Genomic DNA, 144,179 nt, shown 5'->3' with positions numbered 1-144,179 from the left:
TCCCAAAGTGCTGGGGTTACAGGTGTGAGCCACCACACCCAGCCTGATGCTACATTCCTTTATGGCTATCATTCTACCTCTCTCCTTTCCTTTTTGGCCAAAATTTTTGAGAAACTAATGTGCCCTTGTGATTTCCATTTAGAATTGTTTTCTAAAGTGACACAAGAGTACACTTCCATTCCCTTTCTCCTTTCCCCTACCCCTAATAATAAATGGACCACCATTTAGCATGGGAGTTACAGGCTGAATTTATGTCTTTGGCCCCATACTTCATAACCTCCTCAGATTGTTTCTATGAGTGAAGGAGAAAATTGACTTTCATTGGTTACAATTATATAATTATACCTTCTGTGTCTTTTCTTCATACCTTCTACCTTCCGGACACCTTAGAAAAAAGCTACCAACCAAGCAGATGTGGCATTAACTCTCAGCTTTTGGAGTTCCTAAATGTAGCGTCAATAATGCAAGATGGCTAATGCACTCCAGACTCATTGACTTTGTCTTTGTGTTATCACCACACACACACACACACACACACACACACACACATTATTCTTCTTCCTCTCCTTCTCCTTCTTCTTCTCAACAACTTCTTCTTCTTCTTCTTCTTCTTCTTTTCCTTCTCTTTCTCCTCCTCCTCCTCCTCTTTCTCCTCCTCCTCCTCCTCCTTCTCCTTCTGCTTCTTCTTCATGAGAGGATCTTGCTGTATTGCCCAGGCTGGAGTGCAGTGGTTCAATCACACTGCAGCCTCAAACTCCTGAGCTCAAGTGACCATCCTTCCTCTACCTCCCAAGTAGCTGGGACTAGAGGCACATGCCACCATACCTAGCTAATTATATATATATATAGTAGAGACTATATATATATATATATGGTAGAGACTATATATATATATATGGTAGAGACTATATATGTATATATAGTAGAGAATGTATATATATGGTAGACTCTATATATAGTAGAGACTCTATATATGTAGTAGACTATATATATAGTAGAGACTCTATATATGTAGTAGACTATATATATAGTAGAGACTCTATATATATATAGTAGAGACTCTATATATATATATAGTAGAGACTCTCTATATATATAGTAGAGACTCTCTCTATATATAGTAGAGACTCTCTCTATATATAGTAGAGACTCTCTCTATATATAGTAGAGACTCTCTCTCTATATATATATAGAGAGAGAGAGACAGAGAGAGTCTATATATATATATAATTTATATATATATATAATTTTTATATATATATAGTAGAGGGGGGGTCTCACTATGTTTCCCATAGTGAACTCCTGGCCTCAAGTCATCCTTCTGACTCAGCCTCTCAAAGTGCTGAAATTACAGGTGTGATTCACTGCACCCAACCCTTAATAGTTCTCAATGTCTGACTGTGACCAGAAAGCACACAGGTGCCCGAGAGGAGAGTTGTACAACAGTCAGCAGACACTACCTGACTATTAATAGAGATAGGACTTGAATCCTCCTCAGCATCCCAAATTGCTTTCTTTCCCTTCTTCACAAAACTGTCAGGAAATGTAATCCAAGTGATTTAAGTACAGGGCAGAAAATAGCCCCATGCATAGATAGCCTATCACTCTTGCCTCCATGTTAAAGTGAGGATCTTGACATCATTATTCTGTTAGGCCAAGCAGTGATCAGGAATTGAAGGCTGACTCTGGAGAGTTGTGTTGAAGGTATATAAATGCTACCTGGGATGCATTTGTCAGGAAGAACAGACAGGGCCTTGTCTTTTCTCATCAACAACCTGCTAACCCATGGAAAAATTTACCTAGCATCACCTTGGAAATCAGAAAAAAGCATAGAATTTTGGGATTATATAATAATATCAGTAAATATTAATCGAGACCATAAATCATCAGAGAATAGGGAAGGAAAGCCCCAAATGAGCTCACAATCATTGGAAAGATTTTTACAAAGAAGAATCAGGTTGAAAAGAGAAAAAGCAGGCAAAGTAGTTAACAAGAAAGAAGCACATATATTTGTAAATCAGTTTAGAAGAGATAGAGAAAATGGAAGCTAATATGGTTTGGCTGTGTCCCCACCCAAATCTCATCTTGAATTGTAGCTCCCACAATTCCCACATGTCATGGGAGGGACCTGGTGGGAGGTAATTGAATCATGGGGGTGGGTCTTTCTCATGCTCTTCTTGTGATAGTGAATAAGTCTCATGAGATCTGATGGTTTTATAAAGGGGAGTTTTCCTGCACAAGTTCGCTACTCCCTGCCACCATGTAAGATGTGCCTTTCACCTTCTGCCATGATTGTGAGGCCTCCCTAGCCACTAGAACTGTGAACCCATTAAACCTCTTTCTCTTTATAAATCACCCAGTCTCGGGTATGGTTTTTTGGTTGTTGTTTTTTTGTTTTTTTGAGATGGAGTTTCGCTCTTGTTGCCCAGGCTGGAGTGCAATGGCCGACCTCGGCTCACTGCAACCTCTAATCTCTGCCTCCCAAATTCAAGCACTTTTCCTGCCTCAGCCTCCCGAGTAGCTGGGATTACAGGCATGTGCCACCACGCCTGGCTAATTTTGTATTTTTAGAAAAGACGGGGTTTCTCCATGTTGGTCAGGCTGGTCTCCAACTCCCAACCTCAGGTAATCCGCCCGCCTCAGCCTCCCAAAGTGCTGGGATTACAGGCGTGAGCCACCGCGCCTGGCCTCTCAGGTATGTCTTTATCAGCAGCGTGAAAATGGGCTAATACAGTAGCCAAATAGACAGTCTTCCCAAATAGCCTATTAGGGAAAAAGCAACCAAGACGTGGCTAAAGGAAGTTCATAAAGTGAGAGGATTCTGCCCTGCTCTGCCATGAATCCAAAATCCTGTCTGTAATTTAGAGATTGGGAGGTGATGGGAAAAGCAGTCTGGGGAATCCTCCCTAAGTCAAACCAAATTGAAATTGAAGAGAACACATTAGGGCTACTCGATGTTTTTTCCATCTCAAGCTTGCAAAGTTCTCTGCATCTCTTATAATATTGCAGCAGTTCAAAGTAGATCTGAACTACTAGAAGGTGGGAATGGAGAATGTCATGATCAGTTTTTATGTTTCAGAGAAATCACCATGTCTGAGTTATTTTTTATCCTTAGACCTAGCAAAGTGGCAGGCACATTGTAGGTATTTAATAAATATTTGTTAAACGTTGCAGCACATGCAGTCAGTATCTTGATCTTATCCTCTTTGACCATCCTGAGATCACCAGCAGTGCCAGATGAGATGTCGCGGTCTGAGCTGGACCAGGTTGCCCAGCATTTCTCTGTCAGAGGAATTTCTCTGGCTGCAGGGGGTGTTTAGCCTGAGCACAGAGCAGAACAGAAGTGCCACAGGAACAATGCTCACTGAAGAGGGACAAAAGATGGTGGGTGAAAAGCTCAACTCTGGGCCGGGTGCAGTGGCTCACGCCTGTAATCCAAGCACTTTGGGAGGCCGAGGCAAGAGGATGGCTTGAGGCCAGAAGTTTGAGATGAGCCCAAGACGAGGGAAGGAAAGCCCCAAATGAGCTAGCAATCATTGGAAAGATATTTACAAAGGAGAATCAGGTTGAAAAGAGAAAAAGCAGGTAAAGTAGTTAACAAGAAAGAAGCACATATATTTGTAAATCAGTTTAGAAGAAATGGAGAAAATGGAAGCTAATATGGTAACGGGCTATGGGCAACATAGCCTGTCCAAACCATATATATATATATGTGTGTGTGTGTGTGTGTGTGTGTGTATGTGTGTGTATATATAGGTGTGTGTGTGCGTATATATATGTGTGTGTGTATATATATATGTGTGTGTGTGTGTGTGTGTATATATATATATATATATAGTATATCGCCCAGACTGGAATGCAGTGGCATGATCTCAGTTCACTGCAACCTCCACCTCCCAGGTTCAAGTGATTCTCCTGCCTCAGCCTCCCTAATAGCTGGGACCACACGTGCCCACCACCATGCCTGGCTAATTTTTGTATTTTAAATAGAGATGGGGTTTCACCACGTTGGCCAGGCTGGTCTTGAACTCCTGACCTCAAGTGATCTGCCTGCTTTGGCCTCCCAAAGTGCTGGGATAACAGGCGTGAGCCACCATGCCCGGCCAACAAAAAATAATTAAAAAAAAATAGCCAGGTGTTGTGGTGCACACCTGCAGTCCCAGCTACTGGGGAGGCTGAGGCTGAAGTGGGAGGATCCTTTGAGTTCAGGAGGTGGAGGCTGCAGTGAGCTATGATTGTACCACTGCACTCCAGCCTGGGTGACAGAGGCAGACCCTGTCTCTAAAGAAACAAAAAAACAAAACAAAACAAAACAAAAAACTCCCTTGCCAGTTCTGAGGTCCAGTTCCTCACATGGATAACAGCTGCGGGTAATGGGCTCTAGCTGCTGAGGCTCACAGCTGTTACCCATGTAAGAAACTGGTTATGAACTTTCCTCTCTTATTTCTCCATGCCCTCAACATGCTTCCTGGGATAAACTCTGAATAAATTACTTGCACCCAAATCTTTATCTCAGAAGTTGGAGGCTGGGAGTGGTGGCTCACGCCTGTAATCCCAGCACTTTGGGAGGCCGAAGTGGGAGGATCGCTTCAGGCCAGGACTTTAAGACCAGCCTGTGCAAAATAGCGAGACCTCATCTCTACAAAAGAATGAAAAAATTAGCCAGGTATGGTAATTCATACGCCTGTAATCCCAGCTACCGGGGAGGCTGAGGTGGGAGGATCGCTTGAGCCCAGGTGTTCAAAGTTGCAGTGAGCCGCAATTGCACCACTGCACTCCAACCTAGGCAACAGAGTAAGATCCTGTCTTAAAAAAAAAAAATTGCTCATAACCAGTTTAAATCAAGTGACTTTCTCTTATTATTACCCCAATCTTGTAATTCCTTTCATAGAGTCCTGGGCTCTAAAGTTATTAGTCGGAGAGGAAAGTGGATTTAATTCCCATGAGAAATTTTGTCATTCATCAGTCAGGGTGAATAAAACCTGAATAATAATCAGATTCTGTTGGTTATAAAGCCAAGGTAAGATATTCATTTATTAAAATTTTTTGAGACATCTGAACACCAAACTGTGTTGAACCAATCATTTATAACTCATTTCCAAGAGATTTGTATTAATACTAGTTATGAATTCATTATATAGACTCAACCTATTCTCACCCAAATCACTTATCGTCTCTGTGGCTCCATTTTTCTTATTTGTGAAAGGGAGATAATCACACTCACCAGCTCCTTCACAAGGACATTGTAAGGATTAATGAGTTAATGCTGGAGAAGCATGTTTCTGCCTTAGATGAATGTTGCTATATAAATGCAAATTATTGCATTACAGCTGGGCTTACATGTAAAAATGCAGTGACTTTTAGAACCTAGATTCTTTCATAACACTGAGCAGTAATTCTAATGTGAACACAGCTTCGTTTAGAGGAAAAGCAATCCATGTGAAGGGTAGCCAGGAATATTAGAATTGCTCCTGATGCCTTCTGCCACATTCTCCCTGTCTCTTAAGTGCTGGTTAGTTATGCATGTTCTTTCTTCGGCCACTGATCAAGTCGTCCTTCCATTACCTTTTTGCTACTGGATGCTCTTGTCATTCCTAAAACCCTTTGAGGCTTATGCAAATGAGCTTCTATTAAAACAAAAATATTCTAAGGCCAGGCACAGTGGCTTGAGCCTGTAATCCCAGCACTTTGGGAGGCCATGGTGGGAGGATCAGTTGAGGTCAGGAGTTTAAGACCAGCCTGAGTGACATAGCAAGACCCCGTTCCTACAAAAAATTAAAAATTAGCCAGGTGTGGTGGTGTGCCCCTGTAGTCCTAGCTACTGGAGAGGCTGGGGCAGGAGAATCACTTGAGCCCAAGAGTTCAAGGTTATGGTGAGCTATGATCATGCCACTGCATTCCAGCCTGGGTGACAGACTGAGACCCTGTCTCTAAAAAAAAATTTAATAATTAAAAAATAATAAAAGACTATATATATTCTACTTTTTCAATTCTTAAAGAATCCTTCTGTAGCCTAAAAGTTGATGTCCCCCCAAAATGCATTAGTTTCTCCCTATATTAGTTTGTAGGGCTGCCAAAACAAAGTATCACAGACTGGGTGGCTTAAACAACAGAAATTTATTGTCTCCCAATTCTGAAGGCTAGATGTTGGAAATACATTGGAACCTAATACCCAATGTAACAATATTAAGAGGTGGGGCCTCTGGGAAGTGATCAAATCACCAGGCTCCATGCTAATGATGGGGTTAGTGCCCTTAAGCAGGTCCCTCGCCCCCTTCCACCAAGCAGCAACAAGAGGTCAGCTTTTAAGCAGAACACACTCACCAGACATGGAATCTGCTGGCCAGTCTGCTGCTGCCTTGATCTTAGACTTCCCAGGCTCCAGAACTGTGAGAAATACATTTCTGTTGCTTACAAATTACCCAGTCTGTGGTATTCTGTTACAGCAGCACAAAGGAACCAAGAGCCCATCTTCTTCCTAATTCACCCCTTGGAATCCTGAGTGGGTAGATTTCTGGGCAGTGGTCAAAAGAGGAAAGGAGACAAGCCCCTACTATTACTGTAATCAAATTCCCCCTGGATAAAACTTGGGCCACTCTTATTATCTGCAGGCTGACATTCACACCACTTTGCCCAACACTGTGCCTAACCCATTCCCAATCCAACCATGAGGCTCTTTCCATCCCTGTCTCTCACTACCATCCCATACAAAAATAAACCCCCTTCTCTTATTCATCTTCACATAGTGGGCTAGTGAAAAAAAGCACTGAGCTTACACTTCAGAAGACCTGGATTTAGTCCCCTTTTTTAATCCCTTACTAGCAGTGTGAGCTAGTATAAATTCTTTTCTAAGCTAAGTTGTTTTTGTCTACATGAATGCACCTGGTACAAAATTCAAAAGATACAAAATACAAAATGTGTAAAAGCAAGCATCCCCCCCACATCCCCTATTCCTTTCCCCAGAAGCAACATATTGTGAGAAGTTTCTAATTAATCTCTCTAGCTACAGTCTACACATATGCAAATGCATATATATATATATATATATATGTCCATAAAATGACTTGGGATTTTGATTGAGATTGCATTGAATCTATAGATCATTGGGAAATTGATCAGTTGGAAATTGAATCAGTTGGGAAAGAACTGACATCTTGATAATATTGAGAAAATCTTCCTATCTATGTATTTGGGATATTTTCCCATTTATTTACATCTTTGATTTCTTTCATCAGATTTTTACAGTTTTTCTCATGTAGATTTTATACGTATTTTGTTAGCTTTATACCTAAGTGCTTCATTTTTTTGGTGCTGATGTAAATACATTGTATTTTACACTTCAAATTCCAGTTGTTCTCTGCTGGCATATAAGAAATCAGTTCACTTTTATATATTGTCCTTGTATCCAGAAACCCTGCTATAACCACTTATTCGTTTTTTTGTTGTTAATTATTTGCATCTTCTACATAGAAAATCTTCTCACCTGCAAACAAAGACAATGTTATGTCATCCTTCCAAATGTGTATACACTTTATTTCCTTTTCTTGTCTTAATGCATTAGCTAGGACATTCAGTGAGATGTTGAATGGGAGTAGTGAGAGGGGACATCCTTGCCTTGATCCTGATCTTAGTGAAAAAGCCTCTGGTTTCTCACTGTATTCATTTTCTAGGGCTGCTATAAAAAGTACCACAGACTGGGTGGCTTAAACAACAGAAATTTATTTTCTCCCAATACTGAAGCCTAGAAATTTGAAATCAAGGTGTCAGAAGGGTTGGTTTCTTCTGAGGCCTCTCTCCTTGGCTTGTAGGTGGCTGCCTTCTGCCTATGTCTTCTCATGGCCTTCTCTCGGTACTTCTGTATGTCCTTGTTTCCTCTTTTTATGACACTAGTTTTATTAGATTGGGGCCCATCCTAATGACCTCAATTTAACATAATTATTTCTTTAACAACTCTATCCCCAAATACAGTCACATTCAGAAGTGCTAGGGATTAGGACTTAGCATGTGAATTTAGAGAGGACTCAATTCAATCTATAACGCTCATCATTAAGTATGATATTAGTTTCTTTGTAAATGTTCTTCACCAAGTTGAGGAAGTTCTGCCCTATTCCTAGTTTCCTGAGAGCATATATGTACATATTGTTAAAAATAACATAAATGACATCATCACGTGATTTTTTTTTTGTTTGAGATGGAGTTTCACTCTTGTTGCCCATGTTGAAGTGCAATGGCACAATCTCCGCCTGCCTCAGCCTCCCAAAGGGCTGAGATAACAGGTGTGAGTCACGGCGCCCAGCCCATCACATGATCTTTTAAAAATGGAAAACTGGGCCAGTGCAGTGGCTTATGCCTGTAATCCAGCACTTTGGGAGGTTAAAATGGGAGGGTCACTTGAGCTCAGGAGTTTAAGACCAGCCTGGGCAACATGGCAAGACCCCATCCTTAGAAAAAATTTTAAAATTAGCAGGGTGTGGTGGCACGTGCCTGTAGTCCCAGCTACTTGGGAGGCTGAGGCAGAAGGATCACTTCAGTCCAGAAGTTTCAGACTGCAGTGAGCTATGATCACACCACTGCACTCCCACCTGGGCAACAGAGCAAGATCCCGCCTCTAAATAAAAAACCCAAGAAAAAACAGAAATCTGATCTCATCACTCCCTTGCATAAAACTCTTTAGTATTTCTCATTTCTGTTAGAAAAAGGATGGATCCTAATTACATCCTTCAGTTAAGGAAAGGCCCTGCATGCTCTGGCCTTTCCTTAACTCTCCAATCTCATCTTGTTCAACTTTCCCCTTCCCTCTCCACTTGGAAATGTATCCCCTAAAATTTATGTTGGAAACCTCATCCTTAATGTGGTAGTATTAAATGATGTACACTTTAAGAGGTGATTGGATCATGAGGACTCTGCCTTCATGAATGGATTAATCAATTTGTAGATTAATGGGTTATCATGGGAGAAGAACTGTTGGCCTTATAAGAGGAAGAGAGATCTGAGCTAGCACATTAGCACACTCAGCTGCCCACCATGTGATGCCCTGTGCTACCTTGGGACTCTGCAGAGAGTCCCCACCAGCAAGAAGGCCCTCACCAGATGCAGCCCCTTGATCTTGGATGTCTCAGCCTTTACAATTGTAAGACATAAATTCCTTTTTTAAAGTAAATTACCCAGTTGTAGGTATTCTGTTGTAAGCAACAGGCAACAAACAAATATACTGGGCATCCTGACCTGCTTCTGTTTCCTCTGAAAGAAGGGCTTCTGTGTCACACAGACAAGATCATGGCCTCCCTGCTATATACTGTGCATGTATGCTATTTATCATAGTTGTGGTTATATGCTTTTAGGATTTTTTATTTAATGTCTCCCATGCCTTCTATAGTGTAAACAGCATGAGTCAGGGATCATGTATGTTTTGGCCATCATAATAACTTGGCAATTATATAATAAATAAATCTATAAAGTTAAGCTAATTATGATTGACCTAATTATTTTATCAAGTTCTCTAGCTATTGAATTCTTCTTGTTCTCTACTTTCTGAATTCTGTTATGTGACTATGTTTGATGACATATTATACAAATGAAAGGCAGCAGGCCGGCCAGGTACGGTGGCTCACGCCTGTAATCCCAGCACTTTGGGAGGCCGAGGCGGGCAGATCACCTGTGGTCAGCAGTTCAAGACCAGCCTGGCCAACATGGTGAAACCCATCTCTACTAAAAATACAAAAATTAGCCAGGTGGTGGTGGTCCGCACCTGTAATGCCAGCTACTCAGGAGGCTGAGGCAGGAGAATTACTTGAGCCGGGGTGGCGGAGGTTGCAGTGAGCCAAGACTGTGCTACTGTACTCCAGTCTGGGTGACAGAGTGAGACCCTGTCTCAAAAAGAAAGAAAAGAAAGGTAGCAGGCCAGGCGTGGTGGCTCATGCCTGTAATCACAGCATTTTGGGAAGCCTAAGCAAGCGAACCATTTAAACGCAGGAGTTTGAGACCAGCCTGGGCAACATGGCGAAATTCTGTATCCACAAAAAAATACAAAAATTAGCTGGGCATGGTGGTGCACACCTATAGTCTCAGCTACTCAGGAGGCTGAGGTGGGCTGAAGCTTAAGTGAGCTGTGATGGCACGACTGCACTGCAGCCTGGGCAACAGAACGAGATCCTTTCTCCCTTCTACCCCCGAAGAAAGAAGGAAAGAAAGAAGGAAGGAAGGAAGGAAGGAAGGAGGGAGGGAGGGAGGAAGGAAGGATGGATGGAAGGAGGAAGGAGGAAAGGTGGGAGGGAGGAAGGAAGGAAGGAGAAAGAGAGAGAGAAAGAAAGAAAAAGAAAGAAAGAGGAAGGAAGGAGGGAGGGAGGGAGGAAGGAAGGAGAAAGAGAGGAAGAGAGAGTGAGAAAGAAAGAAAGAGAGAGAGGAAGGAAGGAAGGAAGGAAGGAATATTGTGGCCTGAATATACCTTGTGTGTAGGTGTGTTTCATTTCTTCAATGCCACACATGTTCTTCCCTACTGCCCCCTAAGATCCCAGCTTTATCTCAGGTGTCCCTCATCCTTACTCACTCTTCTCCAGCCACTTTGGCATTTTAATATTTAATTTTTATTTTAATCTAATAAAAATAAGACTGTATAACTTTTTTTTAAAGTCAAGTAGCACTGCAATTTTCCAAAACTTAAAACAGCAGTTTCCAATCCACTCTACAGCCCTATTCCACTTTTCTGGTAGTTTACCTATGTAAAGAATTTTAGGTTAAAAGTATTTCTCCCTGAAGATTTCAAGACATTTCTCCTCTGCTTTCTTGCTTCCAGTGTTACGCTTCTAAATCTGACACATTTCTGCTTCTTGATCCTTTCTAAAAATTTTATGGTTTTATCTTTGTTCCCGTGTGAGGGGTTCTGGGAAGATAGCAGCAGAAACATGGCTTCTGAATCTCCCCAGATCCCCACATATAAGCAGTCAGAATAATTATATAGCAAAGTCAAAAGCAAAACTAGGTAACAAGATATCTCCATAAATCTGAGTGCACCAGGTGAGGACAAACTCCCAGCAGCCATAGGCCTGCATGGTGTCTGCGTTTATGCTGGAGCTCAGAGGGAAGCAGCAGGTGTCTAACAGGCCTCGAAGCAGGAGAACCTCGGCAGCCAACAACAGATACTCCCTGGAAAGCACAGGGGACCCAGTTTACAACAGCTTCAGAAACTGGGGAAAGGTTTACAGGGTCTGCCCCTGTAAAGCAAGCTGGACATAACAAATATTAAAATCTTTCATTTAGACCCGGGCACAGTGGCTCACGCCCGTAATCCCAGTGCTTTAGGAGGCCGAGGCAGGCGGATCACCTGAGGTCAGGAGTTCAAGACCAGCCTGGCCAACGTGGTGAAACTCTGTCTCTATTAAAAATACAAAAATTAGTTGGATATGGTGGTGGGCACCTGTAATCCTAGCTACTCAGGAGGCTGAGGCAGGAGAATCACTTGAACCCAGGAGGCAGATGTTGCAGTGAGCCGAGATCACACTGCTGCACTCCAGCCTGGGTGACAGAGCGAGACTCTGTCTTAAAGAAATAAATAAATAAAATAAAATCTGTCATTCAGGAAACCTTGTCTAAAATTAAAAAACACAGTCAGGTGCAGTTGTTCATGCCTATAATCCCACCATTTTGGGAGGCCAAGGCAGGAGGATCACCTGAGCCTAGGAGTTTATAACCAGCCTGAGCAACATAGTGAGATCCTATCTCTACAAAAATAAAAAAATTAGCTGGGTGAGATGGCACACACCTGTGGTACTAGCTACTTGGGAGGCTGAGGCAGGAGGATTGCTTGAGCCCAGGAGGTCAAGGTGACAGTGAGCTGTAATCATGCCACTGCACTCTAGCCTGAGCAACAGAGCCAGACCCATCTCCAAAAATAATTTTCATTAAGCTAAATTTTAAAACAATTTAAAACTACATGTTGAAAGAGCACACCATGTACCCAACTCTATCAACCTGAGACTCACCAACACCAAGACACATTCTTTAAAAATTACCAGACTTTAAGAAAAAATTATTTGGACATCAAGGCAAAAAACAACAAGGGATGGAAAGGAAAGAAAATTAGATGATCATCAAACTTTTGTCAGCAATGGTTTATACCAAAAGAAAATGGAATCACATATTTAAAATACTCAAGGAAAGAAAATGTGAGTCAAAGATTTTATATGCAATAAAACTGATATTTAAGTATAAAGGAGTATAGGCAAACTATTATTAACACACAAAGATTTGGAGTTTCTTGTATGTTATTCTCATGGGCCCTTCCTGTAGAATCTACTAAAGAACAAGCTTCAAACAGCCAACATAACTAGAAAGACACAGAGAAGGACCACAAGGACTCAAACATCCTGGTGTTACACTTTGAGTAGGTATTTCCTCATTCATTATCCTAGAAACTTAGGGGATGGTTTCAATCTTGAAACTCAGTAGTTCAGAACATTTTTGTATTATTCCTTTGAAACGTTTCCTTTTTTTTTTTTTTTTTTTTTTTTTTTGTTCTCTTTCTGAAACTCCTAAATGTCAGTCCCAACATTACTATTCTCACTTGGGATGCCAATGGCAAACCTCAGGTTGTGGCCTGGGCTTCTGACTGATTGGCTGTGAATCGGGTTCCAATGACTCCCTCCTCAGGCTCAATTAGTTTGCTAGAGCAGATCATAGAACTAAGGAAGACGCTTTACTTCCATTTATCAGTTTATTTTATTTTATTTTTTCAGATGGAGTCCCACTGTGTCGCCCAGGCTGGAGTGCAGTGGTGCAATCTCGGCTCACTGCAACCTCTGCCTCCTGGGTTCTAGCGATTCTCCTGCCTCAGCCTCCCAAGTAGCTGGGACTACAGGCACCCACGACCATGCCCAGCTAATTTTTTTTTTTTTTTTTTTTTTGTATTTTTAGTAGAGATGGTGTTTCACCATGTTGGCCAGGCTGGTCTCAAACTCCTGACCTCAGGTGATCCATATACCCTAGCCTCCCAAAGTGCTGGGATAACAGGTGTGAGCTACTGCACCCCACCCATTTATCAGTTTATTATAAAGGGTATTTCAAAGGATATAGAGAAACAGCCAGATGGAAGAGATGCACAGGACAAGGTGTGTGGGAAGGGCTGAGCTTCCATGCCCTCTCTGGGTGCACCATGCTCCAAAACCCCCTATGTCTTTAGCTATCCAGAAGGTCACTAAACCCAGGCCTTTTGGGCTTTTTAGGAGGCATCATTATGTTAGCAGGACTAATTACATCGTCGACTATTAAGCATCTCTCCCCTCTCTGGAGGTCGGGGGTGGGACTGCAAGTTCCAACCTTCTAATCACATGATTGGTTCCCCTGGCACCAGCCGCCATCCTGAGAGCATGCAGGAGTCCGCCAAGGGCCACATTTTAGACCAAAAGATGCTCCCGTCATCTAGGAAATTCCAAGAAATATAGGAGCTCTGTGTCAGACACTCCTATCACCTCCTATCACTCAGGGAATGACAAAGATGTTAGGAGCTCTGTGTCGGGAACTGGGGGTCAAAGACCAAATATTAGAACAAAAGATTCTCCTAGCACCCCTATCTACAAGTGTTTTAGGAACTGTATATCAGAAAACAAGGACAAAGACCAAATATATATTTCACAATGTCAGGGTGGTATTACAAGAGTTTTCATTGCCTAATTACTTGTGTATTTCTTTTGTATATACCTTTCGTGAGGGCAGAAATATAGTCATTCACTTGTATATCTTCAGGCACTCACACAGGGCCTTGCATATAGTAATTCCTTCCTTCCTTCCTTCATTCATTCATTATTTTGAAATGTCTTTCTTCATTTTCTTTAATTCTCCCCATCCTTGATGGTATAACTACAAAGCATTTCCTAATTATTCTAACTATCTTCCTGGACATAGTCGATGACCTGGACCTGTAATACTATAATTACTTTTTACGAGTACATAATTTGTCTCTCCAACTCTACTGTAAGGTCTTGGCATTTCATTCATTCATTCGCTGATCCATAAACATTTAGTAAAAACCGCCTATGTAAACTATAGTACCAGCTACTGTTAAAGAGACAAGGATACATGACACATGTCTCTATATCCCAAACTCTGCCACTTGAGTTAAAGAGATAGCACAAATTGTACTATAATATATAATGTAATAAATGCCATGGAAGAGTTAGAATGTGCAAGAAAGAAAATTTAGCTGGAGAGACCGGGAAAGCCTTTGTAAAGGAGGTAGACTTTAAGCTCCTATTCCACCATAGCATCTATCATGGGGGAGCAAATATTTGTTGGTGGTGATGGTAATAGCTCCTTCAAGGGTTAGCAATAATTTATCAGCTACTATGGTTAAGTTGTCTTCTTTGTCATAGCCTTGGGAGGCAGTCAGAGCAGAGGCAACATAATTCTCCCATCTCATCTCTACTTGGGGAAAGATCAGTGACTCCAGGGTCTTCTGTGTAATTTTTTTTTTTTCTTTAGACAGGGTCTCACTCTGTCACCCAGGCTGGAGTACAGTGGCATGATCACGGCTCACTGCAGCCTCAACTTTCCAGGCTCAGGTGATCCTTCCCATCTCAGCCTCCTGAGTATCTGGGACTACAGGCATGCGCCACAACGCCCCAGTGAATTTTTGTATTTTGTAATTTTGGTACAGATGAGATTTCGCCATGTTGCCCAGGCTGGTCTCAAACTCCTGGGCTCAAGCAGTCCACCTACCTTGGCATCCCAAAGTGCTGAGATTACAGGCGTGAGCCACCACGCCGGGTCTTGTGTCTGTAACTTATTTTCTTTCTTTCTCTTTCTTTCTTTCTTTCTTTCTTCTTTCTTTCTTTCTTTCTTTCTTTCTTTCTTTCTTTCTTTCTTTCTTTTCTTTCTTTCTTTCTTTCTTTCTTTCTTTCTTTCCTTCCTTCCTTCCTTCCTTTCTTTCCTTCTTTCTTTCTTCCTTCTTTCTTTCTTTCTCTTCCTTTCTTCCTTCTTTTTTTTTGACCTGGAGTCTCACTCCGTCACCCAGGCTGGAGTGCAGTGGTGTGATCTCGGCTCATTGCAACCTCTGCCTTCTGGGTTCAAGCAGTTCTCCTGCCTCATCCTCCCAAGTAGCTGAGACTACAGACGCACATCACCATGCCTGGCTTATTTTTGTATTTTTTTTAGTAGAGATGGGGTTTCACCATATTGGCCAGGCTGGTCTTGAACTCCTGACCTCGTGATCCACCTGCCTTGGACTCCCAAAGTGCTGGAATTATAGGCGTGAGCCACCATGCCTGGATTTTTTTTTTTTTTTTTTTGGCAAATTCTCGCTCTCTTACCCAAGCTGGAGTGCAGTGGCACAACCTTGGCTCAGTGCAACCTCTGCCTCCAAGGCTCAAGCGATCTTCCCACCTCAGCCTCTGGAGTAGCTGGAACTACAGGTGCATGCCACCATGCCCAGCTAATTTTTGTCTGTATTTTTTAACTACTGTTTTATGAAGTATTCCCGAGGCTGCAGCAAGGCATCCTTTAAGCAGCTTACTCTGTACCTTTTCTGAACCTGTATATACCTCTATTTTTGCATGCATACAAAAATATAGTGTAGGTGTTATTAATTCATAAGCTCCAGGAAAAGGACCATGTACTATTCACTATGATATGTCTCTCCCTAATGAAATGCCTGGCAGATCATAGGTGTGCAGCATACATTTGCCGAGTAAGTGAAGGTCACTTATCCAACTGTGTCTTATTGCAAAAGTTAACTCTTATTCTGGACAATTTCTAAGAGTTGACCTTTGGTTTTGTTGGATTTTACAAAACTTTTGTTATACGTGTGGTCATCTGGGGTGTCTATAAATCAGGCCTTAAACTAGATGGGTGCTCATAAATTCTCAGATCTGTATCCACTGTTCTATTAATATTTGCTTTGTGTTTCTTTAAATAAGCATGATGTGGCAATTCATCCACTGTGAAGCAAAGGACAGAATTGCTACCCCTTCCTTTATACCACTGATATTAAAAGGTGGACACATTAATCATGATGGCAATAAATACCAGGGAATACAAGCATGGGCCCAGGAGAAGGCTTCCAGCACTGAGGAATCACAAAGTGCACACACACACACACACACACACATGAAAGACTCCTTATCACCTCCAATTCCAAAGGTGTGATACAAAGACATACTGGCTTGACCCTGCTGTTGTCCATATGTCTCTCATTTATTCTCCTCCCTCATCCAGAGGACCAACTGCTCAATTAATTAGGGAAGTCTCTTGGAAGAGCTGAAAGATGCACCGCTATGATAATCACCCTCTTTGGTCATGGTAGTGGAAATTTTGGGGTTCTCCTCTCAGATCTCTTTGGATTCTTTTTACCATTTCTAAGGACACTCCCCCCAGATTCTGTGCCCTTTTGCTTTTGACAGCACACTCCAGTGACTCTCTTTAGAGCACTGCCCAAGGACTGCAAGAGCTGATTTGTCCACATTTACAGAGAGGCAGTTGTGCCTGGGAGGTTAACACTCCCTGGAGGGGCCTATAGCCAATGACTAGTGTGGTATGGGTGTGTGTGTGTGTGTGTAAGCCCATCTTCCTAGTCTTGAGATGGCTGAACTTCAAAGGTAATTTTCACTCCAGTGGTTCCAACAGGGACATGCTGATGCTGAGACTTTGCCCCTGATTACACACTTGCTTCATTTCTTCCACTTGCATGTCCTGCTTCCCCATTTTCTTATGGGTTTCTCCGGGGAGCACCTCATAATTAAATCATTTACTCACAAATCCTTGTCTCAGTGTCTGCTTTTGGGGAACTGAGCCTAAGGCAGTTGATTCTAACAGGGGCCCTAGGAAGCCGATTCTGGCATGGGCTTCTGGAGCTGGGCCACTTGCCTGCCATATGGCAACTGGGACTTCCTCCCTGGTGGGCTAAGTGGAGGGCTGATAACCCCTGCCACATTGTAGAACTGCAAACACTTTCACTGTGGCAAAATGGGATGTGACACAGAAGGACAAGAGGCACTGGTGTCTATAATGTCTCTGTTTGAGAAGTAGGAGGGAAATGGTAACTGAAAGAACTATGAAATTAGTTGATTGTTTCTGGGCATCTGATATGATCTGGTTTTGTGTCCCCACCCAAATCTCATCCTGAATTGTAATCCCTACATGTTGGGGAAGGGACCTGTGGGAGGTGATTATATCATGGGGGCAGGTCCCCCCAACCCATGCTGTTCTCATGATAATGAGCGAGTCTCACAAGATCTGATGGTTTTATAAGCTTCTGGCATTTCCCCCTGCTGACACTTCTCTCTTCTGCCACCATGTGAAGAAGGACGTGTTTGCTTCCCCTTCCACCATGGTTGTAGGTTTCCTGAGACCTACCTAGCCACGTTGAACTGTGAGTCAATTAAATCTCTTTCCTTTATAAATTACCCAGTCTCAGGTATGTCTTTTTTAGCAGTGTGAGAATGGACGAATACAGCATTGCTGAGGCATTGAAGAGAAAATGATAGGCTCAGGTGTGAAAGTCAGAAGGGCTCTGAAACACCACATAAAGACACATTCATTTCCAGAAACCAGAAGACACAGTGTGCTGAAGACCAGACCCTGAACTGTAGGAGCAACAGAACTTCAGAGAAGGCTGAATTTGCAGCCTCATCAAGTCTCCTAAGCCAGAGGCAAGGCCTTGTCAGGGAAGGAGTGTGAACTTGAGATTTGGGATGACAACATCCAGGTGAATGCACTTGAGATCCTTGAACCGTCTGGGTCTGCAGAAGGGACCACTTCCCCTTGCTAGAGGATAGAGAGGCCCACCCACCCCCACCCTTCCCACCGCTTGCCTGGAGACTATGTAGAGGCCTCAAATGTGGCAGATGACTTGTGCTCCTCAAGACAATACTTACCCTCCTCAAGTTCAGCAGCCCCCTCCCCTCCTGGCCACTAGACCAATAATGCAGCATAAGTCTCACTCTGGCCTGTTTGGGGAAGTGCTGGCCCTGCCAGGAAAAGAAAGGGAGTGGGCCCCAAAAGAGTCTCAAGGCTTGGCAGATATGTCCAGGAGTGGGTCTTGAGGGTGCTCGAACAAGTTGGGGGCAGTCTGCTAAGCTGGATAAAGGAGATTTTTAATATGAGGGCATTATCCTGTCACTTGGGATTCATGTCCAATCTCTTAGCAAAGTGATAAGAGTGGAATTTAAAAAGCTTGGAGACTAGGCACAGTGGCTCATGCCTGTAATCCCAGTGCTTTGGGAGGCCAAGGTAGGAGGATCACTTGAAGCCAGCAGTTCAAGACCAGCCTAAGAAACAAAGTGAGAACCCATCTCTACAAAAAAAAAAAAACTTTTTGAAATTAGTCTGGCATGGTGGCAAAACTTGTAGTCCCAGCTATTGGGAGGCTGAGGTGGGAGGATCACTTGAGCCCCGGAGGTTGAGGCTGCAGTGAACGATGCGTGTACCACTGCACTCCAGCCTGGGTAACAGAGCAAGACCCTGTCTCTAAAAAGTACATAAATACATAAAAAGACCCAGAGAAGAGAACCTGTCAGAATGAGTTTATTTAAGACTCGTGGACCCACCATCTCTCTTTGTTCCTTGCAAGGGCCCCGAGCACCTTCCTGTCACTTACATAATAAGGAATGTGCTAATGAGAGGGGCACCGCACTCTTGAGACACTCAGTTGTGGGTCCCTCCATTGCCTAGAGCTGACAGTTTCAGGTGCATTATGAAACTCTTCTCCCTAATAGGGATGATAAGATTTTGGAATAATAGATGCCAACTGGTAGCTCTTAACCACCAGAGACAGGATGAACTTAGTTGCCATATTGGCTGGCAAGACTGGAATCATTCGTGGATGGGCCAGCTCATTGGTGTGAACCACAAATGGACTGGGTTGCACTATAGTTTCATGCAGGAGTGGTTCTGAAAGACAGTGATGAAGGAAAATCCTCCCAGTGGGCTGAGCTTCATGCAGTTCATCCTATTATGCACTTTGTGTGGAGGGAGATTAAGTGTTCTGGAAAAAGGATATCAAAGACTCTTGGGCAGAGAGATACCAAGTTGCAGAAAAGGGCAGTAGGAAGAGTCTACTCCAGCATGGAGAAATAGTTTCATATTGACATTGTTTAGAATTGCCACTGCACAGTAATAATACCACACTGGCTGACTTGTAGGCATTTTTATTATTTGTAAATTCTCTGCAGACAATACACACCTTTCTTGCCTGCACAAGAGTGAACCACTTCCATCACCATCCCCCTGGCTCGCCACTGCTCAGAAGCTCTGGTGAATAATTCACTTGGTTGGTGAGAGGGTTGGAAGAAGCAAGACTGGGAACATGAAAGCTTCGAGGTCTATTGGAGTAGGCTCAAAGTGTGAGGACCTTTGTATGCCCACCAGAGTGGATCAGTTGCAGAAGAGGCATTAAACAACTCAGGACTTCCCTAGACAGCCTGTATTCCTGACCACCTGTGCCTGAACAAAGATAGACTCCCCTCTTCAGTGCTGATTTAGCTATTGTTGCTGCTAAATGTCTTGTCTTTCAGTGGCAGAGACTGACACATCTCTTAATATAATATGGTACTTTCCCTTAAGGAGACTAGCCAGCCCCATTGTGGCAAGTAGATCACCCCAGATTCCTTCTACCCTGAAAAGGGCAGCGATTGTTCTTGACTAAGATTGACAATTCTCTGGATCTGACTTCCTTGCCCATAATACCACAGGATCCCACATAACAGAGCTACAGACCAAGGAACCCACCTAACAGTGAAAGAGTCACAGCATGGGCCCATGACCACAAGATCCATTGATCATACCACAGACTACATCATCCAAGTATGGCTGGCTTGATGGAGCACTGGAATGCTCTTAAAGATGCAACTATGGGGCTGGGTGCGGTGGCTCACACCTGTAATTCCAGCATTTTGGGAGGCCAAGGCAGGAGGATTGCTTGAGCCCAGGATTTTAAGACCAGCCTGGGCAAGATAGCAAGACCCCATCTCTACAAAAGAATGAAAAAAAACAGCCAGGCATGGTGATGCACGGGCCTGTAGTCCCAGCTACCAGGGAGGCTGAGGTGGGAGATCACTTGAGCCTGAGAGATTGAGGCTGCAGTCAGTTGTGATTGCACTACCTCACTCCAGCATGGGACAGAGCAAGACCCTGTCTCAAAAACAAACAAACAAACAAAAACAAAAGATGCAACTATGACACTAGCTAAGAGATGATTGGCAAGGTCAGGGCTCTGTTTTTCAGGAGGTGATATATACCTTAAACTAGTGGCCAGTGTATGATATTATGCCCCATAGGTAGAGCAGAGGGGCCCAGAAACCAAAGAGTGAAAATAGAAGTAGTACTGCTATCAGTTTTAAGTGAACCCCCTGGGGAATCTTTCTTGTCTCTACAAGTTTGGAATCTGTGAGTCTAGATATCCTAGTTGCTGAGAGTGGGAATGTTTCCACCAGAGGACACCATAAGAGTCCTAATAAACTTAAAGCTGTGGCTGCCACATGGTCATATAAAGTTTGCTATGGTTTGAGTGTTTGTCCTCTCTAAAACTCGTGTTGAATTTGGTTGCCCTTGTGATGGTGTTGGAGGTGGAACCTTTGGGAGGTGATTGGGTCATGAGAGTTCCATGCTCATGGTGGGATTAATCTGTTATAAAAGGACAAGTTCAGCCCCCTTTTTGCCTCTTTGCCCTTTGACCTTCTGTCATGTGATGACACAACAAGAAAGCTTTTGTCAGATGCTGGTACCTTGATCTTAGACTTCCCAGCATCCAGAACTGTGAGAAAATAAATTTCTGTTTATTATAAATTACCCAGTCTCAGGTATTCTGTTATAGCAACGCAAAACATAGTGAGACTGAGTTCCTTTTGTAATTACTATCCTAGCAGTTAATAATCTAGCAATCGACCCTATTCATCATAAGAAGATAGAGCTGCTGCTACAGAGAGAGGCAAGAGGAATATCTCTGGGACTCAAAGGACCCATTAGGGGCAATTCCTGGTGCTCCTATGCCAAGTCTTAACTCGAAGTGGGCAATTGCAGCAAAAATGGCCTGGTAAAGTTCTGGTAATCATGTGCTCAGACCCTCTGGTTCACCTCATCAGATAAGCCACCAAGACCAGCAGAAATACTCATCGTATGAAAGAATCTAGAATGAGTGGAAGAAGAGAGATGATGAATAACAGTTATGACCTAAAACCAACTTCAGCATTGGGAGCTTCAGATGATCTCACCAACATCCCTCTGGTAAGTTTCCCACCCCTCGCAGAAATGTGATGACCAACCACCACCATGAAGCACTTCTAACAGGATGGAATGAACTTAAGTGAAACTCAAGTAGGTCCATTAGAATGAGCGACTGGTAGTGATTATTGTTGGTGATTTACCCAAATCCCTTACGATTCCCTTTTTTTTCCTTCTTTCTCTTTTTTCTTTTTTTTTTGAGACAGGATCTTGCTCTGTCACCCAAGCTGGAGTGCAGTGGTACAATCAGGGCTCACTGCAGCCTCAACGTCCTGGGCTCAAGCAACTCTCCTGCCTCAGCCTCTCAAGTAGCTGGGACTACAGGTCCACATGTTTACACCTGGCTAACTTTTGTATTTTTTTCATAGAGATGGGGTTTTGCCATGCTGCCTGGCTGATCTTGAACTCCTGGGCTGAAGCAATCTGCCTGCCTCAGCCTCCCAAAGTGCTGGGATTACAGGTATGAGCCACCTCGCCTGGCCCCCTATGATTCCTTAATTCTGTGTGCTCCTCTCTCATTTTCTGTATTATTTTTTTCTTAATGGCTTGTGCCTGCAACTTTCTTAGTACGACTGCCTGAGAGCTACGGGAGCCACTGCCCATTGGAAAGCCCAATGTGCCTGGGAGTTTACATCCCAGGAGAAGCCCTTAACCAGTGACAGACTGGTGAAAGAACGTGAAAGTCAACCTTGCCTCAAGTTTCCACAAATTCTTAGAGCTCTATATGGGATCATGCTGAGGCTAGTAATATATCTGTGGTAGGCAGAATTCTAAGATGGCAGCCAATGAATGACCCACGCCCTTGTATGATCCCCTTCCCTTGAGTGTGTGCAGGACCTGTGAATAGGATGAAATACCACTCCTGTGATTATGTTGCAGTACATGGAAAGAGGGAAAAGATTTTGCCGATGTAATTAAGGTCCCTAATCAGTTGACTTTGAGTTCATAAAAAAGGAAACCATCTGGAGCAGGCCTGACCTACTCAAATGAGTCTTTCAAAGAAGGCTCAGGCCTTTCCTGAGAGTAAAGAGATACTCTTTTGCCTGCCTTGAAGAAACAAGTCACTGTGAGTCCTACAGCTGCAAGGAAATGAATTCTGCCAACAGTCATGTGAGCTTAGAAGAGGACCTCAAGCCTCATATGGGACCACAGCCCCAGATGACACCTTCATTACAGCCTTGTGAGACCCCACGTGGAGAACTCAGTTACACTGTGCCTGGACTTCTGACCTTCAGAAACTGTGACATAATACACCATTATATCAACCACTAAGTTTGTGGTACACAGCAATAAGAAATTCACATAGTACCTGAATTCTTGCCTTTTCTCAGCTTTCCTTTCCCTGTCCTTTATCCACCACTCCCTTGCCAGTTTCTCCTGGAAGCATTTCTTTAATAAATCACTTACACATGAATCCCTGACACAGGATGTGCTGCTAGGAGCTCAAACCTATAACAGTCACCTCCTTCTCAAGTATATCTTCAGCCACTGCTCAAAAATAGCCTCATCTCATTTTCCTCTCTCCATTCCTTTAATTTAATTTTTGTCCTCAAATGCTCTCTTCTTGAAAAGTGTAGCTTTGGAAGTACAGTTAGCTAAGGTCACTTGCTGCCTCATTTAGAATCTGTACAAAAGAAGGACATGACAGTGTCCAAGTCCCCTCTCTTGGCAAAGAACTCTAAGGCTGAATTGAAAACAGGCCCATCTAAACCAGGCACAGTGATGTGTACCTGTAGTCCCAGCTGCTTGGGAGGCTGAAGTGGGAGGATTGCTTAAGACTAGGAGTTGCAGACCAGCCTGGGCAACATAGTGAGACCCCCATCTCTAAAAAAAAGAAAAGAAAAAGAGAACAAGCCAATCTAGTCTGTCCCAAGGGGCAAAGGCGGAGTTCCATTTCATAATAATATGAGGTATAGGAAGTAGACATCAAAATTGTGTCCAGGGAAATTTTCAGTTTGGGCTGCGTTTTACATCTAAAGTGGGACGTCACATCAATGATACTTGTGGCAAAAATCAGAATTCAAGTAACTGAGCAAAGGAGAAGGCAGACACCAATGAAGGGGAGCTTAAGGAACACCCCATCAAAATTGGCCAAGCAAAAGGAAGTAATCTGAGCCAGGCATGATGACTCATGCCTATAATCCCAGCATTTTGGGAGGCCAAGGCTGGAGGATCACTTGAGTTCAAGACCAGCCTGGGCAACATGGCAAATCCCTGCCTCTACAAAAAATAGAAAAATTAGCTGGGCTTAGCGGCATGCATCTATAATCTCAGCTACTCAGGAGGCTGAGGTGAGATGATCACTTAAGCCTGGGAGCTTGAGGCTACAGTGAGCTGTGTTCTCGTCACTGCACTCTGTCTCAACAATGACAACCACAAAAAACAGGAAGTAATCTGAGTGAATTACATTTGTAGTAGAAGCCAATTTTCTGAAGTTGGTTTTTACCCACTCCTGGAACATCCTATGTGGGTTAGTTTGTTCATTAAAAGGAGCCAGAATAGGATAAAAAGAAAAACACAGTTGACCTGACTTTCTCTGACTTTTTTTCTAGTTCAGTTTCCCACTCAACATAGGAATCCCTTCAATAGCATCCCTCATAGATCTTCAAACAACTAATTCAATACTGAAGTAATGAAGTATTCATTTTGGGAAACCTCTGATTAGCAGAACCCTATTCTCCATAGAGAGCCAAATCGGCCTCCTATGACTGCCATTTAGTCCTCATTCGAGTCTCTGAAATGGTTGCAGAGAAGTCCATTCCCTCTTCCACTTGCCAAGTGGCAGTCATTGCTTACTCAGGTCCTCTGCTGGCTCAGTCTTGCCCATTTCTGAAACCCATGAAAACGCAGCCTGGCAAGAAATGGGATGCTCTTCCCACTCATGAGTGGACTTTGGAAAGGATAAACCAGAGGTGAAGAGAGCCCTGGATGTCTATGTGAGCACTGAGCAGCAGCCTGCCCATGTCCCTTGCCCCCAGCAAACAGACAGCAGACACACTCACACACTGACTGCTCCCTGGATAGCCAGTCTATCTGATTGGTCTACCAAGGTTCTCTGTCTCCATGCATCTTCCCCACTGGAAACGAAGCTTGGTCCTGTTTCCAGCTTGGTAGACTACAGTCCAAATTCCCTTCACCAAGTCTATTCCACCCTCTTCCCTTTAGGACTCTTTGTATTCTTTGCAATGGCTCTATTTGACAGTCCTCCTTGACTTACAATCCTGGAAGCCTACCTGAGCTGAGAGTCACTGCTGCCCAGACATCGTGCCATGATGCCACGCCCATTGCTCTCAGAATCAAATTTTCCCCTTAGGGTGTACTGTGGGCGTAGATTCACCTGGAGTTGCCACATCCCCATGGACTTGCTGCTGTGTCTGCACACCTTTTCCCCAGGGGGAGTTAATGCACCTGCTGGGTCCTCCACGGCACTGCGCTCTTAGCCCCTGGTTCATGGATCCCACTAGTTGAAATGTTCCAGTGTGCCATGCAGCTCCGACTGTGAGTTATGACCCAGGAGTGAGAGGAGGTTAGAACTTGAAGGAATCTTAAAGATCATCTTATCCAGTGGTTTTCAACTTGTTCTCTGAACCACATACGTCAAGGAAAAATACAAACAATAGTGGGGCATACTGAAACCAGTGAGTTAAAGAAACTATTGACAAACAGAAATTATTGAGTTTACAGGATGGTGGAAATTCTTGAGTTTAGAGGATGGCAAAAACAAAACCATTTACTAAAACGCCAAAATTCCCCCTGTTTGTGAGATTTAAGAAACTGGCTGAAATTGGTTGGAACCAATATGGCCAACTAGAGTCTGCACAGAATGAGCTTGCTGATGTCACAGCCCAAATTTCCATCACATATTTCATGCTGACTCCTCCCAAATTTGCATATATGATCCATGAGGTAGCATGAAGAGATAACTGTGCATGCCTGAGGACTTTCCTGACCTCTACCCTTTCCTTCCACCAATCACCTATGAATCTCCAAATGCACCCCTAAACCTTTTCTTTTCTTTTCTTTTCTTTTTTTTTTTTTTTTTTTTTTGAGATGGAGTCTCACTCTGTCACCAGGCTGGAATGCAGTGGCACGATCTTGGCTCACTGCAACCTCTGCCTCCTAGGTTCAAGTGATTATCCTGCCCCAGCCTCCTGAGTAGCTGGGATTACAGCCACGCACCACCACACCCAGCTAATTTTTGTATTTCTAGTAGAGACGGGGTTTCACCATGTTGGCCAGGGTGGTCTCAATCTCCTGACCTCGTGATCCACCCACCTCGGCCTCCCAAAGTGCTGGGATTACAGGTATGAGCCACTGCACCCGGCCTAAACCTTTTCTAATAAAATTACTACCTTAAAGTTATTACAGGGAGATAGATCCAAGCTAGACTCCTGTTTCTTTGTTGCTCACCCTGCAATAAAAAGCTTTTGTTTTATCAAAAAACTGGCGTCATAGTACTGGCTTCTAGCACATCTGGCAGCAAGCGCTTTTGCTCAGTAGCAATATCTTCTTTTTATAGACAAGGAAACAAACCCATAGGCTAAGTGCCCTGCCAAAAGTCTTACAGCAAGTTTTGATTTAAAACTAATTACATGATACACAGTAGCATTTTGGGTATCATTATTAGTGACATTCATTTGTATCTTTTTTCTATCAACTTATACAAGGAAAATAATGCAAATGTATACAGAAACTAAGGCATTTTGGCAATTTGGTTTTAAACCAGTGTTATAAACTGGGGTTTTTTTGTTTGTTTGTTTGTTTTGTTTTGTTTTGTTTTTTGAGATGGAGCCTTGCTCTGTCACCTAGGCTGGAGTGTAGTGGCACAATCTTGGCTCACTGCAACCCCTGCCTCCTGGGTTCAAGCGATTTCTCCTACCTCAGACTCCCGAGTAGCTGGGATTACAGCCACACATCACCACATCTGGCTAATTTTTTGTAATTTTAGTAGAAACAGGGTTTCACCATGTTAGCCAGGCTGGTCTCGAACTCCTGACCTCAGGTGATCCACCTGCCTCGGCCTCCCAAAGTGTTGGGATTACAGGCATGAGACACTGTGCCAGGCCTGAACTGTATTTTTCTTAATCAGTCTTTTTCAAAGAACAAAATCACATTGTACTACATTTTCCTCATTTTCTCACCTAAAGAGCATAAGATTCTATTTTAATTAAAGCTGGAGATACAGAATGACCAGAAATGATTGAGAGAGAGCAGGACTGAGTTTGAAAGATAGAGATGAGACTGGAAAGTTGAGCAGAATTCCTTGAAAGAAGATAGCAGGAGATCTTGGCTGAATGAAAGAAGGGTCTTAAGAAAAGTGCAAGAGCACCGATTAGCCTGCTAGGGCTGCCGTAACAAAATATCACAGACTGGGCAGCTTTGACAACAGAAATTTATTTTCTCACAATTCTGGAGTCTGGAAGCCCAGGATCAAGGTGCCTGCAGGGTTGGTTTCCACTGAGGCCGCTTTCTGGCTCCCAGATGACCACCTTCTTCCTGTGTCCTCACATGCCCTTTTCTCTGTGTTTGCGAGGAGAGAGCTCTGGTGTGTAGAGTGCAGTGGCATGATCGTGGCTCACTGCAGCCTCAAATTCCTGGGCTCAAGTGATCCTGCTGCCTCAGCCTCCTGAGTGGCCGGGACTACAGGAGCATGCCACCACACCCAGCTAATTGTTTTGTTTTTTGTAGAGATAAGGTATCACTGTGTTACTTATGCTGGTCTTGAACTCCTGGACTCAAGCAATCCTCCAGCCTCAGCCTCCCAAAGTGCTGGGATTACAGGTGTGAGCCACTGTGCCTGGTATTTTCCCCTTCTTATAAGGACACCAGTCCTATCAGATTAGGGTCCCACTCTTATGATCTTACTTAACCTTCTTTATCTCCTTGAAGGCCTTATCTCCAAATACAGTGGCATTTGGGGTTAGAGTTTCAACGTATGAATTAGTGGGGGCGATTCAGTCCATAGCAGGCACTGTTTCTGCTTTTGTCAACATTATGCACTAGCCTCACTTCTTTTCTTGAAAGTTGTCTTCTGTGCTTATAGGAGAGAGGCAAAAAAGAATTAGTGTTTGCCAGGGCAACAGCTGTGCCACTGTGATACAGCATGTATTGTAAGAGTACTGGGCTTAGCAGCCTCCAGGGAGCATGCAGTACCTGAATTCACCTCCTATATTCCATTTAAAATGCAATATAGAGGCCTTGGCCACTCTTCATCTTCTTGTGACAACTCACTCTGCATTTGACCAAATCAATTATTAACAAACTCCCAACCTTACTCATAATTTTGTTCAGGCCTTGCTGTCACTGGATAAATTGGTTTTCTTTTCTTTTTTGGCATACTGCAATTTTCCTACGTAGGGTTACATTGACAGCATATATGTTAAAACCAGACCAATGGATTGTTGATATCTGATACAAAAGAAAAATAATAATATTATGAAGGCCACTTGTAAATGCTGGATTAAATTTCTCCTTTGGACACTAAAGTTTATAGCAATAATTATGTTAGTTAATTTTATCAAGCTCTTTATATAGAATATTCTTCTTTTTTATTAAAAAGTTTAGTTGTGAAGGGTGGCAGAATATGCCACTCCAAAATATGCCACTTTGGGCCAGGCGCGGTGGCTCACGACTGTAATCCCAGCACTTTGGGAGGCTGAGGTAGGTGGATCTCCTGAGGTTAGGAGTTCAAGGCCAGCCTGGCCAACAGGGTGAAACCCCATCTCTACTAAAAATACAAAAATTAGCCATTCATGGGGATGGGAGCCTGTAGACCCAGGTACTCGGGAGGCTGGGGCAGGAGATTCACTTGAACCCGGGAGGCAGAAGTTACAGTGAGCCAAGATCGTGCCACTGTACTCCAGCCTGGGCAACAAAGTGAGACTCTGTCTTTAAAAAAAAAAAAAAAAAAAAGTCACTTTGGCATAAGAATTATTTTGAGCTGAAGGCACATGTAAAGTAGCAGATATAAAAGGGCCACTCTGAGGTCACTCTTTTTTTCTGTACAGGATAAAAAAAAAAATTCTTATCACCAGAGGCAGGGAGTCAAGGCTGACAAAAATCTGCATAAACAGATCTTGTTAAAATAACTCTTATCTTATTTTGCCTTCCCATATATTTTAGTTACTTACTCACAATTGCCACTCTTTGTCCAACCTACAATATAAGCATTTGGGATGTGCCTCTTCTTTGGGTCCTCATTTTCTTATGGGAACTTCCATGTATGTGTGAAATAAAATCTGTATGCTTTTCTTTTGTCAATGTGTCTTATGACAGCTGAATTTTCAGGCCTAACCTGAGACTCCAAGAGGGCAGAAGTAAAGTTTTGCTTCCCTGCAGTTGGAAAGATAATACATGATGTTGAAAAAAACATTCTGGGTGACATCAGCAACATGGCAGAATAGGAAGCTCTTGATTCCATCCACAGACACACCAAATAAACATGTATTCATGGGTTAACTCCTTCTGGGAGAAAGTCGGAGACCAGTTGAGAGACTCCTACCCACCGGGCAACTGAGAAAGTATCTGCATCGTACAGGTAGGAAGAGCTGAGGCACACTTGTGGATGGGCCCCACCACAGGCACTGTGCCATCAAATTGGGAAGGGAATACCCAGCTTTTCCCTGTGGAGAAGAGGGTTTGCACCTCACATACAGCACCCTAACTCTGAGGTTCCCCATGGTTTGATTCTTAATTCATCAATTCTGGGAGCAAAGGGGATTAGACGCATGCGAGTTTCTCCAGACTGCAGGGAAAAAGCAGCAGTTTTACATGTTTTCTCAAGAACTTCCAAGGACTTCCTACCCTGGGAGCAATGCAGAGAAGGGACTTTAAAATACAACCTTTGTTTCTCCCTGGAAGGGGTTCATAACACACTCTCTGAGTGGCTACTTGGCAGTCTGGCTTCTAACTGACTTGCATCAGGGAGTTAAAGCGATACACAAGTATTAAAGCACCCCTGCCTAGCTGAGAAGCAGGTTGGTACTTTCTGAGCTTTCTCACCCAGCTTACCCAGAAATAACTCCATGTCTATTAATCCCTCTTGGAAGGAGTTGGTCCACACATCGAGCATCCCAACTTTTATAGCTTCCACCCAAAAAACGTCATCCTAAACTTTCCAGTTCTGGGGGCAGAGGGGACTGGCATACACATGTCTCTTTAGATCACAGAAAAAAGTGACAGTTTCATACAGGCGCGTAAGAACTTCCAGGGGCTTTATCCCCCAGGAGCAGTGCAGAAAAGGGGCTTTAAAATGCAGCTTCTGGCCAAGCACGGTGGCTCACACCTATAATCCCAGCACTTTGGGAGGCTGAGACAGGCTTATCACCTGAGGTCAGGAGTTCGGGACAAGCCTGGCCAACATGGTAAAACCAGGTCTCTACTAAAAATACAAAAAAAAAAATTAGCCAGGCGTGGTGGCAGTCCCCTGTAATCCCAGCTACTCTGGAGCCTGGGCAAGAGAATTATTTGAACCTGGGAATTGGAGGTTGAAGTGAGCCAAGATGGCGCTATTGAACTCCAGCCTGGGTGACAGAGCGAGACTCCATCTCAAAAAAACAAAACAAAACAAAACAAAAGCAGCTCTTTGTTTCTCCCAGGAAGGGGTTTATGCCGTGCATCAAGTATCCAAACTATTACAGCTACCTCCCAGAGGACTCCATCCTGAGCCTCTTAGCTCTGGGAGCAGAAGGGATTAGGCATATATGAGTCTCCCTAGATCATGGAACAAAGGGGGGGTTTTAAACAGGTGTGCAAACACTTCCAGAGGCTGCACCCTGTTGGAGTAGTGCAGAAGAGAGGTGGAAATATGCAGCTCCCATTTTCTCTTTGGAAGGGGCTTACGCTATACACCTCTAGTGGCTACTTGATGGCCAGGCTTCTAATGAACTTGCATCAGGAAACTAATAGGACAAACAATAGCCCTTATCAGCCAGAGCCAGATCTTGGCACTTCCTAAGCCTTCCTTCTGGCCCACCCTAGTGATAAATTCAGGCCTATCAATTCTTCCTGGAAGGAGTTTGGCTACACACCGAATGCCACAACTTCTATAGCTTCTCCTAATTTTAATTAATTAATTAATTAATTAATTTTATTTTTTGAGATGGAGTCTCACTGTGTTGCCCAGGCTGGAGTGCAGTGGTGCAATCTCAGCTCACTCCAACCTCCACCTCCCGGGTTCAAGTGATTCTCTTGCCTCAGCCTCCCAAGGAACTGAGACTACAGGTGCACAACACCATACCTGGCTAATTTTTGTATTTTTAGTAGTGACAGGGTTTCACCATGTTGCTGAACTCCTGACCTCAGGTGATCCACCTGCCTCAGCCTCCCAAAGTGCTAGAATTATACGCATGAGCCACCGTGCTCAACCTATAGCTTCTCTTTAATGACCTAGATCTGGGAGTCAATGGGCTTTGCATTTCTGAGTGATCCTAGACCACAGAACATAGAGGTTAATATACAATGGACCCGCTTCCAGCAGCTATGTTCCCAGGATCAGAGGGTACAACCTGAACATGAATATGGGCATTTGACACAAATTCTCTCCCCATCTTAGTGCAGAGAGAGTAAGAGAAAATGCCTACACTCAGTTTCACGATGAAGATAAAAGGGAATGGAACACACATTCAACACCCCAATTTTCCCAGCTACCTCTAGAGAGTCTAGCTCTTACCTTCTTACCTCACCAGTCTTGAGGTACTGACAGAAAGTAACATATCCTAAGTTCCAGGGGGGGCCAACAAAAACAGAGATAGCAGTCTGGCCAAACACAAAGATTTGACAGGTACTGAGACCCAATCTCTACAAAAGAATAAAAAATTAGCTGGGGGTGGTGGTATATGATTGTAATCCCAGTTATTTGAAAGGCTGAGGTGGGAGGATCCCATGAGCCCAGGAGGTCAGGGCTGCTGCCATGAGGTAGGATTGTGCCACTACACTCCAACCTGGGCAACAGCGTGAGACCCTGTTGCAATAAATAAATAAATAAATAAATAAGTCTGGCACCTTAAAATCCCCTGCATGAGGCCAATCTGACAAGACTGGGAGAGGTAATTGTCTTATCTAATATGCAGTAACCAACACAGAGAGTAAAGGAAAATGAAGAAATAGGGCAATATATTTCAAATAAATGAAGAAGATAAATCTCCAGAAACTGACCAGAGTGGAGATATGTGATTTATCTGACAAGGAATTAAAAATAGTGGTTGTAAAGATGCTCACCAATGTCAGGAAAGCAACACAAGAACAAACTTGTGAGAATTTCCTTTGTTTTTGTTTTGTTTTTTATTTGAGATAGGGTCCGGCTCTGTCACCCAGGCTGGAGTGAAATGGTACAATATAGGCTCAATGCAACCTCCACCTCCCAGCCTCCAACTATCTTCCCATCTCACCCTCCCCAGTAGCTGGTACTACAGGAGCATGCCACCATGCCTAGCTAATTTTTGTATTTTTGGTAGAGATGGGGTTTTGTCATGTTGCCCAGCCTGGTCTCGAACTTCTGGGCTCAAGCAATCCTCCTGCGTCAGCCTCCCAAAGTGCTAAGATTACAGATGTGAGACACTGTGCCCAGCCCAAACTGAGAATTTTAACAAAGAAATAGAAAATATAAAAAAGTACCAAACAGAAATCATACAGCCAAAGAATACTATAACTGAACTAAAAAAATTCAGTAGAGGCATTCAACAGCAGACAAGAGCAAGCAAAGCAAGAATTGATAAACTTGAAGACAGGTCACTGGAAATTGTATAATCAGAGGACCAAAAAGAAAAAAGAATTTTAAAAAGTGGGGAAGTGAGGACAGTTTAAGAGACTTATGGGGCACCATCAAGCATAACAACATATGCATTATCAATGTACCAGAAAGAAAAGAGAGAGAGAATGAGACAGAAAACATATCCAAAGAAACAATGATAGAAAACTTCCCACACTTGGGGAGGAAATAGAAATCCAGATCCAGGAAGAACAAAGGACACAAAATAAGATAATTCCAAAAAGACCCACACTGAGACACATCATAATCAAATTATCAAATTAAACACAAAGGGAGTTTTGAAAGCAGCAAGGGAATAGCAAATTGTTACATACAAGGGAACCGCCATAAGATTATCAGTGGATTTTTCAGCAGAAGCCTTATAGGCCAGAGGGAGTGTGGGGTGATATATTGAAAATCCTGAAAGAAAAAAAAAAGTCAACCAATAATACTATACCTGAGAACCCTGTATTTCAAAACTGAAGACGTGATAAAGACATTCTCAGACAACCAAAAACTGGGAGTTTATCACCACTAGCGCTGACTTACAAGAAATGCTAAAGGGAGTTTTCCAACAAAAGAAAGAGGATGCTAACTGGCAACATGAAAACATTTGAAAGTAAAAGTAAGTACATTGTCAAATTCATAACACTCTAATACTGTAATGGCACTGGGTAAATCAATTATATCTCTAACATAAAGGATAAAAGGCAAAACTGTTAAAAAAAAAATAAAACTGCAAAACTTTGTTAAGGATATAAACTATTACTACTGCAAATTGTAACATCAAAAACACAAAATATGGGCCAGGCTGGGCACAGTGGCTCATGCCTGTAATCTCAGCAATTTGGGAGGCCAAGACAGGAGGATCGCTTGAGCCCAGGAGTTCAAGACCATCCTGGGCAACACAGTGAGACTTTGTCTCTACAAAAAAAAAAAAAATCAAAAAATTAGCCAGGTATGGTGGTGCATGCCTGTAGTCCCAGGTTCTCAGGAGGCTGAGGAGGGAGGATTGCTTGAGCCCAGGAGGTTGAGGCTACAGCAAGCCATGACTGCACCACTGCACTCCAGCCTGGGCAACAGAGCAAGACCCTGACTCAAAGAGAGAGAGAGAGAGAGAGAGTCAGGAACAGTGGCTCATGTCTGTAATCCCCACACTTTGCGAAGCTGAAGCAGGAAAGTCACTTGAGGCCAGGAGTTCTAGATCAACCTGGTCAACATAGGAAGACCTCGTCTCTATAAAAAACTTAAATATTAGCTGGGTGTGCTGGTGTGCACCTGTAGTCCCAGCTTCTCAGGAGGCCGAGGAAGGAGGCTTGCTTGAGCCCAGGAGTTCAATACTGCAGTGAGCTACAATCATGCTACTGCATTCCAGCCTGAGTGACTAAACAAGACTCCATCTCAAAACACAAAGAAACAAAAACATAAAATGTGGGGCAAAGGGAGATAAAAGTGTAGCGTTTGTGTATGTTATCCAAGTTAAATTGTTATCAGCTTAACATACTAGTTATAAAGTGTTGTATGTAAGTTTCAGGGTAACTACAAAACAAAAGCCTATAATTTAAAAAATCCAACAATCCAGAAATATAAAGTAAAAAATTAAATCTTTTTTATAAACTTTTAAGTTCAGCGGTGCATGTGCAGCTTTGTTTAAAAAATTAAATCTTACCTACATTCCCTACCCTTAACTACCTCACTCTCATGCACTACGGAAAATTACTGATAAAAGAATGATGTATTTTCTTCTAGATTTCCTACTAAGGGCATACACACACACACAACACACACACACACACACACACACACACAGAGTTTGTAACTTTTTAAACAAAAATTGGATGGCACTATGTTTATGTGTATGTGTTTTACACCTCAAATCTATCATGAACAAAAGAGGGAGATAAAGACAATTCCAGAATGTTGATAATTGTTGAAGTTGGATAATGGGTACATGGAGGCCCATTATTCTCTTTATTTATGGATTTAAAAATATTATGAACATCCTTCAGTGTGCGTGAATACAAAAATATCTATCAATTTTTTTCATGATTATATAGCATTACATAGTATGAATGTGTTATTTATTTATTTATTTATTTATTTATTTTGAGACAGAGTCTTGCACTGTTGCCTGGGCTGGAGTGCAATGGCATGATCTCGGCTCACTGCAACCTCCGCCTCCCAGGTTCAACAGATTCTCCTGCCTCAGCCTCCTGAGTAGCTGGGATTACAGGCGCCCGCCACCACACCCAGCTAATTTTTTTTTTGCATTTTTAGTAGAGATGGGGTTTCACTATGTTGGCCAGGTTGGTCTCGAACTCCTGATCTTGTGATCCTCCTGCCTCAGCCTCCCAAAGTGCTGAGATTACAGGTGTGAGCCATTGCGCCCAGCCTGTGTTAGAATTTTTATTCTCCTTCTAATGAATGTTAACTTTTTCTCTCCCCTCCTTTTTTTGTTTTTATAAATTATACCATGATTCTTATTCATTTATTCCTTCATTAATTCAAAAATATTTATAGAGGGCTTACAGTCTGTTAGGCTCAGATTTTCATCATATTTTTCTATATATACATAAAAATATTCTAGTCTTTACTCAGCAAAGTAGGAACTATATTACTATTTATATTTTGGTATAATAGATAAATTTATTAGTTTTATTATCAATGTATTTCAATGTATGAATTGAACATTTAATTATTTTTAATAGAAATAATGTACCACTGTACAGCACCATTTACAAAGGGAGGCTTACAATAGGATAATTGGGTTTTCCACGTATTATGTCAGATTATGCCTGGTATCCCTCCTTCCTGCTACCAACCTTCTACCCTAAATCAGGAGACACTGCCTCACTAGGGTCAATTCTAATTTAGGAAGAAGATATTCAAGGGATTCTAAGCCAAGAATATTGTATTTGATATCATTACATCTACTATTTTGTACCTCTAATATTTTACCTAAGTTGTAATGACTAGCGTTCTTCTCTCTTGTTCCACATTCCTGATTCTTATCTTGGTCACCTTTCCAGGCTGGCAATCTTTTTTAGGATTGGAGACCTGAATTGTTCTCCACTGTTGGCTCCAGTGGTTGACATACCTACTCGAATCTGTTTTCCATTGCCTCCAGAATTCACCTGTATTTATTCCACAAGCCTCTTAAAGCACAGGTTACTCTGCATTTGGACTATCCTGAGATCAATCCTGTTGGATTTTCCAGCTGTCTTAAAAACTTTGTTCTGCCTACTGGTCTGGCCTTCTTCCCATCCTCTCAGCCATGCTGTTGTATCTGTTATTGCAGTGTAGTGGGATTGATAAGGAATTAGAGAGACTGATGGGGTTGAGGAGGATATTTATTATTTAGGTGCACTGGCCCAGTCGGATTAGCATCCAAAGGACTGAGCCCTGGACAAAGAGTTAAGTTACCTTTTAAGCATTTCGTGGGGCAGTACAATATTGGCTCAATGCAACCTCCACCTCCCAGGGACCAACTATCTTCCCATCTCAGCCTCCCCAGTAGCTGGTACTACAGGGGCATGCCACCATGCCTACCTAATTTTTGTATTTTTGGTAGAGATGGGGTTTTGCCATGTTCCCAGCCTGGTCTTGAACTTCTAGCGGGAGATCTGTGCAGGGGGAAGCATATTACAGAAGCAAGAAACAAAGACAGTTATTCAATTAATTGAGACATACATTACATCATTTCTTACTTTTCAAGGAAAAACATATTTTATGACTTGAGTTTATCTGTCTGATGACCTTGCAGCTGCACAGCTAGAGAAACAGGGTCTTCACAATGCCTGGGAAAGGAGGCGAGATAAGGCTCACTAGCCACAGAAAAACAGGCAGTTAATTTTTAAAGGACTCCAGCTTTTTCTCTTTCTCAGGGGGAATTGGGTTTTTTTATATACAACTGAGTTTTTGCTTACACATTCCTTCATTTCTTTCAATTCTTGTTCCAGCAGGGCCTATACTACCTTTCAGGTCTAGTTCTAGGTCTGTACAGCTTCTCATCTAGCTGCGGTCTGGATCCATAAAAAGACTCTGAAAGGCTCAAAAGACCATTCTCTACATTTATCAAAAGATTTCATATATGTTTCTAGAAATGGAAAGAAAGTATAAAGGAAAAGTTGTTCTGAAGAAAGAGAAGTCAGTAAATATCAAATTACAGTAGTTCAGGTGAGGTTGGGAAAGACTTCATCTGTAAACAGAGATAATGACAGCCGTGAGTGATCTCATGAGGAAGGTTAATGATGAGTTTTCCAGAATAATTGCAATTGCATCATGTTGTTAGTAAATAATAAATTCTACAAAGTAGAAATCCTTGACCAAAATAAAATTTAAAATAGAAGCTATCAACAAAAAGATAGCTTTTTAAAAAAGTAATTGCCTGGAAATATTAAATGACATCTCTAACTCCTGGAAAAAAGATAAGTTAAAACTGAATTTACAGATTATTTAGAAAAGCAACAATGATAACTCTCCTTATCAAAACTTTTGGGATACAGCTACAGCCACATTCAGAGAAAAATTCAAAGCTGTAAAAAACAGGAAAATGTGAAAATTGATCAATTATCTCAAGAAACAAAAAAAAAATTCTAACAAAAGTAGAGCCAATGAATGTTCTAACTATTACACTAAACTCGGAAACCATAAAGGAAAATATTGACAGGTTTGACTACAAAACTTATTTTTAAACTCTAGAGCAAAATATGCCATACATAAAAACAAAATACAAATGACAAACTGGGAAAAAACATCCAACATATGCCAAAAACACAATAATACACTGAATATGTACAAATATATTTTAAATCAATAAAAATGAACAAACACTTCAATAGAAAATAAATGGGGATTAAACAGAAAATTTCCAAGAACAGAAGCTAAGAAGCAATCACACAGATGAAAAGATGCTTAACTTCACTAGCAATCAAAGAAATACAAATATAAATCATACTTTTTTAATTTATGAGGCTAAGAAAAATTCAGAGGAGGGATCCCACTGAGAACTGGCATGAGAATGAGAAAACTGGCACTCTCCTCTGCTGTTGATGGAAGTGTAAACTGATGCAAATTTTATTTTGGAAGGTTGATTTTGACAATATGCCTTAAAATTTAAAACTTGCATATTAACTCATTCAAGATAGTGGTCTAAGCAAATGTGTTTATCTCATACCTGTCAAAATCTCATTCAAGTGATAGAAAATACATAAAAGGAAGTTCCTTGCCCAATGTAGAAACTATAACTAGAAACCTGCAGCCCAAAACAAAGGCCTAATGCACAGCTGAGTACCACTCTCCACAAGGGTTTCTAGGAGAAACTCCAAGTTCACAGTGAGTTGGAGTTAGAGTGAGTCATGAAATAAGATAATTAATTTACTGTTTGCATACAGAATACCTGGTTGAGACATTTGCTTCCAAGTTAGGTATGATGAGAATAAATTTCAAAATGAATTGGAAGACCAATAGCGACAGTGAGGCTTTGCAACTCCACAACAGACAAAAAGGAAAAAAGGAAGTGAGGCAATGTGCTGGGTGAAATATACTATACACTCTGTCTCCATGTTAATGTCTTACTACAGTAAATGAAGGGCCTGAGCTTAGCTGGTCTTTATACACCTGTGCAATCTGCATCCACTCTGAAAGGAATCCTGTCTGTCCACACATTCCTGCCCACTCTCTTCTAGAACCCTGTCTCCTCTCCTCATCATGAGAAAAGCTATCATGGAACAGACCTCCAGAATTGGAGGCGCTCCAGGTCAGCTTGTGTACTGCACAATCTCATCTGTCATTGAAATGTATGCACAAACAACCTAGAGTCCCCAGACATTCAAAACAAAACAAGAGCATAAATAAAACATTTATGATAAACAAGCAGAGGAACCCCCTCTAGAAGAAAGAAATATTTCAGGAAGAGAAGAGACCTAAAAACTTCTAATTATTGTCCTCAGGGAAATTTGAAAATTCAAAGAACCTGCAAAAGATACAAGCCGCTGTAAAAAAAAAAAAAAAAAAAAAAAGGATTAAAAGATGGGGCATACACATTTGTACACATTTGTACCCATTTAATAAGAACTGGCTGTAAATAAAATCAGAACACATGGCTGGGCGCAGTGGCTCACGCCTGTAATCCCAGCACTTTGGGAGGCCGGGGCGGGAGGATCACGAAGTCAGGAGATGGAGACCGTCCTGGCTAACATGGTGAAACCCTGTCTACTAAAAATACAAAAGAATTAGCCGGGCATGGTGGTGGGCACCTGTAGTCCCAGCTACTTGGGAGGCTGAGGCAGGAGAATGGCGTGAACCCAGGAGGTGGAGCTTGCAATGAGCCGAGAGCGCGCCACTGCACTCCAGCCTGGGTGGCAGAGCAAGACACCGTCTCAAATAATAATAATAAAAAATAAATAAATAAAATCAGAACACGTTATTCCAAATTTAAAGGAAAGGATCTGAACTCTGAGTGAGAGAAACTATAGCTGGGGTAAACAGAATTGCTTTTAGGGAAAGGAACAAAAATAACTCCCAAGGAAACATACCTATGGCATTTATTTTTAATTTAATTTTATTTTTTGAGACGGGGTCTTGCTCTGTCACCCAGGCTAGAGTGCAGTGACACCATCACAGTTCATTGCAGCCTTGACCTCTGGGGCTCAAGTGATCTTCCCACCTCAGCCTCCTGAGTGGGACTACAGGCACGTGCCACCACTCCGGGCTAATTTTTGTATCCTATGGCATTTTTAAGAGACTTGTTTTCTGAAGGGTTTCAGTGTGAAATCTACCCCCAAGAGTTTTACCTTTCACTTGAAGAATTTGTAGCAGAGTAGAGCTAGAGATAATGTTTGCTGGACAACCGGAGGATATATCAAATGTGTCCATTGCCTTCTTCTTAGATTTACATTTATTTCCCAAATCTCTTGCTTCTTAGGCATAAGGTCAGTAATTTATGGGTTGGACTAGGATTGGAGAATCAATCCCTAAATCAAAATATTTATTCAGTGCCATGTATATGCTTAGAACTTTGTATAACAAAACATTTATTCAATTAGCAGCATTAATACAAGCATTAATACATCTCTTTCCAAACAGGTGAAAAAAAACCCTATGGACTCTATGGAAAAAGAAATCTTGTGCTAAAACTTCAGTAAATCTTTTTTAAAAAGTATTTCAGAAATTTTTTCTTTTACGTGGTTGTTTTCAGTGTGTCTTTTGTATTATTTTATCATGATTTTGTAGGTAAAAGGATAACATGCCTCTAAGACTAAGAAATTTAATCCTTTAAACCTATTTTTAGATAAAATTTACACACCATAAAATTCAGCCTTTGAAATTGTATATTTCAGTGGCTTTCAGTATATTCACTATATTGTGCAACTAACAACACTAATTCCAGCAAATTTTTATCATCTCCAAGAGAAACATTATACATTAGCAGTCATTAACCATCCTCTCCTCACCACAACCAGTAATCTACTTTCTGTCTCCCTGGATTTGCCTATTCTGGACATTTCATACAAATAGAATAGTACAATGTATGATTTTTTGTGTCTGGCTCCTATCACTTCGTGTAATGTTTCCCAGTTTCATTCATACTGTAGCAATGTATCAGAACTTCATTCCTTTTTATGCCTGAATAATACCCCATTGTGTAGATATGCCACATTTCGTTTATCCATTTATCAGTTGATGGACATTTGGGTTGTTTCCACTTTTTCGCTATTATAAATAATGCTGCTATGAAAATTCATGTACAAGTTTTGTGTGGATATATGATTCCAATTTTCTCAGATGTACAGTGGGTATATATTGTGGGGTCATATGGTAATTTTATGTTTAGCTTTTTGAGGAACTGCCAGACTGTTTCCAAAACACCTGCACCATATATTTCTTTCTTCCTTCTTTTTTTTTTTGTAGAAATCAAAATATTTATTCACATATTTTTAAACTAAAGTTGAAGCTAATAAATCTTCCATGGCAATGATTTAAGTGCAAGTGATGTTTGGCTTTCTTTCACATTCATTTCTTTTCTTCTGGGTGAAGGCCTATCAGTTATTCTTGAACAAGTCAATACAGCTCTGCAAAAGGGAGACATTGTTCCTGGCATGTTTTATTTCCAGTTCAGACATTTCAATTAGATTCTTTCTAAATGCTGCCACTCTCTTCCATTTGAAATTTATCAGCTCTTCTTTTGCAGATTTGGAAAGTTGTTCAAATTTCTGGCAGCACTCCTGCTGGTGTACCTCAGCCAACTTGACATCTTTGCTCTTTAACCAGGCCTTATCCAGAGCTTCGTTTGAGTTCTCATAGTCAATGAGGGCTTTGGCACCTGTACCGTATATTTCTAACCAGCAGTATATGAGAGTTCAAATTTCTCCACACCCTCACCAATACCTGGAGGTTTTTTTGTTTTGTTTTTAAACTTTTATTTTAGGTTCAGGGTTACATGTGCAGGTTTGTTATATAGGTAAACTCATGTCACAGGGGTTTTCTGTACAGATTATTTCATCACCAGGTAGTAAGCCTAGTACCCAATAGTTGTTTTTTCTGATTCTCTCCCTCCTCCCACCCTCCACCCTCAAGTAGACCCCGGTGTCTGTTGTTCCCCTTCTTTGTATTCATGTGTTCTTGTTATTTAGCTCCCACTTATAAGTAAGAACATGCTGTATTTGGTTTTCTCTTCCTGCATTAGTTTGCTAAGGATAATGGCCTCCAGCTCCATCCATGTTCCTGCAAAGGACATGACCTTTTTTATGGCTGCATAGTATTCCATGGTGTATATGTACCACATTTTCTTCATCCAACCTACCATTGATGAGCATTTAGGTTGATTCCATGTCTTTGCTATTGTGAATAGTGGTGCAATGAACATATGCATGCATGTGTCTTTATGATAGAATAATTTATATTCCTTTCTCACCAATACTTATTACTTAATATTTTTATTAAGGAATTTACACTTGTATATAAATTTAAGTTGAAATTTGAAACTGATCATGCAAATGCTCTGCAGGTACAAACTACATTCCTCATAAAGTCAGGATTTAGAAATAAGGAACCCAAACCCCTTAAAGGAGACAGTCATATTGATCTTTAAACTGACTTTGGAATTACAGATCTGAGTTTGAACTCTGTAAGCTCTGTGACTTCAGGTAACTGCCTGAACCTCCATTTTGCTTCCCTAATATGATGACAATAATCATTCCTATTTCCAGAATTGGAGCCAGGATTTGGGGTCCTGAATCTCATACAATTTGAGGACCCATATTTAAGGAAAACAATAGAAAATCATGAATACAAAATTAGGTATACATAATGTCTTAGTCAGCTCAGGCTGCTATCACAATATATTATACACTGGATGGCTTAAACAACTGACATTTATTTTCTCATAGTTCTGGAGTTTGGAAGCACAAGATCAGGTTGTCAGCATGGTCAGGTTCTGGTGAGGGCCCTCCTCCTGGCTTACAGACAGCTACCTTCTCACTGTGTCCTCACATGGCAGAGAAAGACAGCACTTTAGGGTCTCTTCCTCTTCTTATAAGGGTGCTAATTACAAAAATTAGCCAGGTGTGGTGGTGTGTGCCTGTAGTCCCAGCTACTTGGGAGGCTGAGGTGGAAGAATCAACTGAGCCCAGGAAGTTGAGGCTGCAGTGAGCCATGATCGCACTATTGCACTCCAGCCTGGACAATGGAATGGGACTCTATCTCAAAAAAAAAAAAAAAAAACAAAACAAAACAAAAAAGAAAACCACAAAAAGAATAACACCCATAAGGGAGTAATCATGCTTTTTTCCCTTTCATACAATGTATATCAACATGATTACTTCTTTTTTTAGTTTTATTTATCTCTGATAGGCAGCTTAATATCTGATATGAACCAAAAAGTCATATGGAACTAATTTTTTAAAGATTCTATTAATGGAATATATTAAAGGGTAATGGCAATGCCTAGAATATTTAGAATTCTACATAGATTTATCAACATACAATTGTTATTCAAAAAAGAAGAGATCACCTGGTTGGATCTGTTTTTTCTAGTATTTTCAGACAAGAGAGTTTCTGCATTTCTAAAGAGAAGAAAGGATGGGTTGAGATTAGATTAAGCTTTTCAGCAGAACAATAAGAATCTTTGGCATGGGTATGGGGTTAGGGACCACACTGCTGTTAAGCAGCGAGCTGCAGGTAATAGATTTTTTCGAGTTCGAAAGGCTGCTTCACTCAGCACTGATGTGGGGCTTGCTCTCTGCAGTACTGGGTACACAGCTGCCCTCTACTGGATGAAATGACAATTTACCCAAGTTCATCGAAACTGGAGTTAATTTACTCAAGCATTCATTTAGCTTTCAACAAATATTTATGACTATCTCAGGCACCGTGTTGAGCTTCAGGGATACAGAGGTGGGGAAAACACATTGCCTGCCCTCAAATATCTCACAGGGAATTGAAGAAGACTCATAAGAAAATCAGTGATTGCAATGGAGAGTGTTAAATGCTTTAATAAAGAGTGGTAGCATTTAATAAATGCTTTAATAAAGAGTGGTAGCATTTAATAAATGCTTTAATAAAGACTGGAACAGATACTATTGGATTATGAAGAAAATACGATTTATTGTCTACTTTGACTTATTAACTGGTGTGACCCCTATTTGAGACCTCATCTGACAAAAAAATTGAAAATATTCGGTAATTTTACCTTGGAGATGAGGTTGACAGATCAAAAACAAGGCATCCAGTTAAATTTGAATTTCAGACAAATACTGCATGAAATATACTTAAAGTTAAAAACTGCAGTAGTTTTATTTACTTATTTATGGATCTGGTAGTCCTACAAGAAGCCTGCCTCCTCAACCCTGAATTGTTTAAGAACCCCAGGTGGGCTTAATAAGTACCAAGGGACCAACTTTGCTTTCCAAAGGCTATATGAAGTAAGAACAGGAGTGATCAATCTACTACCATACTGTTATTTTCTGTAGCTGGTGCACTTGTTACTGCCATTCTCACTCCTGTCACTTCATTTTACCATTGAAACAGCAGTCCCTGCATTATCTCTGCACCCCTGCTTATGTTTATGGCAGAGCTACTGATCATCCAGCTTCCTGCAGAGGCCATAGAGATTCTTCTAGGGAGAAGAGTCTCTTTCCCCAAGCCTGTGTTTGTAAGGTTACAGCACCATTGATTGCCCATGCTGGAGTGGCTGGTTTTAGGAAGAGCTTCTGGATGCAGCCTGGGCTGAGTACCGATGCTGGCCACCATTGCCACACTCACCGTGACTTCACAGTGTGCTCATTCATGGAGGTCCTTCGGGGAAACATACTGCCAGCTTTTCCCAGCGGGTACCATCTCAGTTCATCAGAGAAGTTTTAATTATGTTGACCCTAAAGTAGGTCAATGCTTCCCTCTCTTTGCTCTCAGAAGCTCATTGGTTCAGGAGTAAATTTGCATATTTTCTCCCCAGTCTCAAGATTTTCACACCAAAAGAGTATTGGGAGATGAAGCCATTTTCAAGTTGCAGAAAAGTTACCGTTACAACCTTTCCCTAGGAAACTGGGTGCATATGTGCCTTTCAATTACATAACTATTCAAGTGATTCTTTCTACATCACTTACTATACAGAGATGATGCTGGAGATGATTAAATGGTAGCTTTCTCATCAATAAATTAATAATTAACCTCTCAATTGAAGATATTTTTTATTTGGACTTAAGTCAAGAGTATTTGCTGAGCAGCACTTTTTATGTGCCCAGCACTGCCTGGAACTACAGCAATTCGCTCAAAAAAATGTTGAAGACGTGATCTTGTGAAGGTTATAACATCTCTAGGAGCTTAAAATTTGACAAATAAATTATCTGTGCTCTTAGAGTTTGATAAGGAAGTTGTTTATTCTTTTCACTTAGCATAGTACAGTGGGGAAAAAGTGAGGTTTAGAGTCAAAGCCCTTGGATTTGAGTTCTCATTCTACCATTTGTTACCTGTATGTACTTCAGAAATGATTTATCTGTGCTTCAGATTGTTCAACTGCAATATGAGATTAATGGCATTGTTCAGAATTGTTCTGAGGATTAAATGAGATATTAATTTCTTAAAGTTTGGGTCTAACATTCCAGATGACATCAACGATTGATATGAAAATTATGCTAATTTCTTTAATCAATTGAGGAGCCAATAGATACTCTTTTCATTTGTATTGATAATTAGAGAGTACTGGTTTTAGTATTATTTGGTTAACAAAAGTATCCATACCTGCCAAAACACTAGAGGAAAGCAAAAGTAAATATAGCCCACATGACAAAAGATATAAAAGAAAAGAAACAGCAAAGATGCATTAAAAATAGCTAAACCAAGATGACTAATGTCAATGTCAGATATACCTATAAAAGCTTTTGCACTCCTGTTAAAAAAGAAATTAAGCCAGGCACGGTGGCTCATGCCCATTATCCCAGCACTTTGGGAGGCTGAGGTGTGAGGATCGCGTGAGCCTAGGACTTTGAGACCAGCCTGGGCAACACAGGGAGACCTCATCTCCATAAAAAAAAAATTAGCTGAGTGTGGTGGTGCATGCCTGTATTCCCAGCTACTGTGAGGCTGAGGCAGGAGGATGGCTTGAGCCCAGGAGTTCTAGGCTTTAGTGAGCTATGATCACACCACTGCACTCCAGCCTGGGTGACAGAGCAAGACTCTGTCTCAAAAAAAAAAAAAAAGAAAGAAAGAAAGAAAGAAAAGAGATTAAAATGGAATAACATTTAATTGTACACTGTTCATTAGAAATACGTGGAAACCAAATGGCACAGAAAAGTTAAAAGCAAAAGATTGGACAGAGAAACAAGAAGCAAATGCAAAGACAGAAGGGGGTAACAATAATAATTCGTTAAAGTAGAATTCAACAGAGGGAAAAAAACATTTAAAATCTGATAAAGGGATTCACTTTATTTTAATACAAGATCCAATATGCACAATACATAGTATTCATAAAGCTTTATGTACTAAATAATATAGCTATACATATATGAAAAAAGTGACTACAAATTTGAGGAGAAGTGACTACATTTGTCTAAGACTTAGAAAGATAAAAAGACAAAAATACGAAATATGCCAAAAAAAGTAAGATTTGAATGGTCTGAATAATACAATCAACAAGATAGATATAATGTGTGTATGTTAAACTTTACATGCTACAGAAGGCAGCAAAAGAAAAAATTAAAGATGCAAATACAAATTATTTTTAAAAAACAATCATGAAAATAATACTATTTATGAAAACTCATAGGATGAAGCCAATGTATGACCTCAGAGGTGGAGCTATAGTCTTAAAAATGTTTTGTTTTTTAAGAAATGAAAAAGAAAATAAAACATAAACTGGCCAATGAATTCTAGAAAAGAATGCAATGAAACCCCATCTCTACTAAAAAAAATATATAAAAATTAGCTGGGTGTGGTGGCACATGCTTGTAATCCCAGCTACTTGGGAGGCTGAGGCAGAGAATCGCTTGAACCAGGAGGCAGAGGTTGCAGTGAGCCAATATTGCACCATTGCACTCCAACCCAGGCGACAGGGCAAAACTCCGTCTCAAAAAGAAAAAAGTAAAGAATGCAAAAGAAGATGAACATTAGCCAATCAATTCAAGACAGTAATATAAGAATAAAGTAAATCTAAGAAAATGATAAAGGATAAAAAGTAATGTTTTAGAAAATAAATTGCAGAGTATTATAGTTTTTGTTTCTTTTGGAATTTTAAAAAGAAAAGGATGGAGATAAAGGAAATAGGAGTAAACTGAAGTTGTAGATTTGGTATAGTTTTATAGTGTTGTTCACAAGATACCTCTTTTTTTCAATTTTCTTGTGGCACTCGACCTTGATCCTTTTTTATTTATTTTTGAGAGTAACATCTAGTTTTCCCCTGCTGGTTATAAAGAAACACATGTTCATTGTAGATAATTTGGAAATTACAGAAAAGCATAAAGAAAAAATAAAAATTACCTAAAATCCTATAACACACTGATGACAATTTTCTCTAAAAGATAAGCACTATCCTGATTTTCATGAAAATCACTTCCTTGCTTTTCTCTATCCTTTAGACACATAAGTATGCATACTTACATACCAGTTTGGTTTTGTCTATTTTTAAACTATACAATTGGGAACTCACAATGTACATTCTCTTCTGTCTGACTTCTTTCCCTCAATATTGCTTAGGCAATCCATGCATGTTGTTGCATGTAAATGTAGTTTATTCTGTTTTCATTGCTGTTAAATAGTCCAATGAATGAATATGCCGCAATTTTTATTCAGGATATTCCAGTTTTTCCTAGTATTCTGCTATTATGAACCGTATTGCTATGAAATTTTTATACATGTCCCTTGGGTGTAAACTCCTAGGAGTACAATTGCTGGGTACCCTAATTCTTAAGTTGAAAAAGACAGATAATGGTCATGAAGAAGAAAATGAAAAATATATAAATTTTGAACTTTCAATTTATTGTCAAAAATAGATTTTTTAAATTTTTTATTTTTAGACGAAGTCTCAGGCTGGAGTGCCGTGGTTTCACTGCAACCTCCGCCTCCCAGATTCAAGCGATTCTCCTGCCTCAGCCTCCCGAGTAGCTGGGATTACAGACGCATGCCACCACACTCAGCTAATTTTTGTATTTTTAGTAGAGGCGGGGTTTCACCATGTTGGCCAGGCTGGTCTCAAACTCCTGACCTCAAGTGATCCACCTGCTTCGCTCTCCCAAAGTGTTGGGATTACAGGGCGTGAGCCACCTTGCCCAACCAAAATAGGTTATTAAGAGGAATAATAAAATTTTATTTCACACGCAGTAAAATTGAAACTTAAAATAAGTTTTTAAAATACCATTGGTTTATAGGAGCATAAACAGAAAACAGAAATTCCGACTGTGTTTTGGTGGGGTAGTGTCATTGATATTAGAATTTGATGATAGTTAAAGAACGTCTTTCCACTAAATTGAACTTACAGTGAAAGAAACATTTTAGGCCGGGCGCAGTGGCTCACGCCTGTAATCCCAGCACTTTGGCAGGCCGAGGCGAGCGGATCACGAGGTCAGGAGATCGAGACTCATCCTGGCCAACATGGTAAAACCCCGTCTCTACTAAAAATACAAAAATTAGCTGGGCATGGCGGCGCCTGGCTTTAATCCTAGCTACTCAGGAGGCTGAGGCAGGAAAATCGCTTGAAGCTGGGAGGCGGAAGTTGCAGTGAGCCGAGATCGCGCCAATGCACTCCAGCCTGGCAACAGAGCTAGATTCCGTAAAAAAAAAAAAAAAAAAAAAAAAAAAAAGGAAAGAAACATTTTAATTCTCAGATTTACGGTATTCACAGATCCCTGAAGCTCCTCTTTCAATCCAGTTGTAAAATACACTTAAAACTTGCCTTATAGAAAGTGATTATTGGAAAATGGAATAGTGCGTCTTTGTGTGTGTGTGTGTGTGTGTGTGTGTGTGTGTGTGAGAGAGAGAGAGAGAGAGAGAGAGAAAGACAGACAGACAGACAGACAGAATCTCACTCCTTTGCCCAGGCTGGAGTGCAGTGGCATGAGCTTGGCTCACTGCAACCTCCGCCTCCCAGATTCAAGCAATTCTCCCGCCTCAGCCTTTCGAGTAGCTGGGACTACAGGCGCACGCCACCACGCCTGGCTAATTTTTGCATTTTTTAGTAGAGACTGGGATTCGCCATGTTGGCCAGGCTGGTCTGGAACACCTCAGGTGATCCGCCCGTCTCGGCCTTTCAGAGTGCTGGGATTACAGGCATGAGCCACCACGCCCGGCCGAATACTGCATCTTTTAAGCTGCCTGTCTTCAGCGTCTTCGCCCCTAAAGGATTCACCCACTGAAGGATGAAGTGACTCTCAGGCCTGCAATTGTAAAACTAAATCTGAGTGACTGGACTGGAAGACTTCGATTCTGTAATCTATATAGCCTCTGAATCAGGCTTTCATAAGCCGCGCTATGAAGTAGAATTAATTTTCTGAGTGCAAGGATTTTTTTTTGTTTTTGGCAGAAGAGGTCTCACTATGTTGCCCAGGCTGGTCTCAAACTCCTGAACGCACCTTGGCCTCCCAAAGTGCTGAGATCACCGACCACCGCACCCGACCGAATGAGTCTGGTAAAAATCTTCATGCTTTAGATCCCTGAAACTTGGATGTATTTGTTAGCTCCAAGCTGAAGCCTTAGCTAAGGGATTTGGCCATTAGCCGAGCAACATAAAGTCCTCCCCGATCTTCTAACTCCTTTTGAATTAAATTAGAAAGCCATGACAAAACGATCGTTTTGTTGAAGGCCCACTCCGTGTACACAGAGTAGGCACTGAACTCACAGTTTGCTTCAGGTCATGTAAAGTCTCTCAGGAGTCCGTTCCTGCGCGGGCCCCACCTACGGGCTTCGAGCTTCCACGTGCAGGGCCTCTGGCTCCGCCCCCGGCGCAGTGCGCAAGCGCCGCTGCTTTCCGAGCTGCCTGCTCACTGTGCGCACCTCGCTGGGGGGTGCTGCTGTGTTCCTGAGGCTTCCAGGGAAGGCAGTGGGCGAAGGTCTGTACCGTGCTAAGATTGAGTCTGAGGAACTGACTGAGCAAAGAAGACAGCTCAAGGTTTGTGGGGAATGTGGCAGATGAGGAGAGGAGGGTTAGCAGCTAGTTTGGTGTGAGGTAAATTAAAATTAAGGAGTGAAGAATGTTAATTATGGGGAGTCTCAGACGCTACTCTTCTGGCTCGGAGCTTCCCGATTAAATTTATTTTTAAAAATAATAAAATTTTTAAAAATGTTAATTATCATTGATTCAGGGACTCTGGGGCCAAAGGTGGGCCTCCGAGGGCCAGGGCAGCCGACTCTACAGGTGAAATGTTTAGCTTTCCTCAGATGCGCGGGTTCCCGCGCTTTCGCTCTCCCTCTGCCCCCACTGAGCCCCACGGAGCTGGCCCTGCGTCCTTGTTTGCAGCTGAGGAGAAACTCGCTGCTCTGAGGCAGCGAGAGGAGAGAGCGCCACAACTTGGTGGTGGCCTCCGCCTCGCCCTGGCTCCCTGGAGGCGCAGTTTGTAGTCAGCAGAAGGCAGCGCGGAGCAGCCGCGTTGCGCAGGGCGCGTGGGGATCTCCGTGGTGCGTGGGGATATCCGCGGGGGCGGGGAGGGGGCGGGGCCTCATGGAGGCCCCGCCCGCCCCGGGACCGCAACTCGGGACTCCTGTGGGACTCGCGACCCTGGAGCGCTAGGGCGGGGAACGCCGCCCGGGTGACTGGCAGTCCGTGCGCCTCGTTCTCCCCTGCAGAGCCCGCGCTCGGACCATGCCCGCCTGCGCCGGCTGTCTCGCTGCAGGAGCCGGTGGACGCGGGGGAGCCTCGGTAGGTGAGGGCGGCGCGGGCGCCTGAGGGGAGCGTCCGCCGACTGCAGGAGGACTGGCGCGCCCGGGATGCGGTGCCGCGTGTCCCGGCGCTGTGGCTGTTGTAAGGCTGAGTGGAGGTTTTGCAGGGCTGCTTCGCCCTGGTGGCTCTTGGCTTCCTGGCTCGGCTCAGTGAAGGGAGTGAAACCCCTCGGGTCCCGGCGTGGTGCGGGTGCAGGAAGAGACTCCTGCCTCAGTTTCGTGTGAGCCGCGTCCCAAGCCCAGCCCTGCACGGATCCTTTCAGGCAGTTTCCATCCTCTCCGCGCTCGGGGTTGAGTTTCCGCGTTTGGAATGCTCGGTTTGAGGCGCATGGCCACCGCGCTGGCTGTGTCGGGAGACAGTGCCCAGGGATGATGTTCGAGAAAGTGGAGAGGCTGAGGTCGCTGGCAACTCGGAGACTTTGAAGATACCACGGTTCCCTTCAAGTTTAAAAGTGGTGAGCTCTAAGTGCAGTGTGAAGCACCCCAACGCCCTAAGTGCACTGATTGCTTTTGGGGGTGATGGGTGAATATGGGACTGTTTCAAAGTATGAAGTAGAAGTGATACCATTATTCGCTTTTTTTATTTTTGAATTTCCTTTTTGACGACTATGTGTGTTGGTGGAGAAGGAATAGAAGTGATACAAGCTTTGGCGAGCGCGGTGGCTCAACGCCTGTAGTCCTAGCATTTTGGGAGGCCAAGGCGGGCGGATCGCATGAGCCCAGGAGTTCGAAACCAGCCTGGGCAACATGGGGAAACCCCGTCTCTACAAAAAATAATAATAATAGTAGTAGTAATAATACAAAAAATACGAAAATTAGCTGGTGTGTTGCCACGAGCCTGTAATCTCAACTATTCGGGAGGCTGAGGCAGGAGAATCGCTTGAGTCTGGGAGTTTGAGGCTGCAGTGAGCTGAGATTGCACCACTGCACTCCAGCCCGGGCGACAGAGCGAGACTCTGTCTCAAAAAAATAAAAATAAAGTGGTACAAGCTTTAATTGAAATGTCGTTGAGTTCACATTGAGAAAATGGTTAAATTTATTGAATATTTTTAAAAGGTTTTAAGGTTCATCCAAAATATATCATCGCTGCTTGAAAGGGAGAGTTCATTTTAACAGTTGAAGTTAAGGGAACTGGAGGAGTAAAATCAGTATTTAGAGATACGTTTAATGCTTTGTTATTGCTCACTTTCTTAAAGGCCTTTAATTAAAAAACAAAACATAGATCTTTCTTTACCTTATTGCAAAGATATTTTAAAATCTGAACCCTACCTAATCATAAAGATGTAAAAATTTGAGGGAGAGTGCTTAAGCATCAAAACCCATGTATGTTTTCTTTTTTAAATAAATTATTTGGATGAGTGCCAAATAATGCCATGTAATCCTAGGACTTTGGGAGGCCAAGGTGGGAGATTGCTTGAGGCCAGGAGTTCAAGACCAGCCTGGGGCAACATAGTCCCCGTCTCTACCAAAAAAAAAAAAAAAAAAAAAAGGCCAGGCGTGGTGGTGCAAGCCTTTGGTCCCCAGCTATTTGGGATGCTAAAATGGGAAGATTGCTTGAGCCCGGGTGGTCAAGGCTGCAGGAAACCGTGATCACATCATTGCACTCCTGGGCAACAGAGTCAGACTCTATGAATTCTATAAAAGAATTCATGGAACTAGGCAAACATAAGAAATTACCTGTAGGAGTCTTATTGGCCAGTGGGAAGAAAGCATAAGAACTTCCACTGGCACTTTTTGAAATTTTAATCCTAGCAGCTAGTGATAATTTCCGCTTTAGTATATGGCTTTAGTATGTTAAAAAATGTTTTACAAAATCAGTGAAGTATGATTATAATGCTTTTACTCAATTTCAGGAGATCCGAAGGTCACTTTTTCTCCCAGCACACCTACTAGTGTACTTGAGCACTTTAAAGTTTTTTTTTTTTTAATTGTACTGAAGGATGATATACTGTACTGGATTACAAAATTTCTTTAAGTTAGAGAAAACAATCATGATTTTCACAGTACCCAAAAATTTTGGAAAATTGGCAGTTTTAATTTTTGGTAAATGTACTGCTTTGGTCTGCTTTTGCTATGTTCCTATTTCTCATTTATTTCAAAATAGCTTGGCTTCATGAAGGATGATAGAGGGGATTTGAAGTGCCTACATGTTATCCTGTTAGGTCTAATGGAATCTCATTAAATGTCCAGCCCCTGAATGTGTTGCACAGTTGGGATTAGTTTTCCTCTGAATCTATTAAATGTGATATCAAAGGTGAAAAATAACCTCATCTTCTTTCCGTTTATATTTTGTTACTTATCTTTATCAAAGAGGAACTAATTTTTTGTTCAATTAAGCATGTTTAAAATTGATGTTCTGTGGTGATTTAGTCTTGCTTTGTAATAATACTTCCAAGCTTTATAAAGTTAGTCAAGTAGTAGGGCAAGATGATCAGAAATTAACTTTTCAGAAATAGCTCTATTTCACAAAGGGAGGTAAACTCACATGACAAACTAAGCAAAGTTCAGAAAATTTAAAACTTGTATGTAAATTTGATGATTGCTTTAATGAACTACTTTGCTTATTAGGATAGTCCCCGAAGTCTGGTAGCAATCCTATATCCTTGGAATGTGTAATCCACATAATGCAAAGCCTTTGTAATTGCTGCCCTTTGAAAATAATGATAGCTAGCTGCTCCTGAGGGGGGAGTGGGGGCGGGGGGGGGGGTCTGTCTTTAATTACAACAGCTGAGACTTTGGCACAGATGCAGTTTCTGCTTTCACCAATGTGACTGAATACGTGTGGACAATTAAATCCTTATCCAAACCCAGTTTTGCATAGCTCTGTTCGTGCCTATTAGACCCTAGGTATACAAAACATATTTTGATTTTTAAGGTTTATCTGAGGTTTAATTAAGCTACTATAACTAAATTTGAAGATTTTTTAGGATAATGATTAATAAAATAACTGATTTGAGTATCTAGCTTGTCCTGATACAAATCTAAAACTACACACAATCACTGTTAATATGCCTCAAGGGGGGAAACTTTGCCAATAAAGATAAAACTTCATTTCTTTTATGTGTTTAAAAGTAAGCTTGTGAGCTCTGGTACATTTACAGGTTGCACAGCAAGACTTTAAGGGTGTGTGTGAGAAAGAATATGAATGCGGAAATGGCATTTTTATATTAAAACAGCAGGAACCATTGTAATTCAGTATTCTAGAGGGTTCTTAGGATACATGGACTTGTGTGATTACTTGAAGCCCCTAACTGTATACAAAAATGTGTGGATTGTGTCAATTTTTGTTGAAGAAAAGATCTATGACTTCATCAGATTCTTTAAAGCATGTGAGACACCCCTCTTATCAAAAACAAAGTTAGCAGTAATGTCGAGAGATGAACACATTTCAGTTTTATGAACTGAAGTAGCTAAATAGTGAAAGAGCTAGGATTCAAACATAGGTTTTTAACTGCCAATCCTTTGCTTCTTCTGTTAGTCCACAATTATTGTACCTTGTAACCTCTTTTCCGGATGGGGCAGTGTTCTCCACTCTGTGGCTTACAGTAAAGCTTTGTTTAGAGAGAGACTTCAAGCTCATGTAAGCATTTAATGTAGGATCTTAGCAAGAACTATGAGCAAAAAAAATGAATTGTACGTAAAGGAGATATATAGGCAAATATTTTCTCGATATACATAGATGAAAACATTACTATAAATTTTGTGCCATTAATATAATAGAGCAAGTCAAAAGGGAGAAAGCATGCCAGCACAGTGGCTCACACCTGTAATCCTAGTAATTTGGGATGCCGAGGCAGGAGGATCGCTTGAGTCCAGAAGTCGGAGACCACCCTTGGCAATATAGCAATGCCCTGCCTCTACAAAAAATTAAAAAATAGGGTCAGGCACAGTGGCTCATGCCTGCAATTCCAGCACCTTAGAAGGCTGAGGTGGGAGGATCACTGGGACTCAGGAATTCAAGACCAGCCTGGGCAACGTAGTGAGACCCCATCTCTACAAAAATTTAAGTATTAATGTGATGCGGTGGCACATGGGTATAGTCCCAGCTCCTGGGTAGAGGGGGTAGGTTGCTGAGGTGGGAGGATCACTTGAGCCTGAGAGGTCAAGGCTGCAGTGAGCCATCATTGTGCCTCTGCATCAGCCTGGGCGATGAATTCTTTTATAGAATTCATAGAGTCTGACTCTGTTGCCCAGGAGTGCAGTGATGTGATCATGGTTTCCTGCAGCCTTGATCACCTGGGCTCAAGCAATCTTCCCATTTCAGCCTCCCAAATAGCTGGGGACTAAAGGCTTGTGCCACCATGCCTGGCTTTTTTTTTTTTGGTGTAATTATATATAAATTAGATATAAATTTTATATCTAATTTATATATAAATTTTATATCTAATTTATATCTAATTTATATATATTATATATAAATTAGATATAAAATATATATAAATTAGATATAAAATTTATATATAAAGTATTTGTAATTATATAATTAAATATAATGTATATTAATTTATATATAATACATTATATATAAATTTTGTATATACATTTTATATATAATTTGTATATACATTTTGTATATAATTTATATATACATTTTATATATACATTTTGTATATAATTTATATATACATTTTATATATAAATTAGCCAGGCATCCTGGCATGCGCCTGTAGTCCTAGGTACTCAAGAGGCTGAGGTGGAAAGATTGCTTCAGCCCAGGAGTTCAAGCGAGCAGAAAACTGTACGCAAATTTTGAATATTATCCAGTCACCAGGAGAAATAAACTGGAGTACTGATCACAGCATTCTAGGCAGAGAAATGAACTTGACTCTTGTGATGCTGTCAGGCACACAATGAGCCATGATTGCACCACTGCACTCCACCCTCCAGCCTTGGCAACACAGCAAGATCTTGTCTCTAAATAAGGAAAAAGCTTTTATTAAATCAACAACAAATTCTTCAGTGGTGTAATTACATAGGGTAATGGTGATTAGGAAAGTCTATAAACTCTTTGAGTTTAGAATGGTATTCTTACGAAGATTTATACAACCTTTACATCTGTGTGGTATGTTTTATATAAAGTCACATTTGGCCAAGGAGTAAGAATCAGCTTAAGTGAACAGCAAAAGAAAAAAAAATTGTTTTAAGTTCCTCAAATCCATTTTTCTCTCTAGAAAATGCAATTTTTTGTGTCTTTCAAGCCCATGCTAATCAATTAAACCTAGTGTCTTTCTGTGCCTTGGTTTTTTCATATGTAAAATGGAAAATTTTCATACGTAAAATGGGAAAATCTGCTTATAAATTATTTTGGTTGACTGTCTTCTGCAGTATTGTCTTTTTCATGGGTCTTTCAAGCCTATTCCCAGCAGTTAAACCTAGTGTTTTAGTTTTTCCTAAGGTATTACATGCCTGCTTATCCAAGGTACAAATACAAGCACTTTAATATATGCTTGTTCTGTCTCTCTCTTTTTTTTTTTCTTTTGAGATGGAGTCTCGCTCTGTCGCCCAGGCTGGAGTGCAGTGGCACAATCTCGGCTCACCACAAGCTCCGCCTCCCGGGTTCACATCACTCTCCTGCCTCAGCCTCCTGAGTAGCTGGGATTACAGGTGCCTGCCACCACACCAGGCTAATTTTTTTTTTGTATTTTTAGTAGAGACGGGGTTTCACCATGTTAGCCAAGATGGTCTTGATCTCCTGACCTCGTGATCCTCCCACTTCAGCCTTCCAAAGTGCTGGGATTACAGGTGTAAGCCACTGCGCCCAGCTGCTTGTTCTCTTTTAAGGCTAAAACAGAAACAAAGACTTCCCAGGTCAATAAATAATATAACTATTTGAAGAAGAATGGAGGAATGTTAGATGATTAACATTAAACTGTGAGGATTAAAATATTATGCCTCTTTATTTGATTAAACATACATTAATAATAATAGCCAATACTTATATAGCACTTTACCATAAATGAGTCACTGTTCTGTGTGTTGTAGTAATCAATATAGCAGAAGAGTATTGATTAACTGAATTAATCTACTAAATACTGTTATTTTTTTCCCATTTTACGTATGAAGAAACTGAGGCACAAAAGTATAGGTAATGGGTCTAGCGTTGCAGTCAGTAAGGGGCAGATAGAATTTGGGTTTTGGGGGTTTTCTTGTTTGTTTTGTTTTTTGAGACAGGGTGTCACTCTCACCCAGGCTGGAGTGCAGTGGCATGATCACAAGGCTCATTGCAACAGCCACCTTCTGAGCTCAAGCAATCCTCCCACCTCAGCATCCCGAGCAGCTGGGAATACAGGTGTGCCACCATGCCCAGCCTTTTTTTGTTTTGTTTTGTATTTTTTGTAAAGACAGGTTTTCGCCATGTTGCCCAGGCTGGTCTTGAACTCCTGAGCTCAAGTGATCCACCGGCCTCAGCCTCCCAAAATGCTGGGATTATAGGCGTGAGCCACAGACCAGGTGGTCTGGCTTCACCAAACTGCCACCAAAAATATTATCTCTTATCCATGGTGTGAATAAGTCAAATAATTTTCTCTTAAAAATAATCTATCTGAATTATGCTAAATTTTTTAGAGGAAAATTTTTTGCTTGGTACAAATTTGCAGTCTGAAAATTACTCTATTTTGGTGATCTTGTATTTAATATGACAATTCAAAAGTAGGACTAAAATTTTTAGTCTGACAAAGGAATAGCAGCATCCCAAGAGTTCATTCTCTGCCTAGAATGCTATGACCAGTACTCGAGTTTATTTCTCCTGGGGACTCAATAATAATCAACTTTTGCCTACAGTTTTTTTTTTTTTTGAAGTCTTTTTAAGTCTTCAGTTGGTCTATTTGGTATAATTCCCACCAGGTTTGTTGCAGTACTTTGACATTGCACGATCAAACAGTTTCTGAAGAATTTTTGAGAAGCCTGTTTGTTACTAAAGTCAGGTAGAATCTTAAAATGAATGTTAGAAGCAGACAAGTTATATTAAAATTCATTCTTGATAGGGACATTAGTAAGAAGGCACATGAATTGCTAGTTGTTAGCTTTGTTACCCCCACATTTAATGTAAGTACCTAAAGAAAATGTGTAAGTGAACTCCTTCATGAGAAAGATGTATAATTAGATACATTTAGAAATTTATAATTGTGTATTAGTGTTTTTCTGGGCATAACTCCATTACAGTATTAGATAACTTGTTTTAACCTTATCAAGTAATACATTTTTTTAATTTTAGGTTCAGCAGATCATAAAAGGTGAATAATGGTCAGCAGCTATGTTTTTCATACTAAAATGTGGAAAATAAAGCTGTTGACTTCTTTGAATTAACACAGAAAGGTAGTTTAATGTTTTAAAATGGGAGGAATATTTTATATGCAAGATGACTTCATGCACACCTCATTGACATTGAAAGAGAAGCTGAGGAATACTTGTGGTTTTTAACCGGAAAACAACTCACAGGGGGAGGAAAAGTTGATTCAGTATTGGTCAATCCTAGTTAGAAATTTATGAATTTCTAGTTAAAAATGTATTACCTATATAGCTATTTTCCTACATTAATCAAAATGAATTGTGTGAATATTTAGTTATGACCAGTTTCAGGGTTTAAATAAGGTCCTTTTTTTTTTTTGAGACGGAGTCTCACTCTGTCACCAAGGCTGGAGTGAAGTGGCACCATGTTGGCTCACTGCAACCTCCATCTCCTGGATTCAAGCAATTCTCCTGCCTCAGCTTCCTAAGTAGCTGGGATTACAGGCGCCCACCACCACACCTGGCTAGTTTTTATATTTTTGGTAGAGATGGGGTTTCCCCGTGTTGGCCAGGCTGGTCTCGAACTCCTGACCTCAGTTGATCCACCCACCTGAGCCTCCCAAAGTGGTGGGATTACAGGCGTGAGCCACTGCGCCCAGCCTAAATAAGGTCGTTTTATTATTATTTCCTTTCCAAGACTTGTAGTTATTTATTCCCTTGAAAATTGTGTCATTATCTTTAATCATCTGATTATTTCTTTGTATTTCCCTAATGTCTTTTAAAAAGCCTCATAACCATAATAGATTAGTAACTAATCCCTGTGCTTTTATGACAATTCCCAACTTCTTTTGCATATAATTTCCATCTGTTTGAGCAGAGAATGCACTCAGTTTGGGGTTGTACATGATTGATCTGTCCTCATCTTTCACAACCTATTAGCACAGTCATCTTCCATATTTCATACCCTTCTAACACCATATCTGATTTCAAGGACCTTGGCAAGGTAATTATCTCTCTGTTTATATCTGCATAGGGAAGACAAGTGGCTTTAAGCAGGCAAAGTGGTGACTTTTTTGCCATTCTCAGTTTTTCGCTATCAGTAACACAGAGGATGGCATTTATTATATTTAATGCTTGGGCTGAAAAAAGAATGCTGATTTGTAGAAGGATAGGTAATCCAGGTAATCTTCCTTGTGGAATAAGATGCAAGTTATCCTGTGCTAGCTTACTTTATGGTAGAGTGGGTCTATTTCAGTCAAGCCAGTCAGAATGTGTCCTTTTTGAGAAAGCTGAAGGAAGGACTAGGACTGAAGGATTGATTCAGTGAAAAGTTGAGCTGTTTCTCACCTTTCTCTGCAGCCAGGATGACCTTGGCCTTTTTGTGGAACTCAATCTGTTTGTACTGCAGCTCCTAGACTCCAAAGGGAAAGAAACCAAGGGAGTCCTAACCCCCGGGGGCCCCTTAACTTTGATTTTTCCCCGTGATGAAAAGCAGCTGGACTGGAAGTACTCCTCCCCATAGCCTGGGCTCTTGGGACAGTCTTTTAAACATGTAAATTATTTTTAAGTCTGCTCTCATTTGACTATATAATTAGATAGATACAAGATCCTCCTTGGACCTAGAGGAGAGCCTGCCCCAAATTTTTAGAGAAATACATCCATACAGCATAGGTCATTAAAACAAGATTATAATTTGAGTCATCACAAAATCATGGAAATCTTTGAGTGCCAGTTTTGGCTTCTAGTTTGGGAAACCCTTCATAATGGAGGTTGGTTGATTCAACATAGACTATGTAATATGCATTATCAAAATAAAATAGTTTAACCACATAGTTTAAAAGCATAATCCCTCTCTTGCCTTTTCCCTGAGGGGCAACAGACAAAGTCTGTGCAATAAATATGAACACCTTGAGAAATGTACTGGTAATCTTCAGACATTTCCTTCCTGGAATACTTAAATTCTACTGTGCTTCATCACCTAGATTGGTGGTTCTCAAACTGTGGTCTCTCTTCTCTATCAATGTCACCTGGGAATTTATGAGAAATAAAAATTCTTGGGCCTTAAACATACAGAATTAGAAACTCTGGAGGTGGGACCCAGTAATCTGTATTTTAATAAGCCCTCTAGGTGATTCTGATACACACTGAAGTTGGAGAATCACCAATCCCTTTGATCATCAAGAATGAACCATAGTTTTTTGCTTTGCTGGTCTGTTACTTCACTATAAATATTTTATTGTCCATTTGGATATTACTGCATGTGTATACCAGGAATTGGCAACCTGTGTTGTTAGTACTACATTGAATGATACCCAAGTTAAAATTGTTAGTGACCTTCACAGTTCTTTTCTACTTCCTTGTCTTCCTTCTTGCAGAGTGCCTGAAACAAGGTAGCCACTGGATAATTTGTTAATTGAATGCCTATCTTCCCCGCTTCCTGCCCTCCCCCTGCAAAAAGCAAAATCACGTTTTCATTTATCTTTTGGTTTCTTCCTCTGCAGGAGCTTTAAGCCTGAAAGTGAAGTTCCCAGTTGCAAGTATTTCTTTTTCCTAATAGTGACTCTGGCTAAAAGAGATTCCTGATACATTAAGAAAAAAAAAAAAAAAGGAGGAAAAGGAAAAAATAGTTCTTATATACCTGATTAGATGCCTTCCTCAGAATTATCTTAGACCAGCGGATCTCAAACTTATCTTACATCAGAATCACCTGGAGAACTTGTCAAACCACAGATTTCCGGGCCCAGCCTCTAGATTCAATAGGTCTGGGATGAAGCCAGAGGATTTGCATTGCCAACAAGTTCCCAGGTTGTGCTGATGCTGCTGATCTAGGGACCACAGTTTGAGAACCACTTCCCCTAGTTCACTAGACCAGAAATACAGGTAATTTCATGATGTGCTTGTTAGGTGTCCCTCAGCTTGCGTAGCCAGTGATCTATAATTAGGAAGTATAGGACATGCCCAGGTGACAAACTTTGTTAAGTAGTAGTTTTTTCTAGCTCTGTGCCTTTCCATATTCCAGAAGTTAAGATCTTCTCTTTCAACATAAGACTTTTTTCAGACTTTGAAAACTTCCTCAGACTTACTTGTCTAAATAATTGAGGTTGAGTGGAATAGATTTTTACCCAACTCTTACCACACTGATTACTTCATTTCTCTGCTTCTGTTTCTTTTTATTTCAAGCTTAATTTTTCCAGTATTATTATATACTCAAACATACGTTGCTTAAGTTGATATTGTTTATCTGTTTTCTGTACTCCCATACAATTTCCTGAAGAATGGGAAATGGGCATTTCTTCTGGATTTTTTCTCACAGCTAAACACAGTTGTTACAGACTTGACTCCTTGTCACTTGAATTCTTATTATGAAACACATCCTTAGCATCTCCTTAAACAGAGATTGAAAACAGATGAAACTGAGGCCTTTTTTCCAAACTCTTCTGTAAGCCTTTTTTTCTTGCTAAACAAGTGGTTTTAAGGAGGAAAAATTGAAATATTAATCAATACAGAATTCTTGTATTTAATAGGAACTTTAGTTAAATATTTTCAACCATATCTATGCAAACACTATATTCCTGTGCAGATTAATCTTCTGCAGATTAAATTTATAGGTACTCTACTAGATAGCTTCTGGTAGAGAAAAAAGCTATTGAAGACCATTTTGGTTTTTCATTTTCTTTTTTTGTTTGTTTGTTTTGCGACAGGCTCTTATTCTGTCAACCAGGCTGGAGTGCAGTGGCACAAACACAGCTCATTGCAGCCTTGACTTCCTAGGCTCAAGTTATCCTCACACCTCAGCCTCCTGAGTAGCTGGGACTACAGGCACGCCTGGCTAATTTTTTAACTTTTTGGTCCCACTATGTTGCCCAAGCTGGTCTCAAACTCCTGACCTCAAGCAAGCTTCCTGCCTTGGCCTCCCAAAGTGCTGGGATTACAGGTGTGAGCCACCATGCCCAGCCCTAGTTTTTCTTTTCATGGAATATCACCCATGAATTGTAGAAAGGTTTACCAAATCAGTACCTTCTTTGTTAAAACCTGTGGTTGGTGTGGTTCTATAATTTCAGTGTCCTGTAGCCAACTTTTCTTTTTCCTATTGCAGGGATTTTGTATGCCACTCTTTTGCCATTCCAGAAAGTCTGGAACAGCTCTGTGCAAGTGTCTTTGTGTTGACATCCTCCCTCGAGAACTTTCATGATCAAATTAAGACAATTGGTAACATCTTCATGCATATTTCCTTTCTTATACATGACAGTTGTGTTAACTTACAAGTTTGCTTCAGATTCTTATTAATGTACTAACTTAAAAACTATCTTTCAACTATCTATAATTACAGTAGACATAGAAATGTCATCAGTCATCAGTTTTCAAATACACATATTACTCATATAATTGTTGCTAAATATTTCATGTTACTAATGATATCCTTATGTGAATGCTGGTGAGAGAGATGGATCATCACTATCACAGTACTCAGAATTTCTGGTTCCCAAATTATTTGACATTTTATTTTTATATGCCAGTCTCTCATTTTAATTACCCTGATATTGCATGGCTATATTTGTCCCTGATTATTTCTTTTTATTCTCTACGTTTACTTCTTTGGGTCTCTTAGACAATGACAATTAAAGCACTTGAGTGAAATATACACAAACTAGTAAGTCAGTAAAGGATAAGATGTTCTTTTATTTATATGATGAGTTCTAAAATATTTTCAAAGACCAATCTACTGTGTCAGCTTTAAATAGCTTTTGACCTTTTTTTGGATGCTTAACTTGGAGAAAAGAAAAAAGATCTAGAATTTGGAGTAAATCTCAAATTTTGCTAAATGTTTCACCAATAAAAGTTATCTTTTCTTGAAAATGCATAGCATTTTAAATATATTAATTAGTACCATATAGAGATATACCTTATAATCAGTAGTATTATCTTGAAATCACGAAATAAGTTAAAAGTTGTCTAGCTTCACAGGAACATGAAAGCTCATTATAATAGGTCATTAGGATTTGGGCTAATTATAGTTTTCTGTTGTCTCCATGGTGCATACGGTCGGAGTTAGGGTTTAAATGCCTCTAGAAAGAAATACAAGAATGGAGTTGGGGCCAGGTGCGGTGGCTTACGCTTGTAATCCCAGCACTTTGGGGAGGCTGAGGCGGACAGATCACTGGAGGTCAGGAGTTCAAGACATGGTGAAACCCCATCTCTACTAGAAATACAAAAATTAGCCGGGCACGGTGGCACATGCCTGTAATCCCAGCTACTCAGGAGGCTGAAGCAGGAGAATCGCTTGAACCCAGGAGGCGGAGGTTGCAGTGAGCCGTGAGCCAAAATCATGCCACTGTACTCCAACCTGGGCGATAGAGTGAGTGAGACTGTCTCACACGCACACACAAAAAGAACGGAGTTTGAATAGTGTAGTGGTTTAGATCCATACTTAAGCATCAGGCCTGGACTTGAAAACCAACTTACCAGTTTGGTTACCTCGGATAAGTTTCTTAACCTTTCTGAGTCTGTTGTTCTCATCTGAAAATGAGAGCAACACCATCAATCTGTGAAGATAAAATGAGATACTGTATGTAAGCTACCTATACTGTGCGTAGCATGTATCATAACTGCAGTGATTGACTAAAAATCAACGTTTTGTGCTGTATGTAAAAACACTAGAGCAAGCTCATGTGCTGCGTTACAGGTGGTTTTCCCAAGTAGAGCTGCGTGAGATTGGTGAGCTGACACTGGGACTCTGGATAGCAGATGAGAATGTACTGAAGGGAAGAAAAAGAGAAAAGCTTATTGAGAAAAGAGGAGGGAAAGAAGAGGGAGGAATGGAAAGGCTTGAGAGAAGGAACTGAGATATGCAGAAAACAGACAGCTCTCTCCCCCAGAATGGAACAGGAGTGAAAGGGAGACAGAAACCAGGAGGAAAAAAATGAATAGAGAAGACAATGAAGAGATAATTATTGGGCTGGGGGAGCTTCTGATCATAATTCTCTACATGTTTCTGTTTTTATTTTTATTTTGTAGATGTTCCCTTATCAGTTTTCATGTATGGACTGAGTACTGATTATAACTGTGTAATGCTGGATGCCATTGAAGAGTGGTAAGTATTTCAAATAATGGCTTTGTTACTGCTTTATTTATACCTTGTTGATTTATTTTAACTACTTTACAATTGATTTATAAATAATTCGGCAATAAAGAAGATAGATGAAGAGTGTCTTTTATCACACATTGGAATACTTTAAAGTATGTAAATATTCTTGATGATAATAGTTATTGGGTACTGTCTTAATCTACTCGGGCCACTACAACATAATATAAACTGGGTAACTCATAAACAACATAAATTTATTTTTCACAGTTCTGGAAGCAGAGAAGTCCAAGATCAAGGTGCTGGCAGACTCAGTGTCTGGGATGATGGGTGCTTTCTTATAGGTGGTGCATTTTCATTGTGTTATTGCGTGGTGGAAGGAGGTAGCTAGCTCCCCTGAGGGTCTTTAATAAGTATGCTAATCTCATTCATGAGGGGTCTGTTCTCAAGACTTAATCATCTCCAAAGGCCTCACCTCTTAATACCATCACTCTGATGTTTAGGTTTCAACATGTGAGTTTCAGGGGGGCACGAGCATTCAGACCATAGCAGGTATTTATTTTATAAGGAAGTATACTTTGTGCTGGAGATAGAAAAATGGGTAAATTGTAGTCCAGTGGAGAATATTGTCCCGTACATAATTGACCTTAATTTAGGGTAAGTATTGACACTTTCAATAACTAATTTGAAAGTCAAGCCAATATGCAAATATTGCTTAGAACATTTGTGGTATTCAAGGTTTGGAATTACTTTTTGAACGAATACATAAGCAGGGCAAGAAAATGAGGCCCAGCTTAGTGGCTCATGCCAGTAATCCCAGCACTTGAGAGGCAGAGGCAGGAGGATTGCTTGAGGTGAGGAGTTTGAGACCAGCCTGGGCAACATAGCAAGACCTTGTCTCTCAAAAAATAAAATAAAAAATTAGTCTGGTGAGGTGGCATGTGCTTGCAATCCTAGCTACTTAGGAGGCTGAGGCAGAAGGATTGCTTGAGCCCAGGAATTCAAGGTTACAATGAACTGTAATTGTACCATTGCACTCCAGCCTGGGTGTCAGAGTGAGATCTTGACTCTTAAAAGAGAATTAGTTGCTTTTTAGACAGATTCTTAAAATTTTTATATTTTTAGTCAAAAGTGGTTTTGTCACATTTGGTTACCCACATATTAATCATATGGGTTTTAAATGATTTTTGGTTGATTCTAAAGTGAAATTCACTCTCAGCAGATGGGAATTGGACCCACTATTGACATTTAAAAAGCAAAAATACCATAGTTATGGAAGGAAATACTCTAGGCAAATAAATGTTCTAAGTAATTGGAAAGGTAGAGGAGGAATTTGGACTGTTTAATGTAATGAGGCTATCCAACTTTAAGGCATCGGCTTACATACAGTGTACAATTTCTTGCATATGCCTATATGTGGAGCCACAGAGAAAATGTAGATAGAGCCTGAAAGTGGTAGGAAGAGGGATAGGTGTTAGGAGGAGGCAAAATATTTTACAGTTTACAATACAACTTTAAGCCTTACCAAAACACAAATGAGGAAAGTAAAGCTTAGGAGCAGACATCTAGTGAGTGGCAGAATCAGGACAAGATACCTACGTCTGCCGACTTCTTGTTCGGAATATTTTATTTCATAAATCCTTTCAAAAAAATTTTTTTCAACCCGATTTTGTAAAGACAATTTGGAAGGGAAGTGAAAGGTTGGTTTGTTAAATCACAAAGGTGTGAATTTCCTAGCCAGGTTATCTTTAGCTACTTGTCACTGGTTAGCCCTGAGAATTTAGATACCCTCCCACCACCCCACATATTTTAAATGGTCACTATGATCAGTTCTAGACTTTTTTGCATTGGGGGAAAAATTGCTTTCAGTCTTAGAGTCTTCAGAACAAATCTGAAAGAGGCTTTATTTGTTAGCACTTCATAATAGATTTATTACTTTTATCCAGATACTAAGATTTTATTCTCCCCAAATAAATTACTACAGTTTTACTATAAATTTTTAAGGGTTTAGAGATGTGTAGTGCATTCTAATGTATGAGGCTTTCTTTTCATACTGCATATCTTTCTGAGGAAGTGGTCAATATGGGCACTGATTCTAAGAAGCACACAGGTTCTCCTTGTCTAAATCTTTTAAACTTAAGTAAAACAAATATCAACAGAATGGGGGCATTCTTTTGGGGAGTTATGTTGACTTTTTTTTTTTTAATCGTGTGGTTCTGGTAGTGAGCTGAGGTAACTACTGGAATTACTAACGTAGTTGCTATAAGCCTTTGTCTCTGGATCACACTAATGCCCTCTAAGGAAGTGGACTGAATAGATGGTTCATCTTCTCCAACAGAATTTGGTAATCTGTTTCTAAAAGACTGAGATTTGGCAGTGGCAAAGTAAACAAGATGAGTGAAAATAAATGAAAAATGGCCTACGTCCTAATAACCATTTTAAATAAAATTAAAAGCGTGATAAAACTACTGCCATGCATTCTTTGCTCTTTGCCTTCTAGTTTTCTATTCATTTAATATAAAGAGGATGGAGATAACCCAGAAACACTTTTTTTTAATAACTTCTACCTCATATGTATAAGATTGAGGGGAAGTTTAAAAAAACTTTATGGGTCGTCATTGTCCTGCATTTAGGCATTCCAGATGTTCCACTCTTCTCCCAAGTTCCAAGGTACCAATAGTCGAACTTCACATTAAAGGATTTGAGAAAAATGAAAGAACTTCACAAGTCACTGTGATGATACTGAACTTTCTTTAAATGTATGTGTTTGGCCGGGCACGGTAGCTCACACGTATTGTAATCTCAGCACTTTGGGAGGCCAAGGTGGATGGGTCACGAGGTCAGGAGATCGAGATCATCCTGGCCAACATGGTGAAACCCCGTCTCTACTAAAATACAAAAAATTAGCCAGGTCTGGTGGCAGATGCCTGTAGTCCCAGCTACTTGGGAGGCTGAGGCAGGGGAATTGCTTGAACCTGAGAGGCAGAGGTTACAGTGAGCCGAGATCGCACCACTGCACTCCAGCCTGGGGACACAGTGAGACTCTGTCTCAAAAAAAAAAAAAAAAGCATGTGTTTAAAAGGTGTTGACATGTAAACCCTTGAATAACCTATACATTTACCTAATGGAATGTCACATAATGGCTTCATAGGTGTTGAGTCTGAGCTCCGTTAAAAAAAAAAAGATCTAATGCTTAACCAGATACTCATGCCTTAATTGGCAGAGAAAGGTCAGCAACATTCTTTAAGTCCAATAAGAGGATTATTAATAGATGGATTTTACTGATGGCCTCTTAGGGGCATCCTCTGACCCTTCAACAAAGCTTGGTTTCAAACTTCTAGTCCATGAAAAGCAATGTATTATTTAACTTTACCCCTTCAGTACCCCTATCACCAATTCAGCAGTCATTTGTTGACAGTCTTTTTTTTTTTTTTTTTTGAGATGAAGTCTCGCTTTGTCGCCTAGGCTGGAGTGCAGTGGTGCAATCTTGGCTCACTGTTGACAGTCATTTTGTGCAAGATTGACATCTAAGTCATTATACTACATTTTTTTTTGGTATGGGCCTTTTCCATCTTACCATACAGATTATGCTCTTGCTGACTAAAGATCAGTTCAAACTAACCTATAGGAGATCTTCTAAAAATCCTCTGTCTTGGTGCATTCAGGCTGCTGTAACAAGGTACCATAAACTGGGTAACTTATAGACAACAGAAATTTCTTTGTCACAGTTCTGGAGGCTGGGGAATCCAAGATCAAGGTGCTGGCAGATTTGGTAGCTGGTGAGGGACTGCTTCCTGGTCCACAGACAGCTGTCTTTTCGCTGCATCTGCACATGGTGGAAGCTACGAAGGAGGTCTTTACAGTCTGTTTGTAAGGGTACCTTCATGAAGGCACCACCTTTCATACCTAATCAGCTTCTGAAGGCCCCACCTCCCAGTACCTTCACATTAGGCTTTTTCTTTATGTTTTTTGTTTTCTGACAGTTTGATAGTTTTAACTCTTATCTTTAATCTTTGACCCATTTGCAGTTAATTTTTTTACATGGTTTAAAGTAAGAATCCAACTTCATTCTTTTGCACATGGATATCCAGTTTTCCTGGCACTATTTGTTGCAGACTGTGCTTTCTTCCACTGAATGGTCTTGGCACCCTTGTGGAACATCATTTCACCATATATGTGAAGGCTTATCTTGGAACTCTTCTTCCTATTTTATTGGTCTTAGATGTCTGTCTTTATGCCTGTTCCAAGCTTTAAGGAATATGAGTTATGGAAATAGTGAATGAATTAATAATATATATCAATCATACAGGAAGCAGGGTATTATAAACAAACGATAACACACACACACACACAAATAGGAGAATTGGAGTTGAGACTTAAGATGTTGGAATTATCAAATACGGATTTTTTTTAGAGACAGAATTTTTTTTCTTGCTACATTGCTATGTTGCCCAGGCTGGAGTACAGTCATAGCTCACTACAGCTTTGAACTCATAGGCTCAAGCAATTCTCCCACCACAGCCTGCCATGTAGCAGGAAGTACAGGTGTAAACCATCACACCCAGTTTAAATACAATATATTTTTAAAGAAATGAGAAAGGCTTTAAAATGTGAGCAGCAGATTTTTTTAAGAACCAAATATAACCTTTATTAATGAAGATAGTAATAATTATAGTTAACTCAATGGACTAGAAGCAGATTAGACCTAGCTGAAGAGAGTCAGTGAACCAGATGTTAGATATGAAGAAACATGATATGATTTTTAGATATGAAGAAGGGTTAAGAAACATGAAGAATAAAGATAGAAATTTGAACATAGGTAAATAGAAGTTCTATACTAAGGAAATAGAATGATGTCACAACAATATTTAAAGATAAAGTTTCTGAGAATTTCACATAATTGTTGAAAGATACCAAAAGTTAGATATAAGAAGTTCATCAAATACTTTAGCCTAGAACATCATGATGAAAATGCAGGACATAAGAGACAAAGAAGATACTAAAAGCTGCCGGAGGAAAAGATTGCCCATAAATGAATGACAATTAAATTGGAGGTGATAACATCTTGAGAGTGCTGAGAGAAAGTAGCAGTCATTCTAGAATTTTCTACCCAGGAAAATTAAGCCTGATGGCAGCATGTCTACTAAAGAATAGAATTTATCATATTAAATTGTAAAAAATTTAAAACATTCCCTTTAAAATCAAGGGCAAGATCAAGATACCTGTCATTATCAGTTATATTCAACATTGCACTAGGTACAAGAAATAAATAGCATAAGAATCAGATGGGAAGAAACAAAATCGTAAGTCATTGTACTGTCCATTATTCACAGAGGATATGGTGGTTGATGAAGCTAAATTATTACAATTAGTAAGAGCTTAACAAGGTTGCTGGGTAGCCAATATATAGAAATTGGTTTCAGGGAGTCATTTGCCTCGTGATTGAGTGCATTCACTCTGGTGCCACACTGCCTAGCTTTGAATTCCAGATTCTGCCCTTCCTAGCTTTGTGTCCTTGGACATATTATTTAACTTCCCTGCACTTTTGTTTTGTAATTTAAAATAAGGGTATCTCATAGGGATGTTGTGAAGATTAAATGGATCAGTATATATCTAAAGCATTTAGAAAAGTGTCTGGTACCTGGTAAGTGTTATATACGTGTTAGCCATTTTTATTATCAGTATCAACATCATTTTTTTTTTTTTTTTTTGAGGTAGAGTCTCACTGTCGCCCAGGCTGGAGTGCAGTGGCACAATCTCGGCTCACTGCAAGCTCCACCTCCCGGGTTCACGCTGTTCTCCTGCCTCAGCCTGCCAAGTAGCTGGGACTACAGGCGCCTGCAACCACGCCCGGCTAATTTTTTGCATTTTTAGTAGAGACGGGGTTTTACCGTGTTAGCCAGGATGGTCTCGATCTCCTGACCTTGTGATCCGCCTGCTTCGGCCTCCCAAAGTGCTGGGATTACAGGCGTGAGCCACTGCGCCCAGCTACATCATTTTAAACATAGTAGTGAATAAAATAAGTTTTAAAGATACCATATATAGTAACATAAAAATTATAAAGTACCTTAGAATAAATACTTTAAAAGAAGTGTAAAAACCCTCAGGGAAAAAAATTATAAAAGTATTGAAAGACATTAATGAACTGAATACCATGTTCACAGATAGGAAAACTAATATAACAATATAACTTATCTTAAGATCGATCACTGGGTTCAGTGAAGTTCCAGTTAAAACCTAAACAAGATTTATTATTAGATAGGCCTAATTTAAAATGTGTATAAAAGTGCAAAGAGGCTGTGGAAGAACAAGATTTGTTTTTTTTTTCTTCTGGTTTTGCTCAAGCATGTATCAAGATTTGTTACAATATGGTGTTGATGCATGAATACAGAAAGACACCAATGAAACAGAGCACAGAGCCCAGAATTCATACATATGTGGAAAATGGGTTTATGTCAGAGATGGCATTACAGATAAATAGGAATAAGAAAGGTTGTTTTAAAAAATGCTAGCTGTTTGATACTCACTTGGAAAACTCAAACCTTTATTTTTTACCATAGACAAAAAATGAATTTGAGGCAAAGTAAAGACTTAAAGGTAAAAGGCAAAACTATGAAAGTTTTAGAAGAAAATATATGGGATATCTTTATGATCTTGGGGAGAAGTATTTCTTAAAGTTGATCAAAAGCAAAAATGAAAGCACAAAATATAAAGAAAAATATTCGTAGTTGGGACTAAAATTAAGCATACCTATTTTAGAAAATGAAAATACAATTTTTAAAAGTGGGGGGAATTACTTGCAATAAATATAATTAGCAAAAAAGATAGTATCTCATATAAAATTTCTTGCAAATACATAGAATAAACAAACTGATAGAAAATCAGGTAAAAAACTTGAATGGATATTTCACAGATGTGGAAACATGACCAATAAATATGCTTAGTACATGATCATTCTCAAAAATTGGGGGCTGGATTCAGTGGCTTATGCCTACAGGCACTTTGGGAGGCTGAGGCGGGCAGATCACTTGAGGTCAGGAAGCTGAGACCAGCCTGGCCAACATGGTGAACCTCCCTCATCTCTACAAAAATTAGCCAGGCGTGGTGGCACGTGCCTGTAGTCCCAGCTACTTGGGAGGCTGAGCCAGGAGAATCGCTTGAACCCAGGAGACAGAGGTTGCAGTGTGCTGAGATCACGCCACTTCACTCCAGTCCAGGCAACAGAGCAAGACACTGTCGAAAAAAAAAAGGGGGGGGGTGCGGGGAGAAAATGCAAACTAACCACAATCAGTTATCATTTGCTCCTGTCAGGTTGGCAGAAAGTAAAAACTACCAACATAAGGTGTTGATGAGAATATGGAGAAACTGGAACTCCCATACACTCTTGGTGATGATGTGTAATAAAAGATTCAGAAATAGCCAAGCATGGTTGGCATGTGCCTGTAATCCTAGCTACTTAGCCATTGGGGAGGCTGAGGCATGAGGATCAAAAATCAGTGTGCAGTTAGCCAGCATCTTCCCATGACGGTGCCCTCACTCACCCCACACAGTGCAATGAGGACAAACCAGAATTCTCCAAGGCATTTATTGATTGCTTGAGCTCAGGAGTTTGAGACCAGCCTGGGCAACACTAGTGAGACCTAGTCTCAAAGGAAAAAAAAAAAGATTCAGAAATCAGACTATACAGAAATTAGTTTTTCTGTGTGAGGAATCTTCCTCATGTAGAAACAAAATTAAAAGACAAAAATATTAAAATACATATGACAGACAAAACTAATTTATTTGTATATGAAGTCCTTATAAATCATTAACTACAATACTATCTTTGTGGAAAAAAATGGACAAAAAGATAAGAACAAGTGATTCACAGAAAAAATAGCTCAATGTCACTGATAATGAATTAAATGCAAACTAAAACCACAGTTCTATTTTTATTTACCAAGTTTTGAAAGGTTAGGTTTGATGAAATATTAAAAAATAAAAATATAAAGAATATTTTCTTTTAAGCAAAAATTAGTAAATAATAAAGGCTAGATACAGACAGGTGAGTTACTAAGAGACCAAGAAAATCAGGATTATGAAGTCATAGAAGTCTGGCAAGCTGTGTTATTTGAAGAACAGAGTGGTCAAGAGTTAAACAGAGAGAGGCCACGTGAGTCATGAACCGCAAATGACTGATGTGGATAATCATTGATGACTCTGAAGATTGCTGTTTAGGTAGAGTAATGGAGGTAGAAATCAAAGCAGATTGAGAAGGGAATGGGAGGTGAGCTAGACAATGGCAAATATTTGCATTTCTGAGATGAACTCAGCTGATTTATGATGTATTATCATTTTTACTTTTGATTGAATTTCTACTGATTTAATTTCCTCCTAATAATAACAGGATTATTCATTGTTTTTATTTCTTCTTGAATCAATTTTGGTAGCTTTTTTCCTAAGAATTATTTTGTCTAATATCTAAATGTATTCGCTTAAAGTTGTTCATAACATACATTCTCTTAAAACCTATATAAATAGATGTTTAAATTGTTAGCAAACTCTTGTTTTTGGTTCCTTTGTTCTTTAGTTATTATTTTGAGTACCTGTTAAAGTATATGGTATATACTTTATATACCATATGTACTATGAAGTACATGGTATATGTATTGCCGTGTACATTATTTCTGAATGTTTTAGAATTGATTTCTTTCTCTGTCTAGAATAGCCCAGGACTCCAGAAGACAGCCTCAGCATGAATCCTCAGAATTCAAACTTCCTGATTTTACATATATATATATATATATATATATATATAACTAATACATAAATATATATAATCATTGTAGGACTATTTCATATGATATAATTTGTAATATGTAACATATAAATATAAAGGTTATAGGTCTGTGTTACATGAGCATAAAGAAATATATATCAAAGGTCTAATATCCCACGCCAAAAAAACCCAAACAAAAAAAATATGAAGTTATCACTTTAACATGGTTGAAGTTTGGGCTGAAGTTAAAGAGACGTTATTCCTACTTAAAAGGTAATAACTGAAAAATCGCTGAGCACAACTTACTTAATGAAGGATATTGAATACCATTGTGTCCTGATTATTCATCTTTCATTAGTTGTAAACTTAGCTTTTTGTGGCAAAGTATTATCCTAAGTAAGCACTGAGGAACAGAAGTGAACTTCATAAATCTTTCCTTTGTTAGTAAATTATGCTAGAGAAACCCTATAGCTGAAATCATTGAGCTTTCTTGAATATGTAATTTTTTTTTCTTTGAGCCGGAGTCTCACACTGTTGCCCAGGCTGGAGTGCAATGGTGCGATCTCTGCTCGCTGCAACCTCCGCCTCCCGGGTTCCAGTGATTCTTCTGCCTCAGCCTCCCGATTAGCTGGGATTACAGGCACACACCACTACACCCGGCTAATTGTTTGTATTTTTAGTAGAGACGGAGTTTCACTATATTGGCCAAACTGGTCTCAAACTCCTGACCTCGTGATCCACCCACCTCGGCCTCCCAAACTGAATATGTAACTTAACTGTAGTTAAAGACAGTATTGAGGATTGTGCTTTGAGGATTGTCCCAGCACTTGGCTGTTCAAGTAAAGTATATTCAACTGATTATTCTTTACCTTTATGTGCTGTTGTTACAGGTCATGACTAATCGAAGATGTTTTTATAGCATAAGGCATTCTAAACTATTTTCCATTCTTCCCCTTACTAAACTGCGAGGTGAACATGGCAGCCTTGACAAGTATCTCTAGAGCTGGTGCATCTTAGGAGTATTCTTGTTAGAAAGCAGTACCCCACTATTGTCTGTCATTGTGGCTGAATGGAAGAAGGGCTGGCTTTCTTCTCTTTTTCTAGAGGTCTTTTTCATTCCCTGATCCATGTTTGATTGGGTGATTGCAAGATCACCTTTCATAAAGAACAGGAGGGGATTAAGAGGGACATCCTTGTGAACCTTCTTAGAACCTTATCCTTTGTGATCTTTCTGTAGAATTTTAGCATCTTTTAATTTGGATTGTGATCTAATGTTGGAACTAAGCAGTTGATAGGTGTCAGGAGGGCCATCAACCATGTTACGAAATGGTACGAAAAATACCTGCTTATATATATTTCCCTGTGTGTATACTCCATAGCTTTCTTTTGAAATCCAGCCTGAGTTCTACTTAAAGAGGTTAAGAATCAATATTTGGCAGGGGATGGAGGTTGCAGGGGAGTTTGGGGAGAGAGAGAAAGGAGAGGGAAAAAGGAAGGGGAGGAATATTTTTGATACTTCTGGTATAGCAATATTTGATGTTGTCTTAAGCATTTATAGAATGATACCATGGAACAGTAGTCAATAAGCGATTGGCTGTTGTTGGCCATCAGCTGTAGGAATAGTCAGCAATAGTTAGTTTACAACTTTTTGAAGTTTCTTCTAAAGCCAGAGATATTGATTTAAAGAGAGTATCGTTTTAGTCACAGAAATGTATAGGAAAAAAAAATGCTTTTTAAAAATGGAGTATTTGGGCTGGGCATGGTGGCTCATGCCTGTAATCCCAGCACTTTGGGAGTCTGAGGCAGGAGGATCACTTGAGCCCAGGTGTTCAAAACCAGCCTGGGCAACACAGAGAGACCCTGTCTCAAAAGAAAGAAAGAAAAAAAAATGGAGTATTTGGTAAGAATTTTACCAAATGTGTATAAAAATTGTTATGGGTGTAAGTTTTTGAGCTTTTCAGGAGCAAGGAGACTTTTGGTTACCTAATAGCAGTTACATGAATTACGAGGAAAAAATGCATTAGAAACAAAAATTCATATATATATATATATATATGAAATATATATGTGAAATATATATATGCGAAATATATATATGCGAAATATATATGTGAAATGTATGTATAAGTGAAATATATATATATATATATATGCGAAATATATATATTGAGATAGAGTCTTGCTCTGTCGCCCAGGCTGGAGTGCAGTGGAGTGATCTCAGCTCACTGCAACCTCCGCCTCCCGGGTTCAAGCTGTTCTCATGCCTCAGCCTCCCAAGTAGCTGGAATTACAGGTATGTGCCACCACACCCAGCTAATTTTTTTGTATTTTTAGTAGAGACGGAGTTTCACCATGTTGGCCAGGCTGGTCTCAAACTCCTAGCCTCAAGTGATCTGCCCACCTCAGCCTCTCAAAGTGCTGGGATTACAGGCGTGAGTCACCATGCCTAGCTGATATTTTTCATATTATATAAAAACCAAAGTTGTAAACTCATTTTCTTTTTTGGGTAACTGGCAAATTGAGATGGAAACTTTCTGACAGTTGACTAAGAACATTTTACTATTTACTTTTGTTGAAGAACTTTTAAATGATTGTACTGTCATTGCCTTTTATGTATTTATTGACGTTTTTGCTTAATAACCTTGGGTTGATTTTAGGCCAACAAAATGGAAATGAAAGAAACTGCTAAACAGGATACACTGTGGCAAATGAGCTCAACTAGCAAACCCGTGTTGAATACTTGTGAAGTCAATCCTTTGAAGAAATTCACCATTCCTAAGATCAGGAGGACAGCTGAGAAAGGTAATATTTCTGTGGTTGGGAATTTTTTTAGTAACTATTACTGTATTTCTCTGATTCTTAGTTTATGTTCATCTTTTATTTTGACTCTATATAAAATTAGGTTAATTCAGGTCTCTAATTCCTTAAACATACATGTACTTATGTTTCCACTCAAAATAGAATAGACGCATGTTCTGCATCCTTCCCACTAAGTACACCTAAAAACCCTGGACATTTTTATGAAACAAATATGAAAAGACTTTTGAAACTGGAGAGAAGACCAACCAACTAGGGAATGTGAGACTCAGGGAATGGCATAGCAGTAAGTTCCCTCAATTTTCTTTTTGTTTCCTCCATATCTCAGACTAGATGCCCCCAACACAGAAATGCCAGCTGGCGCAGACCTCCCCCAAAAGCCCCAAGAAAAACCTCTTCTTTCTTGCCAGTGAACTAAGAAAAGGGCAGCCTAGAAAGTTGGAAACCTGTTTGACATTAAATATACCCCTCCCGTTTCCCACTGGGGTGATGGCAGAGGAGGTTGAGTGGGGATCCTGGACTCTGACCCCCTACCCAGCAGGAACAAGGTACCCCTTTCCTTCCCCATGGTGCCAGTGGTGATCCATGTAGGATCACACAGCAATAATGCATTCCCTTCTGTGCCATCATCCTGCTCCTGCAATGTCAGTTGATACCTACCCCTGCTTTGTGGTGATGAGTTGTCCTTTCCACTAGGGTTAGAGTCAGTGAACAAAGTGGAGAGCCTGGACCTCCACCACATCCAGCAGTAACAAGGCCTCCTACAGTGTTGGTGGAGGATGAGTGGGGACCATGGCCTTCCAGCCCTTTGCAGTGGTAACAGGATACTCCCCAGGGTATAAATGGAGGCCCTGTGGAAAGCCAGAACTTCACCTCTGCATAGTATTAAAGAGTCAGTGCTCTCCTTTCCCTGCCAGCCATTGTTCCTGCCAGCACAGTTTTAGTAAAGTCTTGCTGAAGTGAAAGATTAAATATAATCTAGAGTCTCATAAAAATGCCCCAGTTGACCAGGATATAGTAAAAATCGCTCATCTTAACACACACCAAGAAAATCTCAACTTGAATGAGAAAAGATACTCAATAGATGCCAACATCAAGATTGACACAGGTGTTGGAACTATAATTAACTGAGAGACTTTTAAAGCAGCTACCATGAAGATACTTGGACAAGCAGTTACAGACACTTTTGAAACAAATGAAAAGCTAGAAAATCTCATCAAAGAAATGAAATATGTAATAACTGAATAGAAGACTTAGAACTGAAAATTTAATTAAAATAAAAACTCAGGCAAAAACTAATAGAACTGCAAGGAGAAATAGAGAAATCCACTATTACAGTTGGAAATACCCCGTTATCAGAAATGGGCGTATCCAACAGACAGAAAATCACTAAGGACATAGTTGAACTCAGCAACACCATCAGTCAACTTGATATAATAGACATCTGTAGACTATTCCATTCAACAGTAGCACGTTAGACATTCTTCTCAAGCACACACAAGACTCACCAAGATAGACCATACCTTGGCCATAATACACGTTAAGAGACTTGAAATAGTGGAAATCATACAGTCACCTCTCAGACCATGTATTAATCCATTTTCATGCTGCTGATAAAGACATACTCGAGACTGGGCAATTTACAAAAGAAAGAGATTTATCATGGACTTACAGTTCCACGTGGCTGGGGAAGCCTCACAATCATGGCAGAAGGCAAGGAGAAGCAAGTCACATCTTACATGGATGGCAGCAGGCAAAGAGAGAGAGCTTATGCAGAGAAACTCCTGTTTTTAAAACCATCAGATCTCATGAGACCCATTCACTATCATGAGAATAGCACGGGAAAGACTTGCCCCCATAATTCAGTCATCTCCCACCGGATCCCTCCCACAACACATGGGAATTATGGGAGCTGCAAGATGAGATTTGGTTGGGGGGACAGAGCCAAATCATATCAGACCACAATGGAATTAATTAAGATGATCAAGTAGGGGGCCCACACTAGATATAAGTAACCCAAAGATAGCTGGAAAATACCCATATTCTTTGAGATTAAACAGCACACTTCTAAATAATAAAAGCATCAAAGAAGAAATCTCAGGAGAAATGTTAAAATACCTTGAACTAAATGAAAAGGAAAACAAAATTTGTAGGATAAAGCAAAAGCAGTACTTAGAAAGAAATTTATAGCATTGAATGCATGTATTAGAAAACAAGAAATATCTAAAATCAGTAATTTACGTTTACACCTTAGGAAACTAGAAAAAAGAGGACAAATTAAATCCAAAATAAGCAGAAGAAAATAATAAAAATTAGAGCAGAAATGAATGAAATTAAAAACAGGAAATTAATAGAAAAAAATCAACAAAATGAAAATCTGGGTCTTTGAAAAGATCAGTAAAGTTGATAAGCCTCTACCCAGGATAACTAAGAAAAAAAAGGGAGCACAGATTACTGATATCAGAAATCAAGAGAGGACATCACTACAGATCCTATGGGCATTAAAAGGATAAGGGATACTATGAACAACCCTGGGCCCATAAATTTGGTGACCTAGATGAAATGTACCAATTCCTTGAAAGACACTATCTGCAAAAAGTCACACAAGAAGAAATATATGATCTGAATAGGCCTAAATCTATCTATTAAACAAATTGAATCAATAACTAATAACCTTCCAATACAGCACCAGGACCAGATAGGTTCACTGGTGAGTACTAGTAGACATTTAAGGAAGAAGTTATACCAATTCTTTACAATCTCTTTCAGAAGATACAAGTAGAAGGAATATTCTCTGACTCATGCTTTTAGAGGAGCATTATTTTAATACCAAAACAAGTTAAAGAACTTAGAAGAAAACTACAGAGCCAAGAAAAGCTCAACATCACTGATCATTAGAGAAATACAAATCAAAACCACAATGAGATACCATCTCACGCAAGTCAGGATAGAAGTTATTGAAAAGTCAAGAAACAGTAGATGCTGGTGAGGCCGTGGATAAATAGGAATTTTTTACACCATTGGGCACTGTGGCTCATGCCCTGAGGCTAGGAGTTTGAGACCAGCCTGTGCAACATAGCAAGGCCCTGTCTCTAGAAAAAAATTTAAAAATCAGCCTGTGTGGTACAGTAGTCCTAGCTGCTTGGGAAGCTGAGGTGGGAGGAACGCTTGATCCCAAGAATCAAGCAAGAATGTAAATGTAAATTAGTTCAACCATTGTGGAAGACAATGTGGCAATTCCTCAAGGATCAGAACCAGAAATACCATTTGACCCAGCAGTCCCATTACTGGGTATATACCCAAAGGAATATAAATCATTCTGCCATAAAGACACATGCACACATATGTTTATTGCAGTAATATTTACAGTAACAGAGACATGGAACCAACCCAAATGCCCACCAGTGATATAGACTGGATTAAGAAAATGTGGTATATATACATCATGGAATATGCGGCCATAAAAAGGAATGAGATCATGTCCTTTTCAGAGACATGGATGAAGCTGGAAGCCATCATCCTCTGCAAATACAGGAACAGAAAACCAAACACCACATGTTCTCACTTATACGTGGGAGTTGAACAATGAGAACACATGGACACGGGGAGGGAAACAACACACACTGGGGTCTTGTTGGAGGGTGGGGGTCAAGGGAAGGGAACCTAGATGACATAGGTCAATAGGTGCAGCAAACCACCATATATCTATGGCACACATATATCTATGTAACAAACCTGCATATTTTGCACATGCACCCCAGAACTTAAAGTAAAATAAAAAATTAAAAAAAAAAAGAAAATACTGAGAAGGAATAGCCAGGAATCGTTATCTCCTGGATATTCAGCTGTGGTCTCTGAATCCATAGGATGAGAGTTGGTTAAATTTAAAGAGCTGCCTACACTTAAACCATCTAAATTCAACATTTGGGAAGCTGAAGCAGGAGGATGGCTTAAGCCCAGAAGTTCAGGCCTGCAGTGAGCTGTGATCACAGCACTGCACTCCACTCTGGATGACAGAGTGAGACCCTGTCTCTAAAAAAAAAATAGAGAAAGAAAAATAAAATTGACATTAAAAAACAAAAAACTACAGGGCCAGTCATGGTGGCTCATACCTGTAATCCCAGCACTTTGGAAGGCCAAGGTGGGAGATTTGTTTGAGCCCAGGAGTTTGACACCAGTTTGGCAACATGGAAAAACCCCATCTATACAAAAAATACAAGAATTATCCAGCCATGGTGACATGTGCCTGTGGTGCCAGCTATTCAGGAGGCTGAGGTGGGAGGATCACTTGAGCCTGGGAGGTCAAGTCTGCAGCGAACCATGATTGTGCCACTGTGCCACTGCACTCCAATGTGGGCAACAGAGTGAGACCTTGTCTGCAAAAAAAATAAAAACCACAGACAATATCACTCATGAAGATAGATGCAGAATTTTTCGGCCAAGTATCAGCAAATCAAATTCAATAATGTATAAAAAATTTTATAGCCGGGCATATGCCCATAATCCAGCACTTTGGGAGGCTAAAGTGGGAGGATCACTTGAGGCTAGAAGTTTGAGACCAGCCTGTGCAACATAGCCAAGGCCCTGTCTCTCGAAAAAATTTTTTAAATCAGCCTGGCATGGTGCACACCTGTAGTCCTAGCTACTTGGGAAGCTGAGGTGGGAGGATTGCTTGATCCCTGAAGATCAAGGCCACAGTAAGCCATAGTCACACTTCTGCACTGCAGCCTGGGCAAGACTCTGTCTTTAAAAAAGAATTTCATACCAGTACCAACTGGAATATATCCCAGGTATGTAAGTCTGGTCCAACATTTGAAAGTCAATTAATGTAATCCATCATCTAAAGAGGAAAAATCATATGATCATATCAATAGATGCAAAAAAAAAGCACTTGACAAAATCTAACACTTGTTCATGTTAAAAAGTTTTCAGTAAACTAGGAATAAAGAGGAATTTCCTCAACTTGATTTTTTAAAAATCTACAAAAAGCTTTCAGCTAACTTAACAGTGAAAAATTTAAAGCTTTCACACTAAGATCAAGGCAAGGATGTCTGTCACCACTGCTTCTCAACATTGTACTGGAAGTACCAGCTAATGCAATAAGGCAAGAAAAGGAAATAAGGAAATAAAAGGTATACATATTGGGAGAGAAAAAAGAAAACTGTTCTTTCTCACAGATGACATGATCTTATCTATAGAAAAATCAAAAGAATCCACAAAAAACCCTCCTGGAGCTCATAAGCAATTTTGGGGGAAGTTATAGGATATAGGTTAATGTATGATATTGCTTTTTTATATACCAGTAATGAACAAGTAGAATTTGAAATTTAAAACATACCATTGATATTAGCACCAAAAAAATGAAATACTTGGGTTTAAATCTAACTAAATATGTACAAAGTCTATATGAGGAAAACTACAAAACTCTGGTGAGAAAAATCAACCCAATAGAGAGATTTCACGTTTATGAATAAGAAAAGTCAGTATTATCAAGATACCAGTTTTTCCTAACTTGATTTACAGATTCGACATCACCTGAATCAAAACCTCAGCAAGTTATTTTGTGCATACCAACAAACTGATTCTAAAGTTTATATGGCACACGGTTTCAGATATGGAAGGAATAAATTTTAAGGTCTCTTGCACAACAGATTGACTATAATTAATAATTGTGTGTTTCAAAATTGCTAAGTACATTTTAAATATTTTCATCACAGAAAATAAGTATTCAAGGCAATGGATGTGTTAGCTTGATTTAATCATTCTGTGTTGTATGCATATAATATCACATTGTACCTCTTGAATATATACAATTACAGTTTTTCAATTTACAATAAAATAAAAATTAAGAAAAAAAGTTTATATGGAGAGGCAAAAGACTAAGAATAGCCAACTCAATATTGAAAGAGAACAGTCAGAGGACTGACACTACTTCAAGACATACTATAAAGCTACAGTAATTAAGGCAGGGTGGTGTTGGCAAAAAAAAAAAAAAAAAAAAAAAAGCAGACAAATCAAGCAATGGAACAGAATAGAGAACCCAGAAATAGAGCCATGTAAATATAAACTGATCTTTGACGAAGAAGAGGCAGGAAAATAGAACAAAGTCTTTTCAACAAATATTGCTGAAGCAACTGGACACCCACATGCAGAAAAGGGAATCTAGACACAGACCTTAACATCCTGCACAAAAATTAATTCAAAATATACCTCAGACCTAAATGTAAAACACAAAACTGTAAAAATTACAGAAGGTAACATATGAGAAAATCTAGATGATGTTAGGTTTGGCAGTGACTTTAGTTGCAATACCAAAGGTGTAGCTTGTGAAAGAAAGGATTGAATAGCCAGACTTTATTCTCTTGACAGTGTCTTTTGCAGAACAGAAATGTTTAATTGTAATAAAGAGAAAATATTTCCAAAACACATATCAGATAAGGTATTGTTATCTGAAATACATTAAAAAATTCTTAAACTCAACAATAAGAAAACAAACAAGTCAATTTAAAAATGAGCCTGCCGGCTGAGGCAGGAAAATGGTGTGAATCTGGGAGGCAGAGCCTGCAGTGAGCCGAGATGGCGCCACTGCACTCCAGCCTGGGTGAGAGACCAAGACTCTTTTTTTTTTTTTTTTTTTTTGAGACAAAGAGCCTGCTGGGCACGGTCACTCATGCCTGTAATCCCAGCACTTTGAGAGGCTGAGGCAGGTGGATCACCTGAGGTCAGGAGTTCGAGACCAGCCTGGCCGACATGGAGAAACCCTGTCTCTACTAAAAATACGAAAATTAGCCGGGCATGTTGGCGGGTGCTTGTAATTCCAGCTGCTCGGGAGGCTGAGGCAGGAGAATCACTTGAACCCAGGAGGCGGAGGTTGCAGTGAGCCAAGATTGCGCCACTGCACTCCAGCCTCATCACAAGAGCGAAACCCTATCTCAAAAAAAAATCAAGAAATTAATAAACATGAGCCAAAGACTTTAGCATACACTTCACCAAAGAAGATACACAGATGGCAAGCATATGACGAGATGTTTCACATCATATGTCTTCAGGAAAATTCAAATTAGAATAGTGAAATACCTGTACACACCTATTAGAATGGCCCAAATCCAGAACACTGATGACATTAAATACTGGTGAGGGTATGGGGCAGCAGAAACTCTGATCCATTGCTGGTGGGAATGCAAAATAGTATAGCCACTTTGGAAGACAGTACAGTGGTTTATTACAAAATTGAACATACCCTTACCATATGTTCCAGCAATTACACTTTTGGTATTTACATAGATAGGTTAAAAGCCTATGTTCACATAGAAACCTGCACACAGGTGTTTATAGCAGCTATACTCATAATAGTTAACACTTGGAAGCAACCAAGATGTCCTAATGTAGATGAACAGGTAAAGTGGTATATCCAGACAATAGAATATTATTTAGCACTAAAAAAGAAATGAGCTATCAAGTCATGAAGAGAAATGGAAGAATCTTAAAAGCACATGTTGCCTTTTTAGATTGGCTGATTGAATGCAGTCTATCTAAAAAATTTACATACCATATGTTTTCCATTCTGGAAAAGGCAGACAGTAGAAAGATCAGTGGTTGTTAGGGTTTGGGACAGGGAAGAGGGATGAAAAGGCAGAGCACAGAGGACTTTTTTAGGGCATTGAAACTACGAGCCTGGGCAGCGTAGTGAAACCCCATCTCTGCACAAATTAGCCAGGCATGGTGGTGCACACACCTGGTGACATAATCCTAGCTACTTGGGAGGCTGAGATGGGAGGATCACTTGAGTCCAGGAGGTCGAGGCTGCAGTGAGCCGAGATCGCACCACTGCACTCCAGCCTGGGAGACAGAATAAGACCATCTCAAAAAACAAAACAGAGGAAACTACTCTATGTGATACTACCATACTCTGGATGACACTATGGATATTTGCATTGTACATTTTTTAAACCCATAGAATGTACAACACCAAAAGTGAACCCTAATGTAAACTATTGACTTTGATAATGATGTATCAATGTAGATTCATCAGTTGTAAAAAAAAAAAAAATGTACCACTTTGGGGGAAGATGCTGATTGATAATGGAAGAGGCTGTGCATGTCAGAGGGCATAGGGTATATGAGAAATCTTTGTACCTTCCTCTCAAATTTTGCTGTGAACCTAAAACTATTCTAAAAAAGTCTGTGAAGTCTGGGTGTAGGGGGCTCACGCCTGTAATCCTGGCACTTTGGGAGACTGAGGCGGGTGGATTGCTTGAGGTCGAGACCAGTCTGGCCAACATGGTGAAACTCCGTCTCTACTAAAAACACACAAATAAATAGCTGGGCGTGGTGACTATTCAGGAGGCTGAGGCAGGGGAATTGCTTGAACCAGGGAGGTGGAGGTTGCAGTGAGCCAAGATTGTGCCACTGCACTCCAGCCTGGGTGACAGAGCAAGGCTCTGTCTCAAAAAAAAAAAAAAAAAAAAAAAAGTTTGTGAAGGAAAAAGAAAAATACTCAGTGGGTTCAAGAGAAGAATAGAGATACTCTTCTATTTCTATTCTTCTAAGAATAGAAATTACTCAGCCTGAACAACACAGAGAAAATAGAAAAATGAACAGAACCCAAGAGACTTGTGGAACAATAACAAAAGATCTAACATCTTTGTCCTAGTGCCAGAAGGAGAGGAGAAAGAGTGTGGGGCTGAAAAAGTATTCTAAGAAATATTGGCTAGAAGTTTCCCAAACTTGGTAAAAAGCATAAACCTATACATCCAAGAAGCTGAAAAACCCCAAACATAAAACCCCCCAAAAATTCATGCCAATGCACATCATAATAAAACTTTAAAAGCTAAGAACAGAGAAAAAATCTTGAAAGCAACTAGAAAACAACCACATTATTTACAGGGGAAAAAATTATTTGTCGAAAGATGTCTCATTAGAAATCATGGAGTCCAGAGGAAGTAACACCACATTTTTCAAATGCAAGAAATAATTTTGAACCCAGAGTTCTGTACCCAGCAAAAGTATCTTTCAGGTATGGAGGTAAAATAGATATTCTCAGATAAAGTAAAACTAAGAATTTTTCATCAGCACACATACCCTTAAAGAATAGCTAAAAGAAGTCCTCCAAACAGAAGCTAGTAAAGAAGGAAACTGAGAACATTAGGAATGAAGGAAGAAGTAAAAAAGGTTAAACATATAGGTAAATATAATAGATCATCCTTCTCTTGAGTTTTCCTAGTTATGTTTGACAGTTGTAGCACAAATTACAACACTCTTTGATGTGGTTCTCAGTGTATTTAGAGGAGGTATTTCAGATAATTATAACATGAGATGTTACTATTACAGGGAACTAGATGAATGGTATATGAGATCTCTCTGCATTATCTTTTACAAATGAATCTAAATAAATATCTCAGAATTAAATTGTTTTAAACAGTATAGGTAGATCAAAATGGAATTTTAAAAATATTCAGGCAACCCACAGGAAGGCGGGAAAAATGAAATAGAAAATCAAACGGAAGGAAAAACAGAAAATAAATAATTAAATCATAGGCTTAAGCCCTAACATATCATTACTTGTATCGAACATGCATGATCTAAATATACCAATTAAAAGACACGTTGACAGAATGGATTAAAAAAACACAACCCAACTACTGTTGGCAAACTCATTTCAAATGTAGTGATATACGTTGATGGAATGTAGACATATGAAAAAAGATAGGCCATACAAATAATAAAATAAGAGTGACTATATTAATAGTGGATAAGTAGACTTCAGAGAAAAGAAAATTTCCAAGAACAAAGAGGGATGTTACTTAATGATGAAAAGGTCAGTCCACCAAGTAGATACAGCAGTCTAAAATATGTATATCAGATGTCAGACCTTCAGAATATATGAAGCAAAACTGATAAAACTGAAAGGAGAAATGAACAAATTTTGAATTATAGTTGGAGACTTTGTACTCTCAATTGATAAAACTAATCAGAAAATCAGGAAGAATATTGAAGAATCTAACACTGTCAATCAACGGGATCTAATTGACATTTATAGATTATTGTACCTAACAGTAACAGAATAGACCTTTCAAGCACCTGTGGAACATGCATCAAAACAGACAACATCTTGGGCCATGAGATACATGTCAACATAGTTAAAGGAATTGAGGCTAGGCGCAGTGGCTCACGTCTGTAATCCCAGCACTTTGGGAGGCTGAGGTGGGCAGATCACGAGGTCAGGAGATTGGGACCATCCTGGCTAACACAGTGAAACCCTGTCTCTACTAAAAATACAAAAAAATAGCCAGGCATGGTGGCGGCTGCCTGTAGTCCCAGCTACTTGGGAGGCTGAGGCAGGAGAATGGTGTGAGCCCAGAAGGCGGAGCTTGCAGTGAGCTGAGATTGCGCCACTACACTCCAGCCTGGGCGACAGAGCAAGACTCCGTCTCATAAATAAATAAATAAATTGAAATCATACAGAATATGTTCTCTGACAACATGCAAACAGAAAAGTAAATCTCCAAAGACACTTGGAAAGTAAGTAGGAGGCATGGGGCTTGCTTGAGGCTAGGAATTTGAGACCAGCCTGGGAAACATAGTGAGACCTTATCTCTGCAAAAAGTAAGGTAAATAACACATTTTGAAATAGTCATGGGATTTTAAAGGAAATATATAACTAAAATGAAAATACAACATACCAAAATTTGAGGGACATGGTTAAAGCATTGCTAACAAGGAAGTTCATAGCACTAAATGTTTACATTTGAAAAGAGGGAGTGTTTCAGATCAATAATCTTAAGCTTCCAACCTTTAAGAAACCAGAAAAAGAAAGGCTGGGTGCAGTGGCTCACGCCTGTAATCCTAGCACTTTGGGAGGCCGAGGCAGGTGGATTGCCTGAGTTCAGGAGTTTGAGACCAGCCTGGGCAACACAGTGAAACCCCCGTCTCTACTGAAATACAAAAAATTAGCCAGGCGTGGCGGTATGCGCCTGTAATCCCAGCTACTCGGGAGGCTGAGACAGGAGAATCGCGTGAACCCAGGAGGTGGAGGTTGCAGTGAGCCAAGATCGTGCCATTGCACTCCAGCCTGGGTGACAGAGCAAGACTGTCTCAAAAAAAAAAAAAAAAAAAAACAAACCTGTCAAGATGGAAGGATAATTAATGTAACTACAACAAAAAGATGGTTGTTTGGAAAGATCAATTAAATTGACAAACCTTTATCAAGTCTGACAAAGGAAAAAGAAGCCATAAATTACCACTATCAAGAATGAAATGGGTTATCACTACTGGCCCACAGGTTGTATCAAAAGTACAAACTGTTAAACACATGTAGTTCTAAATAGATCATTTAAATAGTCTTACAACAATTAAATGTAATTCATGGTTAGAAAGGAAAGTTTAAGGCCCAGATGGTTTCACTGGAGAATTCTAAAGATTTAAAGAACAGAAACTATACAATCTCTTCCAGAAAATAGAAATTGAGAGAATAATAATATGAGATTAATATTACCATGGTTCCAAGATGAGACCAATATCATATGGAAAACACCCCACAGACCATTGTCCGTGATAATTGATGCAGATATCCTAAACAATATTAGCAAATGGAGTTCAATATTTAAAATGAATTATTGCACACAACTGAGAGGTGAATGTTCTCTTGCACCACTCTTATTCAACATAATACTGGAAGTTGTACCCAGCACAAAAAGCCAAGGAGAGGAATTAGCAGGTATTCAGATTGGAAAAGAAGAAATAAAATTATCCCTATTTGAAGAGAACATGATGGTCTGCATGGAAAATCCTAAGGAATCTTAAAAAAAAAGGAAAGGAAAACTTGGCAACTAGTAAGTTCAGCAAGGTCACTGGATACGATGAAAACAGAAAAAAACAATTGTTCATTTGACTTATAAACAACCCAGGGGTTAGGGGCACTGATCCCGCCCCCACCCCCTCCCCAAAACACACAGCTGAAAAATCTGCATATAACTCACTCCCCCAGAACTTAACTTTTAACACAAATAGCCTACTGTTGACCTAAAGCCTTACTGATAACATGAACAGTTAATTAACACATAATTTTATATATGTATTATATGCTACTATACTTTTACAGTAAGAAAGGTAGAGAAAATGTTACTAAGAAAATCATAAGGAAGAGAAAATATGTTTACTATTCCTTAAATGGAAGTGGATCACCATAAAGGTCTTCATCTTCATCATCTTCACATTGAGTAGGCTGAGGAAGAGGAGGTGTTGGTCATGCAGTCTTAAGGAGTAGCAGAGGTGGAAGAAAATCCAAGTATAAGTTGTCCCACTGTTCAAACCCATATTGTTCATGAGTCAACTATACTTTTAAATACTAGCAAAGAACACATGGAAATAAACAATTTTTAAAATACCATTTAAAATAACTTTGGGCAGCCGGTCATGGTGGCTCACACCTGTAATCCCAGCACTTTGGGAGGCTGAGGCAGGTGAATCACCTGAGGTCAGGAGTTGGAGACCAGCCTGGCCAACATGGCGAAACCCCATCTCTACTAAAAACAGAAAAAAATTAGCTAGGCGTGGTGGTGGGTGCCTATAATCCCAGTTACTTGGGAGGGTGAGGCATGAGAATCCCTTGAATCCAGGAGGGGGAGGTTGCAATGAGCTGAGCTCACGCCACTGCATTCCAGCCTGGGTGACAGAGCAAGATTCCATCTCAAAGTAAAATAAAAGATAATAACCTTAAAATGAAATACTTAGGTACAAATATAACAAAATGTGTAAGGTTTCTATGTTATAAACTATAAAATACTGATTTTTTTTAAAAAAAAAGGAAATCTAAATAAATGGAGAGATGTAGTGTGCTCATGGATTAAAAGACTCAACATAATGACATCAGTTCACCACAAATTTATCTGAAGGTTTATTGCAGTTCCTATCAAAATCCCACTAAGATGTTCATAGGTAGGCAAGCTTATTCTGACACTTACCTGGGAAGGCAAAGAAACTAGAATAGCTAAAACAATTTTGAAATAGAAGAAGTATATGGAAATACTCTATCCACTGTTAAGCCTTAGCATATAGCTGTAGTAAGAAAAACAATGTGACCACAGAAATAGACACACAGATCTGTGGAGCAGAATAAAGATTCCGAAAACAGACCCATGCAAATATGCTCAATTGATTTTCTTTCCATTGATTTTTAACAAAGGTGCATTCAGTAGAGGAAAAATAGTCTTCAAGAAATGTTGCTAGAGCAATTGGACATCCAGAGACCAAAAAAATGAACTTCACCGTAACCTCATGCAAAAAATAATTCCGAATGAACCTTGGGCTTAAATGTAAAATGTGAAGCTATAAAACGTCTAGAAGAAAACATGAGAGAACATCTTCAGGATCTCAGCTTGGATAAGGAGTTCTTAGACATGATACCAAAAACACAATCTATAAAAGAAAGAAGAAATTCACTTTCATGAAAATCAGAAACTTTTGCTCTGCGAAAGACTCTGTTAGGAAGGTGAGAAGATAAGCTAGGAATGGGGAAAAAAGCATTTGCAGATCATTTATCTGAGCAAGGACTTACATCTAGAACATATAAAGCACTTTCAAAGTTCAATAGGTAAAAAAAAAAAAAAGGCAATCCAGTTAGAAAACAAGAAAAAGACATGAATAGACTTTTCACCAGAGAGAATACACTGATGGCAAATGGGCTTATCAAAAGATGTTCAACATCATAGCCATTAAGGAAATGCATATGAAAACCACAATGAGTTGTAACTATATACTTGTTAGAATAGCTGAAAAAGAAAACAATAACAGTACCAAATGCCAGTGAGGATGGTAGACACCAACTCACTCGTGTATTGCCATTAGGGAATGTAAGATAGCACAGCCACTCCAGAAAACAATTTGGCATCATCTTTAAAAACTAAACATGCAGCCATGCCCAGTGGCATGTGCTTGTAGTTCCAGCTACTCAGGAAGCCAAAGCAGGAGGATTGCTGGAGCCCAGGAGTTCAAGGCCATCCTGAGCAACATAGCAAGACCCAATCTTTGAAAAAATAAGTAAGCACGCAGGCCAGGCACAGTGGCTCACTCATGTATTCCCAGCACTTTGGGAGGCCGAGGCAGGTGGATCACCTGAGGTCGGGAGTTCAAGACCAGCCTGACCAACATGGAGAAACCGCATCTTGACTAAAAAAAATAGAAAAATTAGCCCGGCATGGTGGCGCATGCCTGTAATCCTAGCTACTCGTGAGGCTGAGGCAGGAGAATCACTTGAACCCGAGAGGCAGAGGTTGTGGTGAGCCGAGATCGCGCCATTGCACTCTAGCCTGGGCAACAAGAGTGAAACTCCGTCTCAAAAATAAAATAAATAAATAAGCATGCAACTGCCATATGATCCAGCCGTCCTTCCCTTGGGCATTTTTCTCTGGCAAACAAAAAATGATGTTCACACAAAAACCTATACATGAATGTACACAGCAGCTTAATTTGTAATAACCAAAAACTGACAACCACCCAAATTTCTAATGAGTAAATGGTTAAACAAACTATGGCACATTCATACCATGGTATACTACTTAGCAATAAAAAGAAACAATCTACTCATATAACAACTTGGTTGAATCTCAGAGGCAGTATGCTAAGCAAAAAAAAAAAAAAAAGCAATCTTTACATGTCTCACACTACAAAATTTCATTTACAAACATTCTAGAAATGACAAAAGTATGCATACGGAGAAGAGAGTAATAATTTTCAGGATTTAGGGACAGGGTAGGAGAATGGGGGTGTGGGAGAGTTTCAGTATGAAAAAATATATAAAGGAGTGGCAGAAGGGATGTCTCTGGTGATAGAGCAGTTCTGTATCTTGGGGTGATTGTTACACAAATCTACGTGTGATCAAATTACATACAACTACACACACAAGTGGATGTAAAACTGGTTGGTAAAGTCTTAATAAGGTCTGTGGCTTGTACCAATGTCATTTTCCTAGTTTTGATACTGGATTATAGTTACATGTTTCCACTGGAGGAAACTGGGTTAAGGGTACACAGGACCTGTGTACTGTTTTTGCAACTTCCTGTGAATCTAGATTCATTTCAAAATAAAAAGTTATACATCCACAAAATCATCATGTTATAAAACTATCAAAATTTCTACATCATATGTTATGAAACTATCAAAATTTGTAATAATTATTACAAATACTAAAATGAAAATCATTTTGGGGGTCAATAATAGAATTAAAAATGGGAATGAGGAATGAATTGTTACTGAAATCAGCTGGTTATAGTGTTTTATATTGTTTTTGTCATTATGTTAACTTCTGTTGATAAGCTAAATTTAAGGGGCAAATTGTTAATTAGGTTCATTTATATGGAAGTTGCCTTAAACCTTCTATATAGTCAATCTTCATTATTTGAGGATTCCATGTTTGTGAATTTCCTACTTGGTAAAATTCACAATCAACAGTCAGCAGTGCTTTTTTGTCCGAACTTGTTACTCAGCAATGCTTTCACAGACATGCACGTAGGGGTCTAGAATTTGAGTCACCCAATGCATGCATTCTCATTTAAGGTCAAATGAGGCCATGCTCTGCTTTGTTGTTTCAGCTCTCATACTGCAATAAGTGTTCTTTTCCTAGTGATGGTGCTACATTGTTGTATTAGTCCTATTTTTTTAAATAAAAGATTTAATTGACTCACAGTTCCCCATGGCTGAAGAGGCCTTAGGAAACTTACAATCATGGCAGAAGGGGAAGCAAACATGTCCTTCTTCACATGGAGTCAGGAGAAAGAAGAGCTCAGCAAGGAGGGAAAGGCCCCTTATAAAACCATCAGATCTTGTAAAAACTCACTATCTCAAGACTAGCATGGGGGTAACTGCCCCCATGATTCAATTACCTTCCACTGGGTCCCTCCCATGACACATGAGATGATGGGAACTACAAGATGAGATCTGGGTAGGGACACAGCCAAACCATATCAATTGTTAACATTTTTGTTGGTGATTTCACTACTTTAAATGGTCTCCAAGTGTAATGCTGAAGTGTGGTCTAGTGTTCCTAAGGTCAAGAAGGTTATGATATGCCTTACAGAGAAAACACATTTTAGGTAAGCTTCACTCAGGCCTGAGTTCAATGTTAATGTATTTCCAGGGAGAGGAGGAAGAAACTTGCCAATCTGTACATCAGGCCTCACCAAAAAGTGCTAAGGTAACATCTATAGTGCCTGATGAAACTCTGGGAAAGATAGAAAAGCAGCTAAATTTATAGATTCATGAGATTTCGTTATGGCTAATAAAAAAAACATAGTGGGCAGCATTGTTGTTAAGCTAAAAGCTGGAAGAACTTAGGTCACATTACCCAGAGTCAGGAAAATGTTAAACCCTTCTTGGCTAGTGCTATTTGACTCAAACATTTCAAAAGGTGATAGATGCAATATGAAAAATATTGAACTTGCAGGCAGATGGGTTCTGCAGATCGGGATGTTAAGAAAGAATTTTTTTAAATAACCAGCTAAATGTCACATAGGAAAATGGAAGAACAAGTTTTCAAAACTGATGAGATTGGTTTGTTTTATAAAGATGTTGGCAGAAGAATCTACATAATGCAGATGGCATTTTGGTGGTCAAAAATTTGACCAGGATCAGCACAGTGGCTCTTGTCTGTAATCCCAGCACTTTGGGAGGCCACGGTTGGAGAGGATCGCTTGAGCCCAGGAATTTGAGACTAGCTTGGACAACATAGCGACCCCATCTCTACAAAAAATAAAAGAAAAGCTAGCTGGGCATGTTGGGCCTGTGCCTGTAGTCCCAGCTACACAGGAAGCCAAGGCAGGAGGATCGCTGGAGCCCAGGAGTTAGAGGTTACAGTGAGAAATGATCATACCACTGCACTCCAGCCTGGGCTACAGAGTGAGAGCCTGTCTCTAAGGAAAAAAAAAAAAATTGACCAGATGCCCACAGTAACTTAACCCTTTCCTTTCCCCCAAGAACAGTAGTTTGTGACACAGTGTTTGTGACTCGATGTTGGTGGGAACTTTGTAGAATATAACTACCACCAATAACAAGAGTCAATTATATTTGCTCCTTGCTTTCCTCTGAGTTCACTTCCATAGGATTTTATCCTTTTATGCATCTATTTACTACAGCAATGGTGGAGATGCTCACTGTCCTAAGAAAGTCTGTTTCCTCTTTCACATGCCACTGTATCAGGCAGCATCTTACACACATGTTCTTGTACTTTTGCAAATCAAAATAACCCAATCATTTTCTAATGTGTAGATTGCCTTATCTTTACGTGGCAAATACTCATGCACTAACAGTAGCTGCCAGATTTGTGTAATGATGTGCATTGTACAGTCAGAGTTGCAACATCTTAAGTTGAAAATTCTGGGACTGTCATATCTGTATGTGTCAACTTTTAAGAACTCTTAATAGGTATGTGGAGAAAATCATGGTTCATATTTTCATTTATATCAAGTATAGGAGGTCTACATTACTGTTGTAGAATCTTAAATACCAATGGTTGCCTTATGTTGTTAATGAAAATTCCAGTACTTAGTTTTTTTTGTGTCTTAGAGATACAGTTGTCATTGTACAGATGTCCAATAATGTCATTTTAAATACAACTGCTTTCTCTTTTTCTACCTTTAGTTTACTTGTCACCTTGTTACACCAATAGTAGAGAGTATAGTTTTATACATGATACTCTTAACCAGTGCAGGCTTGATGTAAGCTGTGATCTGCAGTCGTTATGGCAGTTTGGGGATACAAAACTGGTTCACAATGAGGAACTGGAAAAAAATTTTACTGCTAAGAGGTAAGTTACTATGATCTAAACGTGTTTGAGATTTTGTTGTGTTTGTTACTATGGAGTTTTATGCTAATTCATTTCTACCATATGAGATTTAGTAAGTTATTACTAAGAAAACACAGATTATTTTTTGTTACATTCTCATAGTCTTTTGTAACATTGAAAGCCAAGTGTGAGATTTGATTAGTTTTATGTATTAATGTAGTGAGATTTCAGACACCTCCTTCCAATTTTTTAACCTTGATAAATTTTTCAGAAACATGCATCAGCACCTTTATTAAGCAGGCAATTTGTAGATCCCTCACACCTCCTAGATAATGTAAAACTGCAGTCGAAGTAATCAAAAAGTAACTTCTTTTTACTCTTGAACCCAGCCCTTAAGAGACTGGGTTGATGTTTTAATTTGAGAGGATTGTAGCCAGCTGTTTCCAGCTATTCCACTAGAACTATTCTATGTTGATGCCATTTCTCACACATAATTTTTTAAAGTACTTCTCCAGGTTTTTTGGAAGGCATATTATTGTCATTTTGATAAGAATAAGAGCATATGCAAAGTTCTCATTGTAAGCATTTTTAATTATAGGTATAGATTTTGTGTAAGCACAATTTAGCATTCCTATATTTTCTTCTAACTTGTCTCCTTTGCCATTTCTCACTGTTTAACTTAAAACCTTACTAGAGCTTGATAGACCCACATGTGGAACTCGTTTTGGAATGTTTTGGCTTGTTTATTTTAGAATTGATTCCTCTTGATTCAAACATGCTGCCACACTTGGTGTCTGTTTGGAGATTTGGAATTAATGGGAATGACAGAATTTGTTGTGGTATATTGCCTTTCCTCTTAAAAACACAGTTCTGTAGGTAAAAAGGACTGGGTATATCCAATGACTTCCAAGTTGAAAAACACTTTGATCAAAAATGAATTCCTGACACTGTTCTTTGGTTTTGCTTATTTTGGACATTAAAATTTTTGTCCTTTCAAACAAGTTATTTCCCCCTGTTAGTGTTATGGAAAAGTTAGAACAAGTACCCAGTGATAGGGCATGTTAAAACATTGTAAATGACCAACATGTATAGGATTTATTGTTTTCTTAGCTATTTGCCCAATTAGACAAAAACTCATTTGTTTCCCATAGTTATTTATACTCATTTTATGGTACTTACTACAATATATTGATTTGTGTCTCATTCTCCTAGTATATTTTGAGTTTTATCTTGTTTTTGTGTTCAAAGTGCAAAACTGAGTCTGGCAACACAAGCCAGTTTGAATGGGTTTCTGTACTTGAAGTCAACGATAACCCAACTGGAACTGAATTTGGTACTGGGAAAGGGGTACTTGTAGGTAAGAGATTCTAAAATAGGGATTTACTTCAAGAGAAGAGGGCAATGAGGAATCCCCACCCCTCCAGTATTCCCAAATGGGAAATTGGTGATAATCTGTACCTTAGGGCACAGATCCTGTGTTTCATGAGGCTGTAGTTTTTGAGCAAATTCCTACCAAAAACTCAGCATATTAGAGTGCCTTGACCATTTCCCGTTTAGACACAAGAAGTATTATTTTCTCAATCATAGAAAATTCAGATTCAATAAAAAAGAATCACTTTGTGGCCTAGTTTCACAGTTCAGCTTTGCAAGATTAGCTTGAAATAGGTAATTAATCCTTTCCAAAGTTAGGGTGAATATGGGTTTAAAAGGAATGAGATTTAACAGGGGATAAAGATGTGGTAAAGCACAAATCTGTTGCATTAAATCTTTCCCAAATAACTCCTTTTAAATATTTTCTGCCTAGTAAGTCGAACTACTCAAGTTTATACAGCAAAGATACACGTTGCTTAATGACAGGAATATGTTGTGAGAAATGCATCATTGGGCAATTTCGTCATTGTGTAAACATCGTAGAGTGGAATTACACAAACCTAGATGGTGTAGCCTACTTATACACCTCAACTATATCGTATACCTGTTACTACTGTAGACATTATAAACACTGTACACTTAGGCTACGCTAAATGTATTTTTTAATTTTCTCAATAATAAACCTTAGCTTACTGTAATATTTTTACCTTATAAACTTTAAAAGTCTTAACTTTTTGACCCTTTTGTAATAACATTTAGCTTAAAACACAAATACGTTGTGCAACTGTACAAAATATTTTTATCCTTATTCTATACACTTTTTTCTGTTTTTTGTTTTTTTTAACTTTTAGAACTCTTTATTTAAAAACTTAAGACACAAACACACACATAAGCCTAAAGCTACACAGGGTCAGGATCATCAATATCATTGACTTCCACCTCCACATCTGTCCCACTGGAAGGTCTTCAGGTGCAGTAACATGCATGGAGCTGTCATCTTCTATGATAACAATGCCTTCTTCAGGAATACTTCCTGAAGTACTAGCCTGAGGCAATTTATTTTAATAAGGAGAGATAATATACTCTAAAATAAAAAGTATAGTATACTAAATACATAAACCTACAACATAGTCATTTATTATTAACAAGTATTGTGTACTGTACATAATCATACATGCTATACTTTTATATGACTGGCAGTGCACCACCATCACCACATACATGAAAGTGATGCATTACGCTATGACATTGTGAGACCTAAGATATCACTAGGCAATAGGAATTTTTCAGCTCCATTATAATCTTACGGGACCACCATTGTATTTTTAGTTTGTCGTTAACAAAAATGTCTACTATGGCACATGACTGTATTTTAAATGCAATCTGGGGGTAGAAATTGATAGTTTCAAGTTGAAATCCACTATATGAAGTTCATTATAGATTGAGGGCCTTGGATGGTGGGAAGGTCCCAGAGGCTTGTTGCCAAGAGACAGACATTCTTACTCTCACCCGTTGTCTGAACAAGATCTCCTGCTATAGTTACTAGCCTTTGGAATTTTGAGAGCAAGGAATCCCAGCTACTTCTTTACAGAATGATATACTTGTGCTAAGGACAAGTTAATACTGACAATTGTTAGCATTCTTTACTTTTTAGAATTTAATTGTATTTTTTCCTCCACCATTGTATTTTGGGTTTAGATAATTTAAACCTAGCTGTAAGTCACCTAAAGGAACGTTGGTTATTTAGATCTATATCCAGATCTATTGGAAATGAAGGCATTTCATCCATGTGATCATCATGGATCTGGAGTTGGATGTAGTAATTCAGTGAGACTTTGGGTTGTTCCCTCCTTGTGAGGTGGATTGAAAGTGCTTTGTGTGAATGAGCGTTTTTGAAAGTATATGTGTTAGAAGAAGGGTATGTGTGAAAAAGCATAGCCAAATGAGTAGACTGCAGTTTTCCTAACAATTCTAGATCATCTTTTATAATTAGCCTAACCATTTTTTGTCCAATTCCCCTTGCTTTTATGAGTTTATTGATGTACAAGCCTAGTCGTTATTTTTAAACAAACATAGCATAAGACTTGCTTGGAAATCCTGGGAAGGTGAAGTCTGTTTCTCTTCTGGTGGCTGTGAGCAAGGAAGCCTCGTTGCTACCAGCTTTCTTCTTGCGACCATCATGGGAGCTGGATGTGGATAAAGATAAAGCTGTGCACAGCAGAGGGAGAGTTGTGGGGAAAAACAAGTTCTTCGTATCATTGAGGGGCCAAGTTCAGAATCTGCGTGTGGTAAGCAGCATAATGCTTCCCCAAAGATGTCCACATCCTACTCCCCAGAACCTGTGAATATATCACCTTACATAGCAGAAAGGACTTTGCAGGTGTGATTGAGGTTACAGACCTGGAGATGAGTGATTATCCGAGGTGATATTAGTGGGCTCAGTTTAATCACAGGAGCTTTTAGTAACAGAAGAGGGAGGCAGAAGAATGGATCAGAGAGCAGAGATGAAAGAAAAAAGATATGAGGGGGACTCAGCTTGCCTTTTCTGGCTTTGAAGATGAAAAAAGGAGATTATGAGCCAAGGATTGTGGGTAACTTCTAGAAGCTGGGAAATGTCCTTGCTGGTAATTCAATTCTGCCAACTTGGAAAGAGATCCTCCCCTAGAACCTCAGAAAGGAACACAATCCAGACAGATGACACCTTGATTTTAGCCCAGTGAGAGTCATGTCTGACTTATCTGCATAACTAAAATAATAAATTTATGCTTTTTAATCCATTAAGTTTGTGAGAATTTGTTATAACAGCAAAGGAAACAAAGTCTTATATCTGGAGTTGGGTGGCATTAGCACATTTCTTAAATATTGTGGAATCCCAATTTCTCTTAGCTGTCAGCATTTTGGTTCTTATATTGCACTTTGGGCCAGCTGGATACTGAGTTCTTATCACTAGCAATCTGATGGATTTGAAAATTATTAAGTTATCTTTAAAGATCTCCAAAGAAATAATTTTATTTTCTTTGTTATAAAAAGAATACTTACTTGAATACTTTTAATCTCTACTTTAGGCAACCCCCCACCCCATAGCTAAATACCTTGTATGAACTTGTGTTTCCGCTTAAACTTAGAGATAAAATACTTCCCAGAGTTTTATTTATTGCGCAAAAAATTACCTACTATGTGTAGGTTGTCTTGGAACCTATTTTAAATGATGTAATTAACTATAACATAGGCATTCCATCCAAAGCACTTATACTTTGTTGTAGTTAGCTTAAATGAGACAGTATGGTAGCACAGAGTAAATTAAAAGTTCCTGGTCTACAAAAAGATATACAAGATTCCAATTCTATTTCATCCACTCGGCTTCTCTATTATATGAGTTTTCTCATCTGTCTTTTACATTTATTTACTTAATATTTAATAAAATATTAGTTAAAAAGTAATGACCAAAATTAAAAACCCACAAGCAAGAGTATAACTACAAATTCTAAGACTTGAGTGTTGTGTTGATTTTGAGCTTTCCACCCCAGAGCTTAAAGTACATGCAGGGTTCAGAGGTGACAGACTTTGACATCTATCCCTCATTAGTATTGCTGCAGAAAAACATGGGGAAACATTTCTAGAAAATTATTCTTTTATGTATTTTTAAAATTTAAGATAATATAAATATTATTTTAGCACAGATTCTGATGCATATTAATGTCTTTTGGTAAAAGAGTACTTTGTATATGCTAGTTCTTCAGATTCTTACCCAGTTACGTTATCAAGCAGGTGAAGCTCCCTGCCTGATGCACTAGAAGTCAGTACTATGATACCGGGTTTTTGAGAAAAGAAAAGCTTTTATTGCAAGTAGACTCACAAGGAGATAGGCGGTCAAGCTCAAATCTGTCTCCCCAAGCTAGCTTTAAAGCAGTAGTTTTATTAGAAATGGTTTGGGGGTGGATCCTAGGATCTTTAGGTGATTGGTAGAAGGAAAGGGAGGTGTAGAAAGTCCTTGGGCATGCACAGTTGTCTCTTTATGCTTCCTCATGGGTCCCATGTGCAAATTTGGGGGGAGTTAGTATAAAACACACGGTGGAAACTCAGGCTGTGATGTCAGCAAGCTTATTGTGTATAAACTTCATTTGGCCAAAATGGTTCCAAATGATTTCAGCTGGTCTTGTTACAAGCGGAGGGAGTTTGAGTATTTCAGTAAGTTTTCTTATATGCCATCCTGCAAGCTTAAGAATTTCTGCTAGTCAATGGTTTCTTTAATTCTTGGGGACACAGTTTCAATTACATGTTACTGTGTACAGAAAAGAGTCTTTAGGCTCGTTTTACCTATTGTTTCTGAAATGGAAGTCTTGAGACTCAGAGTGTCTGTCATTTAAAATCATGATTTAGATCCTGTCGTCTGAATAAATTTGGAAAGCCAACCTTTTATGCAATTTTTAGAGCCAGAAATAGATCAAAAACTAACTTTTTTATAGGTCATTTTTTTACTAACATATTTAGGCCCATTTTTTTTTCAAATATAGTTCTGAAGACATACTGAAAAATAAAAAGTATTAGTAGTATAATTACCAATACAAAACTCCAGGGAGTATTTTCTACTTCAATTTACAGAGGATTTTGAGCCCCGGATTAGATTTTTATTGTTATATTTGTTTCATTCCACTGAAACCCTTGTGATGATATAATGGTAGTCAGGAAGATGACCAGGTTAAAAAAAAAAAAAAAAGAATTTAGCCCAAAATATCCCTGGTGCCACTGTGGAAAAACCCTGCTGTAGGGTTTACATTATACATCTTTAATTTATTCTGTGTACCTTCAAATGTTACTTTTATGTATAGTGTAAGAATCTTAGACAGTGATCTTAGTGGTTCACGGAATCTGATGTCAAGTTGAAATCAAGAGCAGGAAATGCCAATTTGTGGAGCCAAAAGTTAAGGCTGACATTTCTAGGAAATAGAAGTGATCATTATCTAATCAGTCAGTCTTGCTTTTGTGGTCCTGCCTACTGTTAATGATGAGTCATTCTTGAAAATAAGTATTAATATACTTATGTGCATGGTATACTTCAAACACATTCTATAAGTGGTGTTCCAGGAAATAAATCTCGGAAGCATGTGGTTCTCAAGAACAATTTTCTTTTTGTGGTATATACATTCCTTTGCTAGGTTCTGTAGGTTCTCCATTGCAGATAATCATTTGGACCCTAGTGTCTGAACCACTCTATTGTACCACCTGGTGTGGCAATTTCTGCTACCACTACTCCTGAGCAAGCCATATAGAATATCTAATCTGCCAATTTTAGGGAAGGGATATATATTTTATATGTTTAAATGGGTTTTGTAATGGAAATAATAGAATTGGGGATTATCTATACTTCAGATTATAATCTTTCTGAGGTTGATTCCTAATTTTCTTTACCTAAGATAAGATCCTGTAATCAAATATTAGCTTGTTTCTCCCAGCTGTTACCTAAATCCCTGAAGAATGGAGAATGTCCCTAATAATTGATATATTTGTGCATGTGTGTGCGTTTTTGTGTCTATAGATGTGTAGAGATACGTAGATATAGACAAGATACTTTGTTTAGAAAATGCATGTTTTTCCCTCCATAACACAATTAACAAAAAATGTGAGCTCTGGAACCTGACAGACAGGAATTGGCGTGTATAATTCCAACTCTGTCATTTTCCTACTTCGGCAAGATTTAACTTTCTGAACCTCATTTTCCTCATTTTACAAATGTCGATAGCAACAAAATAAACTATAAAAACTTCTTGGGAAGTTGAGAATGAAATGAGAAGATGCATGTAATGCTTAAGACTTGTACTGGTTACATTAGCAGCATTTAAGAAATGTTAGCCCCTGTTATTTTAGACCAGGGATGATGATGTTCATAAATCTTGGCTAAGTAATCCTGAATTTGTTCCTAAGATGATTTTCAACCAAATTTATCATCACAGTGTAGTAATACCTCTGAATATCACTACTTCTCTTGCTTTCTAACTGTGGTAAGTGGAGATATGTATCTTCTTGAAAATTTTGTTGATATTTATCTTTAACTGTATACATTGTTTGTTTTACTTTAGGTCAGAGATGCGTGAAAGTGGAAGACATTGCAGGGAACTTGAAGAACAGTTCTGCTTTTTAGCACTTCCCCAGAGTGATGTGGCCCAGATATATCAGAATGGAATAAGTACCAGAGCATCTACATTGAAGATACTAGGAAATCCTCTTCTTGGAATTTATATGTTTAGACATGTTGATATTGCCTTGAATTATTCTCATAGTCAAAGCATTACTGTAGAAAGTATTTTAATTTTTAAGGTAGGTATCATAAAACAAATATTAAGTATATGGACAGTTTGCTTTGAATTGACCTGAACATATTATCCTTTCGATATAAATTGTTAATGTTTTTAAACTGCAGTCTATTAAATAAGTAATAATTATATTTATTATTTTTGTCATCATTATTCAAAATTTTCTCCTTTCCTCTTTACCTGGGTGTGCAACGCAAAGCAAAAAAAAAAAAAAGCAAAGGCAGCCTTCATCTTTGTCTTCCCAATATATATGTTTTTGTTCTAATTTACCCACCTCTCTTTTACTCTTTTTGTTTCTATCATAATAAGTACTATAGTGTTTTACATACCCTCCTCTAAAGCATTATATTATAATAATTTTGGTTTAAGCTAGTTATTTTTAAACTCCTGCAGTTTATTTTAGTTAATAGTATTGTATCAATGTTAAATTCTTAATTTTGGTGATTTTGCTATGGTTATGTAAGATGTTAACGTTAAGAAAAGCTGGGCACAGGGTATATGGGACCTTTGAACTATTTTGTGCTTGCGTGTGTGTGTGTGTGTATGTGTGTGTCAAAGCCTTGTTTATAGAAGAAAATAGCCACCATGTAAGTGTCCAGCAATAGTGTATTATGAAAGTATCATATATTATGTCTCTGGAATAAGAAGTATCCATTGCAGTTAGATTTATGGAGAATTTTTAAAGATATGGGAAAATGCTTATGCAATCATGTTTAACTTTTTAAATTTTTAAAAAATGAGATATCAAGATGATATAAAATGTGCTTAGTTGTTATGAGTGATGATCTTTGGATCATGACAATATAGTTTTCTGTACTTTCTAGTTTTCTAAGTTAGGGTTTTCCAGATATCCAGTGGTAAGTGTTCCTTTCCTTCCCTTCCCCTTCCTCTTCCCCTTTCTCCTTTCCCCTTTCCCCTTTCTCCCTTTTTGTCCTTTCTCCCTTTTCTCCTTTTTTCTCTCTTTCTCCCTACCATTTTCCTTTCCTTTTTTTGCGACAGTCGCACTCTGTCACCCAGGCTGGAGTTCAGTGGTGCAAGCTCAGAGTGCAGCATTTGTAACTGTTGTAAATGAGATTGATTTCCTGATTTCCTTTTCAGATCAATAACTATTATCATATAGAAATACTACTGATGAGTGTTTGTTGATTCTGTATCCTGCAACTTTACTGAATTTATCAGTTCTAAGAGGGTTTTTTTAATGACACTAGGTTTTCCTAAATATAAGATCATGTCATCTACAAACAAGGATAATTTGACTTCTTCCTTTCCCATTTTGATGCACTTTATTTCTTTCACTTGCCTGATTGCTCTGGCTAGTACTTCTAGAACTATATTGAATAGAAATGGTTAAAGTGAGCATCCTTGTCTTCAAGATCCTTGTAAAAAGGCTTTCAATTTTTCCCCATTCAGTATGATATTAGCTGTAGGTTTCTCATATGTGAGTTTTATTGTTTTGAGGTATATTCCTTCTGTACCCAATTTGTTGAGACTTTTTGTGAAGGAATGTTTGGTTTTATTGCTTTTTCAGCATCTAATGATAATATGGTTTTTTTGTTTTTGATTTTCTTGATGTGATTTATCACATTTATTGATTTGCATAAGTTGAACCATCCTTGCATAGCTGGTATGAATCCCACTTGGTCATGATGCTGTTGAATTCAGTTTGCTAATCTTTTGTTGAGGATTTTTACATCTCTGTTCATCAGGGGTATTGGCCCATAGCTTCTTTTGTTGTCTTTGGTTTTGGCATCAAGGTAATACTGGCCTTGTGGAATGAGTTTGGAAGTATCTCCTCCCCTTCAATTTTTTTGAATAGTTTGATTAGAATTGGTATTATTCTTTAATGTTGGTTAGAATTTAGTGGTGAAGCCATTAGGACCTGGGCTTTTCTTTGTCTGAAGACTTTATTACTGTTTTGATCTTGTCACTCATTATTTATCTGTTCAAGTTTTCTTTTTCTTCATGGTTCAGTCTCAATAGGTTGGATGTCCAGGGATGTATCTACTTCTTTTGGGTTTTCCAATTTATTGCTGTATAGTTATCATACTAGTCTCTAACAATCCTTTGTATTTCTGTGGTTTCAGTTATAATGTTTCCTTTTAGTTTCTGATTTTATTTATTTGGGTCTTCTGTCTTATTTTCTTAGTCTAAGTAACAGTTTGTATATTTTGTTTTTTTAAAAACAAAGTCTTCCTTTGTGGTTGATTTTCTCTGGTAGTATGTTTTAATCCATTGCTTTTTAATTTTAGTATTTCTGCTTTTTGGTTACCCTAAGGCTTACAAAACACATTTTGTAGTTAAAACAAGTTATTTAAAACTGATACAGTTTAACTTTAATTGCAAAGAAAAAAACCTATACACACCAATTTTCTTTTCTTCCCACATTTTGAATTTTTGATAATCCCACAATTTATAGTATGTATATTGCTTGTCTCTTAAAAATTGTGGTTAAGTTTTTTCATTTTGTCTTCTTAAAAAAGATGGTTTATCACCGCATATTCTCACTCATAGGTGGGAATTGAACAATGAGATCACATGGACACAGGAAGGGGAATATCACACTCTGGGGACTGTGGGGGGGAGGGGGGAGGGGGGAGGGATAGCATTGGGAGATATACCTAATGCTAGATGATGAGTTAGTGGGTGCAGCGCACCAGCATGGCACATGTATACATATGTAACTAACCTGCACAGTGTGCACATGTACCCTAAAACTTAAAGTATAATAAAAAATAAAAAATAAATAAAAATAAAAATAAAAAATAGAAAAAAAAAAAGATGGTTTATACACCATGGTTACAGTATCATATTAGCATCCTTTTGGTTTTGAACAACTCCTTTTAGTATCTCTTGTAGGACAAGTCTGGTAACAATAAATTCTTTCAGCCTTTTTTTTTTTTTTTTTTTCTGGTCTGGGAAATTATCCCTCCTATTTCTTCTTCATTTCTGAAGGATAGTTTGCTGACTACAGTAAAAACTTTTTCTTTTCTTTTCTTTTCTTTTTTTCCCTGAGGACATAGCTTCAAACTCCCAGGCTCTAGCGATCCTCCTACCTATTTTTTAGGTGTTTATATATATGTCTTTCATCAGATTTGGGAAGTTTTCAGCCTTCATTTCTTCAAATGTTCTCTCTGCCCGTTTTCTCTCTCTCCTCAGACTCCCACAGCATATATGTTCTTACGCTTGATGGTGCCCCACAGGTCCCTTAGGGTCTGTTCACTTTTTTTTTTTTTTAGTCTTTTTTCTCTCTGTTCCTCAGCCTCAATAATTTTCATTTTCCAATCTTTAAGATCACATATTCTCTCTTTTGCCTGCTCATATCTGCCTTTGAACCCCTCTAGAGAGCTGTTCATTTTAGTTACTGTACTTTTCAGCTATTGGATTTCTTTTTGGTTTTTAAGTTTTCTCTTTATTGATATTTCCATTTTGTTCATAAATTGTTTTTTTACTATCTCCACATACTTAGCTCTTTGAGCATCTTTAAGACAGTTGTTTTAAAGTCTTTGTCTAGTAGATCAGCCATCAGGTCTTTTTCAGGGACAATTTCTGTTTTTTTTTTCCTTTGAATGGGCTCTAATTTTCTGTTTCTTTACATGCCTGGTGATATTTTTTGTTGAAAACTGGACATTTCATCTAATAATGTGGTAACTCTGGAAATCATCTCCTCCCAGGGTTTGGTTGTGGTTTTGTGTTTCTGTTTTTTGATTGTTGTAGGCTGTCTCTGTGCCAAGGATCAACCTGCTGTATAAACTTCTCAGCCTTTTCTGAGCCTGCACTTTTCCCTCTGTGTGCTGATTTTCTAATTTCTCCTGTATCTGTAGTTGCTTTTGAGTAGTATTTTTTTTTAATGTCTGGCTGCAAAATAGGGGAAAAGAAAAAAATGAAGAAGGGAAAAAAGGCACTGGCTCTTTAATCCCCTGGGTGTCATTTCAGCCAGGCAAGGAGGGGCTTGCAACAATGGTATTGATGCAGCAATGCCTGCCACTTCTGGTTGCCACTCTGTTATTAATAGAAGCAGCACTCAGTGATGAGAATACATATACCATATGTTTATTATTGCCCACTCTGGCCCACAAAAATTGTGGCCAGGAACACATGTACAAGCTGCTCCAGGAACACTGTACAGCTGCCTGTCATGGGGCACAAAGGGTGGCTGCCACTGTGCTAAGAACTGAAATTGACTGAAATTAACCATAATACAGGTTTAGCATCCCTAATCCAAAAATTTGAAATCTGAAATGCCCCAAAATTTGAGATTTTCTGAGTGCCAACATTACACTCAAAGGAAATACTAATTGGAGCATTTAGGGTTTCAGATTTCCTTATTAGGGATGATCAACTGGTAAGTATAATACAAATATTCTGAAATTTGAAAAAATTCAAAATCTGAAACATTCTGGTTTTAAGCATTTTGGATAAGGGATACTCAACCTGTATGCTATTCAAGCGTTCCCCTGAAAGTTGCAAGCCTTCAGTAGGTTCCAGAGTTCCAAAATAGTTACACCAGACAGATTTTGCCAGTGCAGTTATTGTCTAGGTGGGGAGACAGATGTCTGGTACCTCCTACTCCACCACCTTCCCAATTGACCTCTGAACTATTTTTACAACTTTTCTGAAATTCTAAAAGGTATTCAAAATCTTAAAAAGTCTCATAGCAGAATCGCAGGCATCCACAGATAAATTGGTTAAGATTTATTCTGGTCATTTTTCTTGGAGAAATAAACATAAAGAGAAATCTAAGTGGGGAAGAAAAGAAAAAAAAAGATTTACTCTGGTTAAGCTTTGCCAGGACTATTAAAATCACAGTAGGTATCCTGATTTGCATGAAAACAGCTTGGGATTGTGTGTATAGCTACAGAAAATCAGTGGTTCATGTGGCATAACTCCTTACAATTTTTTTGACCTCAAATATCAAATTAAGCATAATTTACTTTTATATTAAAAAGTAATAGATAAGGATTTTAGAAAATTTGGAATGTAGTAAAAAGTCCAAAAAGCCCAGCAGTAACCACAGGGTTTTTTGTGTATGTGTATTAGTCATCTATTCATGTATATAGACATGCAATTATAATTGTAATTAAAGTATGTTGTTGCTTTGTATATTACTTGCTTTTTTCACTGATTATAAAATAAACATTTTCCAAGCCCTTAAATATTATTTTGTAATATCCTTTTGAGCAGCTGCATAGTATTACACTGTAGACCTGCCATATTTGCCCAACAAATTCTGTAATGTTAGGATATAAGTTATTTGGTTTTTAGTTTGTTTTGTTTTTACACTCCTAAATGCTACATAGATTATCCTTTTAGGTACATTTTACACACACGAATGATTCTTTGCTAAGAATTAATTGGTTTATTCCTAGATGTCAAATTAGAAATCAAAAGTATGTACATTTTTACATCTTTTGATTGTGTAATGCTCAACTGTCCTGAGAAAGATTGCACTAATTGACATTTCCATCCACAGTGTGTAAGAATGCCTGTTATCTCACAACCTCAGTAAACCTATATATTATACTGAACTTTAAAAAAACTTTTGCCAGTCTAATGTGTGGTTTAATTTTTTCTTCATTATGATTATTCCTGAGTTTAGAGTTTCTGTTGAATATATTTACTGACTGTATTTAGTGAATTACTTATTTATATTCCTTGACAGTTTTGGGGGATTTTTTCCCCTTTTCTGCGTTGACTGGTGAGCATTATCTATTGACTAAAGCATATTTTAAGAGCTAGGCTTCTCTCTGTATAATGTTTTATCATTTCACGTTTTTAATTTTTTAGTAAACTTTTTAGCTTAGAATAATGTTAGATTTATAGAAAAGTCACAAAGATAGTAAAGAGAGCTCTTATATATAATGCACCCAGCTTCTTCTGATGTTAACATTTTACATAAATATGGCATGATTGTCAAAACTAAGAAACTAACATTGTCACACCATTAACTACATTACAGACTTTATTTGGCTTTTGCTAATTTTTCTACTCATGTTTGTTTGCGTTCCAGGATCCAATTCAGGATACCACTTTATTCTTAGTATTGTTTTGATTGTTGAATGAACGTACTAATCTATTTAAAATAACAGTAATAAAATACCGTCATTTATGTTCATGGTTTTAGTTTTTAAATCATTTGTTGTTTATGGGCAGAAATTTTAGAATATTATGTTGTGAAGTTTATATGTTTTTGTTTCATTTTATTGGCACATATTCTTAGAAAACAGTTGTCACTTTGAGATTGAATAAATATTGGCCTATGTTTCTTTCTACAGTATTTTAATTGTGTTTTTAATACTTAAATATTTAACATGTTAAGAAAAGAATTTAATTTTTTCTGTTGTCCCACATCATTAATTGAATAATCACTTCTTTATTTCAAACGGTATCTTTAATATAATATACTGTATTTTTAGTATTTTTAATACATGTTGGAGCTTACTCCAGGCTTTTTCTTTCATTCTTTTTTTTGTTCATTTTGGTCTTTTCTCTGCTTTTTCTTGTGGTAGTACCATCCTTTTTAAAAATGTTTTTATATGTATAATTGCAAGTCACTTGTCCTGTTCCATCATTGTCAATTGCTAACCCAGACTTAAAAAAAAAAAAATTCTGAGCTATTCGTGTTTGTCTTCCAAGTACATTTTAAAATTAAACCCCATTTATAAAAGTAGATTCTCAGCTGGGCGCGGTGGCTCACGCCTGTAATCCCAACGCTTTTCGGAAGCCGAGGTGGGCAGATCACCTGAGGTCAGGAATTCAAGCCCAGCCTGGCCAACATGGCAAAACCCCATCTCTACTAAAAATACAAAAATTAGCTGGGCATGTAATCCCAGCCATTCAGGAGACTGAGGCAGGAGAATCGTGGAACCCAAGAGGCGGAGGCTGCAGTGAACCAAGATCACACCACTGCACTCCAGCCTGGGTGACAGAGTGAGACTCTGTCTCAAAAAAAAAAAAAAAAAAAAAAAGATTCTCTGAAATTTTAATTGGTATTACTCTAATCTTAGAGTTTAATTTGGGGGAGAATTGACATAATTGCCATGTTGAGTCATCCCATTCATCTAGAAAATGGATTATCTTTCCATTCATATTTCTACTTCTTTAAGAAGTAGAAAAAAAAATCAGGGCCTGGCACGGTGGCTCATGCCTATAATCCCAGTGCTTTGGGAGGCCAAGGCAGGAGAATTGCTTGACCCAGGAGTTCATGACCAGCTTGGGCAACATGGTGAAACCTGGTTCCTACAAAAATTAGCTGGGCACGGTGGTGCGTACCTGTAGTCCCAGCTACTCAGCGGGGCCGAGGTGGGAGGATCGCTTCAGCCTGAGAGGTCGAGCCTGCAACTCCAGCCTGGACTGAACAGAGTGAGACCCTGTCTCAGAAAAACAAAACAATGTTAGCCTTTTATGTTTGAAATGTGACAGTTTAGAAATGTTTTGGTATATTTTTACGTACTTTCTTTTTTTGGCTTTTTTTTTTAGGTTCTCTTTGGAAAAGTGAAGAAAATCCAACCTTCTGTGGATAAAAATAAAGTTTCTTTGGATCCTTCTCCTAACTTTGATTGCCATATGTCAAGAAATGCACCTTCTTTGAAAGATACCATTGAACTGCAAGCCTACAGTTCAGCAGTATGTTAATGGTTCATTTGATTTCTTGAAAAGTACATGTTTCACATTGTATGTTTTAAGACTTAAATTCCCAAAATGTTAAATGAAAATCTCTTAATTCATTCCATATAATATCTTAAGCAAACAGTGAAAGCTATTTTAATATTTGTTGTATGGAATATTAGTGAAGAAGTTTGAAAAATTACATTTAACTCTGTTCAAAGTACAATGGCTTCTTTTATTTAGATATTATATAGATTAATTACTAACTTTCAAAATATACCAACTTCTCATTTAAACAAGGCTGCACAGCAGGGTGACCATACTTAATAATAATGCATTATTTCAGAATTGCTGAGAGTAAATTTCCAATGTCTCACCATAAAAAGTGATGGGTGAGGTGATGGACGTGTTAATTACCTTGATTTAATTACTCCTCATTGTATACATATATCAAAACACCACATTGTGCCCCACAAATATATATAGTTAAGATTTATCAATCATAAATAATATTAATTTTAAAAAACAAGGCTATTTTGAAGCAAGATTTTGATCTTCTATACTTTGCAAAAGTAGGAAAAAGAAAAGGCTTATGTATTAGTCATCAGATGAAACAGTAATCTGTCATATTTCACTTATTCTGTGGACCTTTAATTTTATACAGAATATTAAATTATATATGGATTATATATAATCATATTATGATTAAATGAAGATAAATCTTCCCAATGAAAGTATATCCATGCACCCACATGTAAAACATATTACCTATTATTTTCCTAATTTTTTCTACCAAATAAAATAGAGTAGTTGAAACTTCATGCAAAACATTTAGCTTTTAATGAAAAAATATTTTTTATTTAAAAACGAATTGTGCCTTTTTCTGCAGACATTAGTAGCCTATCAAAAAAAATTTGTGGGGGAGAAAAAGGAATTCTGTACATCTTCAAAAACATTAGGGTTAAACAAGGCAGCTGGAGAAGTTTATATGGAAGTATATAAATAATATGCAATTATATTGTTTTTTTTAAATATGAGCTTATTCAAGTCTGATTGCCAAAATTAATCAGCGTGAACCTGTTTTCCTCTTCATCTTTCAGGTGTACTTCTATGAATACAGTGTCCTTTCAAAGCCTGTAGATAAACCTAGGCAATGTCTTCCATATGCTGTAGTAACAGTAAAATTTCTTGGTTCAAAAGTAGATAATGGACGCCTTATGACATCTTTGAGATTCCTCTCAACAGGATTTCCTAAGAGAGCTGGTAAGATACACATATGATTGTACTTGATTAGCATTTGTGCTGGTCTTAAAATTTCTCAGTATTATTTACTGGCTGGGCACAATGGTTCACACCTGTAATCCTAGCACTTTGGGAGGCGGAAGTGGGCGGATTACTTGAGGCCAACCTGGCCAACATGGCAAAACCCCGTCTCTAGTAAAAATACAAAAGTTAGCCAGGTGTGGTGTTGTGTGCCTGTAATCCCAGCTACACAGGTGGCTGAGGAAGGAGAATCACTTGAACCCAGGAGGTGGAGGTTGCAGTGAGTCAGGATCACACCACTGCGCCCAGCCTAGGTGACAGAGGGAGACCTTGTCGCAAAAAAAAAAAAAAAGAAAGAAAGAAAAAGATAAAAAAAGTAGTGAATCTCCAAGTAAAATAGTTGAGTTTTACCTGTTTTACATTTTATAGATCTAGAATCATACTGCAGGTATTTTGCTCAGTATTAGGTTTGTGTGATTCTTCCCTATTGATATGTGTAACTGTAGTTTGTTCATTTTCATGGATGAATGGATAGAGTATTCCATTGTGTAGACACACTGTACACTATCCTACTGAGGATGTTTGGGCACTTTCCAGTCTTCTTCTTATTCCAAACATTGCTATTTTAAATATTCATAAAAGTGTCTCATTGCATATGTGCAAGAATTTTTCCATAGAATATGTATTTACAACAGGAATGTTCAACTTAAAGACAACATCAAATGGTTTTCCAAAGTGGTTTGCATTAGATTACATAATCACTCTATATTCTTGCCAACACATACTATGCTTTTTTTAAAAGTTTTGTTTCTGCCAGTCTAATGAGTGTGATATGTTATTTCATTGTGGTTTTAACTTGTTTTTCCCTAATTAATGAAGTTGAGGATTTTTGTATCCTCACCAAACTTAGTGCTGTCAGACTTTTTCAGTGTTTTTGCTACACTAGTAGGTACAGCATTTAATTGCTTTTGTATTTTACTTTTCCTCAAATGCTAAGTAAGTTAGGTTCTTTTTTGATAGGTGTATTGGCCATTAGTTTTCCACTTTTCTGAAATTCCTGGTCACATCTTTCATCTACTTTTTCTAATTGAGCTAATTTTTATTTCATTATTGATTTGTAGGAATTCTTTTACATATTGGATATTGGCTCTTGGGTCAGTTGTATGTGTTGCGAGTGTCTTCTCTGAGTTTGTGTCTTCGTATTCTCATTTTTGTCAAATGTTTTTTGATGAACAGGGGTTCTTAATGTCAGATATGTCTTTTTAAGTACTACTACATGTGTCTTTCGTAAGAATACTTTTCCTAGGACATGAAGATCTTTTTCTGTTTTTTTAAACTTTATGGGTATGTTTTCCCATTTTTGTTTTATCTACCTGGAAATGACTTTGGTGTGCGATAGGATCCTTTTAAAGTCCCAGTTTATTTTAGTTTACGTATGCTAACCCAGTTGTCTCAGTACAGTTTATTGGAGAATCCATTTTCCCCACTGATGTATACTGCAGTACCACCTCTATAATATATCAGTTGGCTGCAGGTGCTGCAGGGATATCTTACTGGACTCTCTATTCATCTCTTTGCCTATCCTTTTGCCATGAGCATCTTGCCTTAATTATTGTAACTTCATTAAAAATACTAATACCTGACTTTGTATGAGAGAGAAAAAATACTAATACCTATATAACTGATCCTTCATCTTTTTAAAAATAATTTTTTGTTTTTGGTCCTTTGCTGTCATAGAAATTTTAGAATCAGCTTATCAAGGTCTGCCAACAAATCTATCAGAATTTTGATTGAGATTGATGGAATCTATATATTAATTTGTGGAAAATTGTCTTCTTTATTGAGTTTTCTAATCTATTAACATTGTGTTTCTCCCATGTCAGTTATCTCTAATGTATTTCAATTTTATAATTTTCTCTATAACATCTTACATGTCTTTTATTTTCAAACATTTGATATTTTATGCTATTTTAAATGATGGCTATTTTGTTTTATTTTCTATTGTATGTCAATTCAGTTGATTTAAAAGTGTAAGATTCAGTAGCTTTTAGCATATTCACAAATATGTGCAATCATCACCACAGTTTTAAAATTTAAGGTATTTTGTTTTGTTTTGTTTTTGAGACAGGGTCTCACCCTGTCACCCAGGCTGGAATGCTATGGCACAATTGGCTCACTGCAGCCTCCGCCTCCCAAGCTCAAGCAATCCTCCCGTCTCCACCTTCAGTTGCTGGGACTACAGGTGCGCACCACCACACCTGGCTAATTTTGTGTTTTTTTTGTAGAGACAGGGTTTCACCATGTTGCCCAGGCTGGTCTCGAACTCCTAAGCTCAAGTGATCCACCTGCCTCAGCCTCCAGAAGTGCTGGGATTACAGTCGTGAGCCACCGAACCCTGCCGAAGCTCACATTTTAAAGAAACTTCGTGCCGGGCACCATGGCTTATGCCTGTAATCCCAGCACTTTGGGAGGCCGAGGCAGATGGATTACCTGAGGTCAGGAGTTCAAGACCAGCCTGGCCAACAAGGTGAAACCCTGTCTCTACTAAAAATACAAAACTTATCTGGGCATGGTGCCAGGCGCCTGTAATCCCAGCTACTTGGGAGGCTGAGGCAGGAGAATCGCTTGAACCTGGGGGTCAGAGGATGCAGTGAGCCGAGATGGCACCACTTCACTACAGCCTGGGTGAAAGAGCAAAACTCTGTCTCAAAAAAAAAGAAGAAACTTTGTGCCCTTTAAAAGCTATTATATCCCTGACCCCCAGCCCTAAGCAACTACTAATGTACTTATTTGCCTAATCTGGGCATTTCATTTAAGTAAAGTCATAGTTTTTGGACTTTTTTGTGCCTGATTTCTTTCACTTAACAATGTTTTCCCAGTTCGTCCATGTTGTAACATGTATCAGTACTTTATTTCTTTTTATGCAGTACCATTTCATTGTATAGATACACCATATTGTATTTATCAGTTGGTCAACATTTGGGTTGTTTCCATCTTTTGACAATTACAAATTCTGCTATGAATATTCGCATACAAGTTTTTACATGGATATATGTTTTCATTGCTCTTGAGTACAGTATATCCAAGAGTGGAATTGCTGGGTTATATGAAGACTCTGTAGTAACTAATCGAGGAACTGCCAGACTATTTTCCAAAGTGGCTGCACCATTTAAATTCACATCAGCAGTGTCTGAGAGTTAGAATTTCTTCATGTCTTTGTCATAACTTATTTGACTTTTTGATTATAGCCATCCTAGTGGGTGTGAAGTATAGTTTCCAGAATATGAGTTTTGCACTTCTTTTGTTAAGCTTATTTCTAAGTATTATTTGGTGCTATCATAAATGGAATTATTTATTTTATTAGTGTATTGTTCATTCCAAATGTATAGAAATATAATTGATTTTGTGTAATTATAGTGTATCCTGCAGTCTTGCTGAACTCGTTATTCTAATAGATTTTTTTTAGTGGTCTTTGGGATTTTCTATATATAAGATCATGTCATCTGTGAATAGAGAAAATTTTACTTTTTTCTTTCCAGTCTTTTTTTGCATAATTGCCCTGGCTAAGTACCTTCAGTAAGAGAAGTGGCAAGAGCAGACATCTTTGTCCGTATTCTTGAATTTAGAGGGAAGGCATCCAGTCTTTTACCAGGAAGTATGATGTCAGTTGTAGGAGTTTTATAGAAGCTCTTTATAATGTTGAGGAAATCTGCTTCTGTTTCTGGTTTGTTGAGAGTTTTTAGACTATTGGATTTTCTCAATTGTTTTTTCTTTGTTGAGATGGTTGTGACTTTTTTTGTTGTTGTTTTTATCGATATAATGTATTACATTAATGGATTTTAGATGTTAACATTGCATTCCTTGGATCCCATTTGGTCATGGTGTGTAATTCATTTTATATGTTCCTGGAATCAGTTTGCTGCAATTTTATTGGGGATTTTTGTGTCCATATTTGTAAGAGATACTGGTCTGTCGATTTTTTGTGATGTCTTTGTCTGGTTTTGGTGGTAGGTTAATATTGTTCCATAGGATGAGTTGGGAAGTATTCTATTCTCTCCTCTTTTTTTTTTTGGAATAATATATGAAGAATTGGTATTATTTCTTCTTTAAACATTTGGTAGACTTCACTAAGGAAGCCATCTGGGGATGGGTTTTTCCTTGTGGGTAGTATTCAATTACTCATTCAGTTTCTTCACTTGTAGGTCTGTTCTTATTTTCTGTTTCTTCTTGTGTCACGTTCAGTACTTTCTGGTTTTATTGGAAGTTGTTCATTTCAGTTATGTAATTTATTAGCATACATTTGCTTATAGTATTCCTTTAATAGTCTTTTTATTTCTGTTAGTAGTAATGTCCCCTCTTTCATTTCTGAGTCTACTAGTTTGAGTCTTCTCCTTTTTTTTTTTTTTTTTTTTTTTGGTCAGTCAGGTTAAAAAGGTTTATCAATTTTGTTTTTGTTTTGTTTTGTTTTTCAAAGAACCAATTTTGGTTTCATTCTTTTTGCTATTCTATTCTCTATTTCATTAATTTCCTCTCTTTATTTTCTTCTGTTTGCTTTAGATTTAGTTTGCTGTTTCACGTGTGTGTGTGTCTTAAGATGGAAGGTTAGGTTTTGATTTCAAATATTTCTTCTTTGTTAATATAGGTCTTTATAGCTATAAATTTCTAGAAACAACTACTTTAGCTGTGTCCCGTGACATATGTTATGTTGTAATTTTCATTTATCTCAAATTTATTTTCTAAATTCCTTTTGATTTATTCTTTAATTCATTGGTTTTTTTCAGACCATGTTTTTTATGTATTTGCAAATTTCCAAAATTTTTTTGTTAACTGATATCTATTTCATTCCATTGTAGTTGGAAAACAGTTTGTATTATCTTTTTCCTTTAAGTTTATTGAGGTTTGTTGTATAACCTAGCATATAGTCTTTCCTGGAGAATGATCCATGTGCAACTGAAAAGAATATACAGTAGTCCTCCAGTATCTGTCAGGGAGGATTGGTTCCAGGATGTTCCATGAATACCAAAATTTGTGGATGCTCAAATTCCTTATACAGACTGGCTCAATATTTGCATATAACCTACACACATCCTCCCATATACTTTAAATTATCTCTATATTACTTATAATACCAATACCACATTTGTGCTATGTAAATAGTTGTTATACTGTGTTTTTTATTTGTATTATTTTTTATTGTTATATTGTTATTTTGTTGTGTTTTTATTTTAATTTTTCATCCATGATTGGTTGAATCCATGGATTTGGAACCCACCAATACATAGGGCCAATTGTACTATATTCTGCTGTTGCCAGGCAGGGTGTTCCATAGGCTGTTAGGTCTACTTGTTTTATAGTTTGTTCAAGTGTTCTCTTTCCTTGACGATTTTACCTACTTGTTTTATAGTTTGTTCAAGTGTTCTCTTTCCTTGACGATTTTACCTAGTTGTTCTGTCCACATTTCCCCTCAGCCGGAAGGCTTATATTAGAGACAACAGATAGGGACCTTTCCCTACTTCTACTGCAGCCCATCCGCAATGTATTATAGCTTATTGCTTTAATCAAAGGATGATGCCTTTCAGGGTGATTAACTTTAGAGAAAACCTATATTATGCCCACAGTCATAGCCACGTGTTGGCTATCAGCATATTCATCTCCCTCCAGAGTACACCAGACTACACTATCTAATACAGTAGCCACTAGTCACATGTGGCTCTTTAAATTTAAATTAATTAAAATTAAATAAAATTATAAATTCAATTTGTCAGTCACACCAGGCACATTTCAATGCTCAGTAACCACATGTGGCTAGTAGCTACCACAGATAACATTTCCATCATCACTGAATATATGGTACTAATAACTATTTGGTAGTGTACTTTATTGATTGTAATCTGGTTTTATTAGTTTCCGTATTGCATTGAAGATGTTGGATTTGTTGGGGGTTTTTTCTTACTACTTTTTTATTTTAATTCTTTTTATTTCCGTAGGTTTTTAGGGAAACAGGTGGTATTTGGTTACATGAGTAAGTTCTTTAGTGGTGATTTGTGAGAGTTTGGTGCACCCAAGATGTTGGATTTGTTCTGCAATTTTTAATTGTCATTTGATGAGAATGCCAACAAAAAGGGAATAAAGTAAAAATGCCATTATCAAGTTTAAAGAGATAGCATAATATAGAGATTAAGATTCTACTGTTTATAAACTGTGTGATTCTGAGCAAATTGTTCTTAATTTCACTTCCTCATCAGTAAAATGGAAATGCTATTAAGATTAAATTAATGTGGCCAGGCGCGGTGGCTCACACTTGTAATCCTAGCACTTTGGGAGGCCGAGGCGGGCGGATCACGACTTCAGGAGATCGAGACCACGGTGAAACCCTGTCTCTACTAAAAATACAAAAAATTAGCTGGGCGTGGTGGCAGGCGCCTGTAGTCCCAGCTACTCGGAGAGGCTGAGGCAGGAGAATGGCGTGAACCCGGGAGGCGGAGTTTGTAGTGAGCCGAGATCGTGCCACTGCACTCCAGCCTGGGCGACAGAGACTCTGTCTCAAAAAAAAAAAAAAAAAAAAAAGATTAAATTAATGTACATAAGGCACTTAAAACAGGACCTGGCATCCATGTTAAGTATTTTATAAGTTTTTGTTAACATTATGTGTATGTTAAAATGCATTTGTCACACATTTGTAAAAGTGAAATTATTAAACTTAAGCAGTTAGGGTTTTTTTGCTTGTTTGTTTTGAGATGGGGTCTTGCTCTGTCACCCAGGTTGGAGTGCAGTGGTGCCATCTCGGCTCACTGCAACTTCCGCCTCCTGGGTTTAAGCAATCCTCCCACCTCAGCCTCCCAAGTAACTGGGACTACAGGCAATGTACCACCATGCCTAATTTTTGTATTTTTAGTAGAGACAGGGTTTCACCATGTTGGCCAGGCTGGTCTCGAACTCCTGACCTCAGAAGATTCACCCGGTCTAAACTTAAGTAATTAGGTTTCTTTTCCCACATTGGTATATATTAATCCATCTTTTTTTTTTCTTTTTCCTTGAGACAGAGTCTTGCTCTGTTGCCCAGGCTGGAGTGTAGTGGTGTGATCTCAGCTCACTGCAACCTCCGCCTCACGGGTTCAAGGCGATTCTCCTGCCTAAGCCTCCTGAGTACCTGGGACTACAGGCACACACCACCACGTCTGGCTAGTTTTTTGTATTTTTAGTAGAGACAGTGTTTCACCATGTTGGCCAGGCTGGTCTCAAACTCCTGACCTCAAGTGATCTGCCCGCCTCCGCCTCCCAAAGTGCTGGGATTACAGTCATGAGCCACCTTGCCCGGCCATATTAATCCATCTTAATCTTTGTAATAGCTGCATAACACTCTGTCTTCTAGGACATTTGTTATAACGTATGCTCATAGTAATTTTATCATTTTTGATATGTCATTCATTTAGCCAGTCTCATATTGATGTATAGTTAGGTTTCTAGCTTTTAACTGTCTTGGGTTATTTTACTGAAGATCCTTGTCCATAGAACTTTGGGTATTTATACAAGTTTATCAGAGTAGTAAATGAGTAAGAATGGGTTTGCTTTGAATGATTACATATAACATATCGATGAATACTGTCAGCTTGTTTTCCAGGAAATTTGTACGAATTTATACTTCCATGAACCATATTAAAAAGTGCTTACATTTGTATAGTATTAATCATTCTTTCAAATTTTTGCCAGTTTAAAAAGTTTTAATGGCTCTTACTGTTTATTTAGTGGGGTGGGCACATCTTTTTGTGTTTGTTGACAATTTTACCTATTTTTTTCCTTTGAGTATTGTTTATCATGCATTTTGACCTATTAAAATAATTTATATGTAATTGACATCATGTTTTACTTTTATGTTTTCTGATTTTCAGTCATGCTTTAAAAGTACTTTCCTATGCCAAGATTATAAAAACATCCATTCATTTTTTTTTCTAGTACTTTTATGGAGTTTTTTAAATAGCAAATTTTATTTTGGTGTAGGTGTAGGAATCTACATTTCCATTTTCTTCTCCGTTATACTCCCCACTCTAAAGAACTACATCTCTTCATATGTGGTCATATTTCCATGATAGCTTACTGTAAGTAATAAAATCACAAATGGTAGTAGAATTTAGAAATCTTCAACATAGCTCTCTTACTGTGAAAAAGAACCTTATGGTACTTGTCAGTGACATGATAACTTCATATGTTTTATAGATGTCACAAGCAATTTCTCATCATTAATTCCTGTTTTAGTAAAGGTATTTTTAGGGTGTTACTTAGCTATGAATGTTTGGTGAACATTTATGAGAAATTATTATTTACTTGTTAAATATGCATTTTGTAAATTCATTATTACATGAGGTTTCTTAGGAAATTTTAGAAATAATTTTTATAAATTATTTTTAAAGTTTGCTTTTATTTTCCAGGTTTTTATTTGCATATATTATTTGCAGGAACATTCATTTCACTGCAAAAGACGAATAGTAGTTTGCTTTGGCTCCTGGGAAAGATTTTATGGAACTTTTTGGGTTTTCCTTTCCCTGTTTTTCCACCTCACACCCCTTTCCTTTCCTTTTTTTTCTCCCATGGTAGAGGGAGAAGCAAGGTAATGGTAGATAGAGGGAGATTATTTTGCCTTCTCATATGTACATGCTATTATTAAACATCTGAATATAGAAAATTAATATAAGAGAGCTGTTATCTATTGGGAAAATGTTTTTATTCCTATTTAGTTTTATTCTTCCCCACCTCTGCCCCCGGCCCCCGAGTTGGAGTCTTGCTCTGTTGCCCAGGCTGGAGTGCAGTGGCGCGATCTCGGCTCACTGCAACCTCCACCTCCCAGGTTCAAGCAATTCTCCTACCTCAGCCACCTGAGTAGCTGGGATTACAGGTGCCCACCACCACACCGGGCTAATTTTTTTTTTTGTATTTTAGCAGGGTTTCACCCTGTTGGCCAGGCTGGTCTCGAACTCCTGACCTCATGATCTGTCCACCTTGGCTTCTCAAAGTAATGGAATTATAAGCGTGAGCCACCGTGCCCAGCCCCTATTTAGTTTTTTTCTATTATTTGTCATTTTTTTTCTATTATTTGTCAGAATTAAACTTTTATGGCAAATACTCTTTATTAAGGTTTCTAGACTAGGAGAATTTCACGCTACGTCATTTATATTTTATTTATTTGTTAATCATCCCCTTCTTTCTTTGCTTTTTCCGTTGAAAACACATTTTAATCATCATTAGGTTATTAGCTGAACTTTCAATTAAAATTACTGGACACAATGTACCTGTATTAATAGTTGTCTATAGAAACACTTTTTTTCAAATTTGTCTTCCTTATTATTCCCACAGAAAGGACATGCTCTCTGAATAACTGTACAGTGGCCAAAAGAATTGGAAAAGGAAAAGATGCTACTGTCACCTTTGTGCGTTTCAAGAAACCTGTAGATCCATTTGTTCAAGAAAACTGTTTATGCAATGCACTAAATTCAGAGATAAATCCTTTCATCTCAAATATTTCTAACTCCTATGGAAATGTACAAAATGGAAACATTTCTATACCTGAAACATACAGTGGACAGACAGAGCACAATTTAGCAGAAATTAGAGACACTTCTCAAGTACTTGCACATGATTCAGACATTTCACTTATGCCCAGTGATGCCAAAGACAGTGTTAATGGTGACCTTTTGTTAAATTGGACAAGTCTTAAAAATATTTTAAGTGGTCTTAATGCTTCTTTTCCTCTTCACAACAATACTGGCTCAAGCACAGTCACTACTTCAAAATCCATCAAAGACCCAAGACTGATGAGGAGAGAAGAAAGTATGGGAGAACAGAGTAGTACTGCAGGCTTAAATGAGATTTTGCAATTTGAGAAGAGTTCAGATAATGTTAATTCAGAAATAAAATCGACACCATCTAATTCTGCCTCCTCCTCAGAAGTTGTCCCTGGTGATCGTGCTGTTCTTACTAATGGTTTGGATACCCCTTGCTTTAAAAATTCTGTTAATGATTCACAATCTTGGGCTCACAACATGGGCTCTGAGGACTATGACTGTATACCTCCCAATAAAGTTACCATGGCAGGGCAATGTAAGGACCAAGGTAATTTTTCCTTCCCAATTTCTGTGTCAAATGTAGTGTCAGAGGTTGAGAACCAAAACCACAGTGAGGAGAAGGCTCAGAGAGCCCAACAGGAGTCCGGTAATGCTTATACAAAAGAGTACAGTAGTCACATTTTTCAGGACTCACAGTCTTCTGATTTAAAAACCATTTATCAGACTGGTTGCCAAACGTCTACAGTTTTTCCACTCAAAAAGAAAGTAAGCATTGATGAATACCTTCAAAATACTGGAAAGATGAAAAACTTCGCTGACCTGGAAGACAGTTCCAAACATGAAGAAAAGCAAACTTCATGGAAAGAAATTGATAATGATTTCACCAATGAAACAAAAATCAGTCCAATAGACATTGTTTTGCACCAAGAATACAAAGAGAGAGAGAGTCATAATTCTTTTGGGAAAAGCTGTGATAAAATATTAATTACTCAAGAGTTAGAAATAACAAAATCTTCTACATCTACCATAAAGGATAAGGATGAACTAGATCATCTAGCATTGGAATGGCAAATTACTCCAAGTTTTGAGAGCCTGTCACAAAAGCATCCTCAGCACTCTGTGGAGTATGAGGGTAACATTCATACAAGTTTAGCCATTGCTCAAAAGCTAATGGAACTGAAATTGGGGAAAATAAATCAAAATTATGCTAGCATTATAACTGAAGCTTTCCCGAAACCAAAAGACATACCCCAGGCCAAAGAAATGTTCATTGATACAGTTATTTCATCTTATAACATAGAAACAGCTCATGACAGTTCAAATTGCAGCATAACTAGAGAACATATATGTGTCCATAGGAAAAATGAAAATGAACCAGTGTCATTAGAGAACATTCAGAGAGACTATAAAGAAACTGCTTATGTTGAAGATAGGGGTCAGGATCACAATCTGTTCTGTAACTCACAGTTAAGCAATGATATATGCCTGAATGTTAATTTCAAAAAACAAACAGATAAAGAAAACCAAAATGAGGCTAAAGAGAATAGTGCTTCATGTGTAGAAAACAACACAGAGAACATATATGGAGACAAAAAGCAGGATTCTCATACAAATGAAAATTTCAGCAATATAGATGAAAAGGAGGACAAAAATTACCACAATATAGAAATTTTGAGTTCTGAAGAATTTTCTACTACATTTAACTTGATTTGCAGAGAAAATAATGCAGTGTCAGCAGCAACTGCATTATTAGAGAGTGAAGAAGATACCATTAGTGCCGTGAAACAGAAAGATACTGAAAATACTGGAAGAAGTGTAGAGCATTTGGCTTCCACAACATTTCCCAAAACTGCAAGTTCTTCAGTGTGTGTAGCCTCAAATGCTGCAATACAGATAGCTAGTGCTACTCTGCCTGCATTAAGCCTAAATAATGACGATCACCAGATATACCAGTTTAAAGAAACTTGTTCTTCTGAAAGTCCAGATTTTGGTTTGTTAGTAAAACATAGGGTTTCTGATTGTGAAATTGATACGGATAAAAATAAATCACAAGAATCATTTCATCAATCAATAAATGAGAACTTAGTTCTTCAAAGCATTGAATTGGAAAGTGAAATTGAAATAGAATTAGAAGATTGTGATGATGCTTTTATATTTCAACAAGATACACATAGCCATGAAAACATGCTTTGTGAAGAATTTGTGACCTCATATAAGGCTCTGAAGTCTCGTATCAGTTGGGAAGGTCTGTTAGCACTTGATAACGGGGAGATGGAAGTTTTGGAAAGCACCACAGGAAGGGAGAATAGTGATCAGCATTATTCTAAGGAAAGTAACTATTTTTATTCCTCTACACAAAACAATGAAACAGAACTTACCAGCCCAATTTTACTTCCAGATCTACAAATTAAAATTACTAATATATTTAGGCCAGGATTCAGCCCGACAGCTGACTCCCTTGCATTGAAAGATAGTTTTTGCACACATGTAACTGAAGCCACAAAACCGGAAATAAATAAGGAAGATGGAGAAATTCTAGGATTTGACATTTATTCCCAGCCTTTTGGTGAAAATGCAGAGTATCCATGTGAAGATAAAGTTGATAATATAAGGCAAGAATCAGGGCCAGTGAGTAACTCTGAAATCTCCCTTTCTTTTGACTTGAGTCGTAATACAGATGTGAATCATACGTCTGAAAATCAGAACAGTGAATCTTTGTTTACTGAACCTTCTAATGTCACAACAATAGATGATGGAAGCAGATGTTTCTTTACAAAATCAAAACCTGACTATAATGATACCAAAAATAAAAAGGAGGTAGAATCAAGAATTAGCAAAAGGAAGCTACATACATCTTCCAGGGATCAGAACATACCACATAAAGATTTAAGACGACATAAAATTTATGGGAGAAAGAGGAGGCTAACCAGTCAAGACTCATCTGAGTGTTTTTCTTCATTATCCCAAGGACGAATTAAAACATTTTCACAGTCAGAAAAGCACATTAAGAGTGTCCTAAATATCCTAAGTGATGAAGCATCTTTATGTAAAAGCAAATGTCTTTCCAGAAAACTAGACAAAGCAGTTGTTCACTTAAAAAAAGCTCATAGAAGAGTTCACACATCTTTGCAGCTTATAACTAAAGTAGGAGAAGAAAGAAAGGGCCCATTACCAAAATCATATGCAATAATATGCAATAATTTCTGGGAAAGTTGTGACCTTCAAGGTTATAGTTCTGTGTCTCAAAGAAAATATTATTCTACTAAGCATTTTTTGTCAAAAAGAAAATATGACAAACGGAGAAAGAATAGAGCTCCAAAAGCTGATATTTCTAAATCATTAACCCATGTGTCAAAGCACAAGTCTTATAAAACAAGTGGAGAGAAAAAATGCCTTTCTAGGAAAAGTATAGCTAGCAGTGTCTCAAAAAGTCACCCCACCAGTCACATGGGAGAATTTTGTAATCAAGAACATCCTGAATCACAGTTGCCTGTATCCTCCACATCCCAAAGTACAAGTCAGTCAGTTTATTATAATAGCAGTGTAAGCAATCCAAGTTTATCAGAAGAACATCAGCCCTTTTCTGGAAAAACTGGATATCTGTTTTCCCCAGACCACTCAGATGAGAAACTAATAGAAAAAGAAAATCAAATTGATACAGAGTTTTTATCTAGCACTAGTAAATATGAAAAGCTTGAAAAACATTCAGCAAATCATAATGTTAAAGATGCAACTAAAGAAAACAGTTGTGAGGCTAATGAAGTAATAAATGAAAGTAATTCTGTATCTTTAAGTTGCATAAAAGAAAACATAAATTCTAGTACAGGCAACGATTGTGATGCAACTTGCATAGGTCACACAAAGGCGAAAACTGACGTACTTATATCAGTCTTAGATTCAAATGTGAAGCACTTTTTAAATGATCTCTACCAACAAGGTAACCTTATTTTATCTGATTGTAAAAGAAACCTGGAAGTAAAGTGGACAGATCCTATTGAGAGACCCAAACAAAGCATTATTACAGGAAACTTCCTTATGGGCCCATTAAACCTAACTTTGATAGCAAGTAAAAAGTACAGTATTCCTCAGTTATCAGCCGCTGCAGTGACAGATAGTGAGGGAGAATCTTCAAAATCTTACTTGGATAAGCAGAGAATTCTTACTGTAGATTCTTTTGCAGCATCCAGTACTGTACCACACTGTGAGCAGAGCTGTAGAGAAAAAGAGCTTCTAAAGACAGAACAGTGCTCTTCAGGTAATTGCCTCCATACAGATGGGAATGAAACAAATGTCACTGAGAATTATGAGTTGGATGTAGCATCAGGAACTGAAGAAAATAAAAGTTATGGGGAAAATATAGTGGAATTATCTTCCAGTGATAGTTCTCTGCTTTTAAAAGATAATGTAAAAGGCTCCTCTTCAGAAACATGTATTGTGAAGAAAGACACTGAGGACAGAATAACGTGGAAAGTTAAACAAGTGGAAAAAGCAAAAGATTCTGTTTACAAAAGAAGCAAGACTGAAGGATCAACTGTTAATACTGAGTACAAAAATCAAAAGAATCAGATCTCAGAAGAATCCTGCTTAAATGAGAAAATTATTACAACTAACTTGATTGATTCCCATCTGAGCGCTAAAAATACTACCACTGAGTCAGTCCCTTTGAAGAACACAGTTTCTAATCCGCTTAACAAAAGAGAGAAGAAGGGGGAAATTAAAGTTAGTAAAGACTCGCAGTCTGACTTGACATTACATTCAGAAATAGCCTATATTTCCAAACCAGGAATTCTAGGAGTTAATCATACACCTATTTTACCTGCCCACTCTGAAACCTGTAAAGTCCCTACTGTTCTGAAGAAACCTGCATCATACGTGAGTGAATTTAAAGAAAAACATTGCTCAGCTAATCATACGGCCCTTATAGCTAATCTATCTCAAATTTTGCAGAGGGCAGATGAAGCATCATCTTTGCAGATTCTACAGGAAGAAACTAAGGTTTGTCTAAATATTCTCCCTTTATTTGTGGAAGCTTTTGAAAGAAAGCAAGAATGTTCAGTTGAACAAATCCTGATTTCAAGAGAACTGTTGGTAGACCAAAACCTGTGGAATAATTGCAAACACACATTAAAACCATGTGCTGTTGACACTTTGGTAGAACTTCAAATGATGATGGAAACAATTCAATTCATTGAAAACAAAAAAAGGCACTTAGAAGGTGAACCAACATTCCGAAGCTTGCTTTGGTATGATGAAACACTGTATGCTGAGCTTCTTGGAAAACCACGTGGATTTCAACAGCAGTCTAATTTCTATCCTGGTTTCCAAGGAAGATTAAAATATAATGCATTCTGTGAGTTACAGACTTACCATGATCAATTAGTTGAATTGCTTGAAGAAACAAAAAGGGAAAAGAATTCATACTATGTATTCTTAAAGTACAAACGACAGGTTAATGAATGTGAAGCCATAATGGAGCATTGTTCCGATTGCTTTGATTTTTCTCTTTCTGTTCCATTTACCTGTGGAGTTAACTTTGGAGATAGTTTAGAAGACCTGGAAATCTTAAGAAAAAGTACTTTAAAGTTGATCAGTGTATGTGGGGACTCTCCTAAAGTTCATTCGTATCCAGGAAAACAGGACCATCTGTGGATTATCATAGAAATGATCTCCTCAAAGGTTAATTTTATTAAGAACAACGAGGCAGTACGTGTTAAAATATCTCTTTATGGTCTGGAACATATCTTTTTTGATGCTGCAAAAAATCTTGTTTGGAAAGAGAGAACACAATCCTTCAACAAAAAATACTCACAAAAGAAGGACGAAGAAAGGCTACTCAGAGTGAATAAATGTGCCTTTTCTAAGTTGCAGAAGATATATGATACTTTGTCTAAAGATTTAAACAATGAACCAATTTCCCCTATTGCGCTTGAGGAGGATACTATAATTGCTTCCAGAAAGTCAGATCATCCAATAAACGAAGCAACAATTAGCATAGAAAATTCTAAATTTAACAGTAATTTGCTTGCACACCCAGATATTTGTTGTATTAGTGAGATATTGGATCAAGCTGAATTTGCAGACCTTAAAAAATTACAGGATCTTACCCTGAGATGTACAGATCACTTAGAAATTTTAAAAAAATACTTTCAGATGCTACAAGATAATAACATGGATAATATTTTTATCACAGAAGAAAATGTTTTAGACATGGTGATAAACCACAGCCATGAGGCTATCATTTTAAAGCCTGAAGCTATTGAAATGTATATTGAAATCGTCATGGTCTCAGAAACAATTCACTTTCTTAAAAACTCAATAGCAAAGAAACTAGACAAACAGAGGTTTCGAGGTATGCTTTGGTTTGATTTGTCACTTCTTCCTGAGCTGGTTCAGTGCCAAGAAAAAATGGCTTCTTTTTCATTTCTTAAAGATAACTCAACAGATGTTTGCCTTTGGAAAGTGATAGAGACTGCTATTTCCGAACTTAAGAAAGATCTGGATATTATCTGCAAATATAATGAAGCTGTTAATTGCTCATATGCTATTCATTTGCTCTCAAGAGAACTTCAAGAACTTTCAGAAATAAAAAAGCTTCTGAAGAAGTCCAAGTATTTTATTTCCACATATATTGACTTTGTGCCATATATAGCATCCATAAATTATGGAAGCACTGTGACGGAGTTAGAATACAACTACAATCAATTTTCTACACTGCTGAAGAATGTAATGTCTGCCCCTAGGAAAGATTTAGGAAAAATGGCCCACATTAGGAAAGTCATGAAAACGATTGAACATATGAAGATTATATGTACTAAAAATGCTGAACTAACCATTTCCTTTTTCCTATGCCAAATGCTGTATAACAGAAGGAAGATTTTACAGCTGAAGAGAAAAGAAAAAATGAATATTCATATTGTAAAACCTGGGGAAAATAACAATAAATTTAGTATTTCTACGATGTTGCCCCCAGTATCAGAGTGCATAAACAAAAACATCTCAAATTCCTCTAAAAAACGACCGAGCACTGTAGACAAATGTGAAGACTCTCAGGAACAACAGCAAGATACTACTATTTCCAGTTGTAAAAAGCTAAAGGTATGTATGTTTTAAAACAAAACTTTTACAAGTATTCTTTTTGAAAACAAGTCTACTCATAAGCAAACAAGTAGTTTGCAGAATTCTAAAAGTTAAGAATGGTAAATTGTCTGGCAAAATGAATTTACTAACTATAATATTGATTTAAACAATTCATATTATCTATAAAATGATACATAAATTATATGTATAGGTGATACCTTGCAAATGTCTACTTTTTAAACGTAAATGTTTTAACTTAGAAAACGTTTTTTGGAAGGACGTGGATTTTAAAAGCTTCTTAAGAAGGAGTTCAATATTATGAACACTGAGTGAGTGACCAATATTTATTGAGTAGCTTTTCTGTATAACAAGCCTATGCCCAGTGTAGTGAATATTAAAAAGTGGCTAACAAAGCCTGTCTTCTTGACCATTATCATCCCAATGGAGAAATAGGACAGATATTTTTCAAGAGATAATTATCAAGGAGTTAAAAGTCCTATATTAAATACATTTTAACAAATTGTCTAAAGCATTTAATATGTACTTGGCACTGATTTATTTTATACACAACCCCTTATGATGTATTTCCTATTATCTTACTTCAAGATAAGGAAAGTGGGACACAGAGGAAATGACTATCCTGGGGTCACAGAGTTTAGTAAATGGGAGCACCCAGATCTAAACCAGGCAGTCTGGCCTCCAGAGCCCTTATTGACAGTTGTCTCAGCACTGCTCTAAGAGGTTTCTCTTACAGCTGTTCAAGACTTCTTAGTTCAGAAGTTTAGAAAAGAAACCTATATGCAGCTGGGTACGATAGCTCACGCCTGTAATCCCGGCACTTTGGGAGGCCAAGGTGGGCAGACTGCTTGAGTCCAGGAGTTCAAGACCAGCCTGGGCAACATGGTGAGACCTCATCTCTACTAAAAATAACAAAAAATTAGCCGGACATGGTGACATACACTTATAGTTCCAACTACTTGGAAGGCTGAAGCAAGAGGATTGCCTGAGCACAGGGGCGGAGGTTGCAGTGAGCCAGGATTACACCACTGTACTCCAAGCTGGGAGGACAGAGTAAGACTCTGTTTCAAAAAAAATTTATATATATAATTTTTAAATTAAGTCTGGAACAATTTAACTTAGTGGGTAAGAATAATCTATGGATGGAGAAGGTTATTTCAGATTATGGAATATCTTAAATTAGACCTAAGGAGTTTGACCTTCATTCTGTACACATTGAAGTGTACTGTCATATGAAATTCGTTTTTCTAATGATTTAACAGATAGATTCTGAGTATATAAGTCTCATATGTCTTCTGTAGAAGTATATATAGTAGTAAGTAGTAGTACTGTATACAATACTACTTACAGTAATAAGTCAGCCATGGCTTAGAAAAAGGTGTTAGAAAGGAAAATTCATATTGACAGACATGACTTAAAGAATCGATGGGGCTTAGCAACTGGTTTACAAGAAAGGACATAAAAGAGGGAGGGAACAGTCATAAATGGACTTCAAGATTAGTTTTAAGGGCCAGGTGTGGTGGCTCGTGCCTGTAATCCCAGCACTTTGGGAGGCTGAGGCAGGTGGATCACCTGAGGTCAGGAGTTCGAGACCAGCCTGACCAACATAGTGAATCCCCATCTCTACTAAAAATACAAATATCAGCTGGGTGTGGTGGTGGGCACCTTTAGTCCCAGCTACTCTGGAGGCTGAGGCAGGAGAATCGCTTGCACCCAGTAGGCGGAGGTTGCAGTGAGCCAATATCGCATCACTGCACTTCAGCCTGGGTGACAGAATGAGACTCCATCTCAAAAAAAAAAAAAAGATGTGAGGATAAGAAGAATGTTACAAATTTATTTTTTTTAAAGTTACTCCAAACATACATGAAATATGGGAAGTCTAGGAGAGTCACTGCTTTCTGCAGGGAGGTGATAATTAATTAGTTTAACTTTAGATGATGGCAGAACAAGAAATTAAAAATATCTAATATTGAAATAATAATTATTTTTATTATAGTTTGTCATCACTAATGAAGATTTTCTTTGTATCTTTTAAACACAGGTAGACATGAAAGATGTCACAAAAATCAACAGAGAAAAGGCAACATTCAAGCATCCAAGGTAGGAGTTCCCATCAGCCCTATGTGGAAAAAAAATTGAACAAAATTGGGCAAATACTAAACAACTAGAATAACACAATTATTTATATAATGTCATTGGATCATACATGTAACTTAGGGGATGAGAGTAAGCTAAGGAAAAAGAAATTTGTTTGAAATTATACAGTTTCTTAAATTCAGCCTAAGGAGTTTGAACTTCATTCTGTAAGTATTAAAGGCTAAAGTCATGTGAAATTTGCTTTTTCAGTGATGTAAAGGTTAAGAATATTCTGAGTATAGTTAGAAGTAACTCAGCCAAGGCTTAGAAAAGGGTGATTGTTTCACAGAATAAGAAAGAAAAATTTATATCTTTACAAGATACGATACAATACATAAAGAATTGATGGGGCTTAGTAAGTGGTTTACCAAAAAAAGACTTCTAAAATCAAAAAGGGACTTTTAAAAATAGGACAAGTGATAAGATTACTTTTTTTTTAACTTGTGCATTTTGAAGAATGGCAAATTTCAAAACTGGCATTTTAATGAGAACCTACATAGTCATCAATTCCCATACGATACTTTGAGCTCTCAGAAAGTATAATTTTGATTTTATCGCATTTCTGGTGATTTTTCAGTGAGGCTGAATTCAGTGAAATATTTGGCTTTTAGTTTGTTGAGTGGGATATGTGAATTCCAGGCCAAAGAAGAATTTCTCTTGACTACAGAGAAATAGTACTACTTTTCCCTTCTCAACATAATATTTCCTCATACAATTTAAGAATTTCATAAAGCACCAAAAAATCTAATTACTGGCTGGGTGTGGTGGCTCATGCCTGTAATCCCTGCACTTTGGGAGGCCAAGGCGGGCAGATCACCTGAGGTCAGGAGATGGAGATCAGCCTGACCAACATGGTGAAACCCTATCTCTACTAAAAATATAGAAACTAGCCGGGCATAGTGGCGGGTGCCTGTAGTCCCAGCTACTTGAGAGGCTGAGGCAGGAGAATCATTTGAACTTGGGAGGCGGAGGTTGCAGTGAGCTGAGATGGTGCTGCTGCACTCCAGCCTGGGCAACAGAGTGAGACTCTGTGTCAAAAAAAAATTCATATATATATATATGTTTTTATATATACACACAAACACATACATATGTGTGTATGTGTGTGTGTGTATATATATGTGTGTGTGTATATATATATATAATTACCTCAGGGACCTATATTAACTGTCTGGCTCTAGACAATTCCCATTTGGATGCTTCTCTCAGCTGCTTGAGACTGTCTGAATGTAGCTAATAATTTCAAGGCTATTAAATTGGGCAAGAAATTTTGGAGATCTGCTTTTCCTATTCTCAAAGATGAACAGACAAAAACATAATAGTCTGTTATAACAGAGAGGGAAGAAATCTTTGGTAGGAAGGCAGGGGTTACAGCTGGTAGTTTACCAGTTATTTATAGCTATTTACAAGTAATGAAGATCATCAGGCAGGAGGCATATGAATTAAAAAACTATACTGAACAATTGACTAGTGATAGTTTTCTACTTTTAAAAGCCTCCATTAGAAAATGTCTAATGCACAAAATAGTTTATTACAATATTGGAAATATATTTAAAATGTAGAGCATATCATCTTCAGTAGGAAAAGTATCTAAATCCAAACCACGGCAGTCAAACTAGGAAAATGTTAACTTGTATAGTGCCAATAGAATGGGAAAACGTAAAGCTTAAGAACTCTTCTCCTGGATAAAAATTTCAAATATATATTTCCATTAAAATTTTATGACCCTATATATTTAAATTCATTTTTATGTATGTGTTGCACCTAATAGGACTACAGGATCTCATCCCAAAAGCGAAAACAAAATAGTACCAAGTTCATGTGACAGTCTGAAAAGAAATCATTTAACGCCAAAAAAGGTTGAAATGCAACGATCACTACCTGGCTCACTTTTATCCTTAGAGAACCCAAAAGACACTTGCGCATCAAAGTCGGAAAGCAAAATAGACTTAACTGTTTCATCTGATGCTCCAGACCACTTCAGTGGACAACAGGAAAATTTAAATAGCATGAAGAAAAGAAATGTGAACTTTAGTGCTGCTGAAACAAAAAGTGATAAGAAAGATTGTGCTGCTTTTGCAATTTGTGACCAAAAAAGTGTACATGGCACATTTTCACCAGACCATGAGACACTTTTGCAGAAATTTCTTAAAAATTCCCCAGATCCCACCCAAAAATCCTGCCTTTCTGATATAAACCCAGAAACTGATGTTTCTCTTGTGCCTGATGCGTCGGTGCTCTCAAAGCCAATTTTCTGTTTTGTGAAAGATGTCCATCCTGATCTAGAAATGAATGACACAGTCTTTGAACTTCAAGATAATGATATAGTAAATTCATCTATTAAAAATTCCTCATGCATGACTTCTCCAGAACCCATCTGTATCCAGAACAAAATTCCTACTCTGCAGATAAACAAACTACAGCCTGCAGAAACTGAGTCAGAGGACAAATACATGAAGGATACATTGAATCCCAATACTGTGCATACTTTTGGAGCATCTGGGCATATAACCCTTAATGTGAATCAAGGAGCAGAGTACTCTCTTTCTGAACAACAGAATGACGAAAATTCAAAAGTCCTAACGCAGAATGCTGCCACATATTGGAATGAACTTCCACAGTCTGCATGTAACCCAACATATAATTCTTCTGAGCATTTATTTGGAACTTCATATCCATACTCTGCTTGGTGTGTTTATCATTACAGCAGCAGCAATGGCAATGCCATTACCCAGACATATCAAGGGATAACATCATATGAAGTACAGCCATCTCCTTCTGGGCTGTTGACCACAGTTGCAAGTACTGCCCAGGGCACACATTCTAATCTTCTGTACTCTCAATATTTTACTTATTTTGCTGGGGAGCCACAAGCAAATGGCTTTGTGCCAGTGAATGGGTATTTTCAATCTCAAATACCTGCTTCTAATTTTCGGCAGCCAATTTTTTCACAATATGCTTCTCATCAGCCATTACCACAAGCTACATACCCTTACCTTCCTAATCGATTTGTGCCTCCAGAAGTTCCTTGGGTTTATGGTGAGTTTCACATTTTAATGCCTGCTTTATTGAGTTGTTACTTTTAACTGTATCCATTTATGTAAGTGAAATTCACAGTAAGTGATGAGTTAGAGGGAGAAAGAGCGGTCATTTTTCTACAGATTTGTAGAATTGCCAATGGATTGGGCAGAGAGGGTGGAAATCTAGTTGTCAAAAATTTAAGAAAAAAAACTGTCAGTATCACTAATATGTCCTTGACATGTTTGTTCTTCAATAAAACCCAACAGTAGGGAATAGTTAAGTAACTTATAGTTAATCGATACAGTGGGGCTGGGCGCAGTGGCTCACACCTGTAATCCCAGCACTTTGGGAGGCCAAGGGGGGCAGATCACGAGGTCAGGAGTTCGAGACTAGCCTGGCCAACATAGTGAAACCCCATCTGTACTAAAAATACAAAAATTAGCTGGGCATGGTGGCGCACACCTGTAGTCCCAGCTACCCAGGAGGCTGAGGAAAGAGAATCGCTTGAACTCAGGAGGCAGAGGTTGTGGTGAGCGGAGATCCGCCACTGCACTCCAGCCTGGGTGATAGAACGAGACTCGACCTCAAAAAAAAAAACAAACAAAAAAAATGATACAGTGAAATGTGACGCAACCATTAAAGGGTTTTTAATGACCTGACTTTTTTAAAACTATATCGTGTAAACTTACCTACATAAATATGGAAATAGATAGAAATACTGAAATAAAATATGCCAACATTTTAATTTGTCTATCTTCAGGTAAAAACTTTGGGGTGTGTAGAGAATTTTTTCTTGCATTTTCTAGATTATCTACTGTGAAACATACATTATTTTGATAATTAGAGGAAAAACAGAGTAAACTAAAGTGGGAAAATAAATTTCAATTAGACAAAACAACCCTTCTGTTTCTCTCAGTTATCTAATACAGTATCTTGGTGTAAGTGAATAGAGTTAATTAAAATGTATTGGTAGAAGAACTTGATAGTTTGCTCTGTAACATGAAATTGTTTCTTTCTAAAATGCTTAATTCTACTTGTAAAATAGCATGATTAGAATATAGGTGTTTTAATGAAATTGAAATGTGCATTTATCAGAGTTAAAGCAAAATATAAAAACAATTATCCTGCAGAAAAAGTTACCCTAACAACCAAATATTCTACCATTGGAAATAAAATGTACTTTAAATAAAAATAACCATCTTTTAATATCTTATACAGAGAAATGCAAGATAATTCTTTTTTAAGGCAGGGTCTCATTCTGTCACCTAGACTGGAGTCCAGTGGCACATTCATAGCTTATTGAAACCTCAAACTCCTGGGCTCAAGCTGTCCTCCCATTTCAGCATCCCAAGTAGCTGGAACTACAGGCATGCATCACCATGTCCAGCTAATTATTTTTAATAATTTTTAATTTTTATTTTTATTATTTTTAATTTTTAGTAGAGGCTGAGCACCTGTAATCCCAGCACTTTGGGAGGTGGAGGTGGGCAGCTCACTTGAGGCAAAACATGGCGAAACCCTGGTATCTACTAAAAATACAAAAATTAGCTGGGAGTGGTAGTACACACCTGTAATCCCAGCTACTCAGGAAGGTGAGGCATGACAATCACTTGAACCTGGGAGGCAGAGGTTGCAGTGAGCTGAGATCGCGCCACTGCACTCCAGCCTGTGTGACAGGAAGACCCAGTCCCAAAAAATATATATATATTAGTAGAGATGAGGTCTTACTGTGTTGCCTAGGGTGGTCTCGGACTCCTGGCCTCAAGTGATCCTCCTGCCCCTGCCTTCCAAAGTGTGGGATTACAGGTGTGAGGCATCAGGCCCAGAGAATTTCTTTTAAAAAGTTTCTAAGCCCTGGATATTGTTACACATTGATATGTAGAAAAAACTGAGAGGCCGTAGGACATAGGTCTGAATTGGGCAAGAAGCAGCCTATTGACATAGTTCTGTTTCTAACCGAGAAATCTGATCACATCAGCACCTCTGCTTTGGAGTTATATCACTGATTCACTATAACCTACTGGATAAAATTCAAATACTTTAGCCTGGAATGCAGAGCCCTTCACAGTCCTCTATGTCCAACGTCATCTGCCACCACTTCCACCTCTGCATTCAAGCCACGTTGAACAACTTAATGTTCTCCCATAGGACCATAGAACAATCTCTCTTGTACTTCTGTAGTACTTTTTGTGTGCTTTTCTCACATAAGGTATGTGAGTATTAGGTGGTATTGTAATAATCTCTGTATCTTTCCCTTTCTTCCCTGCCTCAGTAAATGACTTTACACAGGGCTAGAAATTTTTCACCTAAGAACATAAGGAAAACGATAAAAGAGGGAAAAAAAGGCTGGACGTAGTAGCTCACGCCTGTAATCCCAGCACTCTGGGAGGCCAAGGCAGGCAGATCACTTGAGGTCAGGAGTTTGAGACCAGCCTGGACAACATGGCGCAACCCTATCTCTACTAAAAATACAAAATTAGCCAGGTGTGGTGGCACATGCCTGTAATCCCAGCTACATGGGAGGCTGAGGCAGCAGAATGGCTTGGATCTGGGAGGCGGAGGTTGCAGTGAGCCGAGATCACGCCACTGCACTCCATACTGGGTGACAGGGTTAAACTCTGTCTCAGTAAAAATAATAAAAGGGGAAAAAGAAAGCAGGAACAAAGTCCATGACTCTTCTTTTTCCTTTTTTATTAATTTGGTATCATTGCTGATGCTGTAATGATAAACACCAAGCATAGTAGATGGGACAAACCTATGAATTAAAGTGGACACTTTAATTTCTGAGATAGGAAATCTTGATTGTAATTGTTTCAGAAGGGTTCTCATAGTTTGGGCTTTCTTTTGTTCTTAATAGTTAAGCTATTTGTGATATTAAAAAAGATAGCTCTGGAATCAAGTCCAGCTATGACTCTCAAATAATCTGTATTGTTACCTCCTTGGTTATATTAGTCCAATTAAAATAAAAGAAAAAGAAATAATCATTTACTTATATCCAAAAGTCACTCTAAAAAAAATTAAGGAGGCAATTGCAATGTTATAAGCACATCTTTGAGTTATCATGAGTGTAAATAATCCACAGAAATCACCTCTCACACTTACAGGAACTGCATTCTTAAAAATGTGAAAATCTCTTGGACCCATTTGTCGCTATATTGTTCGTGGTGCTTGTATTCAACACCAGAAAATGGAACTAAAGGACAGTGCTTGAGTGAGCCCTGTATCCAGCCACATTATGTCCTTTATTACATTTAATTTCACAGGATAGCTTAGAGAGATGCAGAGGTGCTGTTCTTTTACAGATGAGGAAACCACTCCTCAGAGAGCCTTAAATTAACTTTCATAGGATCTGATGACCCTATGGCTACTTAAGGGCAAATAAGCACTTTGATCTCTTTAGCTGTAATTTAAACTCAGGTTCTTTCCACTATAGTATCATGTACCATTAGTCTAAATTATTTATTTAAATCTTTGTGGTGTTTTTTCTTCCAGCTCCATGGCACCAAGAATCCTTTCATCCAGGACACTGAAAATAGTCTTCTGTCTATTGAAAGAAGACATAACAAGTTTTTCCAAATATTTTTTACTTATATATTTTTTAACATTTAGCGATTTTTAATGTTTGTAAATGTGGTAGGAAATATAAATCATATGGTCCTTTGTAAAATATACAAATAATCTAACACATATCATATAGGACATCAATTTCTAACATCTGATATACCAGAATTATTTCCATGCAATTATAAGGGGAAGGTAATATGATCAAGGTTAAGCAATAGTGGTAAAATCTTTAAAACTAGATTCTTGCTTCTGATATGTTTCAATACATTGTTGATGGCATTGTGCCATTTGAGCTGAAAGCAGGATTTTTTTTCATTAGTCATCAAACCAAGAATTTTATAATTCTTGACACTTTATTATATAATTTACAATTCTATGCCAGATATGGCAAATTTCTTCAATTTCAGTATTTTATAGTTTCTACTTGTAAAATATTTTTAATAAGAAAAATTGGTTTGCATAATCTCAGTGTTTCCTTGAGTAGAGATGTTTTAAATTTTTATGTTGGAAGCAATTGTAGTTAATTATATTGGCAATGAAGCACTTTCAATGCCTTTTTCTACAAGAGCCATTTCCAGAAGATTATTTTGTTTTTGGATTTCACAATTTAAATAGTTATTTTAATGATTTTCTAGCAAATAATAGAGAATAATGTTTATGCTTATGCAGTTAGTCTTTATTACAGTAATTTAAACAATGTGGCACAAACATAGTTTTTTCATGCTCTTGTCATAGACTTTTCTTTTTAACCTTCTGCAAAAGTAAAAACTCTCTTAGTAATAATCATCATAGGGCAACAGGATATAGTATGTAACTGCAGTCTTGAGCTGTCTCTTTTCATGTATTACCTTTCTTGCTCAACAGCTATTCCTGTTTTCTGTAAGATCCTAGTCAGACAAAGCCCTCACAACTGGATAGACCTTTCTCAAGGGTTAGCCCTAAAATGTGACAAGAGAATTGGTTTGGCTGAATCACAACAAATAACTAGCAAAGCTTCAGTGCTTTTGCAAACTTTTTATGTAAGCAAACTTTTTGTGTTATCTGGCACAGGCCTTTGAAAAGACTATAATTCTACTTTGTTTAATGTAGAGTAACTAATTTTTCAATTTAGAAAGACAGTGAGAATCCCCAGGATAAGCCTCTTTATACTCACTTAAACCAACTGGGATGGAATTCAGAATACCTAAGCTGCTTCTTTAACATACAGATCTTTAAAAAGGGAAGGTCAAGCAAAGAACTGTAACTGAAAGAAATAAGAGATTTGAAAAGACGATAGAGGTAAAACAATATTTAAAAAACATTTCTATTTGGTCCATGCAGTTTCATTTGAAAATAGTCTGTCAAAATCAGAACTCCTGAACAACTTTGAAAGCAGTAATATTAACTGGTATTCAAAAATGAATAACAGCCAAAAATGAATAACAGCCATTTGATTTATGTTTCCCTCAGTCATTTGGTTTATGTTTGGTTATGGCTGTTATGTTACAGCATTGGTTAAATGCTGTTATGTTACAGCATTTATTGTTAATACTACTACTAATATGTAAACCAAAAGTTAAATATTCTAGTTAAGGATTGTTTCTTTAAACAACTTTCAGATTCTGTTGACATTGTCTTTGTGGTATTTTTATTTCATGGGTTTTAATTTCTCTTAAAGACTTACCTAAATATTCAGTTACATTTTTTAGAAATCTGTACTTGACAGAACATTAAAACATGGAATATTTTTGCTTCAAGTGTGTTTTTTGATTCTTAATAGTAGAAGAAATTAAACCTGAGCAAATTTTATAAAAAAAAAACCTGTTTATAAATATTGTTAAAGAAGAATTATTTGAATAAACTGGATTCCTTCTCATTTCAGGGTTTTTTTCTTTTGTGTTTCTTGAATAGTAAGCATAAATATGGGCCAGGCGTGGTGGCTCACACCTGTAATCCCAGCACTTTGGGAGGCCGAAGCAGGCGGATCACCTGAGGTCAGGAGTTCGAGACCAGCCTGAGCAACATGACAAAACTCCATCTCTACCAAAAATACAAAAATCAGCCAGGAGTGGGGGCAGGCACCTGTAATCCCAGCTACTCAGGAGGCTGAGGCAGGAGAATCACTTGAACCTGGGAGGCAGAGGTTGCCAGGAGCCGAGGTCGTGCCACTGCACTCCAGCCTGGGCAACAGAACAAGACTATCTCAAAAAGAAAAAAAAAAAAAAACGTAAATGTGAGTGGTCCTTGGTTTACACATACCCATTACATTAAAAACAATCCATGAGGAACTGACCTCATGAGTATTTTAGTTCATTTTCTGTTGCCGTAACAGAATATCACAGGCTGGGTAATTTGTAAAGACAAGAAATGTATTTGGCTCACAGTTCTTGAGCCTAGGATGTCCAAGATCTAGGGGGCTGCCTCTTGCGAGGGCATAAAATGGTGAGAGAGAGCAAGAGATTGAGCTCATCCTTTATAGGGAGGCACTGCCACAGACTAGCCCATTCCCACAATAACGACATTAATCTATTCATGAGGGCACAGCCCTCATGGCCTAATCACCTCTTAAAGGTCCCACCTGTCAACAATGTTGTCATTGGGGATTAACTTTCCAATGTAAGAACTTTAGGGGACACGTTCAAACCATAGCAATTAGATAACTAAATAAACTGCTGGAGCACCTTTTCCACTCCAGCTGTGTTTGCCTTCACCTCTATCCCTCTTTGCTGTCACTTTTAAAAATACATTACAGCCTGCGGTTTCATATGAAAAGCCAAAGTCCCTGCCCGTATATAGTTGTCATTCCAGTCAAGGGAGACAAGTAATACATACATAATTAAGTAATTTTGCATCATGAGAAGTGATATGTTAAAAAAATAAGTAATGGACTAGAGAATGGATGACACATAAGCTGAGATTCGTTGATGGCGTCTTTGACAAGGTAAACATCCATGAACCTAGCAAAGTAGGAGGCTATGCCCCATTTTCCCAATAAGATTTCACCAAAACAATATTTTGGTAAGATTACGTAAGTTGTTAGAGATATAGATGAAGTATTATGTCAGTTGTATGTTATATAAGAACATTGTAGAATAGTTTTGCTTATGTTTTGTAGGATAATTTTATTGTCCTCTCATCCATCTTTGACATCAATCTCTTGGTCATCATTAGAGACTTCTTTAGCTCTCTGACCGTGTTTTCCAAAGTATGTCATCCTGTTATCAAAGTTTGAAATAATATCCTTTTTTTAAATGTATTTTAGAAATCTGTGTGTAAATACATGCAAAACTGCTATTAATTGAGGTCATTTCAAACTAATATCTTCCCCAAAGACATTACCTAGAGTAATGGCAGCATAAGGCTTCAAAATAAGATTAAGCTTCCATACCCTTTTCAGTGGGGTAGTTTTAGGGGGGAATATAACTTATATTCAGGCATATATGATATTTTTAAACTACTAAGTTTGTCGTTGTTGATGCTGTTGTTGAGATGGAGTCTCACTCTGTCACCCAGACTGGAGTGGAGTGGTGTGATCTCAGCTCACTGCAACCTCCACCTCCCAGGTTCAAACGATTCTCCTGGTTCAGCCTCCTGAGTAGCTGGGATTATAGGTGTGTGCCACCAAGCCCAGCTAAATTTTGTATTTTTGGTTGAGACGGGGTTTCACCATGTTAGCCAGGCTGGTCTCAAACTCCTGACCTCAGGTTATCTGCCCGCCTCAGCCTCCCAAAGTGCTGGGATTACAGCCGTGAGCCACGGCGCCTGGCTGCTATTAAATGTTTCTGCAGGCATAGTTTTCTTTCAATTCATATGATATTTATATTGCTTGAATAACGTGGTAAGTAGACTGGAGTCTACTTAGGGGTTGAGGGTGGGAGAAGGGAGAGGAGCAGAAAAGATAACTATTGGGTACTGGGCTTAATACCTAGGTGATGAAATAATCTGTACAATAAACCCCCATGACACAAGTTCATCTATGTAACAAATCTTCACATGTACCCCCGAACCTAAAATTAAATTTTAACTAAATGTTGGCCACAAAAAAAATTGTTCAGATTTGCAGTGATGCAAAGATGGAAAGATAGTTCTTACATGAGATTGATTAGTAGTCTTTTTGAAACACCTGCCAAGTGATAGTAGATGCTATATATATAAGTCTGTTGTGCCAAACCAAGCCTGGTGTGATAAGGGCCCTGCCTAGAGGGTGGCCGTGGGAGTGGAGGATTGGATTCCAGAGGCATTTGAGAAGGAAAGAGTTGGCAGGATTTTGTGACTGGATATAAGTCGTAACTGAGAGGAAAGCAGCCCAAATGACTGCTAGTGCACCATAATTTATGTTTTTAGTGTATGAAGAAAGAATAATTTTAAAAAACAGTAACTCATTCTTCGCCAGAACTTGATAGTTCGAATTTATATACTTTGTTCTGTATATGAGACGGATAATAAAAATTGTAAAAACATTTTTTAAAAAGGAAAGGAGTTAATTTCCTTAGCAAATTATGAAAGCATATAAATTGCATGCACTAAAAAATCATCATGTAACTATGGCAACTTAAAATTCAACTGTATTTATTTAGTTATTTAGTTATTTATTTACCCTGAGACAGGGTCTGTATCTGTTGCCCAGGCTGGAGTGCAGTGGTGTGGTCATGGCTCACTGCAGCATTGAACTCCAGGACTCAAGCAGTCCTCCCACCTCAGCCTCCCAAGTAGCTAGGACTCCAGGCTCACGCTACTGCGTCCAGCTAATTTTTAAATTTTTTCTAGAGACAGGGTCTTGCCATGTTGCCCAGACTGGTCTTGAACTCCTGGCCTCAAGTTATCCTCCTGCCTTGGCCTCCCAAAATGTTTGGAATACAGGTACAAGTCACCATGCCCGGCCAAAATTCAACTGTTTAAAGTGTTATATAAAAAGCGAACTATAATGCTAACCAGGACTGTGAATGTCATAAATTCAGCTGTCAAAAGATGTATTAAAGCTGGGAGCAGGGGCTATGAACTTTTATTCTATTATAAGAGGAATAAAAAAGAACTACAGACAAATATTGGAACCTTTTAAGTAGGTTTATTTTTCACAGTGATAAATAGGCATAGCAATTCTGAAACCATTTTATGTGTATGATAGAATTGAACAAAGGAGTAAATGTCATTTGATATTTTGGGGAGTCAGAGGTCTCATTGTGGAAGAAGGGAGGATAAGGAAGAATCCTCAAAGGGATGGAGATTTCAAAAGTAGGATGTCAGGGCCGGGCACAGTGAATCATGTCTGTAATCCCAGCACTTCGGGAGGCCGAGGTGGGTGGATGACTTGAGGTCAGGAGTTCGAGACCAGCCTGGCCAACATGGTGAAACCCCATCTCTACTAAAAATGCAAAAATTAGCAGGCGTGGTGGTGCATGCCTGTAATCCCAGCTACTTGGGAGATGAGGCGTGAGAATCGCTTGAACCCGGGAGGTGGAGGTTGCAGTGAACCAAGATCGTGCCACTGCACTCCAGCCTGGGCAACAAAGTGAGACTCCATCTCAAAAAAAAAAAAAAAGATATCAGTATAAATTAAGCTCCCTTAAGTATTTCACTAAGTACTAATTTATGCATTGAGATAATTACCCAGACTGTGTGGGGAAAGAACCATCAGGAAGCTTTGGTGAAACAATCCCCAGGGCTCATCTAGGACTGGGAATAGTGGGTGTTCCCACCAGCCAGGGTGGAAAGATCTTGTAATATAGAAAACATACAGTAGGGTCTTCAGAAGGATATCATCTAAGTATGGGGCCACATTAGCCCATGACTAAAAGCTGCTCTGAACCGTCCTCCTTTAAAAGCTCAAAAGCAAGCCTTGCCTTGAAAAAAATCCAACTAATTCCAAGTAATCACACACAGGAACAAAGCTCAACACTACTTAACCACAATGAAATCCAGCAATCAACAGTGTAAAATTCGTACTATCTGTCATCTAATCAAACATTACTAGGCAGGCAAAACAACACAAAAATATGACCCATTACCAGGAAAATAAACAGTGAAATGATAGAAATGATGAAATTACCAAACAAGGATATAAAATCAGCAATTATAAATATGCTTTATATGGTCAAGAATATAGAGGCAAATAGGCCAGGCGTTGTGGCTTATGCCTGTAATCCCAGCACTTTGGGAGGCCAAGGTGGGTGGATCACCTGAGGTCAGGAGTTCAAGCCAGCCTGACCAACATGGAGAAACCCTGTCTCTACTAAAAATGAAAACTAACCGGGCTTGGTGGTGCATGCCTGTAATCTCAGCTACTCGGGAGGCTGAGGCAGGAGAATCGCTTGAACCCGGGAGGCGGAAATTGCAGTGAGCCGAGATCGCACCACTGCACTCCAGCCTGGGCAACAAGAGTGAAACTCCGTCTCAAAAAAAAAAAAAAAAAGAATATAGAGGCAAATAAAATAGGAGACAAATAGAAGATATAAAAAGTATGCAAATGGAACTCTTATCTGAAATGAAAAATACACTGTATGGGATAAAGAGAAGATTAGACAATGAAGAAGACAAAACAGTAAACTTAAGAACATAACCATAGAAACTATTCAAAATGAAGCACAGAGACAAAAAAGAATGGGGAAAGAAAAAACACCAGAGAATCAGTGCCCTGTGAAACAATACAAAGCAGTTTAAGGTCAAGAGGGGAGTGAGGCAGGAACAGAAAAAAAGGTTTTGAAGAAATAATAGATGAAAGTTTCCAAACAATCAAAACTATAAACCCACAGTTCCAAGAAGCTCAATGAACCCAAAGAGAAATAAAGCCTCAATAACACACTCACCGGAATGTCTAAACTTTTTTTTTTTTTTGAGACAGAGTTTCGCTCTTGTTGCCCAGGCTGGAGTGCAATGGCGTGATCTTGGCTCACTGCAACCTCCACCTCCTGGGTTCAAGTGATTCTCCTGCCTCAGCCTCCCAAGTAGCTGGGATTACTGGCGCCTGCCACTATGCCCAGCTAATTTTTTGTATTTTTAATAGAGATGGGATTTCACAATGTTGGCCAGGCTGGTCTCGAACTCCTGACTTCAAGTGATCCATCTGCCTTGGCCTCCCAAAGTGCTGGGATTACAGGCGTGAGCCACTGCGTCTGGCCGAATGTCTAAACTTTTAAGACTGGCCATACTAAGCGCTGGTGAAGACCCAGTGTAACTTGCGCTCTCATGCACTTTTAGTGGGAATGCTGAGTTGTACAACCACTTTGGAAAACTGCTTGGCAGAAACTTTAAGCAATCACCATATGACCCACAAACCCACTCCTAGACATTTATTTACCCAAGAGAAATGGAAACATATATTTACCCACCACTTGTATTTGAATGTTTATAGCAATTTTATTCATAACCAAAAGTTGGAAACAACCCAAGGATGCATCAACCTATGAATGGATAAACAAATTGAATAAATTACAGTATATCATGGAATACTGGACAATAAAAAGGAACAAACTAATACACCATTTGAATGAGTCTCAACAATTATACTAACTGAAAGAAACCAGACACACAAGACTTATCCCATTTGTATGAAATTCTAGAAGAAGCTAAACTATAATGTTAGAAGGCAGATCCTTGGTTACTAGGGGTTATGGCTGGGGAAAGGACTGTCCCAAGGAACATGTTGGAAGTTTCAGGTTGAGGGAAGTGTTCTACATCAGTGTTGTGTGGTGGGTGATAGGTAGATGACTGTATGCATTTGTTACAGCTCAACTAAATATCCATTTTAAATTGGTAAATAATTATTGTACATAAATCATACCTCAATAGAGTTGATTTTTTAAAATAGACTATATTTTATTGAATCTAAGATTCCATTGATTATGAGATTAATTTTAGAGACAAAAAATGGTAACTTAGACTCAGCAAAATATGATATACAATATGGGAAAATTCAAATGGAAATTAAACCAAGAATCCAGGTAACTCAAGAGTATTAGAATAAACACCAGAAAACTTCTTTGAGTTGTTAGGGTAGGACCCTTCTGTTAATATCAGCAAGTAACATGTATATGATCAGAAGGTATATATATATTAGGCTAAATGAGGTATTACTGCTTAATGGGTACAGAGTTTCTGTTTGAGACAATGAAAAAGTTCTAGAGATGGTACTAGTGATGGGTGCACAACATTGGGAATGTACTTAATGCCACTGAATTGTTTGCTTAAAAATGGTTTCATGGTAAATGTTTTATTTTACTCCAGTAACCAAAATCTTCAAAGAAATTGGGTTGTAAAGAAATTTTAGTAGAAAATCTACAATAAATTATGTATTTCACTTAAATATATAATACAATATTCATGCAATCTTGGGGAACCGTTCTAAACAGGCTTATGCAAAATTACTGACAGGATTGGTGAGGGAGAGAATAGAGGGAGAACAGGCTCTGAGTCAGACCACATGGCTTCATTTCCCAGCTCCAGGTGAGTGAACTCAGCCCCAGTCACTTGTTGCCTCTACCTCAGTATCCTCATTTGATTAATCAGAGTGATAATCATAGCCTACTTCTTAGGGTTGTTATGGAGGGAATAAATGAGGTAATAATCTAAGCACTTAGAACACCACCTGATTCATAAGTGCTCTTATTATGATATAAAGATTTAAAACTTTTGTATGGCAAGACTCAAACAAATATAAAATCCAAGTAACACACTGGGTGAAATACTGTAAATATACATACTAAGCAGCCTACAAATCAATAATAAGGAAGTGAAAAACCTAATAAAATAACAATTTGTACACACAAATACATAAGTGTCAAAAAATAAGAACAATTGCTAAATCCCACTAACCACAAAGTATATAATCTTTCAGCTACCATTTGGTCAAAGCTTAAAATGAATAGTATCCGATTGCATCAGTCAAGTTTATGTTCCAATGTAAATAACAAAGCCCCCAAATGTAGCTTAAATGTAAGTTTTATTTTTCTCCTATATGAAATCTAGAGGTACCATATGATCCAGCAATTCCTCTCCTGGGTATTTATCCAAAGGAAATGAAATCAGTATGTCAAAGAGATATCTGCACTCCCGTGTTTATTGCACCACTATTCACAATAGCCAAGATATGGAATCAGCTTTCATGTCCATCAATGGACAAATTAATAAAACATGGTGTATATACACTGTAAAATATTACTCAGCCATAAAAAAATGAAATCCCATCATTTGTGGCAACATGGATGAACCTGGAGGACATTAAGTGACATAAACCAAACACAGAAAGACAAATACCACATGGTCTCATTCATAGGTGGAATCTAAAGGAGTTGATCTTATAGAAATAGAGAGTCGAATAGTGGTTACCAGAGGCCAAGGAGGAAAGAAAGAGTGGATGATGGGGAGAGGTTGGTCAACAGGTACAAAATTAGAGTAAGATAGGAGGAATCTGTTCTGGTGTTCTGTAGCACAGTAGGGTGACTATGGTTAACAATATTATAGTGTATATTTCAAAATATCTGGAAGAGGGGATTCTGAATGTTCTTGCCATAAAGCAATGATAAATGTTGGATATGCTAAAAATCTCAATTAGATGATCACACAATTACATATATCAAAATATCACACTGTGCCCTATAAATACATAAAATTATGTGTCAAATAGAAACAATAATAAGAAGAAGAAATCTATAGGTAGACAATTCAGAGCTATTATTCTGGCTTCACGTTGCTATCAGGAACCCAGGTTCATTTCATCTTTCTTCTTGGCCATCACTAATACATGGCCTTTACCCTCATCCTTTCTTTACCTAGTGGCCTCCAAATGGCTATTCCATCTCCAGCAATGAGTACCAGGCAGGAGCATTTTGAGTTTCCTGCCTTTAACAAGTTTTCCTGTAGAACCCTATTGAGCTACTTCTCCTTACATCTATTTGCCAGAATGATACCCCATGGCCACTCCTAGGTAATTTTTCAAGCAGGGCATTTTTTTACTCCAAACGATTGTTAATGAAGAAATGTGCTAAACTATTAATAATCTGTGCTATACCAATACTATCTCCAATGAAAAATATAGTATCAAAAAAATATATATGGTATCCAAATCATAATGAAAACATAAATATACCTTTTAAAAGAAAGAGTAGATGAAGCAAATATTGAGGACTTCCTTAATGGGGGGCCAATCCTAAGTGCTGAAAACAACCCTTTTAGTCATACTGCTAGTTACCATTTATCTTTTTTTTTTTTTTCTTTTGAGATGGAGTCTCACTCTGTTGCCCAGGCTGGAGTGCAGTGGCGCAACCTCGGCTCACTGCAAGCTCCGCCTCCCGGATTCACGCCATTGTCCTG

General features: G+C 38.5%; 1 protein-coding gene across 1 annotated transcript; it reads left to right on the top strand.

Moving 5' to 3' along the window:
* The first annotated feature begins 72,637 nt into the window (after positions 1 to 72,637).
* Positions 72,638 to 136,647, top strand: TEX15 (testis expressed 15, meiosis and synapsis associated). The gene is made up of 10 exons (XM_055116438.3): positions 72,638 to 72,708; positions 74,037 to 74,181; positions 91,828 to 91,993; positions 99,421 to 99,658; positions 107,131 to 107,277; positions 108,360 to 108,522; positions 117,871 to 125,174; positions 127,216 to 127,274; positions 129,082 to 130,349; positions 133,824 to 136,647. The coding sequence occupies exons 1-10, from the start codon at positions 72,706 to 72,708 to the stop codon at positions 133,859 to 133,861; spliced, it is 9,531 nt and encodes a 3,176-aa protein (XP_054972413.2). The 5' UTR covers positions 72,638 to 72,705; the 3' UTR covers positions 133,862 to 136,647.
* Positions 136,648 to 144,179: the final 7,532 nt, after the last annotated feature.

This window comes from Pan paniscus, chromosome 7 (assembly GCF_029289425.2).
Source record: "Pan paniscus chromosome 7, NHGRI_mPanPan1-v2.0_pri, whole genome shotgun sequence".
In the NCBI taxonomy this organism is placed as follows: Eukaryota; Metazoa; Chordata; class Mammalia; order Primates; family Hominidae; genus Pan; species Pan paniscus.
The sequence above is the reverse complement of the archived record's forward strand: the minus strand, read 5'-3'. Positions and strand labels throughout refer to the sequence as shown.

Coding starts and splice junctions, on each gene's coding strand:
- TEX15 (XM_055116438.3), top strand. Junction 108,523..117,870: donor AGGATTTCCTAAGAGAGCTG/GTAAGATACACA, acceptor TTATTCCCACAG/AAAGGACATGCTCTCTGAAT. Junction 130,350..133,823: donor AGAAGTTCCTTGGGTTTATG/GTGAGTTTCACA, acceptor TTTTTCTTCCAG/CTCCATGGCACCAAGAATCC.